Raw genomic sequence first — 144179 nt, 5'->3', positions numbered from 1 at the left:
TATTATGTCAATTGCCACCGGAATTTCTGCTAAACTTTTTCTTTTTCTTTGCCTTAATCCCAACTACTTGGGGTCGGCCACCCTTATCCTAAGCTTCCACTTGACACGATCTCCCACATCTTCTACGCTCACATCAGCTGTCCTCAAATCGCATTCAATAGCATCCTTCCATCTTTTTTTTGTTCTTCCTCTATCTCTTCTTCCTTCAACATTCATTTCTATAACTGTTCTTACAGCTTCCGATTCTTCTCTCCTCATAGCATGACTAAACAATCTAAGTCTATTTTCTGTCATCTTATCCACGATTGACGCAACACCTTTACTTCCTCTTATATGCTCGTTCCTTATCCTATCTTCTCTAGTCACTCCACTCATCCAACTAAGCATTTTCATCTCTGCTACACTCATTCTCTGCTCTACTTTCTTATATATAACAAACGCGTTATGGATGGCGGCGAAAAACGCAAAAATCACAAAAGCGGATCAATAGCAACTCGATGTCGTACAACGATCGCGTACGTAATCATCCAACGTAATGAGTCTCTCTCACAAACGGTGGTGGTAGTGCGAGTGGCGTTATCACTCATAACAAAAAAATGTAAGAAAACGCCATCTCGTAATGCGTATGCAACGTAATGTTTCCAAACAAAATTTTATTACATTAGTTTTAGTGTGTTCAAATGAATTTTTTATAATTTTATGTATTATGCAATTAATGTAATTATTATATATTTTACTTGAGTGTTCGATGCATCTATTACGTAATTTTTTTTGTATTCGTGACATCGGCCGAACTGGCTTCCTGTTTCTGAGCCCTTCGGGGCTGGTAATGTATAATTTTTTTTAGAATTTGTTGTTTTTAGTGCACATATGTTTTTATGGCACATATGCACAAGTTGCGATTTTTTTTTTATTTTATCATGTTTAGGTATTTTATACAAAATTTTAAATACCCCACGGTACCTCACCGTTCCAAGACCGCCTCCCCATTTTATTTATTATTTAGTAATTTATATGGTTATGAATATTCTATGGCAATGTGTTATGAATAGTAGTACGTTTTTTAACCAGTGGTGTCCCAGTGCCTTGCAAGTAATGACGAAACTACAAACAAATAGTTTGTCAGCTTGAGGTATACGATCGGCTAGAATTAGTGGTATACCATGATTGACGCTAGTCGATCGAACAGAGGCGTTTATTATATTTCTCTCATAAAAGTTATAGGTGTAATTTTTTTCTTTTCATTATTCCCTATAATAGGTAGACGAGTTTTTTGACCGTTCGGTTTATTACCTCGTGTTAACTTTATTTGTTTGTTTATTTAATAAAGTCCCCTTAATTGAACTTAACTATCATTTTATTTTTCTTGCGTGTTCCAACTTTAATAGACTGGTGCATTTTGTATTTTTTTTTTCCTTTCAAAAATGAATTTCCCCTAGATACGGGCAATAGCCTTGTCTAAGATCACCCCAAATCATCATGGTTAATAAAAATATTTTCTTTTTGTGTCGACTCCTAATACTTAGAGTTTTATTTTAATTAATTAAAATAATTAAATTATTTTCATAGTTTCATTTTCTTTTTTTCTTTAAAATCCTATTCCAGTCTGACTTTATGTCTCGCTGAATAGGTTGGCGATTCAGTTCATTTATTTTGAATTAGGTGCCATGAAAGGTACATTTTCCGTTGTGGCCAGAAAGTTATACATTAATATATTTTTAACCTTTTAAATAATAAAACATGTAATTGGGATTATATTAGGCAATAGGAAATAATTAATAATTGTTCGCGCTCGTTATCATGCTATTAAGAGATAACAATAATAATGATGATCGCCGACTAATGTAATAGACAGTTATGTTCGATCTACGTACGCGCACGGCATATAAGTAAAACTATAATAAAAATGATACAGTCCACTATTTTAATATTTGCATTTAAGATTCTTTTATTTATTTATTATACGTATTGAACCAGTTCGCAACAATAACATTTAATAAATACATAATTTAATATAATTAACTATGGACCGTTTTCACTGTGAGAGCACACTCTTGGGTTTTTTTAATAGTAATAAATCCATATAAAATATTTATAATTAGTCAAAAAAGTAGGCGTGATTAAAGTATACATAATGATAAATATTATCATAATTAGAGTTTTACCTAAAATAAATTACTTATAATATTAATATAAATTAAAAATTTTAATAATGATAATATTAATAAACAAATGTGTTCATGTAGCGATTCGATATGGATTATCTAATGAAATTATAATAAGCTTATTTGAAAAAGGGACGATAAGAAAAGCTGTTGAAAATGGAAACTTGGAATTATTAAAGAATGCTCATGAAAATGGAATTGACTGGGATGAAGATACGACTATTGTAGCTGCTGCAAAAGGATATTTGGAATGTTTAAAATATGCTCATGAAAATAAATGTCCCTGGAATGAAAGAACGACAGAAGCAGCTGCTGAATATGGTAAATTAGAATGTTTAAAATATGCCCATGAAAATAGATGTGATTGGAATTTAATCACAACAATAGCTGCTGCTGCTAATGGCCATCTAAAATGTTTAATGTATGCTCATGAAAATCGATGCCCTTGAAATTAATTCACGACAAGAGCGGCTTCTTCTAATGGTAAGTTAGAATGTTTGAAATATGCTCATGAAAATGGGTGTCCGTGGGATAAAAATACAACAAAAGCAGCTGCCTCTAGTGGCCAATTAGAATGTTTAAAGTATGCTCATGAAAATGAATGTCCGTGGAATGAGAGCACGACAGAAGCAGCTGCCTTTAATAGTCAATTAAAATGTTTAAAATATGCTCATGAAAACAGATGTCCTTGGGATGAAAATGCTACAAAAGCAGCTGCTACTACNGAAAACAGATGTCCTTGGGATGAAAATGCTACAAAAGCAGCTGCTACTACATGTAATTTGGAAATTTTAAAATATGCACACAAGAATGGATGTCTGTGGGATAAGAGTACAACTAGAGCTGCTGCTGCAAGTGGCTGTTTAGACTGTTTGGTATATGTTCATAATGAAGGATGTAATTGGCATGAAGATACTATAGTTGTAGCAGCTGTGCATGGTAATTTAAATTGTTTAAAATATGCCCGTAACCTTGGATATGATTGGGTTGAAGGTACGATGAGAGGGGCTGCAGCAAATGGTCATTTAGACTGCTTAATGTATGCCCATGAAAATGGGTGTGAGTGGGACGAAGGCACTACAAGGGAAGCTGCTGCTAGTGGTTGTATTGAATGTTTGATATTTGTACATAAAAACGGATGTAAATGGGATGAAGGTACAACGAGTGGAGCTGCTGCAAATGGTCATTTAGATTGCCTAATATATGTAAATATAAATGGGTGTGAATGGGATGAAGGCACAACAAGACTTGCTGCTGTAAATGATCAAATTAATTGCTTAATATATGCTCATGATAATTATTGTCCATGAAGTAATGAAACCATTAATAAAGCTACTCGAAATGATTATACTGATATAATCAACTATGCTACCGCAAATGGTTGCCCTAATTAATTTTTTGTTGTAATATTGTTATTTATTTAAGTTGGCTACTATTACATTATTTTTAATTAAATTAACTTGAGCTTTAAAGCATATATGAGATTATATTGATTTTATTGATGGGATTTTTGACATTTTAATTTTTTAAGAAATAATATTTTTTGAAATATTTCCAAACTCTATTATACCATATCAATATTTTTTCGTTTCTATTTAGAAATAGTAATATTGTAATGTTTGATCACATTACAAAAACCTAATGCATACAATTACCATTATGTATTTTAATTACATGTGGTGTGGGCAGTGGTTAAATCAATCGCCACTTTATTATTGATGTAAGCTGTGCTCTTTACTGTTTGTTTTTAAATGTGTGACCGTATGGGAACTTTAACAGTAATAAACACTTTGCAACTTACTGACCCTCTTATCCATTATACAGTTGTGTCATGTAGACATCAGGTGTGAAAATCCTGTCAAAACAAAAATGTTGGAATAAAGGTTAAGGAAATAATAATGATGATTTCAATTACAGATTAAGAAATTATTCAAATATAATTTTATTTAAATAATATTAAAACATATTTATTCGAATAAAATGTATTGTTATTAAAATATATTTGGTTTAAATATCATCATCATTGTTATTATTAGAATTTACTATTTTCACGCGTTTTTCCAAATCAATTAGAATATATTTTCAATTGAATAATTATGTCGGAAATAAATTGGAATGATTTTTTATTTGAATTAATATTTATTCGAATAATTATCTTGATAAATATTTCCTTACTACTATTATAAGTTTAGATAACCCATGATGAACAAAACATTTTTTCTTGTTTGCTCGGTAGTTGTAAAAAATACATTTTGAGTAAATCATTGGTAAATAAATACTGCATTATTAAAAGTATAATAAAAAGTATGCTTTTTAAAGTCAGACTACTCCAGATGTTACTGGTTATTTTCTAAGCGTACCTGCAAGTCTGTGATAAATAATTGATAAATAGAAGAACACATAAAAAGTCAGAGTACCACAGAGTTCATTGAAAAATTTCAAAGATCACCTATTTTTCTTTGATATATAGGTAGATATTTTTGTTTTCCCATTTACTATTTATCACAGACTAGTAGACATGCTTGGGAAAAAACACGTTAAATCTGGAGTAGTAAGACTTTTAAAAAGCATACTTTTTATTATATTTTTAATATTGCAGTATATATTTACTAGTGGTGGGAAATATGGAATAGTAACTATTCGATAGTAGTCTTTTTCTTCTTCTTCTTCTAGAAATTGGGATGCAATTTGCTGTTTCATCGATCATATTCTGTCCACAAGAGAGAAAAAAGAGATGCAGCGTCAACGTGACCACAACATAACCTAAGTTTAAGAATTTATTGTAGTCTGAAAAGCATTGTATGGTTGTACATCCATTGTATGTTTAACCTGTGAGAATACGTGCATGGGAGATTTGCCCACCGCGATCCATACGTTTTATGTAATTTTCAAATGCTAAATAAACGGAACTCGGCCACTGAGGGGTAGGATTGCCGAAAGGCAAAGTTCCCCCTCAGTGGTCACGGAGCGCACATGCCAAAAAAAAAAAAAAAAAGTTCTTATTTCGAAATAAATTGTTTAATCTCCTCTTATACACATAAAACTTTAAAAAAGTTTTTCTTATTAATAACAAGGTATTAATTATTGATATTATAAGTTATTACGTTTGCTAGATTGATTTTTATAAACAACACTAAGAAATTACAAAACGCAATGGGGCTTATATGGTCTGGTGATATAAAATACGATATCGTCTTATTATTTTTATCGGATGCTACTCCCTATCAGGTACTTTTTTTAAAAATTTATATACAAAAAAGATTCACGCCACTTGTTGTGCCCACGGACTGTACAGAAATGGCGAAGAAATTCGTAGAAAATTTGGTACAGTTGATGAATTAATATTAAATATGTTAAAAATATTTCGTAAATCTCCCCATCTGGCATTGAATTATGTAAATTGAAGTTTATAGGTAAAAAATTGCTCCTTGAACTAATTATTACTCGTTGGGGGTCTTGGATAGAGGCTGCAATTTAATAATGCGAAAATTTCAAAGAAATTCGTCACGTTGTAACTAATTTTTTTTACACTTTTCAAAGTAATGAAAATAAAAATTACTCTCTGATTTCACGCTATATGTTTATCAATTTTCTTAGTAGTTTAATTCCGATTCAATCCAAATTGTCGATATTTTGATGAAAGTTTTTATAAGAAGAGTAAAACCTAAATGCAAATACTTTATAATCTCAAAATGCATATTTTGAATTACAGCCTTATTCGTCGCGCATATCAATATGTTAACTTTTGTGATACTGTCCAAGTCGATTTCTTTTTGGCAGCTTACTACGTAACCGATTTCTTTAAAATTTTAAATTGGAGTCTCTATCCAAGACCTCCAATGAGTAATAATTGGTTCGGGGAGCAATTTTATACCTGAAACTTTCAATTTAAATAATTCAATACCAGATGGTATTAAATATTGCTGCACATAGCAATTGGTATAAAAAATTAGTTTAGAAACCAATTTGGCTTATATTAAAAGTAGTTTTGAAATTCATACCAAAGCCATTATAGAACTAAAAAAAAAGATGTTTTGCTATGTCATTCATTAGAAAGGGTTCAAAATGTACAAGACTAGTTTTCTATGTTATAGATAATCACGGGAAACCAATTATTACCAAACTAAATAAAGTTTTTGAAAAAATATAAAAAATACTCGATGATGACGATGGCATAACTACTTGTATTATACTTGTACTTGTATTGTAATGACTTCAGTGATTTTCTCGAAGACTATTCCATTGGAGATATAGTTTACTAAAAAATTACATCGATTGATGTCAACTGACATTCTCAGCTTGTTAAACGGTACTGTCAAACAATAGGCGATCACTTATATTTGTAAACCTCAGAAAACAGTTCTTAATTGAAATAATGAAAGTAAGAAAAATTTTCAAGTAAATACATTTTTTTGATAAAACAAATTAAATCTTTTTCATCTATTATTTAAAAATATTTAAATCTTTTTTTTTTTTTCAAAAAATCTATAACCTCAAGAAAATCAGGAAACCTATTTTAGGTCTTGTTTTTTAATAAAAAATATAATTTGATTTAATTTTACTTTTAATTGAACTCATTTAATTTAACATAATTCTGTTTTTCTTTTTTTTTAATGAATAAATTGTAGTTTTAGAAAATCTAAATCTAGTATTTATTGTTAATAATTACTAGATATCACTTTTAATTAAAAGGAAAAATGTTTGAGATTTTTTGCTTTTTTTAAGAGCTTTTATTAGTAATTAGTTCAATTTCAACAGATGCTGATCATACTCAGGCCCAGCAAGTAGTATACAGTCGAGGGCTCCAGATCGAGGTTGTTTGTAACAATTTACCTGTTTCCTTACTTACTAAACCACTTCGTATATGTAATTTTAGCTTCGATGCAAAGCTGAGAAGGTATTGGTTTTACTAAGATGTGTTTTTTTTTTTTTTGTTTGTGTGTCTGTTACCACTTTTTCTCAGCTCTCACCGAACCGATTTCTTTCAANTTTTTTTTTTTTGTGTCTGTTACCACTTTTTCTCAGCTCTCACCGAACCGATTTCTTTCAATGATACGTCAAAAGATCACAAATCGTATCTAGTCGAAGACATTACCCTTAAAAATTGAAAAAATTTCCCTCGTTCCCCGTAAATGGGGGAAATCTCCAAAAAAATTACAAATTTAAAAAACGCTAATTTTCAAAATTTTTTCAATTTTTTTTACTAAAAACTGCCGTAACTTTTTTAAAAATAAACATATCAATATAGTTCTTTTTTTTATAAATGCATGATGTCATTACCTATCATTTGGTATATTTTTTTTATAAATCTGACTTTTTACCTGCCTACAGGGGGGCATTCAAAATGACAACTTTTTCACAAAAAATTGACTTTTTCAACTTAAATTTTGAAAGTGTTCCGGAAAGTCTGACACTTTTATATATATCTTAAATTAAAGCTAATGTAATATACTTTATCATGGAAAAAAAAAATTTCGGACTTTATTTTATCTTCACGGTGAAAATGGCTACCGAATGCTATTTTTGTGTGAAAATTTTCGATTTTGTATTTTATATTTTTAACTTTATAATGCTATGACATATTTAAAAGTGTATGGATCAACATTATTTTTTTATGAGAAATAATATTTTTTAATAATCCCTTTTTCATTCGACATACTTTATCTTAATCAAGATATTAATAAGGAACTAGCAGATCATGTAGCTTTTGGAATAATCCATCAATTTTTTAAAATTAAACACTATCTAAAGATTTGCATCGAAGCGTTTTTTTTTTGATAGTGATTTTAATCACTGTCAGATATCATTATACTTGATCCATCTATGCCACGTCACCACTGTGCCGCGACCCCCTTGTACTGGGGTTTTTTTTTATTTAAGTGCAATAACATTGTGATTTTTAAAAAAAATTTTAGACACAATCAAAATTATTTAAAATTAAATCATTTAATGCATTTTCTATAACAATACTTTAATTTTCAAAAATGTAGTGCTAAATTATTATATAAAATATAATTATCTACTTATTATTATTATTTATTAATGAAAGTAAGTATTGATAATTTTTGGAAATTTAGGATAAGAGTGGATGAACATAAGTAATTGGGATAAAAGCGAAGAATATGTAAAATATATATAGATAATTCTTAATTTTATTTACAAATGATATATATTATTAAATAAATTTATAGCTGTTACATTTATTTAGATTATATATTTGTATAAGTAAATGTAATACCTATAAATTAAATTAATTATATATATATATTTATATATATATATATATTAATGAAAAATAAAATAATTACAGATAATATTTATTTTTTTACTTATAAAACCCACCCATAACTCTGTATGTGTCCTATTCATGAAAGAATTTTAAGCAAACTGAAAATATATATATCAAGGGGCTTAATATAATAAAAATATCTAATTTCGCTTAGGTTCTCTGAACTCAGAACTAATCATAGGTGTAAGGTGATATACTTTAATGCGGAGTAAATTTTAAGTTTCTACTTTACTAAGAAAAATAATAATAGATATGATTTTTTAAAATTTGTGTAGAGCTTATATCTGAATTGGTTAGTCAAACTTTTTTTTACGTCTGATGCACAATCACTGCTTAAGACACTCTAAATAACAGCTCAAATGACAATTAGTTACATTTTGAGCACCATTGGAACAACTTGTAAAGTGATAACAATTATAAATTTATTTTCATGGTAAGTGATAACTTATATTGATAAAAGAAATCAACAATTTTATTTTAAGTTAATGAACTAAGTGAGAAAAAAATTAATTGATATTTTACATTTAATTTCTTATAACTCTCTTGTTATGTAATTTTATTGTATTTTCTTTATTAGCCAATATGACTTTTTCAAATGGTTTTAAAACTCTTGCACCTTACAAGTTTAATATTAAAGAAGAATTACGTATATCTGTAAAAAAAGGATTAGAAGTTCATTTTTTTAAAGCATTAAGTCAATTTGAGAGTGATACAATAAATGATATAATTAATGAGGTATGCATAAATTTATTCATTTACTTAGTAATCTTGTACATATTTAATTCCTATTTATTGTAGACGTACACAGATAATGATAACCAAGTAAAGACTTTATTAATAGAAGCTGCCATTAATGGTCAAATAAAAATAATAAAACATTTATTAAATAAGTTTAAAGTTAATTTGAATGTAGAAGGTAAAGTCAAACATTTTGGTTCTATGGTTGAGGGAGCTACAGCCCTATGGTGTGCAGCTGGTAAACATAAATTATTAATGTTTAATAATTATTATAAAACACATATTTTTAATGAGTTTTCTATTTATATAAATTTATATGTTTACATATATTTTATATTACTTACTAAACTATTTAGTATCTACATCAAATTTGTTATACCTAGGTAGTGGACACCTGGAAATTGTTAAAATTCTACTTGAAAATGGTGCATTTGTTGATTATTGTACAAAAACTAAATCTACACCTTTAAGAGCTGCTTGTTATTTAGGAAGATTAGATATTGTTAAAAGTTTAGTAGAAAATGGAGCCAATGTTAATGCTACAAATATATTTAATAGTACTTGTCTAATGATTGCATCATATAGGGGTAAAGAATTAAGATTAAATATATTTTGATAAAAGTTTACAAAGTAACAATTTTAAAGAGTTAAAATGGTTAAGACTTAATTTAAGTTTTAGTAAAATATAATTTTAAGTATAAAAAATTACCAATTTATATTAACAAAATATAATTTACTGTTTGATATTAACAAAGAAACATGAAATAGTTTCACAAATTATATTTTGTTAAAACTTCTATTGCTCATTAAAAGTAGATCTTATTTTCTTAAATACTTAATTAGAAAAATCTAATTCGTATTGAAAATTCTAATTTATAATGCCATAAAAATTTAACTATTATTATTACTTTATTTTTATTAATATTAGTAGTATCCTTTAAAGCAATATTTACTCTCATGCTTCTAAAATTTTTAGATTAAATATCATTTAATATTTATTTCTTAATGATGTATTTTGAAAGAAAAAATAATGTGTAATTTTTTTAAACTGACCTTAATTAGATTATCTAAATTACTGTATTTTATCTAAAAGTCATTAAAAGGCTACAATAAATGATGTTAGGACATAAAAATGTTGTGAAGTTTTTATTGGAAAATGGTGCTGATGTCAATCAACAAACCAATTGTGGAGCAACAGCAATGCATTTTGCAGCTCAAGCCGATCATCTAAAAATCATACAAATGCTTTTAGCATACAATGCTAAACATTTAAAAAATGAACATAGTATGTATCTCATAGTTTTTAGATACTAATTCCATTATTTTCCTAGATAAAAAGTTTTCTTATAAAATAATTTACTTCTAAAGTATTTTATTGTGCTCTGGATATATTTATTGTGATGTTTGATATAGCTTGTTTTTTTGGTAAATAAAATTAACTTTAAAAGAATGTAAGCATAGAGAATTCTGCAAACTTTTTACACTATCGAAAAAAAATGTTTTGTTATTTTAAAATTAGAATAACTTAAGAAGGTGGGTTTTATTTTTATTTTTATGTTTTATTTCTAACATCCAATAGTTTGATTTCTTTTTAATGTGTAGATAAAAGATTAGATGTAATTAAAATATGTGCATAAAAATGTTTTAAAAACTTTAATTAATACACAATATTGTTCAAAGTAAATGATTAAAACTATGCTCATACACTTAATGCAACTCTGAAGTGCAGTAATCACACTAATGATCTACCAGTGATCACTATAATAATAATAATAAATTATTAAATTTTGGCTACATTCCATACAGTATTAATCTTCTTTACATATTTGAGTGTTAAATATTTACTTATAATGTTTAACATTGCACTTAATCCATTATTAGTAATGTTATACATATAATGTATATTATACTATACCTACTGTCTCTTACTATTGCAAGTATTTTACAGTTTTTTTTCATCTCAAGCTTTTTAATATTTTTATAAGCTTAATTAAAAAATATTAGAATTTTTTAAACATTTAATCTTGATATTTATCAAAAATTTTTAATTTTTTTAGGTCTTACTCCAATATTAGTTGCAGCTGAAAGAACTCATTTTGTTCTTGTATATTATCTTTTAGATGCACTTCATCTAAGTCGCGAAGAAAAAATTGAAGCTGAAGAATTACTTGGTGCATCATTTTTAAATGATAAAGACACATATGATAATCATCTAGGATTTACTATCTTGATGCATTCAATGGAAATGAGGTAATTTTACATAAAATTTATAATTTATTTTGAGTGTTTCTAATAATTTTTGTTGTAAGTACTGTATTTCAAACTTAAATATAAACATTTATAGGTATAATATGGACCCAGTTATTCCAAAAGAAACTTATGTTAAAGTTGAAGCTTATAATAATCGTATTGAATGTCAGACAGTTCAAGATTTAGCATATATAAAAGATGACCTAGAATCATTACACTATGAATCATTAATAATAAGGTAAAGGGTAATAATTATTTATATAATATTTCCAAAGAACTAAATTAACTTTCTACAATTAACAACTCGTATAAGAAAAATCATCCAAAGATAAGTATTTTCAAATGATTTTTGATTTCATTATTCTTTTCATTAAAAAAAGATGTTTGAACTTCTTTAATATTTTTGATACTTTTTAGAGAACGAATATTGGGTATAAAAAATGCAGACTTATTGCAGTCTATTATATATCGTGGAGCTGTTTATGCAGATTCTTATAATTTTACACCATGTATGAAACTTTGGTTACATGCAATGAAAATAGCTCAAGATAATCAAACTAGTATTCATAAGGATCTCTTGCGTTTTGCTCAAGTATATAGCTTATAAATTACTATATAAAAATTAAAAATCAATGTTCTGATAACTTCAATTTATGATTTGGTCACATTTTACCAGTTAATTTCCGGAAAAATTTGGTTGAAATTCCTCATTTTGCCTTAAGCCCAGCCTAACTTAATAATTTTAAATTACTTAAGTACATATTATTATATTAATTTCTTAAAAAATGAATAAGTATAATTTATTTTAGGTTTTTTGTCAAATGATTAAGGCTAATATATCCATTCAACTAATAGACTTAAAAAAAGTGTTAGAAGCTACAACTGAGGAGTTGAAGCGCAATAAAACAAAATTAATCAATAATTCTTCTGAAGAAGATAGAAAAGTGATTGAAGTAAGTATTGAACTTCTTAAAATAATTATATTTTTTTTAATTTTACTTAATTTTCTTAAACCAGATCGATTATTTTGGAAATATATTATCAACTCTTGGATTAATCATTATAACAAGCATTATATTAGTTCAAAATAATAATTTAGAAGATCCTCTTAAAGGAGAAATACTTAAAATAATAGTTGAAATTAATAAATTGAAAGTAAGAACATCTAAAGGACAATCATTACTTCATTTATGTCTCAACTATGATACAAATGTGGATAATTTATTTACAAACGGAATTTGTTGGTAAATAAAAGCATTAACTTTATTTAAAAGTTTAATAATTAATGAGTCACTTTAAATTATTTTAGTTTTCCTAATTATCCTACCATGAAATTATTAATTTATTGTGGAGCCAATGTCAATGCCATTGATAATAATCGAAATACACCACTACATTACCTTGATAAATTCATATCAGACTTGTATGTGTTTTTATAATATAAATATATTTATAAATTACTAATCATTGATAATTAATAAAAAAAAATGTATAATTTTAGTCCCCATATACCACATACAAGTAATCATTTAGACACTAAAAAAATGGTGATGGAATTGCTTGATTCTGGTGCACATACTGATTTTATCAATAATAGGGGCGTTTGTCCCCATACTGGATTTCTTAACAGTAATAATAAAAATATAATATTTAGTACAATTAATACTTTAATACAATTTAATAATGTTGTTTAGCTGTTTTTAAGTTAACAAACAATAATCCAATGAGTTTAAAATGTTTGGCTGCTAGAGAAGTCAGAAAAAATATTCCTAGAGAATATTATCTTAAACAGTTGCCTATAGAATTAAAAGACTTTACTGATTTACATGGAGTTGATGATTGATTAATATATCAGTAAAAATAGAGTATCATAGTAAAAATTTGAATTTAATAATTTTATAATAATTTTATTATTTAAAATTAGGTTGATGAATTATTTTTATTTATTTATAAAAGCTGTAAAAAGATCAATTACTTTCCTATACTTATGATAAATAGAATTTTAGTCATATAAATAACTTTGACCAATAAATCTTTTATATGTAAATTAATTTTTTTGTTATTGAACTTTTAGAGTATATGTTAGAATATTTTTAATTAATAAGTAGTCATATAACTTAACACATTAGATAACAGAGAAATATGTATAGTCAAAGTCTTTTCAAAGAAAACTCGTCTTGTTATAAAGTAAATTAACCATGTTGTTATTAATTGCAACATCGAAATTTTTTTATGTTTACCTTAAATTTCACAACTTTGTGTTCATATCTAGTCAAAATTCAATTGATAAAAACATTAAAATTTGTTATACTTTATGAAAATATTGTTAATATTAACTTTAATATAAAATATTTTCTATAATATTATAATTTAATTTATAGTAAATAGAAATTGGTAAATTTTTATTTTTGTTTTAAAAACACTTTATTAAGTTCGTTGATATGGAAATTAAATTTATAGTATTGTTTAAATTCTATTATTTTGGTATTTGTGTGAACCAATATGGTATATTTTATAGTTACTTATGGTTATAAATTACTCTATGTAAAATACATTAGATCTTTATTATGTCTAGAATTATTCTCAAAAAAAATTAATAATAAATATTGGCATTTATATATTTAATTGAAAGTGAAATTTTATAGATGTTATACATGAAAATTAATCTGACTCTAGTGCTACAATGTAACATGAGTATTATCAATGTTCTTTTATAGAAAAAATCCATTATACAAACCACAATGTATCATATGACATACTAATAAGATATGAAAACTCTCTCATAGTGAGTTAGTTGACCTGAATTTTTGTTTTTATGTTCAAAAAAATTAAGATATTCATGTATTTACGAAAGTGAATATATTCTATTTTTCTTAGCAACAGAATTTTGTGAGTACTTCAACGAGGTTACAAAATAAATTAAATTATATAATGAAAATTGATCACTTGTGGCTAATTAATTATGTAAAATTAAAACTATATTAAAAATATTATTAATTTAAAAAAACTAAAAAATATTAAAAATATTAAACTCAAAAGCCACAAAAAAATTAATGAAAAGTCGCGGATACGTATTTCGGAAACAATGTTACCATTATCAACGCTAAACACATACTGACACCCCGACTAGAAAAAACTCCCTTATATACCCCTAGTGACCTTATCACCTAGTGACGTTATCACTAAGTAATATTATCACATTTTGCCAGTTTACACAAGTTTAATAATGAATTTTTCAGTGGGCCAAGATCCCAATTAATTAAATTGTTTTTATTTTTAAACATTTCTATTGCTTCTCTGATATTAAGTTCTTTGTAATTATTTACGTTTTTAATTAGTTTTATGGTTTTAATAGAGTGATTATGTGTCAATAAATGTTCGGCCACTGGAGATTTCTCAATTTCTTGATTTTTAATATTTCTTAAGTGCTCTTTAAACCTGACCCCTATATTTCTTTTTGTTTGTCCTACGTAACATTTATTACAACTTTCACATTGTATTTTATAAATGCCTGATTTCCCCCCTTCATCTACCTTATCTTTAGGGTTACCTAATAAATCTCTTAAATTATTACTCTTAGATGTTACCAAAGTAATACCAAAATTCTTAAATATTTTAGTTAATCCATTTGAGATGCCCGGATAAAATAAAATTGGTGATCTAATTACTTTTTGTTCCCCCTCGCTGGAGAGTGTACTAGCTGCCCTCCTTTCTTTTTTCCACTTTTGTTTTCGGACTAATTTCAAAATTATGTTTTCGTTATACCCATTAAATTTAGCTATTTCTTTTATAACCACCAATTCTTTATCATAATCTATTTTATTCATCGGAATATTAATTAATCTGTAAACCATACTATTAAAAGCTGACAATTTGTGTTGCCAGGTGTGGTTCGATGTGTTCGGAATGTATCTGAACGTGTGTGTGTTTTTCCGATAAATTTCAAAATTTAGTTCCCCCTCTGTTCTTTTAACTAATAAATTCAAAAAAGGCAATTTTCCCTCTATTTCTTGTTCATATGTAAATTTAATCGATGGGTAAAAAGAATTTAAATGTTGTATGAAAACCCCCATATTAAAATCTTTATTTATAACTGCAAAAATATCATCTACATACCTAACCCAAATTTTTGGAAAATCACCATAAGTGTATTTTAAATTTGTTTCAAACCTACTCATAAAAAGTTCTGCTAAAAATGGTGATAGCGGATTTCCCATTGCTGTGCCCTCAGTTTGCTCATAAAATTTATTTTGAAACTGAAAAACATTTTGACTCATACATAACTTTGTTAAATTAATAAGCTCATTTATTTTATCCTGTTCAATGTTTTGGTCCTTTAGCCAGTCTTTAAGAAAATCAATTGTTATATGATTTTTATTTTCCAATTGTATTGGAATATTCGGAAATAAGANTGTTATATTTATTGGAATATTCGGAAATAAGGCAACTACGTCAAAAGAAATTAACCTGTCATTATTTTGAATGGTATAACCAGATAATTGTTTAACTAAGTCAATATTATTTTTAACTGAAAAGCTATCGAATTTTTTGAAAGATGAAAATACCCTTACTAGGCTTTGAGTTTAATATTTTTAATATTTTTTAGTTTTTTTAAATTAATAATATTTTTAATATAGTTTTAATTTTACTTAATTAATTAGCCACAAGTGATCAATTTTTATTATATAATTATGGCGTTCGGGCCTTTTGATCATAATAAAGAGTTAAACAAACTGATGCAAATCAAGACGAAAGTACGCCTGATTGGAGCTGATATATTTTTGAGTTACAAACATACATACATACATACATACAGGTAAAACTAATATAAGCGTGTTAAAAAAAATAAATATAGTTTAAAAAACTAGAAAAACACGCTTTTAAAGCACATCGAACTAAAAAGTTAAAAATAATTTTTAAAATAATTATGAACAAAAAATACTAGTATTATTGTGATAAAAGCGTCGGGCGCTCAATATACGAAAAATATGACACAAAGCATCCACGCTTTTATCACAATAATACTAGTATTTTTTGTTCATAATTATTTTAAACTTTTTAGATCGATGTGCTTTAAAAGCGTGTTTTTTTAGTTTTTTAAACTATATTTATTTTTTACTTTTTAGTTTCATGTTATGATAGTAGTTACTATCAATATCATGGTTGTTACGGGTAACGGGAAATCAGGGTTTGATTCCGGGGAGGGAGTCTGAGAAACGGCTACCACATCCAAGGAAAGCAGCAGGCGCGTAAATTACTCACTCCCGGAACGTGGAGGTAGTGACGAAAAATGACGATACGAAAATCATCCCTCGTAATCGGAATGAATACTTTATATCTCTTAATTAAAATAAAGCGTATTAATAAATAAATTTTAATAGTAATTAGAATATATACAGGTGTTCAGTAAGTTAGGAAACAGTTAAATTGTTACAAACAATGAGTACAATAGAAATTCGTTTCCTTATTTACTGAACACTCTATTTATATACAAGTAAAGCGACTTAAGTACGTAAACGTATCATGTACTAGGTATAACCGTATTTTGTGGGCGGGCGGGTCGGACTAACGTTATACCTGAGGTATAAACGGTGGTAGGAATATACAGGGTGTTCAGTAAGTCAGGAAACGGGTTTCTATTGTTCTCATTGTTTGTAACAATGAGAACCTATTTCTTTCAACGATACGCCAAAAGATCACAAATCTTATCTAATCGAAGACATTACCCTCAAAAATTAAAAAAAGTTCCCTCGTTCCCCGTAAATGGGGAAAATTCCCCCAAATATTACAATTATAAAAATCAGTAATTTTCGACATTTTTTCAATTTTTAGCTTCGATGCGAAATTAAGAAGGTATTAATTTTACTATGATGTGTTTTTTTTATATTTTTATTTTGTGTTTATGAATCACAGCTGTCGCTGGAATTTTTTTTACTTAAAACTACCATAACTTTCAAAAATAACCAAGTCAATATAATTGTATTTTTTTATAGATGCATGATGTCTTAACTTATCATTTGATACATTTTTTTTACAAATTTGACCTTTTATCTGCCCACAGGAAGGGGATTAAAAATGACAACTTTTTCACAAAAATTTAACTTTTGAACGTGTTTCGGAAATACTGACTCTTTTATATATACCTTAAATTAAAGCTTATGTAATATACTTTATTATGGAAAAAAAATTTCGGACTTTATTTTGTCTTAACGGTGAAAATGGCTACCATATGCAATTTTTGTGTTAAAATTCTTGATTTTATATTCTACATTTTTAAATTTAAAATACTATAACTTTCTAAAAAATGTATGGTCAATACAATTTTTTTATGAGAAATAATATTTATATATTTTTTTCATTTGATATATTTTTTTTTTAAATCGGACCATCTCCCTTAATACGAGGTTCAAAACTTAAAAGTGATTATAAAAAGTAGAACTTTTTCGATTTATTTATTACAGTTATTTATTAAGTTAAAACGTTAAACTAACTTACGCGTTACTGCCTAGCATTGAAAAAAAGTAAAACTTACATAAAATGACTATGTGCAAAAAAACTTGTATAATAAAATTTAAACACAGATGTTTAATTTTTTTACTAGATTATGACCAGTCATAATCCCTTTGGTAAATTAACCCAATTTTGAACGATCAGTTTATATGGTGCCAATTAATATAAATATTGTATTTGAAATCAATGGTTCCTATGAATTTTTAATGGACTTTTTATTCTGAAATTCAAATTTAATGTTCATAGTGGACAAATGTTATGTAAGTAATATAATCGAGTTACATGTGCAGTATATTTTCCAAAACTAAGAGTTTTACAAATTTGTATACATCAAACTATTCGTTTAAAATAAAAATAAACAAAAAAAATTAAATCTTTATTGATATTAATTACTATAACTCATTTACATGTGTATTGAAAAGATAGATTATTTTTGAGATATAGATGTTTTTGTAAAATATCCCAAAAGTTGCCGTAAATTCTGATCACTATAGTTCGTTCTAAGTTGGAGCACTCTGTTTTGCCAAATGCATTGTATCCATAGGCGAGCAATTCATTAGCACGTTTATACTAGTTTCATCTGTATAAAGGTCACATATACAGGGTGTTCAGTAAGTTTGTTTATTGTTTGTAACAATGAGAACAATAGATACCCGTTTCCTGACTTACTGAACACCCTGTATATATAAACTAATTGAAATGTTTATTGTGATATATAAACATTTAAAGGTTCAAATGTTTAATATACATGTATAATACATAAGGGATTACAAATACAGGTAGCTAATTGGTTTTTTATGACGATATTCGCAGGCATAAAGCCTTTATTATCCATGGTAGTAAAACACATTGTTGTGAGTTTATAAAAACACTAACTGCCAATATAGAAATTATATCTAATAATAGTCATAATTGACAATAAACACTCCGTCACTGTGTTATAAAAAACTAAAAAGTGAAAAATAAATATAGTTCAAAAAAACTAAAAAAACACGCTTTTAAAGCACATCGAACTAAAAAGTCAAAAATAATTTTTAGTTCAATGTGCTTTAAAAGCGTGTTTTTTTAGTTTTTTTAAACTATATTTTTTATCTGCGGATATACCTATTATGGTATATGGTGTTAAACATACACTTATCAATTATATTTCTGTTATCATATAACGTAGCTCAATTTAAATAGTTACTTGTGTGGAAGAAAATTCTAATTATTTTATAAATTAATAAAATAATAATTTCAAAAAATGGTTTATGAAAATATAAATAATTATTAAATATAATCCAGAGCTTTATTGAGTTGATTTATAATAAGTATAAATATTTTGTATAACAGATAAAATATGTGGAGTGAATTTAATAATCGAATATTTTCTCTTGCTTGTAAAACATCAATAGTTACAGATGATGATAAAAATTATATTACCGATACTTTTCGTTGGCTGAGAAACAATTCTTCTGATTCAAATGATATCAATAAACAAAATTTATTGGATAATGGATTAATTAAAATATGTTTATGGTACTTCGAAGATTATTTTAGAGAAGATAATCTAAGTCGTTCTATAATCTTACAATTTTTATCTAATTTTTCTATGAATAATAAGAACGTTCAAGAACAAATCTTCAAAGGATTTCATAAAAAAATAAGGTGAAATGAGCCGCGAATAAATATATATTCTTTAATATTAAATTTATTAATTTATAATTCTAAAAAAAAAATTAAAAAATACAATGTATTTAGGGTTACTTTCTTAAGTTCCAATGATGCAAAATTACTTAATACTAGTATAATGATACTGTATACTTTGAGTATAAATAATAATGAACTAAGAGTTCAAGTACTACAAGATGATGAATTAATTAAAGAAGTATTTAAAAAATGGGAAAAAGCGGAATTAGAATATTGGTGAGTAAAAAAAATATTGTGATTTTATTTGAAATTTGGGGAAAGAATTCAAATTTTTTTCCTTCTATCAGGGAGGTTCAAAAGCTAAATATATTAGGAATATAAAAAAATTGTTTTTGCCGACTGATTATTATTTTTTAAATATGTTAACATTTTTAATAATTACTTTAGGTATCATCTTCAAATATTGAAAATTTACCTACTATACCTAAAAAATAAACTTATACAAATTTATGATTTATATCTCAAAAATAATAAAATAAAAAGGTGCCAAATGAAAATTTAAAAGTGTGACTTATACAAAAAAATACCTTTCTACATAGATTACAGAACTACATTATAAGACATTTATTTATTGTAATCTTAAATTTTTTTCTATAAATTGTAGTCAATAAACCTGTGTAATTTAAAACACATCAATATTTATTAAACTAAACAGAAATTAACTCGGCAAATCATATTTAATCATTATGTATTATGTTTATTTTGATTTTTTTTTCAGCAAAATATTTTTAGATTCAATTTTTTCAAATTCAAAAGATTTTTTTATTATTTATAAGAATATTTGTAGCCAAACTCAGTCCGATTTACTTGAAATATTATGTATTTGGCTTGAACATTATGAGGAAGAAGTGTCAATTGATGTAATAGATACAATAGGAAAAAAATTATTTATGGAAATAACATATTTTGATGAGGTGAAAAATTCAGTACTAAATATATTAGCAAAGTCTTCTTCAATTAGTAAATTTAAAAGCAAATTTGATAATGATCCACAATTTTTGAAAAAAATTATAGGTAAATTTATTTAATGTTATGAACTTATTTATGAACAGCTATTTTTGTAAATTTATTTATTTGTAATATATTTTTATTAATTTATATATTATTATTAATTATAATAATTTTTAATTATTATTTATTTATTTAATTAATTAATAATTTTTATTATTTATATATTATTATTAATATATTTTTATGTTATTACCATCATATGTTGTCATACATATTTTGTATGTACATGTTACCTTAATTTTTTAATAAGACTTGAAACATAAAAAATTGTGTACCCAGAAAGATTTTTAAAATGGACTTATCTGCTTCTTACACCAAGCACTTTAAGTAAAAAAAAGAATTACAAAACTAACTATTAGTGAATTTTTATATTTAGCTGACTATATATTTAAAAAGTTTAAACAATATATTTCTTATAGATTTACTTAAGTATGTACATGAAAGAAGTAAAAATAATAATGAATTCAGTGAAGTAAAAAATTTGTCGACATTATTTTCTGGTTCTGAAATAATCTCTCATAGTAGATTTTGTTTTAAATCTGATATTATTAGATTAATTTCTAATATTTGTCACAATAATTTAGATAATCAAAATATGGTAAGTAATTATTTTTTAGTTTAGAATAATTCTTGATATGTATAATAAATATTATAGTAGTAATACAAATTATTGAAGGAATTTATTTTTATGTTATAAATTTGTTTTTATTTTTTCTATTTTACTATTAAAACTTATCTCATTAATACTGTAATATACCAAAAATATACTTTTAGATTAATACATCAAATTATAATAGTAATTTATTAATATTTATAAAATTTTAGTAATTTCAAGTACATCAATGATGAATAGATATCTGCATTTATTTTTTTTTAACTCTAAACATTCTACAAAGTGTTTGTTTAACTATGACTCACACAATAACTCTAAAAATATAAAACATTATTTTTATTTTCAGAAGTTAATAGTACTTCATGTTTTATAATTTCCAACAAATAATTTATTCCTAAAACTTCCTTTAATCCCTTAACATTTATTTTTTAAATAGAAATAGATTTGTTTGTCCAGCTTAAAAATAGAAGTATGACATAACTAAAAAAATTATTGGTTATTAACAACTTTTGAACCAGTATTAAAAGATATTAATATTCAAGACATATCTTAATTTTTAGCTCATGTAATATTCCTTATTTTAAAAAAATTAATTTGACTTCAAGGTGATACTATAATTATAAATTTTTTATTTTTTATTTCAATTGTATGTTACTATAACTTTTTCGAAATTGTTGAAATCAACACAAATATTTTTTTTGGAAATACTAAATAATAGTTATATATATATATATAATGGCTTTTTTGCTTTATGTATTATTATTATATTACTAAAGATTTGATTAACATTATAGTTAATTATTTTTAATGAGACTTACAGGATAATTTATTTATCATTAAACACTTAATTACATGCAAATTAAATACAATTTTGAAAAAAAAAAAATTTTAAAGTTATGTATATTTCATGATTTATCAACTATTAGTTAAATTTTAACATTATTCCTTATAACTTATAGGGGTGTCAACTTTATTTTATTAAATGGCAACAAATTAATGTATGTGCATAATAATTAAAATCATCATAACATTAATGTGTTTTTTAGATACGTACAGAGCATGTCATACCAATATTGTTAGAATGCTGTTCATTTGATGCAAAAAACCCATGTAAGTTAAAACTATTATTTGTTCTGTTTAAATTTATTTGTGATATAGAGTTAAATTGAGTGCTTCAAATTAATCTATCATATCAAAGTTATAATTAAAAAGTATGTAATATATTATATTTTGAAAGTATATAAGTTATATTATTTAATTGATATAAAATAAGCTATTTCATATACAAAACTTTGTTTTCCAGTAATGCGAGAATGGAGTATAGTGGCTTTGAGAAACATTCTAAATGGTAATTTAAATAATCAGACTTTTGTTGCTAATATTGATGCAATTGGTCCAATTGATCAAAATTCTAAAATTGCATTCTAACACAATTTAAAATATTTTATATCAAATTTTGTAAATATAATGTTATTAAATTTTGTATTTTATACTTCTTTAAATATTTATATTTTAAGATAAAAATAAAAATGTTTTTTTAATAAATAATTATTATTTTGTTCTAATTACTTCTTCTTCTTCTTCTTCTTCCTCACCTTAATCCCAACTACTTGGGGTCGGCCACCCTTATCCCAAACTTCCACTTGACACAATCTCCCACATCATCTATGCTCACATCAGCTGTCCTCATACGCATTCAATAGCATCCCTCCACCTCTTTTTTGGTCATCCTCTACCTCTTCTTCCTTCAACATTCATTTCAATAACTGTTCTTACAGCTTCCGGTTCTTCTCTCCTCATAACATGATAAACCATCTACGTCTATTTTCTCTCATCTTATCTACGATTGACGCTACAACTATACTCCCACTTATATGCTCGTTACTTATTCTCTCTTTTCTAGTCACTCCACTCATCCATCTAAGTATTCTCATCTCTGCTACACTCATTCCCTGCTATACTTTCTTATCAACCGTCCAACACTCTGAACCATACATCATAGCTGGCCTTATTACAGTCTTGTAGGGTTTACCTTTCAGCCTCATTAGAATTTTTTTATCGCATAAGACGCCAGACGCTTCTCTCCACTTTAACCACCCGCACTTAATTCTGTGTCTTATATCCTCGTCAATACCACCACTCTTTTGCACAACTGACCCTAAATACTTAAAACTCTACCTCTCCAATCACGTCCTCGCATATTGTAACTGACCTCATTTCATCTAACTCGTGTTCTCCTTTGTCAAACTCGTACTCTAAATACTCTGTCTTCTACTTATTCTTAAACCCTTTTCTTCAAAAGCTGTTCTTCACACCTATAGCCTTTGGTTAATTTCCTCCCTACTTTCTCCTATTAACACTATATCGTCAGCAAACAACATGCACCACGGCACCTCTCCTTGTATTTCTCTAGTACTTTCATCCATCATTATAGAGAATAAGTAAGGGCTTAAAGCAGAATCTTGGTGCACTCCCACTCTAACCCAAAAACCTTCTGATACTCCTCCTACGCTTTTTACCCCGGTACAAGTGCCATCATTTATATCTTCTATTATATTAATGTATTTTTTCGGGACTCCTTTTCTCATTAATGTCCACTTTAAAACCTCTCTTGGTACTCTATAATACGATTTCTCCAAATCTATAAATACTATACACAGCTTTTTTTTCTTTTCTCTAAACTTTTCTATTAGTTACCTCACACAAAATAATGGCTCCATTATTGACTTGCTAGGCATAAATCCAAACTGGTTTTTAGATACCGATGTCTCATTTCTTATTCTCTTATCTATTACCTTTTCCCAAATTTTCATACTATGACTCATAAGCTTTATGTCTCTATAATTTCCACACTCCTGTATGTCTCTTTTACCTTTAAATATCGGCACCACAATACTATTCCTCCATTCATTTGGTATTTTCCCTTCTAATAAGATTTTATTTAAAAGTTCCTTCAACCACCTTATGCCAACGCCGCCTAATATTTTCCATACTTCTACTGGCACTTCATCTGGTCCCACTGCTTTATTATTTTTCATTGATACCACATCCTCCCATACCTCTTTCTCACTAATTAAATCTACCAATCCCTCATTCCATAAGATATCCTCTAATGTCTCTTTTGGGTACTCCTCATTCAATAATTATTCAAAATACTCATTCCACTTTTTTTTCACATCATCATCACTTGAGAGTACCTTATTATCAACACTTTTTATACACCTTATATAATGATAATCTTTAGACCTTTTCTCTCTTATCTTTGCAAGTCTGTAGATTTCTTTCTCGCCTTCCTTTGTTCCTAACATATCATACTCTTAAACTTTGTCTTACTTAGTGCACACTTGGCTTCTTTGCACAAGCTTTTATACTCCATCTAGTCTAATCCAGTCCTTTTACTCTTCTGCCATACTTTGAATTAGTTTTTCTTACTTTCTATGATTTTTTGAACGTCTTCATCCCACCACCAGGTTTCCATGTTTCCTGGCATTCTACTCCTACTCTCACCAACAATCGCCTTTACAGTATTCTTTACACAACTAGCAAATCTATTCCACACATCATTTATGTCTTCCTCGACATTCCACACCGTCCTCTCTTTTGCCGTCTTTACAAACTCTTTTTCATTTTCCCCTTTCAATTTCCACCGCCGGATCTTCGATTTTTCTCCTGTATTTCTTCTATTTTTGTTTATTCTTTTTCCGGTACACCACAACTCCATTACGATCAGTCTATGTTGTATAGTTACACTCTCGCCTGGTATAACTTTACAATCTTTTACTCGCTTTACGCTCTCTTTCTTCCACATAAAATAATCGATCTGTGATCTATTCCTCCCACTCTTATATGTTATATAATGTTCTTCCCTCTTTCTAAAATAAGTATTAACTACAGCAAAATCATATGATACTGCGAAATCCAGTATTCTTTCTTCCGCCTCATTCTTCCCACTAAAACCATACCCTCCATGTACTCTTTCATATCCTCTCCTTTCATTACCTACATGTCCATTCATATCTCCGCCTATCACCTCATCTTCATTGCCAGGTACCCCTTGCATCACCTCTCCAAAACAGTTCCTTGTCTATTTCCACTTGTGGTGCATAGGCACGTATTCAACATTTTTTTTTCGAATATCAATTTTACGACCATCATTCTATCACTTTTCCTAGCTACTTTTACTACTTTACTATTAATCACCTCATCCATTATTATACACCATTCTTTGTACTAGACTTACCTGAGTATATTATTTTATAACTCTAACCTATTTCCCTTGATTTCTTTCCTTTCCACTTAGTTTCCTGCACACAACAAATATCAACTTTTTTCCTCTTCAATACTTCTACCAGTTAATGTTCCAACATTCCAAGTACCTATTCTTACATTGTATCTATCTTTCTTCCTTATACATGAGTCCAGCCTAGAGTTAAGTGGTGATGTCCCCACACCGCTGACACTACAAGCGTTGGGTAGACCTGTACACATGACTGGTGTCACAGCTACCGCACAAGTTGTCCGGCTAGTATCTTTATTACTTTATTCCTTAAGCCTTCTCCGTTTTTAACTACTTTATTTCTTCTCACCTGTTGTCCCCGTGTACATCCGAGATGGGACAATTCGCCTAAGTTTTGTTCAGGATAGTTTTTAGACAAATATTTTTACGCCAGCTGTCGACCTGACACAACCTCATTAGTCGCCTCATACGACTGGCAGAGTGGCCGTGGAAGTATTATTATCCCCTATCCACAGGGAAATTTTGTGCTAATTACTGAAAACCCAATTATAGCAGAAAGTAACTATTAAAATATTAGATTTATTGAGCCTATGTACTTGTTTTACCTCCATTTATGAAGTTTAGTATTACTCTTGTAATAAAGAGATGCTGTCATATTTTAGTTGACTTAAGGATTATAAGAGGATTATAAGAAAATGCATACTAAGACAAAATTGACATTTTGACTTTCTTGGAATACGCATCTGTCTTGCTATGTATTAAATAATGTAAAAATATCAGTGTCCTTACCTCTCCCCTAAATATACTATTGTCTATGGAAGATTATAATATAATGTGACATGGGTCAATGGGAATTATAGTAAATAAAGCTGCATTTAAGGTATATTTTATAAAGTAGAAGAATTTTAAGTCTACTTATATCAATAAGTGAGTAAAATTTGGCATGTACAATTTATGTTCACCAAATTGTAAGAAAAAACATTAAAAATCAAGTCAAAATACAAAATTCAGAGTAAGGAATAGGATTTTCCCATTATTTGTAACAATTTATTTGATTTCTTAGTTTTTAAATACCAGTGTACATACTATAATAATATAATATAGTATGAATACAAAAACTATAAAGTAAAATTTACATAGCAGTTTTAATAACAAAATTATGTCACATTTTTTTTTTTATAATCAAACAAAGAACAAAAAATAATTAACATTGATTTTTCGTCTTTTCAGGTACAGGAGAATGGACAAAATTAATAATTAACTCTTTACTTTACTAAATATTTTCATTTCTCAAACTGCTTTGCATGTGATTGTATAATCACAAATATGCATTTGTAGTGTTAATACAAAAATAGTTATCAAATTTTATTGTAATCTATAACTTTTCATTATATTATGATGTTACTATGTTCTATTTTATAAACAATGATAATGAATATTTGAAAATTGAAAATAGTTAATATTTCAAAATTCCTAAATCTAAATTGCATCTGTATTGTTGTAACTTAGAGTTAGGTGATTGTAGTTTTTCATTTTTATTTTTAAAAATATATATTTTTTTTTTTATTTATCTGTTATAATGTCTGAATTAAATGTAAATGATGAGCTGAGTAAGTATATTTTATTTAGCGTTTATGCATTTTTAAATTTACTATTTTTTATTTATTTAGTGCTATTGGAAAGAGTATTTTATCGAATTGGATCAGCTGATACTGATGAACAGCTTTCTGCCTGTATAAATAATTTTCTAGTACCTGTATTACAAAAATTATCATCATCCCACGAATCTGTTAAAAATAAAGTAAATATTTTGAGTCTTCCTAGCAAATTTATTTAAATAAATAAAATCCTTTTCTACAGGTTGTTGAATTACTTACTCATATAACAAGGGTGGTTAAGCGAAGTTCCAATATTGCATTACCAGTTGATCAACTAGTTACTCTTTTAGCTTCTAGTACCAACAATTTTGTCTTGGTAATAATTATCATTTTATTAAAATGTATTTATATTAATAGTAAATTTTTACTTTATTTTTGAGAACAGAACTTCACAGTGGTATTTGTTAAGATAAGCTTTGGTCGCATTGAGGGTAATAAGCAAATCGAGCTGATTCCTTCCCTAATAAACTCTATTGCTAAAAGAAGTATTTCTCATCAAGAAAGGTATATTAAATTATATATATAACTGTACATGAGTTTTTATAAATTAAAATTCAATTTCTAGTTTTATTGTATCTCATGTCTTTTTCTTTTAAGATGTTACTTATGGTAAAAAAACTAATATAGCTCAGTACAACAGGATTGGTGTTAAATTTTGTTATGTATATATGCATTGAGACACAAAATGTTCCGTATTGAAATGAACCAACAGCACTTGTTGTTATAGTATTATTACAATCATTTTATTTAATATGTTTTAGCATTCTGTTACTAATAATTGGTTGTCTGAATAAGTCAAATGTACAAACAGCTAGTAAAGGAGTTTCAGTCATAAAAAATCATCAAGAATTAATTTCAATTATCACAGAACTTATGTTAGATGTTCTGTTGTTGACTTATAAATGGGCTGGTACCGATAATGATCCATTGGCTGGATTTAATAATAAATCTATGAAACGTTTACGTCTAAACATTCCGTTAATTTTTACTGATGCTGATTATCATGAACAAGTAAATAATTATTAAAACATTTTTTATGTATAAAGTTATATTAAAAATAATGAATTTTTTGATTCATGAAGGTAAAACTAGGAATTTTAGGATTGATATCAGCTAATATTTTTGAATCACAAAAAATACTAGTTCATTCAATTGTTGGAGCTGCTGATACACGTTACACTGTAGCAAATTCAGGGGAAAACGAATTGAGAAAAATTACTTGGTAAATAGTAATTAAATATTAATTAATAATTATTTAGATATCAAATAATAAAATGGGATTTAAATACATTTAGTGAGATTGATTGGTCTAAACCATCTAGTATGATACCTTTATATACACTGTTTCTTGGTGTTAGTCCTAACAAACAAGATAGTAGTAAAAAAGAACCTGCATGTGTGCGTATTAAATTAAAAATATTACCATGTCTGTGTTTGAGTAAAAGTGAAGAATCTGTTCTTTGGCCTCAGTGTATGCAGGTATTAAAAATTACAACATAATTTTTATTGGAAAATAATATATACACAAAAACTAATAATTTTCTAGATTATATTTGATTGTTGGAATGGTAAAAATACAAATCAAAGGTTAAAATATTTAGCATTACAATATGCACAAGTAATTATTCGGCAGTAAGTATTTTTTCTTTTTAAATTTGTCAAATTTTTAATTATTTTATGTATATTTTTAAGAAAACCAGAAAAAACATTATGCCAAGCTACACCTATTCTTTTGAAATCTGGATTATTAAAATTGCTAGATTCTCCAGAATTAGATTTAAATGGAAAACAAATGACTTATACTTTAATTGGTATGTTGATATCTAAAGTGCCCACATCAGTAAATAATAATATTGGACAACTTCAGTTATTCTTTGAAGCGTTAATTAAGGTAAATTTTAATGAAGTACATAAATAAAAAAATCATACATATTTTGTTAAAAATAAAATATTGGTAGTGGTACAACAAAAAAATTAACATGAATTAACAAAATGTTAACAAATTAACAAACATCATCATATAAATAAAATAAACAATTATTTTTAACAAAGTGTACTTATTTACAATTTAATGTGTTCAATACTTAAGTTATTATGGATTGTAATTATTGTAGCCAGATATATACTGTTACTAACTCAATATTTATATTGAACTAAGTGATTTACTTTCTTTAGGATACATCTTCTGACTTAAAAGGCTCTATCAGATCTTGTTTGATTTCAATGTGTAGTGCATATAAAGACTCTAACGTATTGTCAAATATTTTAGACATGTTAGCATATTATTGTAAAATTTCTGATGGACTTTTAAAACAAGTAACAACTTATTATTTGTCAAACTTATTTCCAGCTAATGATGCTCGTTCAAGATTATTGCTTATCCAATCTCATGCAACATCTACTGGGTTAATAGATTTAACATAAGTTTTATAATTTTTCATTTTCAATTTAGTTATAAAAATATTAATAATAGTGAATAAATAATTTTAGTGATTCTGATCTAAAAAAAGTATTATACAATGTAGATGAAGCAGGTAATCTAATTGGTGTTAATGGAGATGCTTTACTTTTACCAAAATTTTCGGATATGGTGTTGACAGTTGTAAATAGTAATGAAAAATTTGACATCCAAGTCTTAACAGAAGTGAATATTTTTTTCTGATTCTTGTGCTATAAAACACTTATATTGTATTTACTTTACAAATTTATTAAAAAAAATTATTTTGTGTTTAGATAGCTGAATATCTTAGCCATTGCCTTACTTTCAGTGCTGGCTTACCAGTAACTTATAACACACTTTATCATCCATCAGCACATACTCCTGAAATTTCAAACTACTTATTAACTGTTTATAAGTCTGAAGCCCAAATTATTGATAGTTTTTTCAAACTTATGTTACAAATTATTCAAGTTAAACCTAGCATAATACCATTAAATAATTTATTGGCATGTATTGCAGCTTTACCTAATCAATTAGCTAGTCAATGTATTAAAGATTTGAATATAATTCAGGTATTAAATATTTTTTTTTAAAGTTAAAAAATTGATTAAGATATTTTTAAAAATATTTGCTTTGTAGAAATTATTTGTATCTAGTAATGAAGATATACGACAGTTAAGTGGAACGATGTACGGTATAATTTTATCTAATTTGGATGACACAATATCTAATAAACGTACAAATGAATTGGTCATGGGCATTATGGATAAAAATAGAAGTAAAGCTTTAGAAACTCATGCATCGTTATTTGCAGTCTCGTCTCTACAAGAATTTAGAATTTATAACAATAAAAATATTCCACCAATAATTAACCAAGATATATTTGTAACAATAAGTAAGTTAGTTATTAAGTTATGACATGCAATTTTTTATATATAACAAATCATTAATATGATAACCATTAATTTGTCTTAGTATCTATACTTGATGATGCAAGTCCTTTACTCGTTGGTACAGCTTGTGATGTAATTGGTGCAATTTCAAGACTTGGGCCAATGCCTTTAGATGAATCAAAGAAGACATCATTAATAAAAACATTGCTAAAGCTTTCATTCAACCCTTCAGTTCTCTCAAAAGTAAAATTTATAATTAATGTTTTTTTTTAATAAAGAAATTAAATGTAATATTTTTGTTGAAGATTCGAAACAAAGCAATTAAATGTACAGGGTTCATTTGTGTTGGAGAAAATTCAGAAAACAGTAAAATTGTAGTTCAAGAGTACTTAGAAAATACTAAACATGTATTATAAATCAATTTTAATTTTTAACTGAAGAGCTTATTACAACAACCTACAAAAAATTCACTTTTGAAAACTTTCTAGGAAAAGCAAAACACTACTTTTTTTTCATTTTAAAATAACAAAATAAGACTTCTATTTTTGTTATAGATAATTGAAAAATTACCTGGTATATCTGTTTATTGTATCCCTATATAAAGGGTTTTTTGCTGTATTGTAATATGTTGAAAAGTAAATTTTTTTGGTTGTTGCATCAAGCTCTTTGATTTTGATGTGTAATCAGTTGATTAATTTTTACGATAATTTTTTTTTTTACAACCATTAGGTTGGTTAATGCCAGTTGGTTTGGTATATCCTGGGGAAATTTAAGTGCAGTGGTTTTCCGTTGGCTTCTGCACTGGGAACATGATGTTTTTTTGTCACTGTAGACACGCACGCATTGTCACCCATCCGTTCACCTATGGTGGTAGGCGCGGCTTAACACTAGAGTTTTGTCAACTACTAGTGTGACCACTGCGCCACACCATGCCCCTTATTTTATGATAAAATCTTAAATCTAAAATTAGCATTTATACCTACAGTCATATTTAATGTTTCTCTAGACAAAAGATATTGAAATTCATTTATCAATTGGCGATAGTATATCATGTGCTATACTTGGACCTTATTCTAAAATGTCTCGTAATTTTTGGATGTGTACAGAACAAGAGTACCAAAATAATTTACCAATTAATAGCGCTGTTGAAAAATGTGATAAATTAGCTGATTATTTTTCAAACTCAATACTTGAAAAAGCAGAATCTGAAGATCATCCTAATTCAAGACAAGTATTTTAGTTTTAGATGTTATAAAATGTATAAAAAAAATTATTCTTTAATTTATAAAATATTAATTTTAGGCATGCTGTGTATGGATCTATAGTGTACTTAATGAATGTCATGAATTGCCATCCATAAAAAAGAAGTTAGCTCGTATACAAACTGCATTTGTTTCACTTCTTGCGGAAAAAAATAGTAAGCATAATTTTTCTAGTTCAAATGCTAAATAAATATATGATTAAATTATTTATTTATTTGACATTATTATGAAGGTTATATTCAGGATTTAGCATCAAAAGCTTTAATTCATGTATATGAATATGAAACTGAAGATCATAAAGATCAAATTTTGAAATTACTTATCAATCAATTATCAGAATATATGTCTGTTGGTAAAAGTGGCAAAGATACTTCTGGGTAATTATTAATTATCATGCAAATATTTTTTTTTTTTTGTAAAGTAATACACGTCTGTTTCAAATATGAACAGTATACAGGATGATTCCTTAACTACATTTCCTTATGAAATATTACGAAAATGTCAGAGCTATTTTTCCTTCTATGCGAATCTGAGAAGATATTAATTTAATTATGATGTGTTTATTTTTTTTTTTGTATCTGTCATTACTTTTTCTCAACTCTCACTGGACTGGTATTTTTCAACAATATGACAAAGATAATAACATTACAAATTGTATCTAGTTGAAGACATTACACTGAAAAAATAAAAAATTTTCTCTTGTTGCTAGTAAATTGTGGAAATTCTCCTAAAAATAACTATTTTTAAAATCGATAAAGTTTAGCTTTTTTTACTCAAAATTGTCATAACTTTTTTAAAAATGAATGAATCTAAACAAATTTTTTTTCATTAATTTCATAAGCAATTAATTCCTTTAGATATTTATTATTTGAAAATCTGATTCTTAACCTGCCTACTAGGAGGATTAAAAAATGCTACATTTGCATGAAAATTTTATGTATTTAAGTTCCCACTTTTATACCTTAAACTCATATCAACTTTCAATTTTTAAAAGGCAACTCCAATATTGTTTTTAAAAATGTTTTTTAACGAGTTACAATTGTTTAACAAGTGTAGGAACAATTAGAGATAAACTTATTTATTTATAAATATGGCAGCATTAATATATCATAAATGGATTAACATTACTATTTTATAGAAATACTATAAACTGCACAACTTATCATGTTATAAACTGGTATCTCTTATCAATTTACGACTTAATAAAGATGCCGTATCTTAAAAATAAATATGCTTTTTTTCTGATCACTCCTAAACTTTAAACAGTTGTAACTTATTGTAAATTGAATAATATTAACATTTTCTTTTCAAATGAATAGATCTGATGATATAAAATAGAGTTGGGGTTATAGTTTAAAAGATCATATAAGTTTTGAATATAAGAGACTGTGGCAGAAAATTAATTTTTCTTATAAAGCAGCTTAAAAAAGAACCATTATTTAAAAAAAAAATAATGATTAACTCCAATATTTTCTAAAATATTTTGTGAGGCATAGTTAAGAAATCAACTTGTACATACTAAATGATTAATTGAATAAATTAAATTTAAAAATAATAATATATAAAATTATAAATATTAAGCTCTTAAAAAAAAATGTGTACTAAGAATTATCATTTATTAGAGGCATTTTGTCTACCTACAAGGAGTTGTGCTCATTAGTGACTGATTTAAGTAGACCTAAACTATTGTACAAATTTATTCAGTTAGCTAATTATAATAAAAAAAAGGTAAACTATCTTTAATTATGATATATTTTAGTAAATATTTTGTCTGTTACTCTTTTTATTTCATAATTTTTCTATTTTAGGAATCAAAATCAAAATTGGAAATTGATGAACAATTATGTGAGCAGTTACCTTTTATTATTCCTAGGCTTTATCGTTACCAGTACGATCCAACTCCTATTGTTCAATCATCCATGAGTGCTATTTGGAGTTATTTGGTGTTGGACACTCGCATTATTGTAAATATTTTTTTTTATTAATTTGAACTTTATAGACACCAATATAAAATCGCACTAGTTAAAATTTCATTTTTTTTTTTTTTTTTGAGAAATCTTTATTGAAATATATTAATAAATAATTTAATGCTATAGAAATAAAATAAAATTGACTTTTGAAATTTATTGTTAAAGTTTTTAACTTGAATTCTTAGGTAGAGAAATATTACAAAGAAATATATTTAGATTTGGTAAAAAATTTAACATGTCCTAATTGGAAAGTTCGTATTTCTGTTTGCCAAGCTTTCCCATCATTTTTACAATACACGGGTGATAAAATTTTTTCGGTAAATTAAAATTTTTCTTCTCAGTTATAAAATGAGGAAAATGTTAATAAATTATTATTTATTCATAGAATTGTCTAGAATTAACAATAGAAGCTTGGACAGAGTTAATTAGAGTAATGGATGACATACATGAAGGAACAAGAAAAGCTGCTACTTCTACTGCAAAAACTTTATCAAAAGTACTATTAGTTTGTTTACAATTGTGTTATCATTTGATATTATCGGTATCTTACTATTTATTTTTGTATTTTTTTTTTCAGTTATGTGTGAATGAGTGTACAAATAATAATCAGCTTCTACAAAGGCTTTTGCCAATAATTTTAGATAAAGGTTTATACCATACTGAAGCTAGTATAAGAGCAGTAAGGTAATTATTGTGTAATAGATTATTCCATAAATATTTAAAAAAAATTTATATATCTTAAAAATATTAAGTCTTGTGCAAAAATATTCACAAACAGATTTTAGATCATTATTTATTTACTTATTAAACTATAAAAATAGTTATTGTTATACTAATCTAGCTGGTTATCTAAAAATTGTTTAAAAAAATAATTTCAGTATGGATATGATATCACAACTCATTGTCAATTGTGGAGATAAACTAAAAAGTGATTTAGCTAAATTAATAATTGCTCTTTTGAGAGGTGCTGATAAGGTGGAAACTGCAACTATCAGCATGTTAAGCGTTATGTCTGGTGCCAACCCTGATACACAAGAAATAATTGATTCAGCTCGTGCAGCATCAGCTAGATCTTTAAGTTCTAGTGATGTTTTATCTAAAGTAATTTGATAATTAAATTATTTCATTAGTTTAAATAATTAGAATGTTTATATAAATATTTTTATTTATAATTTTAGAGCTTACTTTATGTGGATGATATAGTTTTACAAGAGCTTATACCACTTCTACAAGAACTTTTGACTGCAAATATAGGATTGCCAACAAAAGTAGCTGCATCACATTTTGTCAGTTTGTTAATTGCTCAAAACCAACATCAATTAAGTCAAAAGTTTTTAGGTAACTATTTACAGAGTACTGCTGAAGAGTTGTGAAAATTTTTAATCTGTATAGTAGGGTGTTATAGATGATACACTATTTAAACATTATTTAAATTAATAATGTGAAAAATTAGATTGAATTGATTTTTATTTAATATTAATTGTTTAAAGTTAATTTTTATAAATAATAGAATGGAGTAGAGTATTAAAATAACAATAATGTTAAAGTGTGTAGTGTAACCAGAGAGAATAGAATAAAAAATAAGTATAAGAAAAAAAGAGATTAACCAACAGTTTTATTGGTTTTGTATTTAATTAAACAAATATTACTAAAAATTATAATCTACATTAAAAACTAGAATACATAAAAATGTTATATTAAAAATATAGCTCAAATGAATAAATGGTAAAAACATAAGTAGTCTCATAAATGGACTCATTTATTTAATTTTGCAGGAAAGCAAAAAAAAAAAAGCTATAAGATTCTATAAACTTAATAATAAAATCAAAATTGATACATTAATACTAACAAAATTGAAACATATTTCATCAAATAGATTTTATTACTTAATATTTGGACCAATGATGTTATTCAATCATATAAAATAAAAATCAAAGAAAATGGAATACAACTAGTTTTCCTCTGTATTCTTTAACTTTTATTAATGAATAAAAGTATTTTAATTAAATTTTTATAGTTGAAAATGAATAAGGAGTTTTTTTCATAAATAAATAATTGTACTTTTTTATAATATTTTTTTAATTAATTAGATAGGATTTTGAAGTCATTAATGAAAGGCATTACTGATCGAAATCCAACAATCCGAAAGAGTTATGCATCTACAATTGCTGTAATTACTACAGTAGCAAAAGAAAATACTGTCAATAAACTTATACAGTCTCTAAAAGATGTGTATATGTCTAATGAAGGTAATTTTTATAACCATTTTTTATGATTTAAAATTGTAAATATATTTTTAATATAAAATAAATGTTCAATAAAAGTTTTAAATACTCATTTTATGATTCTATAATAAAAAAAAATTTGAGATTTATAAATCTAAAAATATAATTAAGTTAAAAATAAATTCATTTTTAATATATTTTAGAAGTTAATTTCAACAACAATTATAATAATTAGGGCCTGGTATATGCATTTATTATATATATGTGCATAATAAATCCAAATAAATATTCATGTTTTATAAACTTTGTTCCAGCAAAATTAGAAGTAGTTTTCCTTTTTAAGGGGATAAACCCCCAATTCCCCAAACTATACTCAGTAACACATTACTAAGTATTTAAGTCAGTTAATAATTTGTATTGGCTGATGGTATATTTGGAATAACTTAAAAAAAAATTTTAATTTATATAATTCTATGGCATAATATTAATTTATATTATAGTAATTAAAACAGATTTTTAAGCTTATATCGTTAGAGCTATAGAGCACCTTTAAATTATTACTTAAATTACAAAATATTTGCAGTAATTTATTTAACACATTCATCTTATAAAGTTATCTAGAATTTCTAGATAAAAATTTTAAATGTGTTACTAAACATTAAAATAATACAAAATAATTAAATTAGTATTGTGTAAAATTTCAATAAATTATTAGCAATTAAGTTGGTAATCAGAGTTGCCTATTTTCTGATGCTTTTTGATTACACAGTATTATAATGAATCATTTTTTACAGATGATAGTATAAGATACGCGGTTGGTTGTGCATTAAAAGGAATAAGTCAATGTGAGAAATCTGATATATATTTGCCGCACATTATTCCCTTAATATTCTTTGCTATACACAGCAAACAAACTAATGGTAATACAATAGAAATATTACAAGAACATATAAAATGAATTTATTTATTTATCATTTATTTTAGTAGATGGAACAAATAGTAGTAAAAATAATGAAATTTGGAAGGAACTTTGGGAAGACAATGTACATAATACTGAAAGTGTTCTATTTCGTCAATTAGATTCATTGTATGAATTTTTAGGAGAAGCTATAAAATCTTCTTCGTGGGCAATGAAATCTCAAGTATAGTAATTTATAAATTTAACTCTTCTGTTTGTATTCACAATATTTTTTAAAGGCAGCCAGATCAATTGGTGATGCAGCAGAAAAACTTGGTCAAAGTTTAAATGAAGAACATCGAAATAAATTTATTGAAACAATTAAAACTGGATTAAATGGTCGTACTTGGGATGGAAAAGAATTTTTACTAGAAGCATTATTACAACTGAATTTAAGTTCTAGGTACCTTATGTATATATATTTTTATATTTAATAAAAATATTTATAAAATGTTATAAACTTATTTTTGTTTCAATCTATGTTTTTACGTATATTTATGAAAAACATTTAAAATATGTTTCTTTGTCAACTGATTAATTAATGGACTATTAATGTATAAAAATCTGTGATGATTTTTTTAAATCTGATTGGATTTTGATATAAGTTACAATAATATTAAGAGCTATTTAACTCATGACTGTTTTATATTCATGAAAAATTTATAAAATCACAATAACAGTGTTTGGAAAATAACCACAGAAATACATAAACTTAATATAAAAATTTAGAACTTGATTTTGTTTTAAATATTTTAATAAAATAAAATATCTTTAAAACTAATTTTGATTAAAATGTCTATATTTAATTGTATGTTTAAACCATTTTTTAAAATAATTGTTTTATACTTAACAACACTATAATTTATTTTTCATTAATATATATATATATATTTATTTTTTGCAGTAATTCAACAGAGAATCGAAAAAATGAAGAAATTGTGGATTTAGTTTTTAATGAATGCAAAAAAGAAAAAATAAACTATAGAATGGTGGCATTAAATACTATTGGGGAATTATTAGAAAAGTTAAAAATTGATCGTTTTGCTCAAACATACCAATTAGTTATGCATGTCATTCAAAATGTACATATTATTTATTTTAAACTAATTTTAGTAAAATTTAATACATTAAATTTTTTATAGAGCACTGATAACTCAGATATTGAGGATAAAACACAAAATTTGAAATTAAAAGAATCTTTGTTTTCTTTAGTAGGAAAAGCATGGCCTCACACCTTAGCAACTCAAGGTAATAGTTAATAATAAAATTAAATATAATTTTATGTTTTTTCTTTTAACTAGTTCAATTTGGAGAAACTGTTGTTGCTCAATGTGCAGATCACCTAAAAAATAATACTCGTCCTTTACAAATAGCTATAATAGGTACTTTGTTAAAAGTTATAGAAAAATTAGCCTTTTTCCAATTATATACAAATCATAAACAACAATTGAAGTATATTTTTAGTCATGTTAGACGAGCATTGCATTATTCCTTTGGTAAGTAAAATTATCATTATTATTGTGAAGTGTTTCTATATCTTAATAATTTTAATTTAATCTGTTAACAAATAGATTAAATACACATTTATATATCACATCTTCAATAAAAAAGAGTTGTAACTAACATCTTTACAGTAGATCAGGAGTCTTGTAATGTTTTAAATTATTTCAGGTGTTCCAAAAAGTATTATTTTAAGAAAACTTTCTCTAGAGATTTACATCATGGTGATAACTAACCTTAAAAGTAAGAAATTTTGTTTAAATATATTCTCAGAGAAACAAAATATTCTTCTAGGTGTAGCTTTTTTTTAAATTATATTCTATGTTGAAAATGTAAATATTTTAAAACCTAGCAAAAGTATTTAAAGATAATCATCTCGCATAAATATTCGTGCCTCAATACCATACTATATATAATAGGTCCCGTCGTTTTTGGAGCCAAGTGATGTCAGTTATGTGTAACTTGGGACGGAGGTTAGAGGTTTTCCAATTAAAAAATGCCCTGGTGTTAAAATAAAATGTCGAAGAATTGCTATAAAACATTCCATTTTGAGGATAGAAACCAACTTCAAATGGATGGATTTAGTTTTAAAGCACACAAACAATACTACGTATGCTCTCACGGTTATTTTGCTTCGATTATACCCAAAGCGTAATATTTCTGATCTAGCGTAATCCACATCAGTGATAAAGAAAACTGGAGACGGTTAAATACGAGTGTCTAGTAGTGATTCCATAAGCTGTTTGGCTACTCTTAATTTCCAACGATAACCGATCAAACAATTGTGTAAAAGTTGAGTACCCGTATGCATCAGTTCTGTGATCATAGTCGATAACGAGTAGAGTTAACTTACTTTCTAAAGTAATATTATCGACTGTCTTACAAGATGTCTAAATGCAACCGTCTGGAAGAATACTTCTATAAACGTTACTTCATTATTTCATTGAGTCTGGATGACTTCTGATTGTTACCATGCTGTGTGAGTTGCGTTGTCGAGCTTTAATATGACATAGTGAATAACATAGCGTCTTCCAGAAGATCGCCTGTCGTGAATCCTAATGAAGCCAAGGATCTCAGATGACCCAAAAATTTATCCACCAATTTACGAATACGCCGACCGCTACTGACTTGTCGCCACTACTCTATTCGAATCAAATCAAAATATTTACAAAATGCAATGATCTGTCGCTTAATGTCACTGCTTCCTTCATTTCAGCCATTGTAAGTGCACCCAAAACGCCAACCGTAATTTAAGAATGCCGGCGTCAAATCCTATTTAAACATTTAATAGGAATGCATTGAATATTTCTATTGCATCTCGAACAACGCCAGTTTGGTCAGTTTCAGTTTCGTAGTCTACGTATGAGCGTCGTTTAAATTTACTTCTTACGTACTGAATGTCGAAATTACACTGGAATAAAAAATTAAACAATGAATGAATTCATTTAAAATTTCTAGCGAAACTCGGAAAATCTGCGACCGAAAGATTTTATTTATTAACAGAAGTATAAAGATGGTGATGCTGTCATATCCCGACCACGTGTTTTTGAGTGACACAAACGATTTTGTGAGGGTCGTGGAGAAGTTGAAGATAAAAAACGGATGAGTCGTCCATGTTCCTCAAATACTAACGATAAAATTTCAAAAATCGATAAAAAGGTGAGCATTCGAATGATAGATGAGATGGTTAATATCGACAAGAAGACCATTGGACAAATTTTACACGATAAATTGAACATGACAAAAGTTTGCGTCAAGGGGTGCCTAAAAACCTCTCTCTGGAACAGTAAAATGGTTGGTGACAGGTTTGCGCTGACATTCTTGGACGGATGGATGGTGAGCAAAACTTGTTGGAAAAGGTGATAACATGCGATGAAACTTGGATTTTTAAATATGACTCTGAAACTAAAGAGACAACTCATAGAGATTTCCGCATCACCAAAATTGCGTAGAAAACTACGAATTAATTAAAAATAATTCATATACACTAGTTGATAGAACTAACTATCATTTGGTGGTGAACATGTGTGTTCGATGAAGTATTGATTTTTGTGAATCGGTTTTTTTTTTTATATAAATATATTGTCACAATTTTTTTTTGAATTGAACAAAATATAGAGTTATTATTTACATGTTTCATAGGTATTTATATAAATTTAGAATAAACTAAAAAATACTCTTTTGACGTAGTCTAAGAATGCAAAAATTGTTTAAAACAGAGTTACAGTGAAATTTCTATTTTATTATTAAAAATTATTAGACTTGTCATTTAGATCTGTTAAACTCTATATATGAAGATGAAGCAAATGCATTAGTTTCTGCACCGAGCGCCAGCGTTTTGATCCAGTGAACCTGACTATTGTATAGGTTACTAGTGAGGCTTTTGGTACTAATGGGTATCAAAATATTTATTTAATAAATATATAAAAGGCATCCATTTAATCGTCAAGGTTGACATTGAAATTTACGCAAGCCTTGCCCACAAAAATATTAAGTTGAAATAAAGGCGGACCTTTTGAGTCTAATATGGGTTCTGTAAAACATATTTTGAAAAATTCTTAACTTTGACGTGAAGCTAAGAATTTCATTAATTTTATATTCAGAAAAACTTTTAAGATCCAAAACAGAGTTACTTAAACTAATATATTGTTTAAAGATTTAAAAAACTGGACTTTTTGCCATAGTTTTTTTTTAAATACAACCCCTAAAACTCTTAAATTAAAAATTTAAACAATAATGAATTGATCAAATTAACATTTTTAACTTAGGTTTGAAAGCGGCGGAGGAGTTGGATTTGTTTGTAGAACTTTACAATGAGTTCTCAATGAACTTTATCGCCGACGAGTCACCGGAAATCAAACTTCTCTTACAGACCGTTAAAGAATCAATGGGATAGCGGCATTCACTGCCTGTCAAGTTAACAACTACTAATGTTATCTGCTTTGACCTTTAGTATAATTAATATAAAATATGTATTTCTTTTTAAAATTTACTTTTTATTAAATAAATGGATAATATAATAACGCTCGAAACGCAATTCTCTCTTTTTTTCTCGTTCGTTTATCAGCTATTGGACTTTTGGACCCAAAAATGTTTGTAGTAGATGAAAGGTGCACGATAACGTTTTTTTAGGCGTATACTACAAACTGACGTCGGACGTTTTGCCGGTTAGTTTCAAGAAAACGATGGATCGATTCGGCAAACGTATACTTGTTTTCACTTTATTCGCAGTATTTGGGGTGAGTCGGTCTAGACAGGCAATATACCCTTATGGACCGTCTACCGGCGATTCGCAACTTCGAATTGGTTACGAAGTTGCCAGCCCGCCTGTATCACTTAGCGTGCCTATCAAGTTCTATAACGATACATATGATACTGTTTTTGTGAGTACTTCCTTCCATTAGTTTTAAGCAATTATAGCAGATTTTTTTTACACGAGTTGATATAGTGACAAAAATTATATAAATATATATATTTATTGTTTTATTACATGCTATAAATTATCAATAGCAAAACCACGGGTGGTTGGGAAATTGTAATCTCCCCAAATGACTAATGATGTTTGAATTTTTCAGTCGTGATAATATTTTTTTTTTTGCTTATTCGAGTTTTCTTAAATAATGATACAAAGTAAAATATTTTTGGTGAACAAAAAAAATTTTAAAAATGTAATAATTCCCCGAAATTATTTTCAAATTGCGCTACTGAATATAATTATTAAATTAAAACTAATTATTGTTTGTTGCAATAAAAATATTTAAGATAAATTTTAATAAGTATTGCCATATACTTTTATGCTACTCGATGAAATTATTAAATTAGTAAAATAATGTTTTATATTATGATATAAAACATTTTTGCTACATTAACATTTTTTTTAGATTGATAGCAATATAAGTACTGTTGGGTTTTTCATAAAAATATGTAAGGAGGACACTATCGCGGACCCCCTTTGATGTAAAAAATTAAGTATTGAAATTACATTTTTTTTTCATCATGAGGAGTTAGGAATTTTGAAACTTATCACATCCCTTTGATAAAATCTCTATATATATATTTATTTAAACATCATCGAATTCAAGTATACTTAGGATAGAGGTTAACCTTCTTCTACTGTCAATGTAAATAAAAGAGATGTAGTTGTTTAAATCGTTTTAAAAGAATATAAGATTAACAATAACACAAAATCTATTATTTTTTAATACAACGCGCAGCAATTCAGTATATTGGGTTTATAGTGTTTTATGTAAACTTTTATAAGTCTATAATTCATACAACACATTTAGCAATTTTTATATAAGAGTACAATACTTTTTTAGCATAACATTTTAGCTTCGAAGCAAAGCTGAAAACGTATTTACTTTACCATGATGTGTTTATTTTTTTTTGTGTCTATCACTACTTTCTCGGCTCTCACTGGGCAGTTTTTTTCAACGATACGTCAAAAGATAACAAATCGTATCTTATTGAAGACATTACCCTTAAAAATCATTTATAACATAATTATGTTTTGGAATGATAACCATAGGAAAAATTTCCTTATCGTCAATGAAAAATAATTATGCATTTACCATACAATTTTTTCTTCATAAATATTTACTACTAATTCAGATTTTTTTTTAGGCTTAATATTTTTATTGTTAGAGAATAGACGTCAAAAAAAAATGAGAAATAAAAATTGATAAGTTTGCTTATAGTTTTATTTTCTTCTACTTTCCAAACTTAACATGCTACAAAGGGTGGTGGCTTTCTTTCACATGTTAGGGAGTTAAAGATGGTTTTTGGCTAGATCAAAAATTGATTTGATGCAAATAATATTTTATTTGTTCCTATTCCTAAAATACTTTGCAAAATTATTAATAAAGTAACGACACTAGCCATTGGCACATTAATCAGTTTTTGACAATCGCGTTCGGTATATCATAAATAACCATAAAAGTTTAAAGTTTTTAATTTATTATTTAATTAAATTTAGAACTTATGAAACTAATGTCATTAACTTTTCAGAACCTTAAGAAAGGTTTGACATGTCAAACTTAAAAATTGCCAAAGATTGATGAATTGTCAATAACTGGCACCATTAATCTCTAGGTATTGTTTATGTAATTATTATAGTAGTTACACTTGTCATTTACTGAGTGTTTAAAAAATAAGGATTATTTGTTACTAACAATGAGAACAATAGAAACCATTTTGCTCACTGAACATTCATTATAATAAGAATACATTGTTTTAAATCTGACAGAATATCAATGTAGAATTTTTATAAGCAGAACTAAAAAAAAAACGATAAAAATATTTTGTCTATCATAATACACGATTTTTAAAAATTTACACATTTATGTAAAAATTATTATTTAATAATTTTATTAAAAGATTATATTCATTGTTTACTTTGTTTAATAAGGCTGAATCACAGATTAAATTAACTTCACGGTTTCATTTAATGTTTAATTGAATTATCACTTTCAAACATTCGCGATTAACGCCATACATTAAAAATAATCGGTTATAAAATAACAACTTTAGAATTATCGCAATTAATAAATTACAATGTCAATGACTTACTTATTTATAAATAATCGATTTAATTTTTTTTAGATTAAAAACTGTTATCTCTGTGTTCGTATTAGATATTATATTTTATTTTCATATTACAAACAATTTTTATATAGTTATGTAAAGTTTAAAACGTCTTTGTTAAATTAAATTATCAAATAACTTATTAATAAATTGAATACATTTTTTCAGTGACGATTAGTTAAGTTATTTCTGACAAAATCAGTTAGCACAAATTTCTATTAATTGATTTGAAAATTTAGTAATATTTTGTTACCGAAATTATATATATTGTTTTTAATAAGTGGCTTAGGAGGATTTATTAAGGTTTATTTTCCTAAACGAAAAATATTTCTATGCTACTTATAATCCTACGACAAACATAGACAAACTTGGGACCCTTCAAAGTAGCTCAAACAGAATTTATAACTGCACATATTCCGGACCATAATAATAACCAATAGTATTATTATTTTATTAAGTATTCAACACACTATTCTTACAAATTAAAGGATTAAAAAACGATAATCAACAGAACAATGTCAACAAAATACAATTCCCAATTTCCAAGTATTGCTTTATATATTTTAAATAACTGGTCCTTAATTTTTACTTAATACATATAAATATAATAAATGATTATTCACGAAACTAAATTTAAAGTAATGTGAACACGAAACTGATGAAAAGCTACACATGTAGAGATTGCTTAATTTCAAAATACATTTTAAGCAAAAAGTACATTTCCGTGAAAATACACCTTTATTGTACCTTGCAATTTTTTATTTTTAGATTAACAGCAATGGATTGGTGTCGTTTAATAGTGAAATGCCGACATTTTTTAATGTTCCTTTCCCACTGGATTATCCAGCTATGGCTGCGTTTTATGCCAATATTGATCTTCGAGGAAGTGGTCAAGTATATTACCGCGAGTCACGAGATTCGCGTGTTCTTGGTCAAGTTAACGAATTGGTTAGGCGATTCTACCCAAGACAGAGTCAATTTCGGGCTGCAACTGCATTTATAGCAACGTGGTATCAAGTGGGTTATTATAAAAAAAATGCAGACAAGACGAATACATTCCAAGTTGTCATTTTTACCGATGGTTTTGAAACTTTTGTGCTCTTTGAATATCCTGAGCCTATTCAGTGGGTACAATCGTTCAGTGGTATAGCTGAAACGGGATTACCAGATGCTAAGGCCCAGGCTGGATTCAGCGCTGCTGATGGGCGCATACACGTGCTTAGAGGTTCCGGAAGCGATCAGATCTTTAACCTTGACAGGTCAGTGATAATTAACTGCTGCTACTTTGTAGCATTATTCAAGGCTTTTTATAGAATGATAAAATTTTAACGTATTAAGTATATTACAATGGTGGTTATATGGTGGGGAGGGGGTGATAGTTGAATCCCTTCTAAATATACGCCTTTTTTTTAATATTAGAATAAAAGATTGTTTAGTGCACTGTAGATGCGGTTATTATCTTAAAAATGTTGAGGCTGCTAAAATTTTTGTATTGCGGCCATAATTGGGCTATTTGTTTAGAAATAATTGCAATATGAACAGAAAAAAATTGGGTGTTAATTTATGACTTTGTAGTATTTAGAACCCTTTAATATTGCCAAATATGCGCCTATTGATTGGTTTATGAATTCTCAACTCTATTATCCTATGATTTTTCATATATTTTTTACTTATAAAAATGACATATCTGAAAAAAATGAAATGTTTAGATTCTATACAAAACGTGTGCTTTTCATGTTTTTTAATTTACAAGCAAAGCAATTAAAAATAGAAATTACATTTTACGCAGTTAAAAATGTATTTTACAAACAAATTTCTCTTAGAGATAATGTAAAATATATCAGTTGTAAGACTATTATTTAATTTTACATTATTTTATCTATTGGAATTAATATCTTGCTCAATGTTATTTTTAGAAATAAAAAATTTTGCATAGAAACCTTTCAAACTAATAGATTTATTCCCAATAATTTATTATTAAATATTCTAAATATTTTTTATTTATTATTTTGTAGCATAATGTATTTTTAAAGGTTCAAACTAAAAGAAGGGAATTAATGATAACAACTCTTAAAAATTGTTTCATGGCAAATGTTTTTAATATCTTTATTGATGATATAATAATTTTAATTTAACTCATTTTTTCAATGTTAACATAATCCGGGCTAGATTTGCTCATTTTTAATTTTTTATATGTAATAGTTCAAAAAGTTCACTGCTTCCTTTTGTTTATTATGTACCTTCCTATTCTCAGTTAATAACATTTAATAATGATTGTCGAACAATTTCAATCAACTAATCAAGTAATTCACATAAATAAATACATCACTATTTCTTTTACTCTGTAGATAAATATTCAAGACGCGAGATTGAGTTAAAAATAACTTATTTTGATAATAATAATTTTAATGCATATAACTATTTATAATGTTTATACACTCCATACAAGTCTAACAAAGACGCTTTATAGTATAGAGAAATATAGACATAACTATTTTTTATTTACATTTTAAAATGTTCACTTTAAAATTGAATTGGTTAATTAATCAAAGCATAGTATTGATCTGATAATATAAATTACAATTTAAAGTAATAGGATTTTTTTCAAGCGATATTTAATATAATAATGAGTTATAATGTTATAAAGTTAAGACATCTTTTTATTTTGTAATTGCGTATTGTTATAGATGGAGTAATACTGACCAACCGGGATTATGGCTGTACCGTGTAGGTAATATTAGTCCAAATGGTAATGTTGAACCTCCTGAGTTTGCGGGAAGTATCAGACCAGGTAAATATTCCTAGAATAATTCGAAGGTAATTTAATCGTTCTAAAAATAACTTAAGTATGTACATATTTTTTTGATTCAAGACGAAGGTTTGACTTGTGCAGTGGCTGGTGCTTTGTGTCACAATCAAGCGTCATGCGTGGATTATGAACAGGGGGATATGTGTTGTATCTGCAAACACGGATTTTTCGGAAATGGAGTTACATGTATTAAGGATAGTGAGTAAAAATTCATATGTACTTTATATTTCATTCGTACGTTAAAAAGATTACGTTTAATTATTTATTAAATGAAATTTATAGATGTACCAGTTCGTGTCAGCGGAAAAGCCAGTATCGATGTAAATGGGATAGTTGTGGATGAAGCAGATTTACAAGCATATGTAGCGACTACGGATGGCCGTGTTTACATGGCTATTTCAAACATTCCTCCATCTTTGGGATATGAACTTCAGTATTTAACAGTTTTTTCTTCGGTTGTTTCTTGGTTATTTGCACTACATTCTGACAATACTTACAACGGCTACCAGTTAACAGGTAAAACGGGAAATTTAATAAATTAAATAATTTTAAAGGATTATACTCTCTAAGGAGAAGTTTCACTTGATAATTTAAAACTTGGTTTAAACAAGCTCATTTTAATTAAAACAATTTTTTGTGTGGAAAATAGGTGGTGTAGTTAATTATACTGCCGATGTTACTTTTCCTGGTACTGAACATAGAATAACACTTCACCAAAGATTTTTTGGACTTAACTCGTTCGATCAACTTGTGATGGACACCACCTTACAAGGAACAACTCCGCCAGCACCACTGCCACATGCTAAGTATACTATACCACCAGACACTCAACAACAATTTACATTAACAAGTGGTATACTATAGTTGATTTTAAATATATTTGATATTATTAAATTATAATTTATTTTTCATAGGTCGAATGCTTTCGTATTATACGTTTAGATATAAACAAGATAACTCAGATTTTGAACAACAAGTGACCGTTGTACAGAGGTTTGAATTCACTCAGTCTTGCAACAAAGCCACAAAATCTTTAACAACATTTTTAATACGAAACTCAAAAGCATACACTTATTTCGAAGAAAAAGTTAACATCGTTCGTCTAGTTAGCACCAATAATATATATCTACCTTATGGTAAGCATAGCATAAACATTTTTTTGAATTATTAAACCATATTAATAAAATATTATTATAAAAATTGTATAAAATATTGTTATATTAATATAAACATTGTAATTTTACTCTCTCTAATAATTTTGTCAGGAAAACATGTTTTATTAAGTCCAAAGAAATTTTTGTAGTTCTGATTTTTACTTCTTCTAGCAGCCATAGATTATACTATTGTTTATAATATTCAATTTATTGAATTATTCAAGTAAGGTAATGAATATTACTTTTTATCAAATAAAAATAAAATCTTCAGGAGATACATTTTCAAGTTTTTATTGAATCAAATTACATCTTATGGAATTAAAATGCGAGTTTTTCTAAATGTTTGAAAAATATAATCATAAGTATAAAAAAAAAATCATACTAATAAGATTTTAATTATAGAGAATACTCAAAACCCATGTAATGATGGGCAAATTAAGTGTGTTGCCAATAGTACATGCATTCAAGATGGTATCACTTTCCGATGTGAATGTAACCTAGGGTATATATATTTAACCTGCAAAATACAATATTATATAAATATTATTCTTTGATCATTTAGATTTCATTCACTTTCAAGTTCTGAAGCTGGATGTATTGACATTAATGAATGTCAAGAAAGGACTGATCGGTGTGATCCTAACGCTATGTGTGTCAACGAAGTGGGGTCGTACAGTTGTCAGTGTAGACCAGGATATCAGGGTAATGGGTACTATTGTGGACCAATAACATCTATTCCAGGTATATGAATGTTTTGTGTAGTTATTATTATTTTTTTTTTTCAAATAATTAGTTTGATTTGTATTTTGTTATAATGGAAGAACTGACTGACACAACAGAACCACAATCTAATAATATTCCTAACTCGGTATGTGAATCTCCAAACAATATTAGTACATGCTCCTGTATTCAAGGGTGAGAAACTTTTTAATATGTTTTAAACATAGAAGTGTTAATCAAACTATATGCTAAACTAGACATGCTTGTTCTTGTGTCAGTTATTTTAAAAACTTATACAAGAAACCGATACTTTTTAATTTAGTAAATCTTATTAGGGAATATATAAGATAAAGCTGTAATTAAAATAATATAAATATCACTATATTATAATATTATTATGATAATTATAGTTATGAAATTCGTATGTTGTCAACTGATACTAATGAATTTGAGTGCGTGGATGTCAATGAATGCAGTATTTCTGAAGTATGTCACAGAGATGCTTATTGTACAAATTACCCTGGAAGCTATTCTTGCGCTTGTAATCCTGGTTTTACAGGAGATGGTCTAAGATGTCAACCTTTAGGTAATTTCAAGATGATTTAAATTATTATATTGTATGTAATATACAGTTCATTACTGTAAATTATTGTTTCAATATAGTAGGATCAAAATGTAGACTGGAAGGAGATAGATTTGTTGGATATGGATGTCAAGTTCAAAAGACTTGTTCTTCTAATTCTTGTTGGTGTCCAACTGAATATACAGATATTGGCAGTTATTGTGTGTTTAGTGAGAGCATTTTGAATACAGGAGTAGATAACTCAAGCAAATCTAGTTAGTATGATTTCAACAACATATAAAAGCGAAGTGTAAATTTAATGATTTTTTATTTTATTTTTCAATTAATTGTTCAAAACAAATTAAATATTAAGACATTAATAAGACTTTAATTAAGCCCTTAATAATTCTAAATTCTTAAAAAATTTATTATTTTATTTAAATAAACTTAAAAGTGTAATGCAATTTATAAATCATATTGCTAAGACTATTCAAATTTTTTTTTTATTGTGGTTATTTAGAAAAATTATGTTTGTATTTTATAATTAGTACATTTTACCAAGCATTATATTGATTTAAAAATATTATGATAATAATAATAAAAGATAAAATTAAAGATAATTTGCTTTAAAATTATTAATTAAAAAAAATATTTTTTAGCATCTTGTATTGAACTTAAGAATTGTCATGCCAATGCTCAATGCATTTATATAACATCTCAAAAGCAACATAGTTGTCAATGCTACTCAGGTTATGAAGGAGATGGATACGATTGTTCTCCTATTGGTAATCGTAAAAAATTGAATTATTTGTTATTTATCCTGATGTTTTAAAGTATGACATATTTTTCTGAATGCTTTAGAACTATCGTGTCAAAAAGCTAATATATGTGATATGCATGCCACTTGTGAGGTAAATCAAAGAGGACAAGCAAGATGCATTTGTAATAATGGATATGAAGGTGATGGCATAATATGTACACCGTCAGGTGAATGTACAGCTGATTCTAATTGTGATATTAATGAAAGGTGTATGTATGACGAAGCAAGTTACATATACAGTTGCACATGTATTGAAGGATATCATAAGTATAATAATAAATGTCAACCATCACGTAAGTTTTAGATGGTATATTTTTATTAGTTAAGCTTAGTATAGTTTAATATATTGTATTTTAGGTTGTCCATATGAATGTCATACTTTTGCTAGTTGCATACAGTTTGAAAGAAACAATTATACATGTCGTTGTAATGATGGATACAGAGGGAACGGAGTCAGTTCCTGTGAAAAAGTTGATAGAGGTTGTACAGCTATTTCATGCCCATTAAATGCCGAATGTCTTAATAGGGGAAGTACTCATAAATGCTCATGCAGACAAGTAATTCATTTTAATTAAATTGATAATGTAATAAGTTATAGTATATTTATGTTTAAGTTTTTATTAGAATAAAATTAATTGAGTTCTAAAATTTACATTTGAATAAAAGGGTTACAAGGAAATTATCAACAATGGTCAATTGTCATGTGTAGAAACATGCATTGTAAATAATAATATTTGTCATCCATCAGCTCAGTGTATTTATGACAACTCAGGTTTTTATAATTGTGAATGTCAGCAAGGATTTATTGGGAATGGTTTTTACTGTAAAGGTAATATTAATAAAAAAAAATATACTTTAAATAGAAATAATGTATTCAAAAATACCATGTTAATTACAATAATTTGTTTCAAAAATATTTATAGACAATATTTAAAAACAAAGCAAACAATTACAATTATATTTACACAGAATACATTAAAAGTTTTTTAAATTTACACTTTTTAATTAATTATATTTACTAAGACAAGGAATTAATATTTAAATAACTATTGCTTAGTTTCATTTTATTCTTACAATAAGTTTTTATTTGTTTTTAAGAAAATAAAAAAACATCAAAAGGAGATATCTACTTACTTGTTAATCAAGGAATGTCAACTCTCCATATTCCAACAGTAGCTAATAAGTCGAATGCTGGGTATCCAGTTAATTTGCAATTTGATCAAACTGCTATTGGTGTGTTTAGTTTTTTTAATTAAACTGCAAAATAATTTGATTTATTATAATTAAATTTGAACAGGTTTGGCAGTTGATTGTTTAGAAGAACAATTATACTGGAGTGATATTACAGGACAGTCAATTAAAACTGCTAAGCTCAATGGTTCTAATGCACAAGAATTTATCAAAACTGATGCAAAATCCGTAGAAGGGTTATCAGTTGATTGGGTACACAGAAAAATTTACTGGACAGATTCTGGTATGAAACGTATAATGGCTGCAGAATTGGTTAATGGATCTCAAAATTTAATAATAGCTAATAATTCACTAAGTAATCCTAGAGGAATTGTTGTACATCCAAATAGGAGGTTTACAAATAAAATATAAATTTTAACTTTGTTTATCTTATTTGTGTATATTTTTTTTATTATAGAAAAGTATTTTGGACAGATTGGAATAGAGTAAATCCAAAAATTGAATGGTCTGAATTAGATGGAACCCAACGTGAAATTTTCATTCAAGGGCCAAGTGTAAAATTGCCTAATTCTATTGCTATTGACTGGAATACTGATGAAGTATGTTGGGCTGATGCAGGCTTAAAAAGCATTGGTAAAATTTGAATAATGAAATGATAAAAGTATTAATTCTATATCAGTGTGGCAAAATTTTTTATGTAAAAAAACAATTTTACAAGAGAGCATTAAAAAGAAATTCTTTAAGTTATTTCTATGAATTTACAACATTAAACATATAACATATAATATATAACAGATTAATTAATATAACTTTAAAAATCATATATAATACAGTCAAATATAGACTATCAACTTTAGACATCATGAATAATTCTAAAATAGAAAAAATACTAAACAACAGTTTTTGTCACAGTAGTACAGAATTGAGATATAGTAAAATACTTATACTTAAACTTTATTTGTTGCTTGTTTTAAAAATAACATAAAATATATTTCTTGCAAATTAAAAATTGTTTAATTACAGAATGTGTAGGGATAGATAGTCGTTTACAACGTACAGCTGTAGCTAATTGTAGTTATCCATTTGGAATAGCCATTACTCGTGATAATTACTATTGGTCAGATTGGATATCGTGAGTTAATAAATTTTATAATACATAAGTAATCAATTAATAATAAAAAGATAGTTAAATTATACATATATATATAAAAAAAACAATGAATTTCTAGGGAAAAAATTGAATTTGTAGCAAAGAATGACAAAATTAAAAGAGAAAGTTTATTTGTACCATCAGTTGGTAATGGTAAACTATACGGAATAGCAGCAGTGACAGGAAGATGTCCATAATATGAAGACTGAGTGATAAAATAATAATGATAATAATATTTATAAATTTTTCAATTTAATTGTTTTATATATAATACAAAAATCAATTGTGTGACTACTTTTTTTTCTATTGTATAAAACTTATATAACATACTTGTATACTATATCAGATTGGTTTGTACAACAAAGTGGTAACATATTTTTTACGATATCTATGTGTAGCACTTAAAACCATAACGCCGTCTTTAATAGAAAGAGCATATAAATGGTTCAACATTACATGATTAGGTTCTGGAAGAAGTGTAGGCTCACACTAACAACAACAACAAAAAAAAAAAATTATTATACTGTTGATAACTACCAAGTTAAGAATTGTAATATTTACCGACAAAGGAGTATCTTTATTCAGTATAACTTGTAAAAGATGTGGTGGTAAGATTGGAGGACCTGATACTTTTTGCCAAGGTACAGATGATGGAATTTCTTGAGAAAACCCACCTAAAAAAAATTATTTGATAAGTAATTAATTTTAAATTATGTTAATATTAATACTTTTTTCATTGCCATTCTCTCCAATAGCATCTACATCTAATGCTTGAAAAACTTCAAAATCAGTTTTCTTAACAACAATTTTATTATTTGTAATTCCTGGGTCATTATCAATCATTGACTGTAATTGATAATTTTAAATATAAATAAATCATTAATAATGATGAATGAAAACTTTTGAAATAACCATTTTCAAATTTTTAAATATCAATAACTATAAATAGTTTTATAGTTATAGTTAGGACTGAACATTAAAAAATTTTAATACATTTTGACTATTTTAGTATGGGTCAGGAATTTATATAAAAACAACACTTTTTTGCTCATGGCATTATAGTTAAGAAATTATCACCAAACATAATTAATAGAATCTATTTCATATATTTTATGATAAAAGCAAATTTTTCTATATTAAAATTAATTTTTATAGAATGTTAAGTGTAATATTCATGTTTATAAGCTCATAAAAATATATACATTTTAAGCATTCTAATGCTTAAAATACTTAAATTACTAATTACTTTTTACTTACAACTTTTGGATCGCAGCGCCAATTTCCATCAACACAAAACTTATACTGATGTTCACCTTCAGGTAAATCAATAATAGTAACAAAATCATTGTGGCTATAATAATTAAGAACATAAAACTTTAATAATGATGAAGTAAACATGTCAAATGAAGGGACATCACTTCAATAATTTTTTTGGTACATATAAATATTGAATACAGTATTATTATATCAGTATTTGTGCTGTTATGGCACAATTAATGACAGGTTGGTGTATATATTATAATATTTTGATTGTATTTATTTTTTAATATGGAATGGTGTAGTTTTTATTTATGACATAAAAAAGTATAACCTAAAATCATTAAATCAATGTTTCCTAGAGCAGTGTTTTTTTTTATTTGAGATGTTGTAAACTTAATTTGTAGGATAGCTAAAATATGGTTTTAATATGATTACGGTTATGGTAAGAGTCACTGAAAAGTTGAATATTAAATAACGGGGGCCATAATAGTAAAAAGGTTGACAATTGCTGTTCTAAAGGATAGATTTAATTAAACTTTTTATTTTCTGTCAATTATTTTGAATGTTGTAATAATGATGACACTAAGTGACTTGATAGCTAAATATGATTTGTGGAATCCACAAATTTGTAGTTATACAAATGTGTATACTTTACGTACATAATGAACTCTTATTATCTTATGAAAATAAAACGTTTCTAAATATTAATTAATGAGTTATATACAGGGTAGTTAAAATACATAGTTATAGTGTTATGAACAAATTATGTTCTAAAGAACTAAATTACAATTTTTTATTATTATTAGTATTTTATAGACAGCAAATGTATTTCATTTCTGACCAAGAACTCTAAAGATTTCTTTGTAGAACTTTCATGAATAGACTTCAGAACTTTATACATTTATAACAATTTTTTTTTTACTCATATTAAGTATATCAATGATAAATAGATATTAAATTTTGTTTATCTTAATCCTAATCAATGAATATGAATTAATTTTAGTTTTAATGGTTAATTTCCATGGATTTGGTTCTCTTGGAAGTGGTCCAAAAATTTTTTATAAATGCAGTCTCAAACCCTAGTTATGAATATAACAAAGTAATCTATATACCTAGGCTAGAATTGCTTTGTGCCTCAGTACGTAGGTATCAATGTTTAATTTCTAACTGCCGATTTGTTTAAGTAACCCAACCTCTCAAATATAAGAATTAAGTTTCTTAGTTGAGAGGATGTTAAATATAGAATAAATAAATAAAAATATTACTTTTAATGTTATATTCATTAATGACAGTTAACAATTAAGGGTATATATTTTATAAATATTCTGAATCTATGTATTGATATATTAGGATTTGAAATAGAGATAAGGTTTGTAATATAGCCAAACTATTTTATAATTAATCATAATTATCAGTCAATTAGTTCTTATTTTAATATTCATACACTTCAGTCTAGAAGATTATATTTTGATATTAAATTCATTTAAGATTCAATAAATGGGTTGGTTGATGATAGTAGTTTTCTTAGTTTAATTAAGTTTATTGTTCCCTCATATTATTGATGATCCTTTATTACTTTTTATGTTAATCATCACCAAACATATGGTTCATATTTACCGATAATTTGGTCTCTTTTCACTTGTATAATTATAATATTTTCAGACAACATTAAAAAGATAAAAAAATCTACCTTTACCTTCTCTTAAATTATGTAAATTTATTATTATTTAACATTTTTTTTTTACTTATATATTTACCCTAGTATTATAAAGTTTTGTAATCTATTATTATAATGTATATTATTCATTAAGATATAATTTTTGTAACTGACACTAAGCTTTCAGGTGTTTACAAATAAATAAAAGTAGTATTATACCTTTGAACCATAGGAATTGGTTTCCACTCTGAAAATGTACCACTGATGAACACTTGTTTACCTCCTCCTTCCCATCTAAAAACTGTTGGTAACATTTTATTTTCAGTATCACTAGCTGACATAGATCTTGATATTCCATCAGTGAAATCATGATCCTTTTTAATAGAAAACATTTTTAATTAATATTACAGTATTGAATATTCCAATTAGTTAATGATTTAATTTTAGATAAAACAATTATTATACATTTGACTTTGAAGTGTTTTTAGTAAACAATGGTTTAGCTTCATGTAGTAAATTTGAGTCAGAATTTTTATCAAACACAAAAGCTTGACTTTGTACTTCCTTAGACGGTGAAGATGGAACAATTAGACCTGCTGATTTGTGTCGCTGGTTAGCATTTGTATTTCCCATAACTTTATTAATGAGATATCTAATCAATATAATTGCATTACATTTTTAGATTTAAATCTACTTAGACTTTGAGCTACATTACTTGTATGAAAATAACAATAAAAATGATTTATTTACATATGAAACAATTGTAATATTTAAAATTTACATGGCATATTTTACTAAATTGTACTAAAATGAATACATAATATTTATTTAATTTATTATAAAATAGAAATTATCATCGTACTATATATTGTTTTATATTAAAGGTAATAATATATAAAAAAAATCTAATGTAATGTAATATAATTTATTCATTGATATATATTGAAAATGTTATCAAGAGATTCCTGTTATTACGTCTTGAATTATTTTATGTAAACCACAAAATCCTTGTAATCACCTGTTTTTTATTGGCTGATGAGTTATCACGTTCGTTCGACCCTCTTATTTTTTCATTCATAAATTTTTATCACATCAATTTTGTATAAAAAATGTGATAACATTATACAACAAGTAGCTGTGAAAAACGTGTTTGACTTAATTAAATTTGAAATAAGTTCTAACGGTAACTTTTATAAAATGGGATAAAATAATCGATTACATTGGTTGTAGTCTATGTTAAAGTGATAAATTTATGAGAAGCATAAAACTATTGATCTGAAAAACTTAATTGAAATATTTTCTAATATTTATGTTTTGATTATATTACAAATAAAATCAATTAATTACCAAAATGGACTGTATTCCATTACAAAAATATTCCGAGTAAGCTATCCTTGATTTTCTGTCAAATAATCTTAATTAAATAATTTTTTTAAATAATATACATTTTTGTGTAAACTTAAAAAATAGTAGTAGAGTAAACTGAGTTAGGGAATATATAATTTAAAGTCTAATACTGAAATATCTAATAAATTTTAATTTTATAGTTAAAAACCAATAGTTGATGAATTATAAAATCATCTAGCTAAAATTGAATATGTTATATAATTTAATGTTATATTTTACTCTTTAAAAATATTATTTTAAATTCTTAAAACAATTCTAAGACTAAAATTTTTTTTTGTTTATAAAATGTTTTGTTAGTATGATATGATATGATATGATATTAAATTCAATAAAATTTATCATTATTTTGTTCTTTTGAAAAAAAAACTTGGTTAAATAGTTATTTATTGTTTTGTTAAAATTGACCCCATCAATGAGGTAAAAATATAGTTTTATTTTATTAAATTGTTCATAGCAACCATATACTACAAGTTATATGTGATAGAAAAAAGTGTTCTTCTTAGTCTAGGTTACTCTGTAGCTATTTCATATTAGTTTCATAAAGTTTTTTGCTTAACACTTATATTTTATTTAATATTATTTATCTTATCTAAAAGTGAAAAGCGTGACACTTAGTTTAATTTATATATACTAACTATAGAACTCCGAGCATGAGTCTTACTTTTTTTGATAAAAAATGGTAATATTACCAATTTGCTACTAGCATGTAAACTAGGCAAAATTATGTTATTATTTATGAACAGTATATAGGTTTTAAAAAGTATGAAAATAGGTTAACTGTTTTTACGAATAATGGAATCATATAAAAAATAATACCTTGTATTCTTTTCAATACTTTTAATTCTTTTATGTTTATAGTAAATTTTTTTCTCATTAGCTTACTTTATGAAATATCAAAATACAATGCAAGCACTATTCCTGTTTATGGTCCATTTAAAAAACTATTTATCAGTGATTGGGCCCATTCCAAAATTCATCCTTGTGTAATTCAGGTAACTTTTTTGAAATTACTCAAGCTAGTTTTTATTTTAAATAATATAATAATAAATTAAAAACATTTTAGAGTTTTGATAAATTACTAGTTAGGCAAATGAAACCTATTCAACAAAATTCAATTGAATATATTATGAGAAAAAAGAATATTTCAATGGTTGGATTTTCAAAAGGGAAATCATTATTATATTTATCTAGTATAATTTCTTTAATATTAAATAATGAAAGTATGGTAAGTGATATGTATTTAACTTAAAAGTATGTATATTGTTTTCCTATTTTATTTGCATAATTTTATTTTTTTTAGAATAATTTAGAACTTGGACCAAAATGTATTATTCTAAGTAGTTCATTACAGTCTTGTAGTATTATAGAAAGTCTGATAAAAAGTCTTATTTCTTTTGTTCCTAAAAGAAAAATCAAAGTTGTTCTTGCAATGTGTACATCAGTTTCAATGCAACAAACTATGGTAGTAATATATTTTAGGTTTTTTCTTTATTTTTAAATAATTTAAAACTTTTGAATCTGTTTTTATAATAAATTATAATTTTAGATTGAAATATGTAATGGATGTGATTTTCTTATTGCTACACCTTCTAACTTTCAATATTTATTAAAAAATATGAAAATTTTCAGATGGTTAAATTTAGATTATTTTGTTTTTGATAATATGGAATTGCTTTTAGAAAATTATAAAGAACAGGTAATTTATATAGTTAGAAAAAATAAATGATATAGTACACAATTAAGGCTTAGTGCATGAACTGAACTGTGGGTTATGATTGAGGTGTTGCATGGTAAATTCAATAATCCCTTTTTAGTTTTGATGCATAGGTGAGAGGTGTTGATTTTACTATGATGTATTTTTTTTTGTCTCTTTAATGTTTTTCAGCTTTTACTGGGCCAATTTTGATGAATAATATGTCAACAAATTAAATGGTTTCTAATCTAAGATATTTGTTTTAAAAATTGAAAATATTTCCTTTTCTTATAAATGAAGGAAATCCTCCGAAAAATTGTAATCTTTAAAATATGTAAATTTGACATCTTTTATATTTTTTATTATTTACTTTTAGTTTCGATGCGAAGCTGAGAAAGTATTGGTTTTACTATGTTTATTTTTTTTATGTCTGTTACCATTTTTTCTCAGCTCTTACCAAACTGATTTCTTTCAACAATACGTCAAAAGATCACAAATTGTATTTAGTCGAAGACATTACCCTCAAAAATTGAAAAAAATTCCCTCGTTTTCTGTAAATGGGGGAAACCTCCAAAAAAATTACATATTTTAAGATAGCTAATTTTCGAAATTTTTTCAATTTTTTTTACTTAAAACTGCCATAACTTTCTTAAAAATGAATAAATCAATATAATTTTTTTTTTTTAATGCATGATGTCTACCTATCATTTGGTATATTTTTTTTATAAATCTGACCCTTTACTTGCCCACAGGGGGGATTTAAAATGACAACTTTTTCACAAAAAATTAACTTTTTCAATTTAACTTTTAAAAGTGTTATGGAAAGTCTAACATTTAGGTACCCATGCTAGTGTAACTTTGTTGAACCTTGATAGTGATTCTAAAGTTTCCTTGCATTCGAGGACCAGCTTTGAATTCACCTGATCATTACAGAGTGCTTTTAAAGCCGCTTGAATCTAACTTAAGATAGTTATCTTTCTATTTTTGTATACCGGCAGGTTCTGAGTCTCTACCAGTATTGCCATCACCTCTGCTTGGAAAATAGAGGGTGCTGTGCCCAATGACATACTGACATTTATTTGTGGCTTTAAATCCCAAATGCCAGCACCTACTTTTCCTGATTTTTTGAATCCATCTGTATATATTACAAATTCTCCTTTTTAGTCAGGTGTTTAGTATTCCATTCTCTACGTGTAGTGATTTCCACTTTGTAGGGAATGTTCTTCTTAAGAACCGGTTTGATATAGTCCAAGGGGTATTCCAAAAATCCCTGGTCTATCTCTTTTATTATTTTACTATGTTCTGCTGTATCACTCTCCAGAGTCCACATACCTAAGTTGTGGAATCTTAGTGCTGTGGCTTTGTTGTTAGCTTTAACTTATAGATGCAGAGGAGGCAATCTGATTAGTGCCTTTAATGTGACCATTGGTGTAATTCTTAATGCTCCAGTGATGGCTATGACAGCCATTCTCTGTATGCGACTAAGTTCTTTCCTAGCTGTAATGAGTGCTGTTCTGGTCCACCAGACTAGGGTACCGTAAAATATCATAGGTTTAGTCACTGAAGTGTACATCAATACATAAGTTTTGGTTTAAGACCCCATGTCTTTCCTAAGGCTCTGATGCAGGTCCATAGTGTGGTCATTGCTCTTTTGAGTCTTGACTCAACATGTGATTTCCATTTTAGCTTACTATCTAAGATAATACCTAAGTATTTTACTTCCAATTTTAAGCTAATTTCTTGTCCATTTAGAGTAAGAGTGTCAAGACTGTCTAGCCCTGTTCTCCTTCTAGTGAAAATAATGACCTCTGCTTTATTTGGATTAACAGATAGATCATACTTACTGCACCATATATGTATAGTGTTTAGTTTCTGTTGTGCTAAGTCTATAATAGTGTCTGGGAATTTACCCACCACTGCTATAACTAAGCCATCCGCATAGTCTTGTGTATAACAGTATTTGTTTAACTCTTTGATAAGCGAGTCCAATGCTAGACATCATAGCAAGTGAGATAGAACCCCGCCTTATGGGCATCCCTGTTTAACACTGTTGATTACTTTGGTTTCATTGAACTGTCCCATAGTAGAGTTAATCCATTCATCGCGCTAGCATTTTTTAGTTCAAATCCTGATCTTAATAGATCTTTGGCTATCTTCCAAGGCGGCTTCCTTGATTTTAATCTGAATATTAGTACATCTTCTAATCTTTCGACTAGCAGTAAATTCCTCCTATTCTCGGCTTTCTTGCTAGTCTTAATAAGTTTCTGCTTTCTTCATAGGTCTGATGGAACTATATTGGTTGATACTGGTAGCCACTGTAACTGAGTGAACTTCACCGTGTTGCTAATCACTCTTATCATGCTATGCAATTGTGTATCGACTTTCTTTACGTGTGCACTATTGCACCGTATTTGGCTGCGTTAGTGCTGCTATCTGTAGTGTTTTAGCATCAGCGTCGTCCCATTCTGTAACAACGAGTTTTTGGATTAGATTAACTCGAGATTGTACTTGTACCACGATAATGAACCTGTTCACACTACATTTGTTGTTCGTAAATTTTTGGCCAAAAACAATACTGTAATGACGCGCCAGCCACCATATTCGCCAGACATGGCTCCGTGTGATTTTTGCCTATTTCCAAAAATAAAGAAAACTTTAAAGGTCGTTTTACGAACATATATGACATTAAATACTCTCATTCAGCGATGCTCTGAATGAGCTGAAGGCTATCCCAAAGATTGAGTTTGAGAAGTGTTTCTAGTATTGAAAGAAGCATTGGCACAAGTGCATAATATTTAATGGGAACATTTTTGAAGATGACAACATTAATTTAGATAAATAATTAATAAATTATTTTTTTCAAAAAACGAAAATACAATTTTATAAATTTTTGTGGGCCTAATTCTTCAAATGAAAGGTTAAGCCAATTGAAATGCTAGTGGAAGAAGCTTATACTTTGCCACTGCATCGAAGTGTACAGTTATAAAAATAAAAACTTTAAAATATTGCTATTGAGATTATTAGTTGTATTTTTCACAAAAACAAAAGAAAATTTTTTTCATACTAAATACCTTTTTATAATATAAAATTTTATATTATTATGAATTATTTTATGTTATAAAATACTAGTGTAATATAATAATAATTTTCTTGTAGAGATATAGAATGTTCTATTAGTAAGGAAACAGATCAATTGTTACAAACAGTGAGAACAATAGATATCTGGTTACTTACTTACTGAACACCTATATATTACATATGTACAGGAAAACTAATACACTCTGCCACACTCATTAATTTTAAAAATACAAAGTAATATATATTTTTTCTTTTCAAAAATTATATACTATAATTAAAAAAAAATATATATCTTGTTTCATAGAAAATTATTTGATTTTCCATGGGAGAATTTACCAAGGTTTTTTTTAAATTTATAACACATAAAATTAGAAAATAATATAAGTATCATAATGTTCATTTTTTCATTTAATAAATGTAAGTTTTAATAATAAAAAAAAAAATTTCAATAAAATATTAGGGGTATACTGAATTTCCAGGCTATATTTCTTAGTTATAGTAAATTAAAAAAAAAATTCTTTAAATACATATTTAAACAATTTTTTAGATGTTTTATTTCTTTGATTTGTTGACAAAGTTGAAAGAAAATAGACAAATTCAGTTTATATCAGCTTCTGTTAAATGGAACAAATATTTGGATGAATATTTAAAGCGTTTATTTGTAGATTGGCAATATGTGTTTGGCTCTCATTTTGAAGCTGCTCGTTATATGAATATAGGTTTTTATATTATAACATCAAAAAATGATAAATTGAGTAAAATTTCAGGTGTGTAATTGAAGGTATTTAATTGTAAAATGTTAGAAAATTTTTATTTTATTTTTGGTTTTAGATTGTTTAAAAAATAATATAATAGGTCGTCATTGTGTATTAATAACTTCAACTACAGAAGATCATAATAAAATTTATAGTTATTTATCAATGAGTAACCCTGATATAGAAATTTTTTTGCCAGGAGAAATACGAAGTGCTAAGAGTTTGTAGATTTTAAACTATTAATTATAATTATATAATAAGTTTCACAAATAATTGTGTTCTAGATAACTTATAATTGAGCTAATAAGTGTGTTGACCTATATTAATAGGTTTTATTTGTGTTAATTCAAATTTTTTTTTTTTATATATAAAATAAAAAATTTTTTAGTGTTTGTGTCACAACATTGGGAAAAACCACTGTCTAAAAATAAATATGTGTTGATTTGTAATGATGATATGTTGCATGATTTTTACATAGACAACGCTGATTGTCTATTACATTATGATATGCCATCAACAAAAGATGTATTTTCAATAAGATTTAGTGTCTTTCAGGATTCAAATACTAATTTTGAAGTAAGTTTTTTGTATGTATTGTAATTCATCGTTAAAGTAAATTGTAAATAACTCTTTTCGTCCTTTAAAGAGTAATTTTCTGATTTGGCTAATTATTTTATAAAATAATCTAAGTCTTAATTATTAATCACTATTTTTAGGAAAAAAATCGTAATACATATATATTTTTGAATGATGAAAATATAGTGGACTTACCTAAAATTTTACAGCAAATGAAATTATTTGGTAGTGGTAAAGTTGATTCTGTACTAGAAACTCAGGCAAAGGTATATTACTTAAAAATTGAATCATTAAAACGATCGTACTAGGTTTTTAATTTTGCTTAAAAGCAGTATTAAACATGTTAGTTAAATGTGGAAAAGAAAACTATCTATTAAATTCACTAATTGCAACTAATTTTTTATTTGTTAGCTGATTTCGGAAAGTTTAGAAAAAGTAAAGAAAAATCTACTCTTCTGTCCTAACATACAACAGTTTGGTAAATGTCAAAAACCAGAAGCATGTCAAAATCGACATGTTTTAATAAAGGAATTAGATGAACCTTGCCATAATATTCCAAAGTAAATTTTATCAACAATTGATAAAATGATACTTTAAGTTAAGGATAAGAAATCAATAAATATTGTTAATTTATTATTCTTAATTTAAAACTATTTTTAGAATTATAAAATCAGTATTTAGTTCAAATGAACATTTTTTGATTTCAATGACTATTACTATTTTATAGTTTAAGTTATTATTTCTAATTTTATTAAGTTTTAATATTTTTAGATCTGGATTTGCTATAATTAAAATTTTACATGTGTATGATGCCTCTCATATGTCTGCAAAACTTATGAAATTTAGTAATAAAAACATTGAGGATTTCACATCGTGGTTGAATATAGAAGATAATTCTTCTAATATAAATTCTGAAATGGGTTTATATTATTCATCTCAAAGTAAAAGGTTAGTTCAAAAATTTTACTATATCTATTTATTTACTATTTATTTTCTTTAGAATCCTTCATGAAGCTCCAAAAATCGGTGATAAGATAGCTGTAGAAATAGAAAGTAAAGATAGGGAACAATGTATTTATGATTATTATCGAGGAATTGTATTGGAAATAATTGATAGTCACACAATGAATCCTAAAATCAAGGTTAAATTAATAGACAAAGGAATTGTAAAAGTAGTTTCTGTAAGTATTTTAGATTGTATATTATCTTACAAACTACCATTTAACATTTTTTTTATAGAAATGGAGGGTGTTTGTACTTCCTAGTTTTTTAAAGGCTTTACAAACAAATGTAGTCGACATAATTTTAGCTTCTGTAAAACCCGTTGATTTTGATAGAACTTGGTGTTCAAAAGCTGATGTATTTGTACGAGAACACTTAAAGTATATTGAAGATTGTCAAGAGACTTTGGTTGTTAAGGTTAAAATCAATATTTAATATTTATATTATGACACTCAATTGAATAACATAATATTTTAAAATTGTTTTAGATTAAATTAACTCTAGGAACAACAGTTTGGATAGAAAACTTATTCAGAAAATATTGGCATTCTAAAAAAAAATTGTTTCATCATGAATTAGTATTGCCTGATTTATTAATAGATAAAGGATTTGGAGATATGAACTATGAACACATTGAAAAACTTGTAGAACTTTGTAGTTTAGCAGATATAAATGTATTACCTAATTTAAAAAAAAAAAATTTAGACATCAAACGTAAGTTCTTATAATAAACATTTAAGTGTTGATCTATTTGTATGTTTCCATTATATCAGGTGAATTTGGAATAAAGGAATATATGGCTATGTATCAACTACCTTCACCTCAATGGGCACATTTAAGTGATGAAGTCTCATTAGTTTCTATTGATTATGTATATAGCCCCAAGCACTTTTTTGTACGTAACACAAAATTTCATGATCGGTAATTTATAGATTGTTGTATATGTAAAAAGTTTATACTAAAAATTTTACTTTATTTTTATTAATAGATTAGAACTACTTCAAAAAAAAATTGATAGTTTTATAGAAGCTAATCAAGCAATAAAATTAAATTATGTTGTGAAAGATGCAATTTGTTTAGCTAAAAATCCTGATCTTGAGCCCAATAAGTAAAAATAACATTTTTATTTTATTATAAATAAATGTCACCTAGTTTGCTATTATTTTATATGAATATTTAAAATATTTATACAAAAAGAAAATTATTTTTATATAAGTTTATACAATATTATTGACATTTTCAGATGTACCCAAGTATTCATTTCTGAGTTAACTTATTGAATTTGATAATTACTTATACAAAGTTGTAATTTTATTTTTCACTTATAATTAATAGAGATGAATAATTTTTATCCTATTTATAGCTATTATAAAATTTATGTAATAAGATATCTATAATACAAATATCTCCTAGGAAAAAAGATATACTATTTTTTTTTCGGTTAAAGAAAAAAGTAATCAGTTTTATTTAATTTAAAATTTGTTTAAAGAACAAAAAAAACCGATTATTTTTTCTTTTTTAAAGATGCTTATTTGAATTATATTTTATAGAATAAACTGTTTTTATAGGTATAATCGAGCTAAGGTTACAACTATTAGGAATAACAAGTATGTCGAGGTTTTATTTGTAGATTATGGTGAATATAAAGATGTTAAGCGCAGTAGTTTAGTATCTATCCATCCAAATTTAATTTCTGATTTACCATTTCAAGTAATTTAATTAAAAAATGTTTTTTCCATACATAATTAATTTTATTCCTCAAATATAGATAATTGAGTGTAGCCTTTGTGGAATCAAAGATTTATCAAATGATCAAGAAGAATTTAATGAATTAACTAATTACTTTTATCAATTAACTGAATATCCAATGTATGTAAAAGTGAGTAATTGACTATTACAATAAAAATTTAAGTAATAAAAGGTTGGTATCATTTTATGTTAATTGAAAAATGACTTAATGTAATATTTATTTATAAAAGCATGGAATACTCTCTGGTTCATACGGGACTGTAATATTTTAATTTATGATAAGAATTCAGTACTTGTGAATCATTGGAATGCCTAAAAATGTGTGTTCACGGTAATAGTATGTTACAGTGAGACGTGAATGAACTGATAAAACAATATAGATTTGTACGTTATTTTAATATGTTTACTCAAAAAAGATTATTTTATGCCATTTATTTTTGTGTATTATAATGTGAGATTATTTTTGTTGGGGGAGTAAAGGAGTTTTAGTCTAAAATATAAAATATTTAGAATAAAGTATAAAATACTTCAAGTTTAACATTTGATGAATTCAAAAAATACTATAAGAAAAGTCAAATGTTTTGGTAATGCTGTTATTGTAATTGTCAAGTTTTCAATGAAATTTATTTTGACTAAGGATTTCTTTATATTTTTAAATGAAAAATTAATAATTATTTGAAATATTTAAAAAAATATTCATGTCTTCAGTTCTTTGCTGACACTTAGAACTCATAATACATGACTTTTAGGAAACTAACTATTAACCCCTTTGTGCCTATTTTTATACCTGGTCTAGAAACTTCTTTTAGCTTCGATGCAAAGCTGAGTAGGTATTAATTTTACCATGATGTGTTTATTTATTTATTTTTTTTGTGTGTCTGTTACTACTTTTTCTCAGCTCTCATTGGACCAATATTCCTTAACAATATGTCAAAAGATCACAAATTGTATCTAGCTTTACCTTTTATTTTGAAAAAAATTATCTCGTTCCCTGTAAATGGGAATAATCCCCCCAAAAATTACAATTTTTAAAATCGGTACATTTTTAAACTTTTTTTTTTTAAAACTGCCATAACTTTTTAAAAAATGAATGAATCAAAATAATTTTTTTTTATATTGAAGCCTTCGGTATTTTTCTTTTATTTAATATAAATTTTACAAAAATCTTACTCTTTGCCTGCTCTTGGGTTTTTTTTTTATTATTATTATGAAACTGGCATTTTTTACAATCAATTTATTAAATTTTTCAATATTAATACTGATATAAATAGACATTGTTAATAATTTATATGATTAGAAACATTTTATTTAATTTGAATATTATAGAATTAAAAATATCATTTAAATTTCATATAGAAATTTAAAAAATTTGTAAAATTTTATAGATAATTATTTTAAAACTTAGGTTGTTAATACTCTTGAAAGAGCAAATGACACTGAAGGCAAGCATTATGATGTTATACTTTACTATGAAGATTTGGTAGTAAATTTGGGGTTTAAGCATTTCTTTGGTGATTTTTGTGATGATATTCAAATGGATAAAGTTAATAGTGTTATTGATGATTTATACAAGGAAACTAATAATGATATGACACTTGAAGAAGAGTATGAGTTTGATGAAAGCAAGTTTTTTAATGATTTAGATGAAGATAGTATCGATTCTCAAAATAAATTAGTGGAAGAATTTGGTATTGCTATTTTTGGAGAAGTAAATTGTGCATCAATATAATTTAAAATTTTATATGATTAGTATTTTTGTTTTAGAACTTTAAGTCTAGTTTAAGAAAAATATTTCAAGATAAAAATGTTAATAATTCCTTGACTATAAAAGAAATAATTACTGAAGAAATAAGTTCAGATAATGAATCACCAAACACAACCAAATCTATTGAATGTATTAATAAAAGTGAGATACCTGGAAAAAATAATAATGAAGAAATTATTGAAAAATCAAAGATTAAAATTAAAAACAATCGTTCTGAGTATTTACAAAAATATTGTTTAAAGTGTAATACAAATACACAATCAATAGTACCAACATGTATATGGTATCAGGATAGCTGTTTTATTTATCTAAAATTTAGTATTTTAGAAATAGATTCATTTAGTTTAAATTGCTCTTTGGAATCAATAACATTAAGGTATCAAAAATTTATATTCAAATATGTATGTAATAAATTATTTAAATTTTTATACATTTCAGAATTCAAAGTAAAGATGTAGTATACAATTTCAAAGCATTATTATATGGTTTTATTGATAAAGAAACAGTGACGAGTAAACAAAGTTATGATGGTTTTCACATTAAAACTGAAAAATTGTTTAAATCAGGTACTAATATTTTAAAAATAATTTTAATAAAAATTTAAATGAACATATTTGACAAAAAATGTATTATTAAAAATAATTTTAGTGTATAAATGGCCACATTTGTTCCTGTGTAATAGACCACACAAATACTTAAAATATGATCCAGATCATATTGAAGAATCAAGAGATCATTCCACTTGGATAAAAGGTTTATTGTTTAATGTGTAGGTTGTTTTTGTTAATGATACATTTATTTATTATTTATAGTTTTAAATAATTATAAACTTATGGCTCTTGGAAAACCATTGGATAGTAATGCTGAAGATTATGAATCAGACTATAGTAGTGATGAAGAGTCCTTTGAGGAGTTTGAAGACAGGATTTAAAAAGTATTTCTTTTTGTTTTATTTAATTAAATTTTAAAATATGAAGTTGTTATTATTAATTTTGTTTTTTTATGAAGGATATTATATTTATTTAATTGAATCATAGTAAATAGTTTTATTTATTGAAACAAGTTTTCTTAATAAGATTTATTATTTTAAGTATTTTAGTATTTTTACATTAGTATTTTGAGTCATTCAAAACAAATTATTAATTGAAGACGCCATAATTTTTAATTTTTTTATGTTCAACTTTATTTAATATCTCTCCAAAGAAGTAACTTAATGTATGAGTCAGGGTAGACGGTAAAATTTATGCAGCTTAGAGTAACGGAATTGGACCTCACTAACTTGTTTAAAACTAAGCTTTATAGCTATATTCAAATTGAATTTTAGAAACTTATTTAAAATCATTATTTATTGTGATTGTAGTTTAAAGCACTGTTACATTTTTTGATTTGGGAATGTAATATATTTGTTGATTAAAAGTTGAGCTCTTTGATTAATACATTTATTACTACTATATTATATCTATTGGAGATCTCTCAGCAAGTGTATAATCTGAAAGTTAATCATATCTTAGAAAACAGAATCAGATTTTATTAGCATAAAAAAAAAAGACATTAGAGCTACCCTAATATGCACTTTTAATTAGCTATTAAATTAAAAATAAATTGAACAACTTTATTAACATAAACAAATATTTTAATTGTAATTCATATTTAACATAATTTAACACACTAATATAATAAAGGTAACTATATTCTAACAATGATAGTAATAATAATAAATATTATTATGATACATATAGTATACAAAAAATAACATGAATATAAATTAACAGAAAATGTTCAATATTTATAACTATTTAATGATATAACTGATATTTTACCATTATTATTTTATTACATTAAACATGTATAATTAATTTTTAACTAAAATTATATTTGACCATTATGATAGACTAAAAATATATTTACAAAACTATGAGACAGTCTACAATTTACTAATTTCATTATTTTTATATGCCATGTGATGTGATTATTTTATAAAAATAATAATATGGTCATAATATAAATTAATTTATATATAAACTTGTCTACGAAAATGGTAAATAATTGATTGTAGTTATATAATGATTTTGTAATCATATTATTTTACACTATAGGAACTATAGATAATTGGTAAAACTGCAGCTTACTTTTAAGTAAAATATGATCCTGTGCTTGACCAACTTCATAATATATTTTTTTTAATAATTATGATTTATGAGTTATGATAATTGCAATAAATTAATATTCGGAAAAGTATATAATGTCCCTAGAGTGATCAGTCTAAATTGTAATGGGCAATATATTATATTTTATATAAAATAAAATAACAGAACCAAAAGTATCAAAAATGTATAAAGTAAGGTTCATATTTAATTAGTAAGAGAAAGAAAATAACAAATATTTACAGAAAAATAAAAATAATTTGTACAAATATTTAATTATTACACTTTACTTTCGGGACCTTCAGCGGAGTGTTCAAAAGATTTTCGAATTTTTGACAGGTATTTGGAAGTAATATGACCATAAATTTTATTGTACCATTCGCTAGTTCTTCCCCTACAAAAAAAATGTAAAATTTATGGTTAAAAAATTGTATGTTATATTGTTGCTTAATATTATAATCTTACTTGGTATCTACTCTAGAAAGGTGGATGACTCTTGATTTACCTGAACCACATGGTTCAATTAAATATCTAGATGCCAACACAATGCCGCGAACAGAGCCTTTTGGTAATTTAGCTTCTAGGTGTTCAACAGATGTCTCAACGATCGCACAACCTCCTTTATTCAAATTGGTTCTCCACGACCTTATTACACAGTAATCTTTGGTCAAATGTGGTTCCATGGCAGAATTGGTGTACTGATAAAGTTCAGCTTGTGTATCCATTTTCATAACCACTCGGGCGGATACAAGTTCTTTATCCCATACATGTCTTTCCCATAGTATCCTTGTAAGTACCTCTGTAGGCGGTGCTTCTATTTCAGTGCACACGCGCCAAAGTCTTAATGGGTGTCCATCTCCAACTTTCTTGTAAGATATGTCAACGTTTTCAAAGCTTCCCATCGTAATCCATCCTCTATTTCTGTAAGTGTAATTAAATGTTTACTATTGATAAAAAATATGACTAGGAGGTTTAACTGTTCTATATTTACTTGTCTTTGACTTCTTTGAGGAGTGCATTTGTGCAAACGTTTAAGTATCCTTTCCAGTCGTGACCCATTTCCGCCCCAAGATCATCTAAATTTATAGGAATACTCTCATCCATATAACTGAAGTGACATTGGCTCATAATATCATCTGACATCTGAAAAAATAGATTTTAGTTATCATTGATATCAGCTTATTAATCAAGTTACGATTAAAAAGCATATTGACGCGTACCGTATAAAGTTCTCTGTATTGTTTGATGAGAAAGAGCAGACAGTCATGGGCTGATTTATTCTGGCCTAGCTGTTTGGAATCCGGTAATCCGATGTTTGTTTGATTGCGTCGAGGTGAAACAGATGATGATCGTTGGGAGCCTCCTGGACTAGGAGGTGTTGAACCAGAACTACCGTGAGAATTACTATTTCCAAGATGAAATAAGGATGGCGCCAAACACACTGCCAAATTACTAGCAGACATTTGGTTAACGTCACTCTTTAATGATACGTGATGTAAAAAGTTCAGTAAAGTATACAAGGCTTCTCGGTGTTCATCAGGTAACAGCAAAACTGTACAATGAACAGCTTCTTTCTGTAAGTACACTGGAACATCTTAAGTAAAACGATACGATTAATTTTTTGGTTTTATTATTGTATATTACTTTTAAATGAGAATTACACATACGTTGAAAAATAGCAATAAAACTTTCTGATAGCTTATTGGTAAGTAAAGCTTCGGGTAATTCACGGAAGTACTGTTTTACCATGTCGGCAACATCGTAAGCTTGATGATTTTCAAACTTAATATTATCTGGTTCAGATTCTGCCAATTGTTTCAAACGCTGTATACGGGATTTAACTCCTGGCTTTCTGAATAAGCCGACATGATCCAGAGCGTTCTCCTCGAGCCAACGGAAAGCTGATTGTATGAAAGGCGGTAGTGCTGATCCATTTTTCTGTACGTTAGTTATCAATGGAACGCCAAACACAGATTTATCTGAAATAATGTAAAATAATTGTTTAATATCATAATAATAATATATAATTCTATTTATCACTGCTTGATTAAGATCAAACGAATAAGGAAATAAATTTGATTGGAAATCAAAAAAGACAGAAAACAAGAGAAGTGTTGACTAAGTAAATGATCTGATAGAACATAATATAGTATATTTTGAATTATGAAATGATAGAATATATTGCAATATAAAAATAAAAATATATTTCTGTATTAAAATTCTGTACGATACATTAGTAAACAATTTCTTCAAATAAAATAATTTCACTTAAAAAAATCAAATAACTTATATTTTAATACGATTATTTACTTACCTTTTGGATCGGATACTTTAGTTTTACGCATAAACTTTGGTAGCTCCCAGTTCCATCCGGTTCTATGTGTTGGACAATATCTTTCCATAATAGCTGTGAGCTTAAGTAAAGACAATTTGCGTAATACTAAGAGCTGGCCGACCGTGAGAGACCCAATAGTATGTCCAACTAATGAGTCAGGTCGTTGTTTAGTCTTTTGGAAACTGTGCCATCGCACAACTGATTTTCTGAAAAAATGTTTAGGTTATCACTTTTTTGTGTTAAAATATTAAAATATTAAATTATTTTACTTTGACTTAGGTGTTAACTCTTGATCACTGTCTTGCACTGCGCTCGAAACCGAATCAACACTGTCATTGTCTAAACATATGTGTAAATCATTAAATATTGTTAATTATGGGATGGCGCAATACAAAATTTTTAATGAGAAAAATAATCACTTTATAGAATATTATAACTATAAATGCAATGATATTTATTATATACATAAAATTGTAATCGAAAAATTTCACACAAAACATACAAATTTCAGTGATGAATAATAAATAAAATTATTAAATTATAATATTAACGAATATTTTATTCGTTGTATGGCTGTTGGATCAATATACATGACTAAGTAATTAGTAACAGAGCATAATTAAATGCGTCATTGAAAAAGAACTACAAGTAAAAGTAATTTTTTATTTTTTGTTACTAAATTATGTCATTTACTTTCTAAGTATATATTTCGATGAAAATTATTGTTTTACTGAGTGATAAAATTACGAATTTTGTACACACCTTTGTTTTTATATGTTTGACTATCTTGGCTACTGTTTGGAGATGAAAATCTGTTGGTCATAAAGTCGAGAAGAGGCTATAGATAAATTAAATAATAATAACTTATTAAGATAATTTTTATGCAAAATTGATGCGAGTATCAACAATTTACCTTGGTGTTATTACTATTAGCATCGGTATATTCGTTTTTCCAAGATAAATCCGAATCAGAGTACGCCAACGAATCAAGAGATTCAGGTTTGGCCAAGAACCGTTTGTTTTTCAAATCTTCGGCCATTGGAGAGTCTGGTGGCGTTACGTCCACACAATTCAATTCCTTCATTTTTTGTTGCATCGAAGCGACATCAATAATCTGTAAGTTTGTATATATATAAAAAATAACACATCTTTAGAGTCTAGTCTAATCGATTCAATGAAAAATAATGTTCAGAAAAACAAGATGAATTACATATAAACGTGTTTTACTTAATGGGACCTCGTACTTTAAGTAATTTTGAATAGTTGAGCCTACGCCATAATTTGACATTAAAAGCCAGTAAAGTGTGATTCGAAAATAATGTTAAATAAAACTTATCTCAATCATTATGACACGCAGAGAACTATTTATTCATTTGATAGAAGACATAGGGTCATAGTATAAACGTGGCGATGTTAAAAAATCATACACTGTGACAGAAATTGATTAAACGACTATTTATCAAGAGTTAAACTATAAGTATTACACATGTATACATAAGAAGTAACATTTCGCTTGAGCATTATTGTTTATTGGCAGTCAAGGGCATCGGGTTTTTCAAATACTAATGGAGTGCTGGAAATGTGACAAATTTATGAGGCTATTAATCATGCGAGTATACAGAACTCAACTAAAAAAATTAATTTCGATATAAATAAATTCAAGTAAACAAAAATTTGAAAAATCTATTTATATAGGTAGTATTTATACGTTTTCCAACTCGATTGAAGAAGACGAAGAATCCACCAAGATGTTGTCTCATAGTATTTCATCGGACTCGCTTTGATTTGGATTGAAAATTATTGGCGTCTAACATTATTTGATGAAAGTATTTCAGTTTGCTATAAATGTTTTTAAAATTTGATTTATGCAATTAAAAGGTTGCTGTTTTCATTTAATCTTTATAATTATAAAAATGATTAGATAGAACTCAAACAACGAGAATTTTCATCAAAGAATACATATTATTTTTCAACGGGCAGTGCATGTTAAACTCGGGCATCTGTTAGTAAGTATACGTGTACATTATTATAAAATAATAACTCATTAACGAGTGTCGTTTAATACCCACGTAAATGTTGTGCAGTAAGAAAGGAGGGGTAAAGACATCGTCCAGAGTTATGTAACACGAGTAGGTTCTGCATGGAATGTGTGGAAAAATTATACTTATCAAGAAAGCGCATAAAGCAAGAAGTCGTAGGATGACACGCCAGTGCGACGGTTTAATAATAATGGATATGATATAATAAAAATAATAATAATGCTTAAACAGCTAGACGGACACTGACCTGAGGCGCACCGATGACGACGCCGTCGCGGTTGCGTTGTTTCCGTCTTCGGGTCTTCAAGCTCTCCACGCGACGCAAGATGGCTTTGGCACCGTCACGGAGTCGCTCGCTACCAGACCTCCGGAACCGCGATGCTAGTAAATCGGCTGCAACCGTTTCCACCGGTACCGCAACATTCGAGGGGAGTGTCATACAACCGCCGCTGTACCTGCAGTTAGTATCGACCGTTTCAGGCGGCCGCTCAGTGTCCTGAACACTTGGTGGTACTCGGACAGCTGTTAAAGAGGTACTGTCATCAAATCGAGGTACCACAGAAGACTGTTGTTGTCGGGTGTCATTTGACATCACGACATTTTTGGTAATATCATCTACCCTAGACCAGCGCCTCGATTCCCTCTGAAACATCCAATTTTCGCTTAACGCACATTCTCCTTCGGAGTCGGATTCGTCAGCCTAAAAAAACATAATAAATAATAACACGTTCGAAAAATTAATTTACATCAGTTTTGTTTTATCAAATGAGATCGCAAATTTCTTTCATACTTAAGAACACTTTTATTTCTTTAATAAAAATATTGACTTCGATTTGATAAAATAAACAACTAGTTTATTAAAAAATTGTTAGATAAAAGTGATTATTTTCTATTTTCGTAATAAATATTTTTAAATGTTTTGTCAATATGTCTTTTTTTTTATATATTTATAGCATTGACATCTCTGTACATTAGCTTGTTCTAAAATTATATTATCTTCGATTTTTTTTAGTCATAATTGTTGCCTTATTGTTTTTTTATTAATTTATTAGTTTGAGTAGAATAATGGTATTTCCTATATGGTGTCATTTTTGTTATTTAATTGTCAACTATTTTTAAATCTGATAAAATAACGATATAGAGTTATTTCAATCGGTGTGTAATTGATTTGATTACTTTTCAAAACCAGTGTTCCTGACCTCGACTTTTTTAATCGTATTTTTTTAAAAAATAAATAAAATAATATTTTTAAAAATTATGCAATAATTCTTATTACTGTTGGAATTGAACTTACCGTATGTTTGGGCGCAAAATCAAGCTTCATGTTTGCACAACGATTTAGAGCATGTAGCCTTCTGAACAACGACTGCAGCGAGTCCAAATCAAGGAATGGATGATCTTTTTGTACGCCGTTCACGTCGATTGGGAACTGCAAGTCTAAACATATACGCCAATAATAGTAAGACAAGTGAAATTCCAAATGACAAATAGTGCATTATAAAAGACTCACCTTCATACATTTGCGCGTACTGTGGAAACCCAGCTGCCCTGAGCCATTTACACGCTTCTTTGGCTTCGATTTCTGTAACAGAAAAATAAAACTACATAAGATAAATATTATTATTATACAACCGCAAAAGTACATTACAGACGTATACGACCGCAATCGTCGGTGGAGACCACACACACAAACATCTCGCGTGTATATTATCGATGGCTAATTAATTACCTATGACATTTACCTTATTGTATATCTCTATTGTTCAACGAATATACAAGCGAATAAGGTACGGTAAAAATTATCACACAAGGTACATAAAATGAAGAGAAATTAAAAAAACCTAGGTAAAAGTGATTTGAAAACCGTTATAATCAAGACACATTTCACGTCTACAAATGTAATTTCTCATAATAATCGTAGTATAATATTTAAAATTGAAGTCGAATGTAAAGGATTAAATAATTTTAATAATATTACACAATATTTGTAGGTACATCAAATTTACATTTATCGTTATTTTGTATCATCCCATCTAGAATGCATTTGATGAATCCGCTATTTACCAACAAAGAGAACAATTATGAATTTATTTGGATTTTACATAGGAGTTATCCAATTGCGTTGATGTGTTGTAATTGTGGCTTTATAAATACATGAAAATTGAAATATTATAATGTAGAAAGTCGTTTTGTTCTAATTTCATTTGAAACAATAATACTGATAAATGGCAATGAAATAATCAAATAAAATTTGAACAAAATAACAGATGAACGAAAAGTATTAACGTGTACTTTCAAAAGCGAGGATTTATACTATCCTTCAGATTCAAAACATTACATAAGTATAATCGTTGATCGTGTACTCGACTATTTTTGCACGCCCGTCATGTTCACGTGCGAATATTTAAGTGGGTCCCGAACCGTAATGATATATCGTTAAATGTTTTGCCTGAGCGAATCTAAGATTAGGTCACAGTTCAAGAACACGATATATCATAACTTGTAATAATTACAATATTAAGAGTATTATTTTCAGTGGACGTTTTACATAGACAACTGTTATTGTTACTATTGACGAGTGTTTTTTAGAGTAAGTTACGTGGTTTATTCAAATACCATTTAAACAAACAATTGTTATTCAGGGACGTATTCCGTCGACACCCGCGGCAAACATTCAGTTATCGTTCACTTTCGTGTGTTGTCGTGGCGGTTTATTTAAGTTTTTGGTAACGTATGTTTTAATAATCAACCACACATTATCATTAATTATTCAACTGGTTCTTATTATATTCTTCGAGCAAAAGTGTACGTCTTTTAGATCCGCTTACATCCATCATAACAAAAAACAATAAGCCCGTCTTTGCAGTTAACTGCAAAGACAGGCTTTGCCAAAGTCTAAATTAAAACTACATTCACAAGTAAATATAGGATTTAAATATTGCCCATGATTGAAGAATATGACTTGGCTACAGCCACGAAATATTAATACATACAATAGATTTTACAACTTTATGCACATGCATATAAGACTATAATAGCGAACAACTAATAATAGTTTTATGCATAATGTATACGCGTATACATGAAATATGTTCTTTAAATAATGCCATAATGAAGGGAAAATTTAACATCGTATGTTTTGCACAATACGCTAATTTCTACAATATCCATGATAGTGTGTTGCTAAGCTAGTTCTTTTAATGTATAGTAATGACAATTTATTTGTTTTTCATAAACTTGATATTGATAGCGTCGTCTTTTTGTAGACTGTCATAAAGATTCACGACGGATGCCGTCAATAGTGTACACAGGGTTATCACATGGCTCTATACATACATTACGGTCTGTTGCACAACAATTATCAGTCTTTGTCCTAATGTCAATCGTATGATATTGTTTTTTTACTTGCAAGCTGCTGCTACTTAAAACGCATTGTAAGGTGACGCCTCTGCAAGGAGATGATGGGACCGATAATATTGTGATGATTTTAATAAGATAGTATTGAATGCTGAGGTTTAACTTAGTGTGTTTTAAATTTGGTAACTTCTCTGCTTTAATGGAGAAAGTCTTCATTATATCCATATGACCTGTCACGATACTTCCGTAACTCATAGTTGTTTCAGTTTGTTGTTAAAAATTGTAAACCAATAGTACCGTAAGAAGAGGAACCCAAGGAAAGCGTACCGATGACGATGAATATCAATTTGCTGTCAACAGATAACACTATTTTATGATTAGACATTACAATATTTTTGTCTAAAAAAGGATATTAGTAAAATATTATTTAACAAATTTTCGGTAAATTTTACTTTCCAAAAAACCCCATAAAAATGTAGGCTAAGATTATGTAAAATTTTATACATAGACGGTTCACGAACGTAACAAGATGCAAAAAGTGTATTGTTCTATTAAGCCTTAATTAAGTTTGCGAATTTCAATAATTTTTCGTATAACTTCTTAAATATATGTTACTGCTTACACGTCACGTTTTAATCAAAGTTTATTTTTTAATAATTCAGAAATAACTTTTATTTTTAGGTATGTTTATTACCGTAAGTAATACTTGTTCTAAATATTACTGTGTGCTTCATTAAGGTTTTGCTTTGTTGTTTATTTAAATATAAGAAATTATATAATGTGTTACAAAGTGAAAATATTTGTAGTTGATTGTGTCAAAAATTAACACATGAAATTCATAGTTGCGTCCGACACGTTTTTAAGTGATGAGTACCGTCTAGATGGTATAGATATGTTTTTTTTTTTTGTGAAAGCATACGAGTGCAATGTTTAGAATAATACGTGTTTCGCCAATTGAGCATAAAAAATGTCTAGTTAAAGATTTAATAAAGAGAACCGCGTAAACGTGCGAAGAAGAAATAATATTAATGATTTTATCGTAAGTGTTAAAGCAAGCTGATGTTAAAGTGTAAATATTTTATACTATTTTTGTTAAGTTAACACTTCTGACAACATTTACTTTGTATGATATAAACAAGAAATAACAGAAGAATATTTCGGTTTAAAGATAAAAAGTGTTATGAGAGTAATGATCAAGTTTTGAATTTGCAAATAGTTATTCATTTTTATTCTTTTACAGATTAACAATACTTTGTAGACGAGTAACTTATATACTCAACGGTTTGTTATAGTTTATGTCATTATATTTTTGCATGATTTTAACTTGACAATTTATTTATAATTATCATTGATGAACGTAGAAAATGCATAAAAACTAGTAATTAAATTTTCGTCAAAATCCTTATGAAAACGAAAAGATTAACTATTACATGATAATGAGTATTTATATTCGGTCAATCCACGAAAGTTATATGCAAATCATTTTATGTTTTTTACATGTAATGAAAACTTTAATTTGAATAAAATTACTGTAATTGATAAAACCGAGAAAGCGTTTGATAATTAACTAGACTCCCAGGTTTTTATATAATAAAAAATAGATAGGACAGTTAGAAACAGCCACAGGAGGTCACATAAAAATCAAGTATGTTTTATATTTAACAAGTCAAGTTCTTTTCATTAAGACTAACCGATAAATAATTGATTTCTTCTTGTCGAATTAATTAAATTTATAATAATAATAAATAAGCCTATAACATTAAAAAAAAAAAACTGAGGTAAACTTACGTATAATTTAATGATACTGATTTCGTCAATGTAATGGAAATCAAAAAACGTAATACTCAACAAATATCAAAACCGGAATACTGCAATGTGTTCATTCTTTCTCGAGATTTCATTGACTCGAGTATCACAATAACAAGCCGATTGAAATAAGGAATGACTGGTAAGGTTTTGTCGTGTCCTAAGTTTACTGTTGAACGCTAACGCAATGCTTCGGGGTCGAAATGTCAGAATTAAGATTGGGTGGCATATAATTGAATATTGGCGAAACGAATACGGTCGACAATAGGCCGATGACAGTGCAGCATTTCGACGGTGATCTACTTCAATTGTAAACCAGGTAAAGAGTATTGCCTCCTAGCAGTTATATTTGAATGAAGTAAAAAAAAAATACATCCTAACCTCGCCTAGGATCGCGAGTTGTTTTTTACATGAATAATTTCGGTCGTCGAAAGTGCGTTTGATATTGCTGTGATTCGAATACCATAGGAATTTATAACTAACCAATCCGTCTTGATAAAATCATATTGTCACTTTCTCGTTGTCTAAAGTTTGAATGCTGCATTTAGTTATGTCATTAAAATACAAAACCAGCAAATGTTCAATATACCGACTTCATAAGACATTATGTATCGCCGTCAAACACCGTGTGACGGTCGAGTATCTAAATCGCATGATAACTATGATTCGTATGGTAAATGCATATCATTGAAATAATATATCATGTTATCACGGCGTTTGATATGACTTCGTTTGGTGTATTTGAACAATTGTGTTTGCCAATGTAGCGCTAGAATTATTATTGTATGCTTTATAACGATAATGTGCATTGGGGGAGAGGTCTCGGATATGCTTGACGCCGGCAGCGTTTTAACTTCACCTCATGACCAAAAACGGAAGACAAACATAACACCCTAATATTTTTAATGAACATTATTTAATTTACTTTAACGTTTTAATTTATTTTGTATATAACAAAATTGAATGCACGTTCTTCTCCAATACGGGCACCACATGTAACATATTAGTCTATTTAGACAACATATAGTAGTTGCACAGTACTCGACTGACATAACGTTTGATTTATGCACCCGCCAACTACTTGTTTATAAGGAATAATAATTGAGATTTAAGCTTGAAACATTTTAGTGTGTGTTCTAATTCTTGATGATATATGAATTATACGTGTTATGCATCGTGTTAGTCTGTCAGACGGATTGCGGTCGTTAGTCGAGGTAGAATTTTTTTTTATAATCAATCGCAGCTAAAATAAATAAAAAGAAAACAAGACTATTTTTACATTCATAAATAACCAAAAATACTGACTGAGTATGAGGAAAGTGCGCAGAGATAGTGCCACCGAAAAGCGTTGCGCAACAAGGATAATAATCCAGAGAAAGGTATGGTGTATAACATTTCTAACACTATTATGAGATCACAGTGCTAATGAAATATGTTATTGCCGGATTATTGAAATTGTGATTGAAAAAAATTACTGTATACTGTTAATCCGTTGGTTGAATTTACGACCCTAGTCGTCTTGGAATCGCTATGGCTAATCGGATTTGATTTGATTAGGAGCATTAATTAAACAGAATCTTTTTTAGAGGCTATGTGCTCGTGCGCTTTTGATAAATACTGTATCGCTCCGTGTACGTTATTGCCAAAGGTGTAATATTACTCCTTTGAATACTTTCCAAGGGGTCACTCATACACACGTACCTTAACTCAATGTTTCTTTATGCCTTAAATACATAAGTTCGTATAAGATGAGGCGACTTATGTTCATCATTTGAAAAATTAAACACTTGCGTTCTTATGGTTGACTTATTATATATATATATTCATTATACTTATTGTATGACTATATATTCGCTTTTTTATTATGTTGGATGGACACAAGAAATAAATAGAATTTTTGTTTCTATATGGAAGTTTTTTTGTGTTAAAAAATAGTACTTTGATAATTCCTACAAATAATCTTAAGTGAATGGATTTTTTCGTAAGTTCAGAATTGTTAATATTATCTTTAAAAAAACCGAAATAATAATTTAATTATTCGATCATGATGGGATTCAGATGTTATTGGTTATTCATTTAATTTAATGAATTTATATTCATCTCGATAATGACTGCCTAGAGATTAAACAAAAACTTGCATTCAGCTTACCTAACATCTTGTTTGTTTAACAAAAATTACAGTTTTAAATGCTTGATTTAGGTAGTTTGATCCAGAAGATCGTTAGTAAAAATATAAACTTTCACATGATCGTTTATTTTATTTATTTTTTATGGTCAGAATATACTTCTATTTTGATAATTTCTACATATACACTATTGAATAAATTACACTAATGTATTATTACTAGGGAATAACATATAATTAATTTAGTTTATGGGCTGAATTCTAATTTTGAATTGTTCGCTTATATAATTATATCATTCAATAAATTAATTCATAAAAAACAGTTGACTTTCCTTTCAGTTTTACTATTTTTTAATACAAATATCATAGCTACCTTATTAAAACAGATGTATAAAATTTATGTGAAACGTTATAGTGTTAATTTTGGATTTCCGTTGGAATAATTATGTTGATTATTGAGTGTTAAATTGAAGACTTAACAGTTTTTGTCAGTGTTTGTTTTTAATAATGATGTATAATTTGCCTCCAATTAATAAATTTACATGCATTTTAAGCGTATCAATAAAGAAATACACATGTGATAGAACTTTTATAATTAAAAAGTATTAAATGACATAAAACAGAATTTTTTTTGAGGATGAATAAATGTTTGCTAATTTTGTTGGGACTTAATGTCTCTATAAAATCAAAAATCATTTGATAAATTGTGAGACATTGGGTACCACTCTCATTATATCCAATTATATTTATTGCCTCGTGATACCAGTATTGGGTAGCATTAATATTCTATTAAATGAATTGCTAAACGGAGGTAGTATCTATGAATGTGCACAGAGAAAAGTATTTTCTTTGTAACTGTACTTAACGGCTAATATTCTCAATAGGCTTATAACTCGACTGCTAACAAACCGGATATCGTGTTTTTTTTTGTATTAATAAGAAACAAATCAAATCGAATAACTAAATTCGATTGATTGGCAAGTCACGTAGTTGATCCATTCGTCTAAGTCTGTTAAGAAGGATTGTAACGTTGGCAAAGAAACAATGACTTATTAATGGAGAATAAATAACAATAGTGAATGCAGTTATATTCCTTTGTATATTTTCAGTAAACATACAACTAATGCAGCAAGAACATAATTGTAACCTACGAAGGTAATTGATGTTATATAAAAATCTCGTAATTATAAATTGCTTAAGACCTTATGTATCGTAAAAAAAAGACCGAGTTATGTATTATTTAGCTTCTTATTGAACCATCTTTTTGCGTGTGGCCCATAGACGACTTGAGTGACTGTATTTCAATTGTTTCAATAAATAAAATCAGATAGAAAATTCAATATGTGTTCTATTGACTTGTCAAACGAATGTACTACGAACTATAAGAAAAAAATTATTATTTGCTTTATGATGTAACGTCGACATTTAAATGAATTAAGTTTAGTTTTTGACTTGGAATTTTTTATTAGTATTTTTATTCAGAAGAAAAGATGTTATTCGATTTATTGATTTTTCAATCATTGTCTATGCATATTTAGGACGTATTCGTTAAATAGCAATTACTCCATATAGCTCGCTTAGTCTAATATATCAGTATTAAGAGCAATTAAAACAACAGACATCAGAACCAATTAAAATACTTATTATCGAATAAGAATAACATTGAAAGCGGTTCAAACGAATCAGACGAACTTGATAGTCTTGACATTTTCATCACCTCGCACACCTGTTGGACGGACATTATTTACAATTTGGGTACGATTGTTACAGTACACAATAGTAGGTTGTGAGGGTTATTATTTTTTTAACAGATGTCGTATATTCTAAATTTCTATATAAATAATTACAGAAAAATCTTTTTGTATTGTCCACGAGTAAAACTTGGGAAGACGAACATGATGATGGTTGCTGTAGGTTAAGATCAACGTCAGCGTGTGAAAATTCATTAAATTGTTTATTTTTTATAGGATGTTTATTGCTAGACAACGTTAAAATCTTACTAATCCTCTTTTTAACTGTTTACGTAACTGAGAAAATAGTCATGTTCTACAGAATTCGTTTATGATATCCTTATTTAATTTCTATACTACAATAACGGACCAAACACCAAATATCATTATGTAAACACGTAGCATTTCGCTAGTGAACACAATGTTTTAACCATACAAGTGATGATACGATATTGTACAACTGTATTTAATAAATAACTTTGGTATGATCTAATACAGTATATGTTATGCTTGAAAATAAGTTAGTTACGCGGAGACAGTTTGTACGCAAATGGTCGAGTTAATAATTAACTTAATGATTCACAACGATGAAAGTGAATAAATTATATACCTCAATACAATCTAATGGAAGATGAAAAAAAAATAACGGAACACCTGTTTGGACTTATGCCACGGTTAATGATGAAGAAGATTTGAAAGAGTAAAAATTAACTTCCCAACAAGGATATTGTACTTACACAGGAATACAAAACAAATCTTAGATCAAATGTTTTTTTAGTCTCGAGAAAGCATGCTCGCATTATTTACTACATAAAAGAAAGATTAACTATAGTTGTATAAAAAAAATCTTAAATAATGATAAGCTTTTAAAATTTTGAATTGAAGAAGTTTCAGTGAAAGTATTGATCATGAGCCAGAATAAAAACCCATCGTCTTTTCTCTTGTTATAGTTTAATAGATGCCATTATTTTTTAAATAATGAATTAGGTGACAAAAACTAGAAACGGTTTTGCAAAAGTACGATTTTTTTTAATTTTACACTTTTGTTGTACAAATAAAATATTAAATATGATTTTGATAGTTCAACAAATATAAAACATATTGTTGAAAAATTGATAGTTCAACATTGAGTACTTTTGCATGGCTTGATGCCAAGGCCACTTTAAGTATCTTTATACTTTAACTTGTACTGATGATTTTGAAATAAATAATTTATTCTTTTATTTTTGCTCCGGTCATTATCGACCCCCATGGACAAGTCGGATACAACCAAAAGAAGATCATGCGTTCTGATAATTAATTTAGCTTAATGAAACGCATCTGTAATAATGCACATAATATCTAATAAAGTCCTTGAAACGCGAAAAAAACTTAAAAAAATTTAGAAAACAATAAAAAAAGAGAACACTAAAACTTCGTTTTTGTGATATAACCGCTACACTAGCTTTGATCATTTGTCAAGAGAAGTGATCGTTCGTTCTTTCTAAAGCGAAATTAATCAACAGTAGGTCTTTTTGTTCTTTTCATTAGTTTCAATTATATTTTCAATTACTATAGTTGACTCATCTATAATCAAAAATTATAATTTTCTAAAGACATTTATGTCTTATGGAGTCTACGTAAAATAATATGTGTCGGAACTAATTTTTTAATTGACAAAATGAGAAACTTCAAACTAGGAGTATCATAACATTTTAGCAAAAGTATCCAAATCAACAATTACAAATATTTAAATTATAATGAAATGATCTCACAACAATACTCACAGATATAATGTAAAAAATTATCCAAAAATTCACATACGTCAGTATGATACTTTTAATATATATACGTTACTTTTAAACATGAGTAGTGTAATTTTACTATTAAGTATCGAAGAATTCGTACATATAATATTTTTGTCACTATTCATTAACATTTTATGCGTTAATAACTTGCAGTACACGTATGTGAAAATTCGGACATATATTTTTAAAAGTGTAAGTATTTGAATAAGATGTTATTTGCGAGCACATACTAGTGAAATGAAGTAATTACAATATAAATTAACTCAATGACGAAAATTACACTAGGTAGTTAACATGTACCTATCTATTCTTTGTGAATGAAAGCTGCAGATGTTAATGGCATGCATATACGGGTAACTAATTTATTATGATAAAAACACACGTATATCTGCTAAAATTGCTATGAAACTAACATATATCCTTGGCCCTATCTAAAACATAACATAAATAACAGAATAACCCGGTTTTGTGTTAGAGTGTATTGTATGTTGTGGCCGACTATTGGCGGCATCGACAATATAATTTTCGGTATAGGTTGTCGAGTGACCTAGTTTACCAGTACAATTGCTTTATTTATTTTTTTGTTTCAAAATAATTACTTTTCCTACGTCTTATTCCACCAATATTTTCAATATATCTTTGTACATAAGTGTCGACACCACCCGAAGGAGATCCGTGCGTTCTTCAAGGCTCAATTAAAACTGTTCATTATACGACCGATTGGCGACCCGAAAAGCTCGATGTGATGACCTTTACATGTAACAACTCTTCTACATCACAGAAGGATTTCTGGAAAATCATCTCTATTGTACGCCACTTTCTCTAACGAAACACGTCCGTCACTGGGACGTACCAATTGTTATCGCCGGCAACCAGACAAAACAGACACAGCTGCAGACTTTTTAGCTGGCTGGTGAAATCTCTTTTCGCAATGTTATTTTCAGTGTTATGTCACCGCGATATCAGGTGAATGTTGTGATTTAGAAGGCGCCGTACTGTCATTTGCCTCTTTTGATTATATACTGATTCATATCATCAAATAAAATAATACCGACTTCAAATAAAATTTATAGGTACGTGGTGGTGTTTCCAGTTTTGAAACACTCCTACGCAAACAAAAAATGATTTCCTGCGAGAACTTCCTAAATTATGCAAATCACTCGATCCAATAACTTTCAGGTGTGTTTCAACAGTATAATTATGATTGGAATAACGCCAAACCTGCACTGCGCTTATTTATAAATTACGAATACGCAATTTTATACATATTAACCCGGCTTAAGATATTATTAACCAACAACAACTTTGACCAGTCTAATTCGAACGCGGAAATGTCGGTGGCTTAAAAGAAAGCCGTCACTATGTCCGTAGCTTGTTATGTGTTTAAGTAATACTTATTAGTTATACAAAAGTTACAACGGGTGCGGCATGAAAGAAATTTATTCTAGTAGAGTATTTATATGACCGAACTTGCGTGTTTTAATACTTGCACTCAAATATTTGTAGGTGTTTGATAACCACTATCACAGCTAGTTTCATAACCGGTCGCAATCAAATATTTTCTCGTATCTTAAGGCAAAAGTATCTATTATTATATTATTTCATCACCGCGAGGATTTCAATTGTTTTCGCTCGAGGTTGTCGTCTCATGACCGTTGTGAATATACTCTTAGATGAAAAGATCCATAGTCGCCATCATAAGCAAGTTAAGTATAAAAAAATGTCCTCATTGTATTCATAATCGACGAGTATAATTCATGTCCTTGCTATCAAAGATTTAGTAATCATATTATATTGAGTGAAATGGTAATTAATTCAATAAAGTGTGTGAGGTCCATTTCTCACACTTTTTTTAATTAAGTTACTTATTTGTGATAAGCCCATTCATTTGAATTGTAAATGACTATTACTTCTCTACTAGAAATAGTAGTAAACGATGTAAAAGTGAAATTAAATATAACTGATAATAAAGATTCGAAATTAAAGTTAAAATCGTTGTAAAGAACATACCTTGACTGTAATGAATTCAATTTAACCAAATAAAATAATATTGCAAAAATAAAAATATAATAAAAAATAATTGCACTGTTGTTGAGAATATTAAAGGGAGGTAGTTTAGCTTGATTGTACCACCTCCGTTGCGCTAAATTTGTATTTAAATCAAATATGAGTTTTAAATTGGTAATAAATTAAAATCATAGATTATTAAAAATGTTTAAATGTGACTACTAATTGTAAAAACTATTTCTTATGAAGGTAACAAAAATAAATTTAAAATGAATGTTAAGGCAACAAATTACTGACCATAAAACAGAGAATAAAAAATGTACATAAGACCGAACATATTATTAAATAGCTATATAATAAAGCAGATGGAACAATAATTCTTAGCGTAGTATATTCATTGTCTAACACCTGTTTTCTATTGACTTATTTTCCGGGTTATTCCTAGAATCCTGAAGTAAATATATTTTGAACAACCGTCACAACAGAGCGAAAGTAAAATTAAATTTGAGAGCGTTAATTTTGAAACTTAATGTCAAGAACTTTCAGCTTTGAAAACGGGCCAATAAATTTATCACGATCAAACTTCATGGTTGTTTAAAATACATTATTATTTATAGAAAGGGCAGTGTTCTAAAGATTAAACTCATTTAACGTTTATAAATTAAGTTATGTTGACATTTTATGTCAGCCGTGGTACACGAGTGTGAACTAGCAGCTCTAAGAGAAATGTAGGTGACAAAGGGTTAATCATAGTATGTAGATGAATGGTATGGTCGAGTGTACTGATGTAGATTAGTTGCATAGAAACACATATACACACAATAGGTACACCGGATAAATCACCTGGATTTATCATGAGAAGATGTCCTACGACATCGTAACACCCACGCTCAACGTATTCCTGGCGTGTCCCTCTCATTGTTTGTGTTGCGTAGTTTGTTGTGCACAATAATTTTATTATGGTCTTATTGTTTCAGGGGTCGCGAACCTATAGAAAACTTGCCATATACTCCTGGGATTTTTATATCTTGCGTGACGTACACGTAAAGACTTAGTAGGCTGTGAATTAGAAACCAGCGGAGTAGAAGCTCTCTAAACCGTAAATGTTACTATTTTGGTCTGAGCCGCGGGCTACCAGCGTGTTTCGAGGACGCTTTTGATATTTTTGATACTCGTTCATTTTGTATAATTATTCCTTCGTCTTAATAATAATAGTAATAAGACAATTGTTTCGAAGTGACCACGAAGGAGATGTCGTCACCAGTCAAATACGGTAAGTTCTTATAGCTGTAGGGCTACGACGGAGCGGCAGTGATATTTGAATCGGCGTTTTTACATCTTGACCATTTGTGGAAACAATTAATGAGCCGCGGTGGTCCATGTGCATACACGCAATTGTATTGTTTTGATTCTCAAAGCGACCCGAAGCGGTAAAATATCAACCAACAGTTTATTGCTTACCCCGTACGGGGGGCACGAGTAACGGTTTGCAACAAGTTGTTTATAAACCTTAAGAAGCTCAGCAAAATGATACCCTGGGGTAACCAACGATTTCGCTGTCTATTTTAATTAACTATTGAAAAAACCCAGGTATTGTAAAATAATTGAAATGCTTGGGAAAACGCTTAAATGGTTTCTTATTTCATCAATTCAGTATAGAACTTTTATGTAGTCAATCTGCTCCTACGTAAACTGAGGTCTTGTAGGAATACAATCAAAAAATAACATCAACACTAGCCAACAAAAATAATAATTCATTATAACTGAAAACGCGCTTTCCTTAACGTGCTCACTTTTCCCCATAATCATTTTTTAAATTGCATACAATAATACTGAACAAGTTGCCGTTGTTTAATAATGGACAAAATGTTACGACGAAAATAAGAATATTAATACTTCACTTCAGTGCTGTTCAACAGAGGTTATCGTCTAATTCATTTACATTATTTACCATTTTTATGCCTGTACGGTTCGGCGGCTTATTACACATTTTAGCAGATCCGGTTTTATCACAGCTATAGAAAAGGGCAACTCCTACAGACGATGTTACGATATTATCGTTTCCTAGTCCAGAAAAACGACTAAGCTATTAATAGAAATTCGCTTTATTAAAGTCTCCCGTCCGTGTCAAATTTTTATTGAGATTACTTAGTACGGTACCATAACATTAGTTCAACTTTCGACAGTTGTGTGTTTCTAAAGAACATTCTGTGCAAGTTGAAATGTAAATAAGAAAAAAAAAACGGTCGTGATGCGCGTCACGCCGCGGCCCCTGTGTGCTCAATAGCGACAGTCGACGTTGTTTAAATCACGTTTGCTGGTCTTACGTCAGCTCTTTGACGTGTGATCTATTTTCAAATTATTGTCGATCGTAGACTACACCGAAAATAATAGTTTCCAAAAATTAAATTACACATTAACCAAACGTATTATTTAACAAGAAATAGATGGATGTACGCCGTTCATACGTCAATGGCGGATGTGTTTATAATTTTGAGTGCATCGCTTCGTCGAAAAGCTCCCGTTGCGGAGAAGAAGTGATTGTGGTCTGGCGCTCGGAGTCTGTAGATAAACACAAATAGACAGACGTTGGCAAACGTCAAGTATTATGGAAACTCGATTTTCGCACCTAATAAATGGCAGTTCATAGGAAAACGTAGGCCCGCGTGCGATCATCATTCCGCTACCTATTCAGAACGTTAGATTCTTCTCGGTAGTATATTTTTTGTTGTTGTGGTATTCGGCGAACACAACTATGAGTCATTAGAAAAAAAAAAAGATAGTATTAAATCGTTCACTAAATACGTTAGGTTAGGTTGATCCGCGGATACTTTTGTAAGCGGCTAAAATAGGTATAATAGGTTTATTAGTTTTAAGGTTGGGTCGAGTTGCTTTGAACTCGTAGACCTTTCAGGAAGAAAAATATACACATTTTATATAAACAAACATTACCCGTTAATGCCCCGTGTGTTTTCGCAGGTCGGCTTCACGATAAATAATGTAACATAATGGGCAACCTACACACCTTAGTTCAAATATTGTATTTGCACACCCAGACCCCTAGTGGAACTAGCGTTATCGCTGTACCGTCGATTTGTTACTATCGTCATTGCATTGTATTTACATAAGCTTTGAAAACAAAATATTAATAAATTATATTATGTAAAGAAAATAACGACATTATAATAACCGCGATTGGATTTTTAGAGACACACTTTTATTCACACTTCGAAACACATTGCGTGTTAAAGCTATTAAAATAATTCATCATCCATCAAACGCAAAACAAGTAGACACACTTTTAGATTTGCGTACATTAGCCATTCGACATTACAGAAATATTATTTTTTGGTTCCTTAGATTGTGCGCTAAGATACAGTTGTACGTTTCAAACTTCGGTGCATATTTTCAATACCGACACTATCACCTACGCACGAAAAACAAAATCCAAGGCAATCGTACCTGTACGCACACGTTTAAATAACCTATACTGTTTAACTATAGCACAAAGTATACCATAGGAAACCATCGCACACAATCGGAATAATTACACATTTTAAGTCTTCACTAATGTTGTTCTTCCAACGACGCCGTACAGTAGCATTATATTATTATCTCACAAACACATGACCTTTTACATCTCCCCAGCCATCCGGCAGCACTTATAATGTGTATAGGAAACGAGATCCTTCGTGGTAGTCTCAATTACACTCTATACGATGTCGTTGTCACATCATGTACTCACAAGTGTATTACAATCGAGTAATTACTAAACTAATAATACGAGTTTTAAGTGTATGTATTGGTAACTGGTTTCAAGGCTATATCGTTACAAAAGAAGTAGACCTCAAGAACAATAGGTGAAGGGTTGTTCCAGATTGTTAAACGGTGATTTTACAGAAATTTTTAATTGTGTGTAAAGAGAGTAAAGCACGCGGCATTAATGTGTCGTTACACGTTGACAAGTTTATACACATCAGTGTAGAATGTTAGTATATATGCATTCGAGAGTATTGTCAAATGATATGTGTGCATGTCATCCAAAAATACGGCCCGACCAAATTCCGTAGTATACTATAGGATTTGGCAGGTCTGTATCGTTTTGGCACTAAGTTTTTCGTGTTATCCAGATTGGTGACGCGTCTTCCAGTCTGTTGAATTTGTCGACGAATAACGTTTTTTTAGCTAAAATATTCTTAATTAGCTATCAAATGCGGTTATTTCAGACGAATAGTGCGACATTACTCCGATGTCACAATAGCCAAAAGAATAATTTATTACACAGCGAAAGCCAGTTGGCACGTGTCATCGCTACTATCATCGTAATTCCAATTAACGTTTCGTGTTATTCGAATATATGCGTACAATGAACCAAGTAAATAAGAACAATGTGATGGTTTCTCAGAAGTTTAGATTTCCTTTTTTATCGAACACATGTTAATACTTCACACTGTTCGTCTACTTCCTGTATTTTATTATTAAAACTTTGTTCCACTCTGGCTTATGATAATCTATCTTCCTACTACATACATAACAGCTGACTTTACCATAATCGAAAATTATACAAAAATCTCGTACATTTATATTTGTTTCCAAAAGTGTAATTTTGAGTTTAACGAGATATGTTATCGATTACTAAATGCAAATTACGACCTGAATAGCTAAAACTTACTAATCCAACAACATGCAGTATTTTAAAAATACAAGTGTGATTAATATGATTTTTATTGATATTCTCTGAAATCCGCTAATTTGTACTGGTTGTGTTAAGTCATAGAAACAAGTTAATGGGTATGATTAAGCCAAGGCTTGTGTTTGCACAAAGCAAATAAATACCACTGATGTTTTGTGGTATCATTAAAATGGTTAATATTAAAATTTTTAACTGGAGAAAAACGTTTACATTTTTAAAAAACGAAATGATAATTTTCAAAACGTTAACATTTACATATGCTATGCTTTAGCCAATTGTTCCCGTAAGCCATTTCATAAGTTGATTCCGAGAACTACAAAGATTATCCATCAAAAGGTGCCAAAGACTTAACTGTTGATTGTTTGGAGAGTAGATAAATGAAGCGATCTAACATGACTATCGAACGACTCGGAAGAAATATTGCATTATGTACATAATTTCCTTCTCAATAGACAACCGTAATGTTATTATCATAGAATAAACAATCCGCTCTATACGAAAATATATATACCATTTCTAGTATAGAAAAGAGATGCGCTCGTTGTCCATACTGATCAGTTATTAAAAATATAGCATATTATGCGAGCGCGACAATTAATTTTGTGTTTTTTTTTTACCACACCATGCATCTGTCTTCGGCATAAATCATCTTGCGTTTGTTTTCAACATTTTTTCGCTTTAATACCACTTTGTTCCATTTAGGTCCGATTGTGTGTTTATTTTATTATTATTTTTGTTGGCACGAGTTGTCAGATATTTTATAACAATAAATGCATACTGCAAACCAGTAAGTATACACATACTCGTGACTGTCGTCGGTCGGCTATCAAGTCAATAATACTCGACATAATATAAAGAATTATACTCTAAAGTGCATTGAAGCGATTAAATTGTATTGTGTTAGATGGGGAGTAAAGGAGGAGAAGATAAATGGTGACAATATTATGCAAGAAAACAATGACCCCTAGTGGCTGCAAGTAGTAAATTTTGCTCCGTAACATATGTAATATCATTTTTTGCATGTTGATCTAGGAATTTTTTGTATGAAACCCATGCCCGTTGTTTGATTTCGCACGGCATAACATGATTTGAAGCGGAAATATATAGCGCTTCCATGTATTATGTATGATTTGAAATAAAAATATTCACAACCTAGCAGTGGGTCGCGGGCCATGAAAACGTTTCCGGTTATGCTCTCGCGATGATGTTCATCCTACTTTTTGTTTTAGAAAAGTTACTGAAGTGCATCGAAAGAAATTTAATGTAACTAATTTAAATAAATGTCAGCTCAATAATATGTTTGAGAAAATATGACAGGCCAAAGGTGTAAAGTGATATTGTTACATTATTATATTATCAAAATACAATAAGTAAACAAATAGTTCAATTTTCTTTCATTGCTCATTAAATAAAGAGATAATGATATTTAAAAAAATTACGGTAGACTAATTGCCTTATATCCACAACCTTTGACCGTATTACGTGCTAAACAGTTTTTGCAAACAGAGGAAACGAATTAATTTTAAAATTTCATGGTAAAACGTTGAACTTAATTGAAGTATATAAAGTGTTCGCAGTTTTAATTAAAATTACTTCTACCGAATTTGCTTGAATTAATGTTTGTATTGTACAGTATTCTAAAGAATCACTTAAACAAACAAACGTTGCAAGTTTTCTACTCAACGAAACAGAATTATGTCTTAATTGTGAATTAGCTAGTAAAGTTTAGCTTATCATAAAAATACAAAACTACTAAATAAACCATATTTTTCTTAAATTAATTAATTTTCAATATTATACGAGTAAAATCCAATTTATGATGAGAATTGTTGGAAAATTTTAAGAGTTGAGGTATTTAAAAATAAAGAAAATTTTATAATTTTTTCAAAAGTTATAACTTGTTAAATGTTTTAAATATTCATTTAAGACTTAAAATGTATTAATAATACTTAGTATTACATAATCATTAATCCATTTTATAAGTATTGTAGTAGATAAAGTAGTTAAAAAAAAACACACACTCACCAGTTATCCAAATACAAAATTATGATTCTAAAGAGTAAACTGTCTGTCTATATAAACCGTACGAATTGTAAATACTGAACGTCTATTAAAACACGAATTAACTCACACGAATGCGTCCGCAGTAACGTTCAGTCACCGACCGTCGGTTGACTGGCACAAGTTCATCGGTTTAGGTTGGTTGGGCACTTCTACTTCTTTTTAGCCGGTGGGAGGTCTGTAGGGGGAGATAGACGCAGGAGCTAATACGCTAGCCGGGTCGTCTGCGTTTTGTCACCGCCGTCATATGTGTGTACATTATATTATATTATACATTTATACCTAAGTTATGTGTATTATACCAGCGGCGGTGGTCCATATTTATCTGTTTAATGTACGTTACCACCATTAAGCCTGTCTCGTGTCCCGTTATCAACCCTCTTAACTATCTAAACGCCGTTAAATACTTCGGGGCAACCGAATCCGAACCTCAAATCTGATTTAAACTTTTGAATAGTGCCGTTTTGACCAACTACAATTAATCACGTTCAAGAGAATCAGTACACGCCAAAGAAAAAACAAAAAGCAGCTGTACACATTTTGCACATTGGAATAAATGCAATTATTACGACTTCAAATGTCATTGTCGATGAAGATTTACATTTATCACTGTGACAGAACAGTTATTTCATCTACAATAGTCTAATCCGAATTCATCAACACATAACAACCCAGAAGTCATGAATTGAAGTCACGTTTCATCAGATATTTATAGTAAAAACAGCTGGTCGATAATATTAGCAATTACTTTTATTAAAATGAAATGCACTTTGGCGTCCGCCAAAACACCCTATCCCATTTTTTTTTTTTTTTATGTTTCCCTTTAGTTAATTAAACACGATCATGAGTTAAGTATAGACACGTGCCCGTGTAATGGAATTCGAGTTACTCAGCCGTAACTGACATTTTGAAGGCACGAAACCCCATAACATGTTATTAACGTATGATTATTTTGGTAGCTATTAGATGTTAAGATCCAACGACAAACTCACCACCCGTTGCGGAGTAAATTCGGTTAAAAAAATTTTTTTATTTTTCATGTAACAGCAATGATTCTCAAACAGTCCTTAAAGTTAAAAAAAAATTATTCTAACAAATATGCTATAATGGACGTGGAGATGAGATCGTCAAGTTTTCTTCATCAAAATTTGAAAAATAAAAATTATTACAATTAATATATACTATAGAAAATTCTAATATTGTATATTAGAATATTTCTTTATTTTTTTAGGAGCTGATATCTTTACTTCATAGCAAAAAAAAAAAGTATAAAAATTGGTTGGGTTCGATTCTACTTTCATGATTAGCGTTATTTTAGTACACTGGAGTGTAGTATAACGTCAAATGCGAGAGATATGTACATGTATCGCGTATGGGTGGCACAAAGAAGAATTTTCAGGCATATCGGAATCGCTGCTCATCGGAGTTTAGCTGTGGAATGCGACTCGAATGATGTATTGTGTAACGAGCCCCTTCTATTGTGTGAGATCGAGGGTGTAAGGCGACGGGTCCTTGGCAAGGACGTCTGTAAGATGTGACCCGTTGTAAATTACTGGCTCTGAGTGTGTGCGTATGTAGTGTAAAACGGTTATTTTAAAATAACAATGGTAATAAAAAAATCATTAAACATCTCTAAATGCGATAACAACTTATTGCAACAAGAGTTCGTTTTTCAAATGTAAAATTTTATCCCAATAGATACTGTAGAGAATAAGGTGAAATTAATATGGCGGGAAATATCTTATAGTCTACGATTTGTATGCACAGCTGAATGTACGTGTATTAGTTTACTTGTTATTTTCAGCGACCCTGTCCAAATATTTTTTCAACCCGGAAATAATATCGGTTTGATAGAACTGGTATTATTGTTCGAATGGACAATGACTACTACAGCAACAGTGTTTAACTACCTCGAGAAATAGTTGTAGCTAGTTGAGTGACTTTTTTGTGTGGTGTAACATTATTTAAAAAATTAATTAACAGATGGCTACGGTAAATCACAACGATGTTTTTTAAGTAAAGGAATTACTGTCTGATGTTAGCTAGAGGAAGTAAAGGTTGAAATTACTGACATTGATCTAAACTAATGTATAAATTGATCGGTTACAATTCTTTTACACTTTGACAACGTAGTATTTTTCTTTAAAAAAACTGTCGAATGATAATCGATTATTCTGAGCACGTAACAATATTGGACTTCGAGCAGTTGAAATTTTTTTACAAATTATAATTGAATTTAGGTTCACCCAAATGTACATAAGGATTTTCTGCTTCGACTTACTACGATGAAATAATTTATATCACATGTTACAGATCTCGAAAATTGAACAATCCATGAAATGTATTTGTTTTTTTTTATTAAATATCACCGTTAGCTTTATATGACCTAATATCTAAATAGAAAATCTTGTTTTAAAAAAATATTTTTTTGACAAAATTTTACCCACAAAGTTAACGTGAACATTATTCATCTGGGGTTAAATGATTTTAAATCGGTCAACCCTAGAATGAAATGAGCCTAATGTAAAAAATGAATATTCAAGAAAGTGAAAGCCGTAAAAAAGCGTATCATGGCGTATGATTTTCAAGCGGCAGTGAAGAGTAATTACCAACACGTAAGCCCAAACCACGAAACCGAGGAAGTTCAAATGGACATATTGGGGAAGAGAAAAATATGCGTTGCCGGGGTAAACACAAAATTCGGTTGAGGAATATAAATTTGTCATGGCGCCTTGGGATACCTGAGACGAATATTACAACCCTAGTGATCGGTATCTGGTAGAGACCGGACGTGGCGCCAGTAATAGATAGTGTCATATTGGCCATATAACATACAAAACACACGCCGCCGTTGCCGCTTGTGACAAAGGTTCATTACTTTACTGCCATCCTAAATACTATAAGTCCTCTCAACTCTACCGAAAAAACAAACTACGTGTTCTATCACACAATTGGCGCATCGCGCCCGCTGCTATTCGAGAACTCCACAGATTCTCGACTAAATATATACAAACATAGAGTTCTATACAAAAACGTTTCGAAACATTCTTGGGGTACTGGAACGGACTGCGGAGATGACACACTTGATACGATCTCATCTGATGTATTTGTTATTAATAATATATTGGTTTGTTATTCGATTTTCATTATAAACGTATTGCTGAACAGTATAAAATTTTTATAGAATTTCACATTATGAATTCCATTTATTTTCCCGTCAATATCAAAATTGGAAATATCAAATCTGAATTATTGTGTTGGGCGTTAGAAAAATATCATTAATTACTAACTATAACTTGGTAATTAGGCAACGAGTATTGTTCGAATTATGCGTGCAAATGATTATGAGCGGTTTTTTTTTATGAATTATTACTATCTTAGAATTTGTTAACGATATTTTGTACAGCATAAAGGATTTTGTCGGCAATAACATAGAATTTATTTTACACTCACTATAAATATTGTAGAAACGTTATCTTCGTACTGATTAGCGGGCGCCGGATAGAATTTTTTATTATTCGCAAACAACATACTCGCAAAAAGATAACCCATTTTAATAATAATTACTTATGTTAATAAACCCGATATTAATAGTGATAACGTTAGTTCGTTTATATGTAACTATAGTTTAGTGTATTATGGTATGAAATGTGTACTAGTCGTGTCAGGAGCGACATTATTAGCCATGAAATATTATGATACTCCACACTGTAATAAATACTGTTCATCAAAAGTCGTTCCGAAGCTTAAAATATAGGAGAGTAAAAAATTGGTTTTTGCCAATTGAATAACTTTTTTTTAATAATTATTTGTTGGTAACATCCTCTTATATTAAAAAAATTGACCAAGCCGGGTGTGTCAAAAATGAATCTCGAATATACATTAAAAATTCATCGCGCTTGATTATAAGCGTACTTAGTGCTTATTTCGAATATAAATTTTTGCTAAAAATTTTCATACCAAATTGAATATTAAGTGATACACGGTTTTTCTATAAATGTTACGACGAATACCATAGTAATCATATTTAAGTAATTTGATACGTTCAGCTACTAATACCACAAAACTAGAGTCTTATAATAATTCTGACTTTAGTAGTTACAACATTAATTACTCTAAACAAAATGACGTCTATATTTTTTGTGGCCAACGGAGTCGTATTTGAGATTTTGATTTAGAAATACAATCTCTAAAAATTAATTTTATGTCTTTTTTTACTTAATTTACTTTTTTTCTCTACTGCATAAGCTTTTTAAAATGTGTCTTATATTACAACATAGAATAAAGTTAAGTTCCTTTTTTCAATTATCGATCATAAAATGTGTGTTTTTTGCATTTATACATAGTAGAGATTTTGCCGTTTAAAATTCTGTATAAAAGTGGATTTTTTTTGGACGTATCTGGTTATTACACCGGTGTCTTCAGTTGTGATTTTTGAATGAAAACTTTTTACGTCGGTAAATAAAATGAGAAAACGTTATTTTTTAGCAGTATAAAATAGAACAATTGAATTTTTTATACTATGGTTTAGCGCACGTTTTGACACCGCATGGACCTCAATCGCCACACACACACACACGGTTGTTGTCGTTTTTTGCACATTAAAATTCGAATAATAACTAACGGGGAGATCAGAGTACGAGTGTTTACTACATACCGCAAACCGGTCACGAGTACACATTATAATTTGTGGCTCTCCCCTTACATCGATTCCCCACTCGTTCTGGTCAATTTTTTTTAATGTGCAAATGACAGAGTGTGTACAATAATGTTAAGTGTACATACGCAATAGAATCGTTCACACCTGTTGTGTCTTCCCATATGTGGCGTTTTGTTTTGCTGTATTATAGTGAAACCGAGTATAATTTTTTACCAACAGTAGTCGCGTATAAACTATGGTACTCTCAAAGTCAAAAATAAAAATTTTATTTACCAGCAGTCAGATGGTAGATTGTAATTTTTTTAACTAGGTGAAAGAATTAAATCGGTTGCATTTTATTTAACAATCAAAATCGACATTGAATATTTCTATATTGTACTACTGTACTGTTGATTGTTATTCTGTTAAAAGCGTATATTTTATTTTTTACACGATCTATTAACGTTACTGACACATTAATATGTCAATAACATTGAAATTTCAATGTTTAATCGATTTGTTATGATTTTTATTAGAAAAAAACAAATAAATTGTGTTACAATAATTAAGAACAGTTAAGTAACTGTTTTTATTACAACACGCAAAATAATACACACGTGACACATGAACAGCTATTTCATTCGATTGCTAACGAGGCGGTAATATTTATATATATTAAAAAATAACTTAAAAATGATTTCGACGAGTTAACCATTTAATGTAACTGCGTTTAAACTTAGTTACATTTAACCCAACCTGATTTTAAAATCGGATAATTATTAAAAGCAGAAAATCATATTTCATTGGATTAATTGGCTTTAAGTAAATGAACGTACATGTAGCCAGATCATAGTGATAACATTGTACATTGTTTTATGCGTTTCGATCGATGTAATTATAATAGTAGATTATTTAAAATTGAAGGATTAAAAAATCATCAGGGGTCAGTTATGAAAAAACTACGTGATTAATGACATTACTGTGATGTCGCTTATAGACGACTCATTTATAGATGACAATTTAGATAATTGAATAATAATTATGAAAAAATGTACATATATTTATTGTACAATTAACTCTTTAATAACATATTTTGGAACACATCTTTTTTCATTTTTTATTTGGTTAATGAAACGTTATCCTTTTGACAGCGTTGAAAATATTGAGTATCGTTTTAATTTGCGTTATTGTTAAATTTTATTTTAAACAGTACCATGTATTTTATATTAAAACTTTTAATGAACTTATTTGCATAATCTATGTTTAGTTTCAACGATTTATAATAGAGTTATGATGTTATTGGTAATATTCCAAAAACTATTCAATGCAAAGTTTTTTCGTTATTCATTGACGTATGGTCATTTGATAGTTATATATAATTATTTAGTTATAGATTTTATACTGAATGTGTATTTAATAATCAATTATAATATACCAATTATGTCATAAGTTTTGTGATACAGAGTGGCGTAGGCGACGTTCGTTTGTAATTTAAGCGATTGTTCGTACTTCAAGTAATTTATTCACATTAAATTACCTACTAAAAAGAGATTTTTCAAATAAATTAAAAATTAATTACTTCAGAAAAGTGATAAAAGAGACATTTCAATAAAATTCATAGTTTTATTAACTGTTGTTTTATCAAAGGCGAACATGTGATAATTTTAAGAGATACATCTTAGAGATGAAAGTCCTACGTTTAAATCGAAAATAATTATAAAGACATTATTTTGTTTATAGCAGCCTTATCTACAAAAAAATAATGATTACCAAACAAAACAATCATTTGAAGAACAACTATGAATTAATGATTAAACCTGAAAATATTTTGATTCCCAAAAATAAATTAGTTTTACATAACAAAAACCATTAGTTTAAATATAAAACTCTCCAATATAAACTTTGATGACTGACCTGCAATTTTGTTTTCCCTTAATTTCCGCCAAAATTTCTCAGACCGGCCGACTGTCCACGACGGTCTTTCAAATTTCACACTAAAACTGCGAAAAAACTTGTAGCTTAATTTGTCGGCGAAAGCTTCCATAATAGCGGTTAGTACTTAATACTGATAACGGAAAAACGAATTTAAGTAGTACATATTTTGACGAAAAAATGATTACAATCAAAACGGATCAGAAACAACACGGATCTGCGCAAACATCATAACACCGCAGTATACCTACTAATATGGTTGACTATTACCGACACGAGAACGAACTTTATCAACGCTCTGCCGTACCACAGTAGCGAAGTTGCGGCTTGTGCTGTACGCCGAATCCGAAAAATGATTCAAAAGATTGACTTAAACCACTACCCAAAGCACAATGACAATATTTAACGACGCTCATGAATATACAATAGTCTAATGATAACTTATCATTTATCGTCGTTTATAGCTAATAATAAACTATTTAGTATATGTACATTTCTGCTTGTCTGATGTTAAATAAATAAACATAAACAAATTTGTAAATAAATAGTTCTTTCAACGACAATTTCTAAGAAAATATTTTTAATATTTTTGTTTGAACCATAAAAAACTATTTTGCAATGAAAAAAAAAACTATATTACAAGCAAATCTAGATTCTCAATCGGCGGCAAACTGACTCATTAGTTCGTACACAGTTCAATAACACTTGGGCGGTTAGCTTTTTTAGCGGTAATGGAAACGTCGAATAAATGGATTTTATTGAAAATTGCGCTGGCACTTCAAATTAGCGGCGATAAACAAATCGCTGTTAGTATCAATTTGTATTTTTTTTTTTGTTTTTTAGTTAAAGAAATTCTATGAATGTTTTATTTTAAACATTCGTTTTATTAGTCTGGACTCATAAAATAAACAACAATAAGATATTTATACTCGGATAATAAAATTTTGAAAAATCAAAAAATAGATTTACCAGAAATCGACTAATAATACAGGAAAACCAACGAGTCATATTGTTTGTAAAAATCAATTACAATGAAATCAAAGGCGGCTTAAACGGGAAAAATAACACAGCATATCTTCCAAGTTGAACGTCCATCAACACTTGTACTAAAACTATCAGTTTGATATCGAATTAATATAGGTTTATGTAAATAAACATTGATTTGCGTCTTATTCGAAAAACGATGTTTGTTGTGTGTACAAAAAAATTGTTCATGGAAAATTGCCATTTTACAGTCGTAGTCAACGTGAAAACTATTATCATATATATCAACGTTGACTTGGGAGTCATAAGCAAAATTGGATATTGACGCAGTTCAACGAAAACATAAACGAAATGTCCTGTCGTTATATAACAGTTGGTGTTCAGTTTAAAATGAATATTAGACGATTTTTACAACAACCCGTCGCATTTGGCCAATCGATTTAACAAAACGCTAGAAGGGCCATAAACCGGAAAAGAAGCGGTTCTACGAGGGTTTGATCCTAGACCGAAAGTGCGACTACGATTTTTTCTCTGTTTCGCCCATTGTGGTCGCGTTTAATGTCTCGCGTAGCACGACTGTACTGTGACCTTGCAAAACAATACCACATAAAAGCCAAAGCATAATAGCGCGTAATAGAATTTCAGTATTGTAGATCCGCGGCACTTTACGCTGAGAAATAACAACAAAAACAACGAGACCGAGGCAAACAACACATTGAAGTGTTTAAAATGAAACGTTTTGCGAGGAAGATAAGCGTTGTCCGGTACAGTCGATTAAACGTATTAAGGTAATGTGCGCTACCGGCCCGAGAACGTGAGATTAATATGATGAACCCGTTTTGTATACAGTACAATAATGGATCTTACCGTTTGTACTATACGTTAGCGATCCTATCTAATAGGTAAGTATAAGCATGTGCGTTTATACGCTATCGGAATAAAGTGCTTGTTTCTTAACTAACACCGTTTGATACCAATGTTCAATATGATTTTTATTAATTGCTAAAATTCACATTTTTTCGGTGTTATTTCATAAAAATGTAAAACATCGTACCTGACAAATAACGATCCGACTGACATCTTATTTGTTTCCGATTCTGTTAAAATAAATAAATTAATTAATAATCAGTAGTAGTAAATAAAGGCAATAATGCGTTACTTACTGTGTAGGATGGATCGAATTTACCCTTGGGAAGGGTCTTCGAACACGGTTTTATCAGGTGGGGCGCAGAAGAGCTTTTACAAGCCAATTCCGGAGATAGATCACTACCACCGCTTAGAGATATGGCAGTTGGGCTGGGCAGTTCGTAAGCGACTTTTTCGGATGATTGACATTCGCTGGTCAAAGGCAATCGATTCGGTCGCACCGGTCGGTTACCCGGTTGGGTCGTGGAATCGCTCTGCTGATCTTCAGTCACCCACACAGGCTCCACACGTTTGGTCGCCGCACACCTATCCGCGTGTCGTCTTTGCAACCGCTCCCACGTCTCTTTCTTGCGACATTTCTGGTTTCCCGCTAAACACACACACACACATATATAACGATGATATTAATGATATTAAGGAATAATATTACAGCTCATCAAGGTTCATCCTACACGGACAGCTATCGTGCTGCGTTTAGCACAACATTCGTATATCATAATAAGATTTTAGTTTTTGGTACGCCGAATGATATATTATTTACGCGTTCATAGAGTACTCTTGTCGTTTTTATGGAGCGTAACTCCCACCCTCTAATTTAAAACAAGTTTTCGATGGAAACACCGATGCTGAGAAGTGTGCAATGTTGTAGAGTGTTTACGATTTTTGACGGGTTGTAAGTTGAGCGTATCGACACCAATTCAATATACAACATTAAAACGCGCGTAGTGTCCTACAGAAATACCAAAGCGGTCGTTGTATATTAAAAATAAAATATTATACATTATAATATAAAAATAAAACGAAAAGTGGTCTACAAAAATGTGCATTGGCCGCGATCGCTTCTGACGCAAATGTCTTTCTAAAAATTAGTAATATTACTTAATACTAATATTTAAATGAACATTTGGCTCGAAAAGTATTCCTGGAATTGGGACTCCATGAAAAAATAAATAAACATATTGTCGTCCCGCCGATGACCTACTAAAATCTCACGCCAATTATTATCGCGATGCGCGAGTCTAAATATAAAAAATCGTTTTTCTTCCCAGAAGCCGTTTGAACTTCACATTAGATTTTCAAGAACTTATATATTCTACTACCGCCTGAGATTAATTTTTTCGCGTAGAAAATTAATCCTCAGGAATTTAGCAGTCTCATATTGTCTCTATTTTATGTTTTTACAAAGAAATGATCAATGAAGACTTCTTGGGACCGCAAGAGAGACGCTAATCGTTTGTAGTAAATCTTGACCACCAAAATTACACATGGTGTGCTACATAATTAACAATAAATCATTCTAATGGTGAGTAGTCAAATAAAACGATTTTTTTCGCACAGCAACTTTCAAAAGAACGTATTAAAACTATGTGGATACATAATGCTCTAAGAGTATATTAAAAATTTACACTTTGAATATCGATGATGTGGTGGCGAAGCCGTTCCTATACCGGATTCGGGTTCGTCGGAACGACCGGGTGGTGACACGGAAGATGATGCTGTCGAAGATCCACAACTGATATGTTGATCGACAACGGAATCATCAGTCGAACTGCACGGCGTCTGGATTTCCTCCTCGGCTGAAGAACAATTACTCGGTTCCGATCGATCAGATAACCACGTAAAACTAGAAGATCTGCTCTCGGTAGGTGATGTCTGTGCAGTAGCTTCCATTGGAGCTTCATCGCACTCCTTCCGTTCAAACTGTTAAATAAAAAAACAATTCTAAAACACGGTTATATGATACACATTGTAACAGTCAAATTATTAATACCACGTTGAATAATTTGTACATAAGATGTAATACTGACCTGTTTTCTCTGTTGTGATATTATGGTCTGGAAACGATTAAGAGACGAACTGCGAACTGGTGGCGGTGGCGTTTCAAACATTTGAACTTTAAGAAGAACAGCCGACTTGTCGTTGTAACATCCAGGTAGTTCATGTTGGAGGTTACCGTAGTCCGAAGATCTAGACCTCGACCGTTTTCGCTTAGTTGACGATAGGCGGTAACGCATGTTATTTGACGAACGACTACAACTGTCTCCAGAATCAATACTACCATCTAAAAAACACCGTAAACATTAGTATAATTGCCATGGGACTGTCGTAGTTGAACCATGCAATTTGATTAGCTATTTAAATTTTTCAATTCCGATAACCTTGTGCTACCATAAAATGATATTATATTTGTCGTAAACCGTTTAAATAGTAATAATCATTACATATTTCATCGGTTCCAAAGTATAACGCGATATGCCTATGGACATACGAATTCCAACGATTTGAAATAATTGATTGTTGTTCAATGTCATTATGACTATTTCAGAAAACGGTTAATTTCATTGTTTTAGAATGTTTTGAAATTTACTTACTGGTTAATTCACTGCATGCTTGACAAACGATTTGTTCGGGTATCTGTAATTCTAATATCACGTCGTCATACAGGCTTTTGAAATCGTTTGCCAAGTACCTCGGACTGCAGTAGCTCTTGACATCGGCTTGAATCGGTGGCCAGTTGGCCACAAGTTTTCCGGGCTTATCCGCAGGTTTCTTAGACCATTGATTGAACACTTCATCGAGTTCTTCCTAAAAATATACATCCATAACGGATTAATAACTTAATTGTAACGCTACAATCATGTATTTTAACTATGTTTGCAATTATAATTTTGTGTTTGAGATAAGCTAACGAACCAGCGGACTGACACAAGCGCACCGACCGAATAGAGATCAGTGTCGTACGACCGGATTCGAAATACTAAAGTACTTACACGACATATTATCGTTATTAGTATTAATCAAATGCAATGTAACCAGGAGATCCCAAAATATAGTCCTAAGTAGTGCCCGTAATTAATAGGTAGACTATTGGCGCCTCACTGACCACAACGAAACAATACTTGACTGTCTTAGTTAATAATGAATTTTCATTTAACATTTTAGGGAAAGCCTAGATTAGTCAATGAGCTACCAATAAGCTTAATGAACACTAGTTTGGTAACCGCTGTTGCGGTCCTCGTTTTACAGTGGGAAGTCGTATGACCATATCGGTGAGTTGGCGAGTCGGTATACGGCGAGGCCTACGTGTGTTATATGTGTATACAGTAAAGTCCGGCCTTGTCTGCTCCGAACGTCATAGAGCCTCACAATTGGCACATTTGCCGGTTTTCATACTTTTTCTAACCGTCGCCAATTTGCACTGTCTTCGAGTTACTAGGAAATCGAGAAATACAAAAAGGAACACCGGTACGTACCATTAGACGTATGCGGGGGCGTCAGAAAATTCGACTACCAATTCAAGTAAAAGTAATTTTAATTAACTTATTAATGGGCCCCGAAGAAGATGATAAATGATAAGTGTTTCAAGACAGTCGAACGTTATGAAATTCGACCTAGTTTTACACTAAATTGTGTTAAGCCTACAACAATACCGGCATCATGAAACTTACGCTTTCTCAAACAATTTTGAAGTCTAATGCATTACCTACGTTATAATTTTCGTAGTCCCAATAAAAAAAAAAAAGTTGTCCTATAGGCTATTTAAGTAACACCACTTTTTCGAAAAGTTCTTTTTGCTTTGCTAGGACTATAAATTATCATTTTGACATTGTTACGATTACATTCAATTTATAAATGAAAAAACAATAAGGGAAAACTATCTACTTAATGATCGTTTGCTATAATATCAATTACAGTTTTCAACGCAATAAATCTGTACCATAGTACGAACTTACTGTTAGATATTTTTGATAACCAACATTAATGTAATAATTGTCATGAAATATGCGCAACTTTGCGGTCGTGATTTAGTGTCATAGATGTAGTTTTGGTCGTTTAAATTTGATTATTGTTGGTCTATTAGTTTTTATTAATTTATAAATGCATCGAACTTAGCTTGTTTTTCTATGTTATCAAATGATAAAAATAAAAAAACGTATTTAGAACCGTGGATCCTATTTTAATAGGTTAGTTTATTTATTGAGAACTTCTAAAAATAGTTTTACTCTTTATTAAAGTAGAATAACTGTTCTGAAAATAAAGATTTAAAGTATATTAATTTTTTTTCTTTTTACAAGATTCTTCTAGATTCTTAATTCACTATTTTAACAGAACTGCATATTCAAAGTTTAATTCTTAAGATCAGATGATTTATACTTATATTAAAATCACCGATTACAACGATTCATTAAAAAAATATAATTTTACTTTTTAATTTAGTCCAAAATATAATTGTATAAAAATTTAGTGGTGTAACTAAAGATAATTTTTGATGTAGAAATATGTCATATAATGCTCTAAAAACGTATTACTTTTTTTTTTGTTTATTAACTTACAATTTTTTGCTTATACAATTTTCAACGGCATATGAACTTTTATAATTAATGTTCAGTCCTCTAAATTATTGGTATAAATATTAAATTCTAATAAACTAAAATAATACGATTTGATGCGATTTTATATTATTCCTAATTTGGACAATAAATATAAATAAAACGTTAAGGGTATCTTCGAAATCCTACTAAAGATTTTTGTCAATGTGATATAGTTAGTTCTTTGTAATATAATCCCTTGAGATTTAAAAATTGAAATTAAAAAAACATCTTACTGTATGGTTAATATTTTCAAAATAATCCTATTAGAATTTATAATGTATAAAAGTTGTTTCCAATCAAGGAAAACTCATCTAAAGGTTTGAGACTTCCGAATTCTAAACGTCTAAAAAAAAATCACAATATCTAAAGACTATATCTTCAGATATTGTCTAAATTTGCATTAAAATATAAAAGTTATCACCACTAAATTATATACTTATTAAAATACATTCTATATTCTTTATTTTTTTAATAAAACGATATAAAAATTGTTTAATGATTAAGACTCTATTGTTTTAACTTTTGTACTGTCATTTACATTAAATTTAATAATATGAATTAATATTAAAACTATTAATAAATATAATTTAATAATAAAAGATATTTATTTACCACAGGTTTTATGTAACTGTATAATAACTTATATTTATTTCAATATTATGTTCATTATTTGCATTATTAATTTATTTATTGTGGTTAATAAATTATAAGTCAGCTTAATAGTTTTCCTTAACCAATTCATCATTTATTTCAGTTTTTATTTTGTAATTTTTTTTATATTATAGAAGTTGTCAACTTTTAACATAAATCTTAAAGTAAATTTATTACTTAAAACAAAGCTAGTATGATGGGCAAAATTTTAAGAAAAATAGTTTTTATCAATAATAATTTTTTATGTTTTCAAAAAGTATCTCATGACCATAAAAATTAATAGAATTTAATTTAATTATTTTTAATAAATGGTATTTTAAGGCATTAGTACTGAAAATTGATTTAGTTTATATGCTGAATTACAATATCAGATTGATATTTCCTACAAATGAAACATTAAGGTAATATCACATTATATTTTTGAAGCTCGGTACAACAGAACATGAGTAATCAATGGTAATTTTTGACTTTGAGCTTGATAAGTACGCAAAAAACTGGATTTTTATCGAACTTTCTAAGATTTTATTGATTTAGGTGATCTCATAAATATGTTGATATTAATGTATGTTTTAACAATTAATTAATTTTTTGGGAAGAAAAAATAAGTGATCAATATAATTTATTCACTTTTTAATAAATTTGTGTAGATATACTAAAATATCTTTAACTAGGATTATCAAAACACTAGTAAAAGATATTATATTTTCACATTGTTAAAATAAAATTTTACTCCTCAAAAATATTAGACAGTCAACTTTATATGCACAAAAATTATTACACTTGATTTAATATGGTAGACAACTATACAGACACGTAAATATTTATGTTATTTATATTGCAATATCTCCTATTTTAAGGCGCATTTAATTTTAAAATTTTACTAGTTGCTGTCTAAAAATTGAAAAAGTTATATATCAAAACAACATAAATATTCTTTACAGAACAGTTACTAGTCTATTTTTCTATAAAAAAAGAGATAAAGTAGAGTTCACTTTTTTTTATATATCTTTCTTTGTTGTTGTCTCATCATGGAATTAGTATTAACGATCTTGTGACTTATTTTAAATTAAAATGTTTATATAATAGCCTTTCCTTGATTGAAATATAATTAATACTTGTAATGTAAATTCTATATATAAAAAATGACCGAGAAAATATATTCATGAATAATTCCAATTAAAATTTTAATTACAAAAGAAGATTTATATTTACAAATATTTAATCATCATTAAATCTACGAAAATTATTTATAACTATAAATAAATCTTTTCATCAATTTAAAACTTTAGGAACTAAAACAAAATTGTTTTATTAGTTGCTTTTAGTTCCGTGTCTTTTTAATTTATCAATCATGAAATATTATTTATTTTATTTTTGTATACTTTATACAAGGGTGTCAGCATTAATTTTTCAAGTGACAACATACATAATAAACTTGTTTATTCATTGAATAATTTCAGAAATTTCAAAATTTTTTAAAATAATGATTAACATTTTTATACTCGCGATGAATAACAGCACTCGCGTCTCACTTCCAGTTAAAACTATAAAATGTTAATAACTTCTGAAATACTGTTTCAAAATACATTATCCACCCAGTTATTATCTTAATGAAATAATTTTATATTATTTAAACTAGTTGAATATGCAAAATTAATATAAATTGAATAATAATTAAAAAAACATGGAACTAAACGAAAAAAATATTAATATTATTTTTATTATTTGTTATTTAGTGGTTCATGATAATGAATTATCTTGTATTTAAATTTTTCATAAAATGTATTAATTTAATTTTTTATTTTTAAAAAAGTTCTTACATTAACTTTTTCCAAATATTTTTCCATTTCTCTATAAGGATCAAAAGGGTTGATGGTGATCTCTTGAGAAGCCATTGCTGCGTTTGATTTCCTGCAAAATACACAGCTAAATTAGCTAAATATTAAAAAAAAAAAATGTATTAATAGTACAATATGGTTGATTCTAGTTTTAAGAACAAATTTACAATTTGCACATCTATATCCAACCTACATATTCATACACATATACATATTTATACATACATGTGAATAAATTTATTCAATTTCAATTTAACTTTATGTACATCTGACTGGTAGACGACGCACAATCTAATGAGTCACGTTCAATATGTTTCTTTATAGACTAAACAATAGCAATAAGTGTGTTCAGAGTGGTATATATTTTGTTTAAAAATTTAATATATTGGTTTTTTTAATAAAATATTAATTTTTGGCAAAATTTTATTTATTTATACAATATTTTTTTGATTTGAAACATTCGTTGAAGTTATTTTTAAAATTAAATTTTAATTATATGATTTAATTTGTTAATAAATAAAACGAACTTTCATAAGAAATAAGTATTATAATTAACTACCTATAAAATTCTACAAATAGCAAGTTTAATATTTAGTTTTGTTAATTTTTTTTTAATTGTGTGAAATAAAAAGTATTTACTATATTAATGTTCTATAGCAAATATGATTTGAAGAGTTATTGACGTGATCTCAAATTTTTATCGTTGTTACCATAAAATTATTAAATTTTTTTCGATATATGATTTGGACACTAAAGATATATGATCCGCATTATATAAAAAGGTAACCGTGGTTATGTTCCAAGGCTGTGTGGTATACTTGCACACGATTCATTTTTGTAATCGTATAACAACATATGTATAAACGACCAAGAGGAGAATCTACGCAATATTTTATGATTATTTCAAGCTTCATGTACATTTACGAGATATAATTAATGATAATGACAATTATTTTTTACATTACGTCTAATATAAGATTTATTGTTTGCTAAAATCTTTTTTTGCTTTTATATGACGGATAATAATTAACAGTTTAATTCTCATATGGTTAAAGTTAAAATAAAGTATCATTGACAAAATAATATCTAAGACTTTAATACATAATTTGACTATTAAATTTCTTATTAAATATTACTAAACTATTTCTTAATTGTTAATTTAACAATTCATTATTTATACTGGAAACTAATAAAACCAATAATGTTGAATAAAACGTATTATAGATTGATAAATATATTGTAGAATTTGAAAAATTGTGATATGTATTATCATTAACTATTCATAACATTATAATAGTTAATAACATTAACTATTTATTCACTGGAAATTAAAAAATTTTAAAGCAAAATAATTCTAATTTTTATTAGTTAATAATACATATTTTTATATTATAATTACAGAAATTTGTTCATAGGAAAAATATTTATTAATTTCATGAGTGTAGTATTTAATTTTTATAAGTGTAGAAGTTATAAAATAAATTTAAAATATGAAAAACACTTAAATGTTCATTTATTAGTGAAGTCACCATACATATATTTTTTTGATAATTCATTAATAGAATGAATGATAATAAAATATTTAAAAGAACGGACTATTATAAAATTTTAAAAGTCTTCATATAGTGATAAATTTTTAAATAATTTTTCGTTGTCATAAAAAAAAAATTAATAACTAATGAAAGATGTGTATTTTTTTTTTTTACTTAATTGATGTAATTTAAGGGTCGAGGCGTTAAATTTTATGTATTTTTTATGAAAACAAGTATTTAAGTCAAGGTTGTGAAACTATATAATATAGGAATATCGAATTTTGTAATAAAAGCAAGTGTAATTTAAGATTTATCATTAAATATAATGTAAGAATCAACACCCTATCATAATCATTGCTATCGATAAAACTATCAACACACCTGTAATTACGAGAAAAATTTCATCCGATACTCTTAATTAATATACAACAAGTTTTCTAAAATCAAATCTTGTCTTTCGATTGGAAAGCGAGGAAAAAAATATTTAGAGAGACAATCAAACGAATGTAAATTAAATGTGAGAATTAATTAAACCTTTCGAATTTCGCTTCACGGTCAAGTTGAGTTGGAAGCTAAAACTGTTAATATTCTTAGGAGTTTACGTAGCGTAATGTATAATGTATTTGAATTACCAGTGGACACTTTGTCATTGTGATCGTATGACGACTCCCATAGGGTGTGAACGTATATCGTATTATAAATATTAAATGCGCGAAAAAGTGATGTCATATTTTATTTTTTACAAGTGCAATAAAACAATAAAAAGTCAATATAGTATATTATATATAACTTCTTTATGATTTTGTATACGTTCAAAATTAAACATTAGTTAATAAAATATACTATGACGAACTATTTATGATTTTGTTGACAATAGTTGTTCTAATCGATTCCGTAGGCCACATTATTTTATCACTAAATTCAAGTCGATGCCATGACCACAATATTTTTAAATACTGAATACTTAGTTTGTATCTAGTTGCATTCTGTCATCTGAACCATTTAACATAATCACATTCCAAGGTCATAAACACATACGTATTTTTCAGAGTTTATATTATTACTATAGAGTAATAATTATTTTTCTTAACCTCAAAAATAATTGTGAATATTTCAACCACTATACGTTTAATATAACTACTGGTTATTATTATAATCTAATAATATTACTATAAATTTAATATACCTGATATAGTCATTCTATTACACTTGGAGAAACTTAAGAAATCATTTTTTTTATAATTAGTAATCTGTAAAGATGAGTTAAAAATACTTATGCGTTTGAAATAATTAATAATTTATAATATTAACTATAATTATATTAGTTATTTTCTTAAAAAAATCATTAAACATTCAAAAAAGAAAAACGTGATTTAATTAAATGAATCGTTTTACACTGCTGAAGCTTTTCTTTTTTTTATAGTAAAAATAAATTTCATTTTTATTTTAAATGTTTCTAAACAAAAGATAATTAAAAAGTATAAATTAATTTTTTAATTTAGTCATAAATAGGTAAAATATTTAAAGCAAACTAATTAACATTTATTAAGAAATAATTAAAACAAATAAAATAGATTAGGTTAAAACGTATGTGTAATACAAAAATTATGATATCTTCTAATAATCTTTTGTTTGTTTAATACTTAAAGCAACCTAACAACTCAATCAAAATAATTAATAATACACTTATTAGTATATGTATATATACTATTATTCAGTAGTGTGAATTTGACATAAAAATGTTTTTTAGAGCAATTATTACTAGTAAAATAATATAAGAGTACATTAAAATAATAGGCTCTGATCTAGAAGAACAGATTGTACTAAAACATTATATTATAATTTTTATTTTAATTATCAAAGATGAAATGCATAGAAATTAAGATTGCAACATTTATATTCTAAACTAACTTTGGTAAAGATAATATGTAAATATTTAAGTTCTATCGAAATTATACAACATGTAAGTCAATATTGACATTCGTTGAGATAATACATTTTGCATAGAAGCATTACATTGTCCAACATTTTTTTTCGAGACAATCAGTTTGATTATTATTTTATAAATTTCTGATAAATGATTATTAGGCATATTAAATATATTTTCTGTTTCGTTAAAAAAATTAATGGGAAAAAGACAAATAGTAAAGCGAACAACTCAACTTTTATTAGCTCATAAATAATGTAAAAAAAAAACTTGATATTATCGTTTTATAATTTCTAAGTGCCTCCAATTTGCTTGACACATAAACCAGCCTGTTGATTAAATAATAATTAATAAATGGCTATAATAATGTATTTCCAATAAAATTAATTAGTTTGTTGTAGCGCTGTAAACAATAATCTAAGAAAGTTTTGACATAAGTTGTTGGATCTAGAGGCGCACGTGTTGATGTCTATGGTTAATTCATTTGCGTGGCTCGTCTGACCCGTTAATGAAATACGCACTCAATTAAACAATTTATTGACAACTAGCTGAGCAGACATCGTTAATCTACAGGCTTCGTTTCGTGTAAATGTTTTACAACTAGGACATTTTGATTCGTAATGGCCAAGTCAAACAATTTAGCCTGACAATGTTTTCCAATAATTATTTTCGATAAATTGAATAATAATTTATTGACGCGCAGTTCAATTAATTTTTATTGTAAAAAATGATAATAACTAAAGCATTTCATTTAAAAATTTGACACGCCAAGCCTAAGGTTAAGTATTTATGTAAAGGTTCATTAGATTATTCAAAACGAACAAATGAGTTCTCGAGTTAATACAATTTTCGCTCAACGTGCTAATAAACAATTACATTGGACGGTTTCAAAATAAAGAGATAAACGAAAAGAATGTATAATGTCTCCGTGATGCGCAGTAGTATAAGTCGAGTGTAGTAATCGTTTAAAAAATACTTATAATGTTGAACACGTAATGTAAAAGGGTTTCATGACAAACTATCAAAGACTTCCGAGAAAATCATGTTAATGTTTTTTAGTGAATATTTGTTTAGGATCATTTCCCAAGCAGTGTTGTGACGACTCGGCCCGTTATCCGTTATGGAATTGATTAGAATTGCTTACAACAACAAAACAGTCTCTTAAAATAAACGAACGTCTTTTGGGCGATATTTTATAATGTTGCAGCTTCGATTTTTTTTTTTTAGTCGAATTCAATCCACTCTGATCGATCTCCGAGGTGTACGGCATCATCATATCGTGAGGTGAGCATTAACGATTATTTTGAAGTACGAAATCCAAAGAGGCATACGGATCACTGGTATTATTATGGTTAGGTATTCATATGGGACACGCGTGACAAATGCACGTTCACTGCGGGCGTACCTTCTCCTCGGTGATGATTGCTGTACGTACACACGTATGTATATATTGCTCGTATGACGGAGAGAAAAGCGACGATTTCACGCAAACATTCCGAATGGACGCGCGCGCGCGGAGTGAAAGAACGGCGAAAAAAATGTACAAAAACAATAAAATTGCTGAGGTGATACGAACGAATTCTATGGTCACTTCGCGAATTGCGGTCGGCCGATATTATTTCTTCAGCTGCGATTCACCGAGACGGGTCGAAATTCCTCCGCTCGAATGCCTCCGCGACAATTATTGAAATATATAGTCGACAGAACACATTCTCACACCGCAAACAAACCTTCTGATAACTAACATTTTTTATGTATTTTTATATAAAGTTGTTTTCATTTTTTATCGGAGAATTTTTTTTTTTTTGTCTTTCCGATGAGTTATTTTCTATGCATTGAATGTGTCATGACATATATACAGCGCAGAATGCTAATAACACTTTTTTCATACTCCGAGCTTAAGTGTGTTCATGAATGTATACCTGATACATATAGTATGGCGAATGCCGTTTTCGAGGACGGACGGTCTTTTTTATTTAAACCGGTTTGAATTGAAAAATTTAAATAGTCTGATACAATGTGTCCGCTAATATTTTAATAAAATAAGTCCGATGATTGTTTAACGCCGTCAATTTTTGCGTACGAGTTTTTCGAAAGTTTCTTAGTGTTTCCAAAATAAACTCGTGAACTGAAGTGCAATGGCGTTTACTATGATACTTTGCTATTGCTTTGATAGTCGTTATAATATGATGTTTGTAATAAGGTCACTGGAAATGTGCACAATAAATTTTTCCTGACGTAATCGTTACAGGGTCCGGCTTTGAACGTTTAACAAATTGTAATAATGTTTTTTACTATATCATTCTAGACCTATTTCTTAATGTTTTTTGACATTTTGCCATGAGTTATTTTTTTTAATGAGCTCATATTATGCGCTGATGACGCTTACAATTCTACTTAAATCGAGTTTAGACGTCGTCACTGGGATCTGTTTTACAATCACTTTTGGAACGGTTTTTGTTTATTTTTACGGAAAAATATAGCATAATTTAATTTTACTTCAGTATCAAATAAATTTGTTTATAACACGGTATTAGCATATGCGAAAAGGTTTGCTAGTTGAAAAAATATTGAACTTTCATCTATTATAAATAGTATTTAGTGTTAATTAGTAATTATTAATTTAAGAACAAAGACATAACTTGATAAAACGTTTCCTAAAAACTCAATGTGCTACAGTACTTAAATAGCTATTAGCCTATTTCTAAAGATAATTTAATATTTGAGTATGACAAGTTGATAATAAAAAAAACCACAAAAATATCAAATGTCTACAATTGCCTACTAAAAGATCCAATTAGAGAATTGAGGTTAATTATAGCTTTTCTAAATGATCAATTTACAAAAAATTTTACTTCACAACTAATAATACTAGAATGAGTAAAATTAAGTTTTTCTCGTGTGACATTTAACATCAAAAATAGTTCTAACATTTTTATTGTATTCTAATACTCTTTAATCAACATATGTAATGTAATATGAAAATTATTTCAGCAAATGAACCAGTGAAATATTACAATTGTTATTTTACTTGGTTATTCAGATGTACTTGTTAAAATAATTTTACACGGACCGTCTACATTTATTAGCTCTACACATTACTTCTCATAAAAAAAAACAGGAAAACAAAATGATTTAGTTGCAAGAGTATAATTAGAAAATGATATCAGAAGTCAAATTGATTCTAAGCCACACAACAATGATTTCATGTAAATCAATCAGTACAGTCTCCATTTATATTTCATTGACGATTTAATGAAGTTGAGAGTGATTCTAATCAGTTTGATTGATAGATTTTTTAAATCTTATAGGCCGCATTTGTATACATTATTGTTGTACGTAAATGTCTTTCAATACATCACATATCTTCTTAAGTAAAATTGATCTTTCTTCAGCCAGGCCAAGTGCTTATATCAGTTACAGCTAGTAGATTATGCATACAAATAGCACGTTAAAAAAAAATATGTTTTAGTTGTGGTAATAAATTATTAGTACGCTAGAGATAACTGCTACGGTCATTATGAAAACTGATACTGACAGTTTAAATAGCCTACAACTCGGTCAGATTAAAAATAAAAAATAATTTTTACTCAGGTTTGGTGTATTTTTAATTGTATATGGGGTTAATTTTGACAATCTTGTTATCAAATTTTTACGACCTTAAATGTTAAGTCATTTTCTAAAAAACTCTGTTATAGCAAATCAAATTTAGTAATTTTGTTTACGAGAAGAAAACTTATTTTATTTAAATAAGTGGTATTTGTAGTACAAACAACTAGTTCTCTTATGACGTTAACATATTATACTATGCTGCATAGATAAGTTAACTTATATTTCTAAAGCGACAAGAATATTTGTAAAATTTTTTAGTGACAGCTACACTACCATATTGGTCATGCTTATACATAAATTAGTAGCAGAAACAAAACCTAAAGTACGTTAAAACATATAATGGTCACAGATTTCAACAAAAAATTCGTTCACATCGGTTGTATGAAGGTTATTATAATAGTATTTATACACGTTTAAAAAATTGTTCTTGAGTATTCAATATCACTATAAAAATAATTTAAAAACTGGAAAATTATTTTTCATAACATAATTTCTACTGTTAATTTGTACAATATTTTTTATTAAAATATTAAATCCATTAATAAAATATTTAATTTAAGCTGAAAATAAACTTGTTCGAAATCGTTGATTAATATCAATAGGTTTTTAAAATAATAATTTAACACAAAACTTTAACTTTAGTTGTCTTTTATTTAATGACAGAATTTTAAACATTAAGTAAACCACGTTAGATTTTCATTTATAGTTGATATTTATTATAAAAAATCATGATGTTAGTAATATAATAATAGTTATTGTTGCCCTACAAAGTGGTAATATTAATCTATGAAATATCAAATTGCATTATTGGTTTGTCTTTAAATACACCGCAAGGTTATAATGTTACAATATATACATTGTTTCTAATGTACCTGTACAAACTTCAGTTTAATATTAGCTGTCGAAAATCTTTAATTGTTAATTTACTTCATTTGCAGAAGTTAAGTAGGAAACAATTTTATTTTCTTGGTATTTAATTTTATTAGTTATTCTACTCGCTTCGACTTTACTCGGAAAGACCTTATACATACACGTATGTGTAAGTTCATTAAATCTCTTATGAGTTATGTTTTATATAAGATATGACGTGAGCCTACAAATAATTTGTCAGCGTAAAATATATTGGATCTCTTCCAAGCTTGAAATAAAACTTTTTTTGGGTGAAACATAGTCGGTACATAAGCAATCCTGTTGATGACTTTTACGGATAGCAAGTGTCTTGACTACTACTTCTACTAGATTTATTATTTTATCAAAATATTTTTTATAAGTAGGTTTCAACGTTTTTAAAACGATAAAAAAATCACCTTCAAAAATGACAAATGTATATGACTATTCAGTCATAGTCATAATAAGTTATTGATATTGTGTTTCAATTTTCAATAATGAACAATTATTTTTTCCGGTTAAGAATGTCGAGTTTAACAAATAGAATGAAAACACAAGACGGCTTGTGCAATATTTGTTGCAATTGTATTTATTTGTACATTTCTAAAACATGTTGTCAGGTATCATTTTTTGATGGTATTCATCATATGTTGATGGCGACGTCGGTGCCACGCAGTCTATGAATGACCGGCGAATGTCAGACGGGTGTCCCCCAAACGAGCACAATGTTTGTCGACGTGTTGAACGCAATACATTGTGTGCATGTTGCGAGACACATAATTTCTATAAAAAATTTACGACAGCTTCTTGTATGAAAATATAACACACGGCAGTGTATTCAAGTAACCCACAAAGAAGTATTCACAACTTTGGGCAAAGCAACCATTTTCATAGAAATTGCACTAAAATATTAAATTATACACTTTTTACTTGATCCAAATAAAACTTTTACTTTTTTTTTAATTAGATGGTAGCTCAAACCATAGTTATTAACATTTATACTTATATAAATTTTATAATTTTTCTAAGTTTAGGTATGTATTTTTTCAAAACATAGCACAAAATTGGTTTTACTTTAGTTAATTTTTTGCTCTGGCATATTTATTTAAAAGCTAAGTAACATTTTGAAGCATAGCACATTCATGTTCACGAATGCATTCCAAAAACTGTAATATATCTATAATAGGTTTTGTATTCTACTCTTGGAATTTATAAAAAATTAATTTTTTTCATAAATGTCTTATGTTTTTATACTTTATGATTGCGCTTTAGCTCAGGTTGTATTAAAACTGAACTATTGTATTAAAAAAAATTTAAAAATTATGATATTGAATTTATGTTCTAAGCATTTACACGCAACAGGGTGATTTTGCGTGCGATAAGAAACAGATTAAATATCAATACTACTATTATAAGACTTGATAATAGTTAAATCTGACATTTAGCAAGTACTCATATCCGTTGCAAGGTGTTTTTTAACAGACAAAGCCACTGATATTACAAGTAACATGTTATACGGGTTATTATTTTATGCATAATTAATATTAACCCGCTTTTTTAATGTCGTCTCAAAAACACAAACGGATGCGTGGCACCTTGTAATTTATGTTCATTTATTGTATTAATGTTGATTACATAACCAGTTTAATGTTTAAGTTAATTTTATTCAAATATTAATACACCCGAAAAACCTATAAGAACTGTTAGAAATTCATTTTAATTCATGAACATTACAATGAAACTTTAAGTGTTGGAATTGAGTGGCTAGTTGAAAAAATACTTTTTACCAAAGAAATTATACAGAGGAAATACGCGTCGTTCAATGTCAATGTCACTTTGTATTTTATTCGGTTGTCGAATCATTGTTAATATTCCATTTGATTCATTATAGTTCATGTTTATCATTCAAGGTGTACGTATTGGAACAATGGCATATGAGATGAGAGTACAATGTATATCTGTTGTATATCAATGTTCACTTCTACTTTTATTTCCAAAGAATTTTTTTTAAATTTATAATTAAATTTTACTTCTAAGATTCTTTTCTTTAAAATACGTTAAATAATGTTCTACAGTAATTTTTGTATGTTCGTTCAATAACACCTGAATCATGTTTCTATAGTGTTTTTACCCTCTTATGAAGCAAATACTATAATTAAAAAAACAAAAACGAAATGAAATTCTGAACAAACCTAATAACATTTTAAAATATACAACACAAATATTTATAACGAATTGTGAACGGACACTATTTTTTAGAAAGGGTTTCAAATCTATTTTACTAAGAATTACTCAGTTGAAAACACAAAAAAATATTATTTTTTATTGTTTAGAGGGTCGCCATATGAAATTACCTTTAAATGTTTATTACCTGTCACTAAAAAATAACGCCCTGATCCGGAAACACGCATGTGTCCTTTGTGTTTTTATATTTTTCTCTTACTTCAGTATTGAATGATTCAATAATATTTATAATAATAACGGCTGTTTATCTTTTATATTGTGATAAAATTTAAATACGTTTTTAACTATTCCTCGTGAGATACCTACAAAAAGAGTTTCTATTGCATGATAGTCAAGGGAAGAATTACGATAAAAAATATAGTTATGCCGTGTTAATTCATGAGTTTTTTTATTTTACTAAAGTAAAGAATTTGCATGTGGATGAAAACTGAATGAGTAATATTTAAGATAAAAATGGTTTCCATAAAAATTTTTATATTATACACTAAATTTGTTTGTGTTATAACATATAATTAACATAATTAAGAAAAAAAATGATTTCCTTTTTTTTTTTTTTGTACAATATTATGGAGGACGAGTATTCATTTATTCATTTGTTTTGATTTGATTTTTCATATTTTTGATGTTGTGACGCGCATTGAACCTAGAAAATAATATAAATATAATTTAATATAAAAATAAAAACGTTTATAATTATTACAGTATACTTTTGTAGTAATTGAGTTATTAATATGAAAATCACAATTAAAAATCATCAACTGTCGTTGTTCATCAACATAAATAAAGCATTTATTATTAATAAAATTTACCAAAGCAATAAATACTTTAAATATGATAGAAATACAATAGCTTTAGGTGAACTATTAATAAAAGAAAACTTAATTTTTATATTTCAGCTCAAAACTAGATATTTTGTAAAAGATAATCTTAAAGGATATGCGTATAATAAACACGGAGGGTTCTATAAAGTAACGAAAAAGATATCCACGTGGGAAGAATAGACTTACTTTAAAATAGTATATTTCTACCTACACATGTCTATTACATAAGTTTTGGATTATTAGTGACTCAGACACCGATTAAAAATATTAATTAAGACATGTCTGCCCGTGGTAATCATTTATATAATAACTAGCTCCGTCAAGATGAAACAAAGTGATGATAAGGGGCTGACATAGACTTCTACTCTAAATACGTCGTAGGTTTAATGATTTTAATTATTGAACTTTTTCTCATAACAAACCAGCGCTTCCTCTGTCCTTTACCTATCAGTGCGGTCACCCAAACGGAGAACAATAAACTATAAAAAACGACTCCAAAAAAACAATATAAATGCATCATCAGCTTATAGACTGCACGCATCATTGTACATGTCTTCAGCTGTCGGTAATTATTCCATTACGTGTTTACATGGTTAATTATACATGTTAGACGGTTTGAATTATTATTTCTGTCCCTTAGGTCTATAGTTCAAGCCCCGGAGTAATGATGGTCTACACATTATATAAGCTTCGGGTATAATAAGTACATAATAATAATAATATAATGTGTACATTGTGTAATGGTCTATATTTCCAGAGCGTTTGTATAATTTTTAAATAAAAACCCATACGTACGTCTATTGTATTGTGAACCAATTTCAAATTTCGAAGATTGGTAAAAGTTTTGGTCTATGATTAAAATTAAGTTACAAAAACGTCCTTTATCCATAGAAATAACTGGGATAGTAATAAATTAGTCTTTAATAGAGGAAACGTTAAAAAAAATATGGCTCATAGATTTATTTATAATACATAAACTATAACAAAATATTAACCCGACAGAAGCAAATTACAAAAAAAATACTTAAATTGTTCAACATAAGAAATATATATTTTTATTACGAATTTAAATGTAATGATTTTTTTATGTAATGTCCAGATCAACTAGCCGCAAACGAGATGGCCAATAATCGTTAAAATATAATACTCCCAAAATTTCTATCCTTTCAACCAATAAAAAATCAAATTATTACCTATAAAAATTTAAATATCTTTCGCGGTCATTCATATTACGGATAGTGTAATGCTCCAAAATATGTTAGCGTGTAGTTCAAATGGTTAGGTAGAATGTATTACACAATACTCGATACCTTGTTGTTTGTTCCGTCTAAAATATATATACTACGTCCACATTAATATTATTAGGTCGAATTGCGTCAAATGAAATAGTACACATGACCTAATAAATTTATTTTCATGTCAAACAAATTTACTCTGATCTCTATCCAGACCGTTAAAACCGTCTGGAATAAAATTACTCTGTGGGTGTCTTCAAGTTGAAACTCTTCAGCTGGACACAAACAGAAAGGTTGAGAAGAATTCATACGCCTAATGCAAATCATTTTTGTTACTTAGGCTATCAAGTGTCAAATAAATATTAGTAAATACTGTAATACTTTCGTATTAGGTCAAAAACCAGTCTACTAAATGGAACTGATACATTCATTTGGTGTAATACTCACACGTTGAAAATATGTTTGTTATTTCATATTGAATATGTATAAAATATCTTATTGCGAGATTATCATTTAAAGCCACTCGTAGTATTTTATTAAAAAATACAGCCTATCATTTTTCATGGTATAGCTTTTTAATCTGTAAAAAGAATAACAATTGACCGGTTCCGTTACTTAGACCAAATATGCTATTAGTTTAATCAATACATTAGCCGGACCACGACAAAAATCATTAATAATCAAATAAAAATGGTACATAACATAAGAATATAAGTACGAATACTGTGTAGACGCTGTGTGTAAACACTGACAATGCGCGTGGGAACATTTTTTATCTTACACAGTAAACTATCAGTGGCGGAAATCATGCGGAGGTGTTATTGTTTATAGTTCAAAATATCTAAAAAAAATGTTTTCTATTATAGTATAGTAAAAGTTCATTATTTTGAAATCTTAGACATATTAATAGCTCTAAATATTTGTAAAAAAACAATACAATTTTAACTCTAAAAATACACAAAATTAATCAAGAGAAAATTACAGAGGTTTGTGGTGAAAAATATAATTTATTCTAATTAATAATTATAAATCTATACATTTAGATTGGATTAGAATTTTTTTCCTTTTGTTATTAGTTTGTGTTTAGTGTTGCAAAAACATTTATGTTGATATTAGTATTACGTAGTAAAAGTTATTTTAAATACAACAATTTAAAACAATTGTTACCAAAGTTACTAAAGAATGCTATAAACTATTCCAACACAGCTATTATGTGTGGATTCGTTTGTGTTTAAATGGTTTGCATGGAACTATTCTATAACACCCAGTTATGACTTTTACTTGCATCACATGTAATAGTTTATATTTAGACGTATTTTGAATGCAATTTCACAGTTTATTAGAATACAATTAGTGATGTATTACATTGATTATAACATTACCCTAATAATCTTTTTCGAGAATATTCTTAAAAATATTCTCAAAAAACGAGAATACTTTTTTTAACTTATTCATTATTATTATTATTATTACAAAATGGTCCTGAATTGGCAAATAAGTAAAATATTAGTCACTTCTGAATTTATCTTTTTAGCTTCAGATAATTCGATCAATCGAAGTCAGAGAGATAGTCTACTTCAAATAAAATTTAACCAATTATCCAATTTTATGTTATGTAGTTTACAAAGGCTTCTTAGTTATATTTAGAAGTAATTAAATGTATAACAGACTGGCCAAATTAAGCCCAATTTATGGAAAGTACATAAAATTGTCTTTCACTGGGAATGTTTCTATTTTATTATCTTACTAGAAAGTTTTTTTTGAAAAAAATGTTGTTTTTAGTCTTTAAATAACAAATAAAACTTGAGATGTTATAGAAATATAAAAAATATTTAGAAGTCTAGAAATGCAAAAACTTTAAAAATCATGGAATCATTTTTATTTGAGAATTTTTGATCTTTTTGTTATTATGCGGCTTTCAATAAAATAAGACATGATTATTTTTTCATCATAGATTTTTAGTAAGTAATCATTACTTTAAATAATTTTCATATTTTATTAAAAATTCTGAAAGAAATTATTTTTTTTTTTTTTTTTTTTTTTATAACATATTCTCCAATAATCTGCAGAAAAATATCTCAAAAATATTAACGTTATGATTTACAATGATACCATCAATACGGAAATATAATATGAATTGTTTTAGTTTCGATGAGGATACATTTGATATATTTTTTTAAATACAATAATTATAGTTTCTACAATTTTATGATTAGGATTTTCTTTCGAAGAATATATATTTTCCATATTTCATTTTGCTCTAAAATTGTTGGTCAGTACTCGTATAAATTACACATTATCATACTTAAAAGCGTTTTAATGTTTCAAAATAGGAGTTTTTCGACAAAGTGTTAGATTGTGTCATGTATTCTGGTACTATGAATGATAGGGGCTGTATCCCTGTTAATATGAAAAACATTAATGGAAATTGGATGGGCAAGAAATTGATGATGCCTGCGGGGATACCGAAAGGGGTTTCAATGCCAACTCGCGACTCGCGCGCTGCGGCACGAACTCCACAATAAAAAGGTAATCATTATTGTAATTTAGACAGATCATGTTATTAGTAATTAATAATTGTTTTTTCTCTTATTCATTATTTCTTCTTCAACAAGCTTGCCGGCCTTCGAGGCAATCTTCGGCGGCATCTACACACAGGTAGTCATCAGTCTGCATACAGATCCTGTAGCAGCACAACAAGTAGTAGATGAGATGTCGCCGCAATACCTGCGGGTGTCCGTCAATTTTTTTTATTCTCTTGAAACACACATTTCTTTTAATCAGAACACCAGACGTGTTTAAAGTTTTAGCCACTTGAATGTCAAGAAGTGTTTTGGGTTTTTCATTTGTTTTCGGTCAAACGCCCGCATTACATTTATGACGACTGAAATATACTAAACGGTTGACGTGAAACCAGAAGATGAAAATAAACTCTACGCTTTCTGTTTTTAAGGCGTACCTTAGGTTTGTTTTTTATTTATTGTACAGCATTTGTTTTGTGATATTATGAATGCTTTATGTCTTTGATGAGAAGGTTTCAAGTTGTAGTTTGTTCCACTAAACACGTCTCAGTGATTAATCGGAGGATTATAATACTCACATAATGTGTACAGATAATCCGTGAAAATTTATGAATAGAACTATTAATTAACAAACATGTATTATTTAATCAAAATTTTTTTATCGTAATCCATTTAATACAGTTATTAATTCTATAGCTGGTATAGGGATACAATTTATTTTTGTGGCCATGGTTATAGTATATAAGTATTTAATTACATCAATATATTTTTTTAACAAGAAAAAAGTAATTTTTTTGCTTTTTTTACTAAACTTAATATAATTTTTATTTTTTTAAAACATTTTTATTAACACGTCAAATTTGCTATTTTCGTCTTCTGTCAAATGATTATAAATTATAACTAACATTTTTTCTAAATGTAAATATTATAATAACCTTTTTTGCATTTATCTAATGAAAATTATTATTTTTGAAATTCATAATTGAGTTGCTCTTCAAGTTTTAGTTTTTTTAATAATCAATAATTCACCTAAACCTAGTAAATTATATTTCCTAACATTGGTTTAAACTTTTAAGTTCAATTATAATTGTCGAACGCCTATGCATGTAAATTGTTTTTTTTTTATTTGCTTCTAATAATTAAATTATACTTATATTTAAATTGAAATTGGACCGTCACTTATTATTTATATAAATAACGCCGTACATGTACCAAAACTTTTTTGTTTTATTAAAATGAAAATACCCAATTTGCACATAATTTCTAATGAGATTCAACCCGTAAATCATCACGAGCAATCAATGTTTCGAGGATCATAAAAAATATAAAACGAGGTATTTCAAGTTTAATTTATTTTTCTGGAAACATACAACTAGTGAAATGAGCTTACGGCATAACTTGAGACTGTATTAAACATAAATTTTTGTTTTGGAACAAACGATAATGCAAACACGGACAACTCGAAAAAATAATTTTAGCTGAAAACATTTCGTAAAAAAAGCATTAACTCTTTTTTCCCACGCACAATACTGGAATACTATGGGCATATTTTTTATTTGACATATCCCATGGCGAATCGGCAAAACTTGCCGCTATAAACTATAAAAATAAAACGTTTGTTTAATGGGGCAGCAATAAAAATGGAAAAGACTATTCGTGATGTACGTTGATTATGCTGCTGCACAACTTGATGCTAGTGTGTGTTAAACAAGAACAGAAAATTCGATTATCACAAACAATTTGTACAACACTTTCGACATAAGATCCAATAGCTATTACAGTTGTCATCGGACAAGAATTTCCTTATGTCTATAATATTAATGATAAATTACACGGGATCGTGATTCATTTCTCTGGGCACGCTTCGTAGTAATAACAACGACAATATTATTAGCATAATAACCATTCGCTAATGCGCCGAGGCGTTAGCTTACAAGGAAAAAACACACTCGACATTATTTTTCTCGCGTGATTACAAGTAAATACGTTTTAGTGTGTTTCCCAATCTCCTTAGAGATGATTTATCAACTGAGAGCAACGATATTTTTACGGTAGTTTATTGAGAGCCACGCGGCAGCATTCCATTGATTGTATTCAGTCAAGTTATGACTAGAAGAAATCCTAAAACATTACTTATTTTATTAGCACAACACTTAAATAATTCTTTAAATGTCGTTGTATTTCAAACTACACTCTGATTGAAACGATCATTTTTTAAATGCATGTTTATTGTAATGTAAAAATTAGGAGTATTCGATAAATTTGTATGTATATAAAGGTATAAATATTTCGTGTTAACAGTTTGGTTTATTAAAAAAATTACTGTTTATTCTAATGATTTTTTTTTACGTCCAGGTCAGACCCTCGATAACTTGATATTCTTTTGTACCATAGGTTATCGAGTTGAAGGGACTGATTAGGTTATCTAAGGTACTCTTTTGATTTCATTTTCTTTTGATGTGTCATAAAAATATTTTTTATATCGATATTACTACTAAGATTAAAAAATATGTCTTATATTTATATATTTTTTTAAGTTTCACTAAATATTACTATGATGTAATCAAATTGTTTGAGAAGTTTTACTTACAAGTGTATTTTAATCAACAGTAAATCATAAGATTGTATCTTGTCTCAATTTGTTGCGATGTCTGGCTTGCACTTTACACCGTTTGTCGGTATAAAACGCACTCGTGATCAAATACAATATAAAATTCAACTTTTTTTTTTATCATAAATAACTACTTTCTACCAACAATAGAACTAAATTGTCAGAGAAATTGTTGCATACCAGTCATATGCTCCTTATTAAAGAACAGTGTGAAATGATGATCTAGACAACAGCTTCCTCCTTAGGTATTCACATAATTGAAAGAATACAATAACGCAGAGAGTTAGCTCGCTTTAATTATTTGATCACATTAATTTTTTAATGACAAATAATGTCAGAAAAGAAAATTCCTATCAAACATTAAAAAAATATACATCAATGAACTTATTTCTTCTGATTCGATAATTCAGGTCTTTAAAACACCTAATAGGTATTTGTTTAAACTAAGTAACGATGAAAAACATTTAAAAAACGTCTATCAAGTTTCATATCGTTTACAAGTGATCCATTTATATACGTATCGAATATTTGAGTATGCGTAAGCCTACACAATCATAAAATGTAAGTACCCTATCATCAACTTGTCAACACGCCTCATACATTTACTTTTAACTATAAAACAAGATTTTTATTAACATTGTACGTATTTTGGATAGTTTGAAATTTTTATCCGTGACATGTATGTACTACAACAAATCCATATTAATTAATATTCGGACCGTGTCCAGTCGGCTAACGTCCGTCTGTTTCCAATGAATAATTTTATCAGTCTCTTAGGAGAGAAATTCCTCGCGCCTGACTTATCCGAGATGGCTATTGGACGGTAAGAACTCAGCTTGTAACATAATATATTATTTTAACTTTGTCTGTTAAATATCTGTTTCAATTTGTACAGCGCGTCGCCAGAAGTAGACGTTAGAATTATGAGTTATACGAATAAAAATTTAGTAGCATTTTTTCGTTACAGGTAATCTCGACTAGGTTTATAATGGAAGTTTTAAGTATCCATAATGGCATGTAAGATTAAACTACCCCGAAGACATAAAACGGCCAACAACTGTTTAAGATAAATCACTATTTTGAATACATATAGAAGATAAGGAGCCTAATGGTCTTAAGAAAGAAATCGGGAGACCATTGTTTATGGCGATACTTCAAATGATATGCCTATTGGTATCGACAAAAATGCACAACAATTGATAGAGTAATCTGATTTGTATCGAAAGAAATGCAGGTTGGTTGCAAGGGTGGTCTTCTGTGGCAACACTTATTAGTCATTCAATTCCAATTCGATATAATATTCCATATCAAATATGTCTGGATACATCTCAATAGTTTTTACAGAGATCATTTATTTAAAATAAAAACGAGTTTTACCACCAGCTGATATTCTTGGGCCGATTTACAACATCTTTTACGAAGATCTTTGAGCCACCGCTTTTCAAACTACCCTACGAGGCTAGTGTATTAATACTTAATGTAGTTATTCTTCGAATGAATAACTTTTGAATGGAATGTTATCCAATATGATCGATGATATGCAGTTCCACTTAGATGTATGTATGTATATGCGTGTGTGTAATAAAACTAATAATAACCTCAACTGGAAGATGTAATATTTCAAGTTAAACATAAACCAACATTTTTGACATAAATAAAAAATGCATACATTTTTGTAATAAAACTAGGAATTATGTTAAGTTTGAGTTATAGGCCTATCAATATTGTTAAAAATATAGTTTACACTTACATAAAATCAACAATTCATATTTATGTACTGAAGGTGAAATTGTGACCTAAACTAGTGATAAATCGATGTAAATTGCATTTTGAATAAATTTTGAAGAAACGGATAAATTTATTGATAAACAGATTCATAAAATTAAATTAAAAACCATACGTGTGAAATGCATGGAAATTATCGATTACTTTGATTATTATTGACACTAAAAAGTTTTATTTTCGAACTATGCATCAATGCTATTAATAAAAATTGCATTCTCGCATCAAAAATAATTTCTTATAAAAAATATACTATGGGTGTCAGCATCTTGACTCATGAAACTTACACTCGTCAAGATGCCAGCAACAATAATTCGAACGATCATCGCGCCCGTCAATGGTAATTATTATTGTCAGTGGTCATTGAACTTATTTCGGTTAGCCCTTAGGCTGCATTCTTGGTTAATTATTTATAATTATTGCATTTGTGTTCCCATGCAAGATCACGATGTCAAAAAAAAACTCATTGGTCAGTCAATTGTCAGACCACTGTCATCTCTTTATGCAATTCTTGTTGTTGCTCGTCAAACTCACATGAATTGTATTGTTTTTTTCTGACAGACTATGCGAATAAGTAAATTAGAGTCCTTCCGTAAAGTGATTTCAAGAAAATATTCACAACGTGCGAGAAAATTTATGCAATTGAGTATCGTTTTTACGACCTGTTTTCAAACGATGTTGCATTTTCAAACGTTTTTTTTATATTGGCTACACGATAGTGTCGATCTTCTTTTACACGGCGCCCGTGAGATGTCTTCCGCCTATTGGTAAACACAATATTTTCGTTTTACAGACTTGTAGCGTAGAAATCTGAGTATTTGCAAACGTCAACAAATAGTTATTACAAGTTATTTGTGAGTTTGTACTTCAGTAAACGGTGATGTATAATTCAAGGGCGTCGAGAAAAAATTATATTTTATCATTATTTAAATTTTTTACAGTGGCCATAAACTAGAAGAGAATATTGAGGATTTTTTTTTATGTTAAGCTAAAAATGTAATGTCTACTATAAATACATTGAATATTTATGAATTAATAACTCCCAAATTGTTTATTAAATTGTCAATTAATAATTATTTATTAAATAAGCTCAGTGCATGATATTACCCAAGGATTACCAGGTATTGTCTAGATAACCCCACACAAATTTTAAATTAATCTATTTGTGAAAAATAATAATAATCAAGTTTTAGTGATAATGATCTTTATACCATTAGATAATTATCAGAGTCCATTTGAAAACCAATATTCTCGCTTTTGTTCATGTGTGTCATTTTATCAAATACTGTGTCTAAATTTGCAAGTAATTTTATATCATAATGTTTGCTAAATATGTTATTACATTCACATAGATATTTTTACTTGATCGCATAAGTACATCTCTTTGGTTAGCGGAGAATAAAAATTATTACGAAAAAAAAATCTTAGCCTTCTTCGACTACGTTACTAAAATTATAATTAGAGAAATTCGTGTTTTTATTTTTAGTAAATTATTTTTAGCTTAATGAACAGTGTTAACGTGTTCGCCATTTATCATCTCTCACTTAAGAAATATTAATAATTTTAATATTTACTTTCAATTAGGATACTGATCACAATTTTTCATTTTGGTCACAAAATTTTGTAACAGTAAAATCATAAGATAATATTGATGCAATTATATATTTCGAAAAACATACAATTTCTTTTAACTGGAACGCAATACGAAGATCAATAATGCGTTTACTTGTTTTGTTTTAGTGTTTTTATGAATAACAACATCATAGCTTTCAATGTTCTGAAATTCTGTAGTTATGAAAATTGATGATCTACTTTAAGTATCGTCTTAGTTTTTAAGAATATTAAATATTTTGAACCAACAGACTTGAGTGAATTAAAAAACAGAAATCGCAGCAAAGTATTGATTTGTAATAATTTTATAGATTTTTTTTAAATTTAAATAAAAATATATGCAACATAGGTACGCGAGTGATATGCTTCCTTATGGGGACAGTAATAGGAAATGGTAAATACCTTGAAATCGGGAACTAAAATTGAACGAATGCCAATTTTTTATACTTTATATTGCAAGCGTTCTGTGTAACACATAAATTTTTTTATAGAAATGTAAAATGCATATATGTTTCCATGTTTTCTTGATAAAATTATTTTTAAACATTGTTACTTACTAACGGTTAAATAATATAGTTAAGTGTCACTTCCACCTTGTTAACAGTAACTGAATTCATATTGCTTTTTGGGTTAAAAAGATTAAATGTAAACAATAGTATAATATTAGTTGTGTTACTAAACAAAAGTAGCGTACGTATTTTCTATATTATTGTCTTATTACAATTTTTTAAATTAGTTTAGTTTAATTTTAGCTGTAATAGAGGCGGGCAAGAACTGCCCCTTCTCTCATACCTGTAGGACCAATGTATTATTATTATATAATGTAAAATTTATTGTATATTTTTTTTGAACATATTTTTTAATTAATACATTATATAAAGAATAAAATGTTTGTTTTAGTTATTAAGAGTAAGAGTTTAACGTCAATTTAAATATGTAATGAGGATTTGTTTACAAAAAATATTAGTCCTGGGAAATATTATTCTTTAGTAAATATATTAAACGTACTAACCAGTTTTAAAACATAAAAGTGTCTCTGCAGTTAAATTAATCATTATCAGAGTTAAGAAACAGGAAGTAAAAGCATATATATTAACTAGTTGTATTAAAAATTTATTATCATTTAACTTTTTGAATAAGTCATTTGCGCGTGACATAAAATTAAATATGCAAAATTTCTATTGTAAAGTTATATCGCTATGTCAAATTTATTTATTTGTAATAAGAATTTTGATATCCTAAGCCAAAACACATAATGTCGTTTGTTTAAGAGCGATTTGGATGTCAATTAAAGGACACAATTGATTTTCGGTAAACAAACAGACTTGTTGTCCGTGGACGCTTTTCAACAAAATTATTTGTACAACTATATTTTTAAAATTCAGCTATCATAACATTTTTACACAAAAGAACATCAGAAAAAACAATAGTTATTAAAGTAACTAAACATTTTTTTAAATGTCATATAATATTTATTTAGTCATTTAAACATTCAAAGACAATCTTGAAATTTTATCATTTCTCTTGTTAAAAATAGTTTTGTACCTTAGAAATGATAAAGTCTTAAACATGAGATGATAATATAATTTATTATATTAATATTTTTTTAATTCAAAGTTTTTGGCAAAATTTGAAAACCGGAATTATTTCTATAATTTTTTAATTATACTCATCTTGCACATGTATACAATGAAATATAAAAGCATATAAGGTTAGCAGATTTTAATGAAAAGTTTTGAAAGTGATGTTATCTATTTTGAATCTACTGCTATAACGAGAAGATTAACTAGGTTTCAATTATGCCGTGTTTCCATTTTATTTGCTTTCTCCAAGCAAGTTTTTTTGTTACGTATTTGCAAACTGCAACTGAACAGATTTTACGCGTTAACATATCAACTTAAAATAAATTTTATCTTTTTGAATTATGAATTTCACTTTTTAACAATATTTATGACTGTATTATTTCTTGTGTGTTGTAGAATGTTAATACTTTTGTCTGCAATCTTTAAAAAATGTTCGCAAATTAAAATTTTTAACGTTTTTTCCAAAATATTTCTGTTAAAAGTAAATAAAGAAATTTAATTTAAATCGTCATAAGATACCGTTCACATTTGATTTAATTATTATGTTTGTACTAATATAATGTAAAAAGAAAATATTTAAAGATATTTTAGAAATTTTAAATTGAAAGATTATTGTTTTAACAACCGTAATTTGATAAGTTTATTTAAGTAAACCACTAAAATGAATATAATAGACGCTCTAAAAGGAAAAAAATATTATCGTCAAAAAATGTCATACTATTTCATTAATGATCGACGTGTGACAGTTGCATTGCTAATCCGCTGTATTCATTGCACGTAAGTCTTTTTTGCCGTATGCCGCTCGTGGTGTTCGTATTACAAAGTGCTCCCAAACTACCTTATCGTTGTCAGTGCGAACAACGCAACGCATTTACATGCTAAACGCCGCTTCCGAATCATATTCCGGGCACGATGCTATTTAAATACTGTTTTTTATTACATGTAAACAATGTACTTAATACTTACTTATCTGTAAATCGTATTAGGAGGTACCTGCGTTTATGTGTTTTCACCAGTACAACACACTTAAATGTTGAGTGGTGAACGACTACACAATTTTTTTTTCACGAATATGTTTCTCAAAACGCTGTTGCTAAAAACATACATCGATGTATGACACGTGATTATTAAATTTTGAATTATATAGTTTTATTGTCAATTCAGAGTCGATATCATCAACACCGAAACTCGACTAGATGAGAAATTGCTTAGTGAAGTATACAGTTAAAAAAAATTATGTTTGGAACCCATTATCTTCTTTTAGAACCCCTACTTCAGAAGGGTTCACATATGTCAATAACAGTCTATCTGAATGTAAGTGTATAATATAAACAAATTTTATTAAAACAAAGGAGTTGACACAAATTAAATTATCAAGATATGCTGCTACTCGTTGTTGTTTGTAATAAAAATAACTAAAATTAAAATATAGAAATGTATCATAAGTATACAACCGAAATTAAGATATAAAATTTTATTAATCTATTTTATTTTAATCAATCAAGCACTCAATACTTAGTCAATATGTTAATGGTTTATAAGACTTAAACCTAAATGTTTATCTATATTCACGATTGTTATTAAAATATTATTTTTACGCTACTCAACAGGTTAAAAACTTTTGCAAATCACTTGGTCACGTTTTTATTTTTTTTATATCTATGCGGTATTAAAGTAGATGTATTATGTATATCAGACAAATAATACATGTATATTCACATATTCTGTGGCAATCGGGGATCATTGTAACCGGTAGAGCCACACCCTCAAAAATAAAAAACAATACAATAACCTTTGGCTTTTTTGAAATGTATGGTATGGATTTTATTATTTCGAAGTCGGTTTGTAGTAATAACCTTTTTTTAAGACATGATTAATAGATATAAACCGTCGACGCACAGCTTTGTGAGATCACAATAAGGCGAGTAAAAAACAGGGCCTACTATTTTATTGTTACCATAAGAATTTTAATCTTAGAATACTGTCCGTGACACTATACATATTCTTTGGCAAAAATGTCGGCGGTTAAAGCTTAAATCGTTCAAGAACCGTTTTTGCTATTTATTTAAGGGTTTTTTTTAGACGTACAATATTCGTTCATTGCGAGAAACTAAACACAGAATTATTTTATCGCGTCTTTTAACCAGATCATAAAATAAATAAATTTTCGCAATTCTTAAACATTATTATAACATTTATTTAATTTTTACTAAAAACCCGTTTAATAAATTATAGTTAAACCTCGCAGTTAAACGATCGAATCTGCCGTTAGCGATAAACTAGTAAAATTAACACTGAGAACGGATAGATTATAATTAAAATAACTAACAGAATTTGAAAATAATTTTATCTCGCACGATTATAGACCACTATAAAAGTACTCGGATGAAATTTCTGAGAATAAATTATAGGCGGCAAAATATTTTGTTTCATTTGTTTAAAAAATAATTGGTACTCGTATTGATTTCAAAATTAGTTTTAAAAATTTATAATACTTCCATAACGATAAATTTTATTAGTGCTTTGGCACACATACATTTAATCTTAAAACAGAATCCACAATAAATAATCCGTCTCTACATATACCAAAATATCCTTTTCTTGTTGTCCTAACAGTATAATAAATGTATTACAGGGTTTATCCCGTCAAATGCACTCGAGCGAAGAGTGGTAATTACACAGTTCAAACGGGTATTTGATCTTTTTCGTAGCTTAATTATCGAGATATTAAGACCCCAATTAACAAGAATTTTCACTTTGTCTTCCCGAGAAGAACATCGTCTGGGTGGTAGATGATAATCCTTTAGGGTGGTACATCATCCGAATTCCAATATTTTTTTTATAAATAAGTAAACATACGCTCACGCATCGAACTGGTTTTTTCAACGTAAATTTCCATAATCCATACTGGCGTTATTCAATGGACCACCAACAACACGGTCCGTGTACAGTGCAAACAATAACGACGAAAATACACCCGGAATTCAACGTCACCGCTATTTTTATTCAGCCGTACTTAAGGAAACGTTTTCGTTTTTAGAATTATAATGGCCCGTAACAGTTCCTGCTGATATTGTGTGAGCTTAATAACGCTGTTATTTATACATGTTTTCACAAAATTCAGTAGCCAAATAGTTGGTGTCCTCTATGAAAACGCAACTGAACGGCGACTGCAGATTTTAAATTAAAAATCAACTTCATAGAGGTATATGACTTTATATGAATTTTCACTAATGAAGCAAACGTGTTGTTAATCATTCACAACCTTTTTTTTGTTTACAATCAACACTTGACTTTTCTAATATCATTTTCAATATTAATGAGTGCCTACATCAAGGATCAATAAACTATCTTATGTTTTTATATTTTTAATGGTTTCATAAGAGTACTAGATACTTGTAAGCGTACCAAATTCGGCCGGTGTACTCAATTTAGCAGAGTACTTCTTACTTTGATTTTTTAAGTCTTCAGGCGCACACTCACAACAAAAACGGTATACTTTGTGCTAACGTTTATAGAGTTGGTGTTTTCGGTACAAATATGCACTTGGATCGTTTTGATAAAATAGGAAATGGATGCGCTTTTTGTTTGCAGCGACGCTGATGTCATTCTGTGCTTATCAACGATGAATTTATTATGGGTAGGCATACTAGCTTACGATTCGTCGTCAATTTAATCTATTACACTGTGTCGGTTGCTGATTTTTATATAAAACATTATGGTGCAAAGAAATTTCAAAATCCGCACGTTGCTACAACACGTGTCAACTAGGTGACTTTGCGTCACCTGAACGTACAGCAAAATTTGCATTGAAAATGAGATGCGGTTTACACGTGACTGTATTTTATTGAACTGTTGCATATCAACATTTATTCTGTTCGAGTTTCCTATCACTTTAAACCATTTTCTGTATTCAAGTTTAATATTTGTGTTTTTATTGTTGTGTGAGCCGATAAATAATCGCATATTAAACACAATAAAAATGGTTCAACAAGCATTATTGCACTCATTCATGCGGATTGAGAACGATGTTAAGACCGACCATAAAGATTACCATAATACTAAAACCGATGTACTATTAAGTTTCATCTGAGAAATGACACACGATATGTTTGTCCACTATCGTCTTTGTAATTGAACTTCATGATAGTGACAAATGTAAATTTTTTAGTGACCGTATCAATTAAAATTATCTCTGGTAAACATCAAAATACATAGAAAGTATAGACCGGTTATCCATCAAATCTACTAATGCATAGATTATTCAAAACTATTATATTTTATAAGAGTAATTTATGTCTATTTCACTTATCGGTCATACTGACATTAAACAAAACTAAAGTAGTTAATGCGTTAATGTTGCGATCACGATAGGTAGACTGTAATTAGATGTATACACTTTATACTTTTAGACGAAAGAAAAACAGTAACATATTATTATTTTATCTTTATCTTGCGTGTGTGGCATCGCACTTAATAACGTGTATTATATTTCAATACCACAGCTAGAAGTACTAGCAGCTTACAAATCGAATAACAGTTAGTCTTCTTCAATAAAGCTACAAAAAGGAAAAAAAATGAACGTTTTAAATTAAAATCATAGGAGATTAAGTAAATATTAATTGCTATGAATAAGCCGCAATAATTTTAGCAGACAATTCGGTTTGCGAATCACTGATCAAAAAGATAAACGGCGGTCTGGAAACATAAATAATAGTTGACGTTTGACAATGAAATTTTAAATATTTCATTTGTAATTTAAAGTAGGACAGTGTTTTTAAAAAAGCAGATGTGGTTCACAGTATCCTTTTGAACTCTTGTTTTTGTTTTAACCGAAAACCATAAAAACAAATGCACACTGACGCAAAAACACATGTTCACAATCCGAAACTACGTCTCATGTTTACACGAGGAGAGTCATAATAATTATTTTTGGACCCATTGATGTGATTAGACCCGCATATTTTCATCGATAGATTAATATAATTAATTACTATACGAAGTAAATAATTGATAGGCTAGTGCGTTTTGTAAAGTCGCACGTGGAGGTTTTCAGCGGTTGACTGATCTAGAAAATATTTACCGATTCTCGTTCCGGGAATCGCGTGTGTATACAATTAAAAACTCTCTTTGTTCTACACTTCTTTTACAATCCTTGTACATACACGGGGCCGATGATTTTTGGCGGGACTTTATTCTCTTCTTTCGTCACATCTGCCGGCCGGCTGACTCGCCGGCACATCGCGGCCCACAGCACCGCCGGTATAACAAACCGTAAACGAAAGACACGTGTGTTTTTTTCCAACGCGCTAACACCGCACGTGTCTACCACAGTGGCCTAATACTACATTTGTTGTGTTTACCTCGAAGTGACAGTGGTATTTTCACGGCAGAAACGCACTAGAAGTGTCCCAGCGCACGTCAACCCTCTCGACGAGAGTGTAAAGGTACGGACGCACAGGAAATGTATACAAATAACAGAATACAATAATAGGTTGGAAGAAAACCAAAAAAACTGTATGAAGTACGCGTCCTGTGCCGGAAGGAAACGGAAAATTATGAATCGTCTATTCGATTTGTGTGTCTACCCGAGCTTACTAAAAATATAACTCGACCGAAATTAGTTTGTTCCGCTCATCAATCTATTCCACAAGTTTGAATCTACACCCGAAATAAAACTGAGAGTAAATTATAAGTACGCGCACAACGCGAATAACGAACGTACACGATCACCCTTTCCAGCACATCTATAATTATGGCTATGTACAATCAATAACATTATTAATAATCTTATACGTTATATTGCCATCGCGATTTGTATTCGGAGATGAATGAATACTGATGATACAGTAACACAGCTATGTGAATACTACTTAGGTAGGCAACGCTCTGTCATGGAGAGCTAGTTTTACCAGTCGTGAAAGGTTATAATCTATCTACATAAGACCTCAACAAAACATGTAACGGTGACGTCAGTAAAAATCGCATCTTACAGATAACAGTTTTATAGTTTAGGATACCAAATATTATTACTATTCTACTGTTTTATTTGTTTCTAATATAAAAAATTCTTCTAACGTCCACTGGCTCTTGAAACCATTGAAGCATGAACCTAAGTAAATTCAATTGTTAAAATTAGTTCTCTTTCAAAGATAAACGACTAAAATATTTCTTGCACATTGTAAATTAATTTCTTAATTTGTATTATTCAGCTCAAAAGAATACACAAAAACAATTTGAATAAAAAACCGTTTCCTCAAATTCAACAATTTGTACAGTAATCATGTCTTTTGAAGTACAAATGTTATTCAATACATTATTTTTATAAAAATTATGATGTGATAAACTTTCACTATGAAGTTCAGTTGCTGAATGGCAAGAAAAGGGTCAATGAAATACCAAGGTTTATAACTTCACTGTAATTATTATTTCATTTACACAATCATTTAATGTTTTTTTTTTAACATTAAATTACTGTTATGAAAAATAATATAATGAAATAATTATAAAGTTTATACACTTATCATACCACAAGTAATTGGTGAGTAATCTAAATTATTTTGTTTTTGAATATTTATTAAAGTGATTCCAAACTATTCTGAATAAAAAATCTAATTTTTGAATTATCATTTGTTTTGAAAATTTCTATTAAGTAATTAAAAATATCGTTTGATACACATTGAATTTTTGAGTTTTGTTAACTATTACTATTCAAAAAATACCAACATTTTTCGCTTATTTTGTATTAAAATTGTATTATTTTAATTTAAGTTTTGTGCAATTAAACGAGTAAAAAGAAATTAACAACACAATTTAATAATTCATCTTTTATATTCAATTTGCTTAATAAATCACATAGAGTGTACAGTAAGAAAGGAAAAGGGTTTGTATTGTTTGTAACAATTGATCTGTTTCATTATTTTTTGGACACTCTGTATAATTTTGTAGAACGCACAAAATTGTAATAGCTATTTAAAAATAAAACGATTTCGAACCAGCTAAAAACAAAACTAATTGTTGTCAAATAATTACAATAGCACAAGTTAAGTAGCATTTAGACAACGTTTCTGTGTCAATCTTAGATTTATAATAAAAACAGACATTAAAAAAATTATAAAAACAACTTTGGAAAGTCTATTTTTATATACTAGCAAGAGAAAATGTCAAAAAACAAATATAAAACGAAAATATTGTTGTAAGAAAAAAAAGTTTCGGAAAAATTAGTTTGAACATAAAATAGAAATAAATGAGAATGTCACTGTTAGTTTACAGAAATGCCGACAGCTGGCGTCGAGTGTTGGTAATTATTATTGTTTGGAATCTCTCTCAACATTTATCTCGAGTTGTGGGATAAGAGAAAAAAACCTAGTTACACTTCGTTTACATAGGCGATGACGAACCAACAAAACGCACTAGTGTTTTTTGTCAAAATCATTTTTTTTTAGTTGAACAGCGAGGAAGGGAGAGGAACAAACGATACAATAATACAGTGTACAATCGACGAGCACACAATAATATTACCATTGCTGAGAAGCCACGTGTCGTTTTTGTGTATCACGGCAATGTCTGACCGAAAAAAAATTATAATAACAAAAAAATAAATAGTCAAATAAAAGGAAAAGGTTAACGCAACGAGTCAAATTCCCAATGTTATTGTGATTCCGGTCTACGGTTACCTGACTGACTACTTGTATTTACTCTTATTCTTAGAAATCACATAGGGTTAGCGTATAATATATTTATTTGAAATATTATTACAGTGATTTTAACCCGTTTGAATTTATCGGCGCAGTTCCTATTCAAACAATAATGGAAATACTTTTTTATTAACCTCATTCTTTACGATATTCAGTACAATCAAGGATAACACAACTATATACTAGCTTAATAGTGTCAGGCTTTGCCCATTTCTCTGTCAAAGTCTAAGATTTCTACTATGAAGTCAAGGTAATTAAAAACGCATACAAAATCTGAACACCCGTATTAAATAATATGCTTTTAAGTTAGTATTCAGCATTCATTATACACGTTTGTCGATGCGGTTCGATGCGCTGGACTTCTTTTTCAACCAAGTTAACGATGGAATAATAAATAAGACGAGCCATTATAAAATCGCTGTAAATATGGGCAAAGACGATGAGTTAATTTAACGTACATTAAAACGTCTAATTACTTTGATAAACTTTTGTATACTATTACTTTACATTTATTAGTACTTTTGGATACATATATATATATTTTAGTTGTTACGACACTATTACTACGAATCAAAGAATATTTTTTCAACCAAAATATTATAAAAATTCACTTTGATCTCATTTTCCCAAATAGACAACGAAATACGACTGTCGCGGGATGAATGGACAAGGAATAGTACTATAATTTATGGCGGTTAAAAATTTATGAAAATCGTTTTAGAACCACACGCAGGGAGGTAGGTCCAATACAAAAACAAATCTTCAAAAAAACTAAACGATTTATTATGTAAATGATCCGAGACAAAGAGATTCTCTTAAAAATCGAGTGCCACGACCGATGAACATGTTCAAAAACAAAAAAAGTCATATAACTTAATGAAAAAAAGAAATTATATTACTAAAAGAATAAAACCGTCAACGAGCGCATATTATATTGTTAAAAAAGAACATTAAAAAGAAATTACAACTAAGTCGGTCGTTTGGCGTTAGTTTTTTGTTAATGAATTCCTTTGTAAAAAAACAATAAAGTAAACCGCATGACGACATTAAAAACAAACAGCCCTTCGCGTTCGATCTTTTTAAACCAATTGAAAATATTTTAATAATTTTGTTTTTTATCAATGTTACGATTTATTGCAGTGAACACTTAAAATCGAAACCGACAAAAAGTCGATAAGGTGGTCTGGTGGGGAGCCCACGATTGTTGTGTGTCAAATAACTCAATGAAGAACGTGGGATAAAATCGCAATAAATACAGTGCACATATGTGCGGCCACCGGCTGACTGCAGTAGTTTTTTTTTTCCGACTTCACACAAGTGTTACGAATATATTTATTTGAATAACATTATAATTATTACGACTATTCGCGTACACTAATATTAATTATAATATACCAAATAACTAAGACGGCCATCGTTTTTTACGTGCACGTTGAAAACAATTTTAATATTTCTATTATTGAACTTTTTATGTAACGTATTAATTGTAGGTTTTTACTCGCTGGAGGCTAAGAACTAAGCAGTTGTGACATGCTAGTCCTCATCATTTTGCCATAGTAAACAAAAAGTCTAAGAAAAAAAATTATTATTTTATGTTCAACATTAGACTTGATGTCCATGCGGGTTTGTTAGTAGATAAAATAAAATTCAAAAAAAAAAAAAACGCTTTAAAAATGAATAATTTTTATATGATTTTTTGATATGCGGGCTAGCTTGCCACGCGGCAACCCTTTGGTGAAACGTTTTTTTATGTTGAGCGCTTACCGTGGGAATCAGCCGGGTAGTAGTCCTCTTGATAATAGCAAGACGTTTGTGGGCAAAAAAACAGTTTAGAAAATAATCCACTACATTGTTTCAAACGTACACTAAACCGCTTTCGCTTGCTCAAAGCGACGCACTTCAACGCTCGTCCGTAGCAATTTCAAATTTCTTAATAAGAACAATTCGTTAGGAACAAAAAAAAATTTAAAAAGTCGCACTGGCACTAAATACACGTAACAAACGCGCGTACGGCACAACCGATGGATAGTCACATGAGTGGGAAACCAGTCTCGATGCCGCCGGTAGCGTATACCACCAGTGCGTGATGTCTCCCCACTATACATAATTATAATACGATATCACTACGTTTGCATGTAAACGTAGTCTACTGTACGACTCAAAATTTTTTTAGCGCAATTACTCACTCTATGGGGTACATAATTGATAAATCAAATTATCTTTCAGTAAAAACAATTCCCACGCAAAGAAAAGTGTCTATAAGTGTTTAAAGGGGTGATACCTATGAACTTTGTTCAAATAAATTTCTAGTGATAAATTTAAAGCAATTTATGAAACTACATATTCATATTCAATGCGGCAGTATAATTATGATGAAATATTTACTTTTTCTAAAGTATCCTAAGGAGTTTTGTAACAAGAACACAATTTTATGATAGGTAAATTTTGTTATATGATTTCGAACTTATTAATTGCTATTATTCTCATTTGTAGGAATTCGTTGAATACATATTAAAATAAAATACTGAATAATAATTGTTGGTTTGATAAATTGTTTTCCTAATTTTACTTGTTTAAAAATAATTAATTATTCTACTAATGAAATCTTTTTGAGTTTGTTTAATTTTCTATGAAGTATTTTATTTTTACAAAAAAAATCTCAGAAAGGTAAGTACATGACATAGTGATTGTGAACAATAAAGTTTGAAATAAATATTTTTGTATGAGTGAGGATTTTTCTCCAATTCCAATTTATAATACGTCTATGGAATGACAATAATATTTAAAAACTCTTTTAAAAATTGTTTTGTACAAGAATACTTCCAATTATTCATTATTTTGTGGTTTTTACATAAAAGTGGTACTTTTTTTCTTAAAATTTATTAAATGTTTGTATACATCAAGAAGAGAAGTCTTAAAACCTTTAATTTAATTTAAATCTGATTTAAAAAAAATATATATTTTTAATAAAATAAATTTATATAATATAATTAAAAAAAAATCGTTTTCATTCATTCATTTTTCAAAAATTTATCGCGTTTATTTAATACAAGTTTAAAAAATGTAAAAAAATACTAATCTAAAAATCATAATTTTGTTTAGGGAATTCCTTAATTTACAAAAAACTAGGGAAATTTTATCAAAATTTGAGATTATGTCTTCAATTAGATACAATTCTTGATCTTTTGTCATATCAGTAAAGAAATTGGTCTAATAGGAGCTCAGTAAAAGTGGCGACATATAAAAAAAAAAACATAATAAAATGAATACCTTCTCATCTTTACATCGAAGCTATAAACAATTTTATTTTAATATAATTTTATTTATATATTTATAATCTCTAATTATATAATGATATATATATTTTTTAAATTGTTATTAATGAAAAAGAAAGTCCGTGGCACCAATAACAAAATATTATATTGCAGTTGTAATACTAGTATTAGTAGATGACAGGGTAATTAACCTGTCATGTGTGTTAATAAACATGGTTATTAGTACCTTAAGAAAATATAATTTTTCATTAAAAAATCTAAAACTCCGGTGGAAACTTAACATATATTAACCTCGATGATAAAAGTTATCTTTTTTAATACATTAAAAAAATGACCTGTTATCTATCACTCCAAAGATGAACTCTATAATAAATTATTTAAATATATAAAATATTTAGCTTAAATTATTTCTAATAAATATTAGAATTATTACTAACAATTATTATAAATAATTATATAAATTAGTTTTTTTTTTACAACTAATTACTAACCTATGTTACTCAAGATCATGGAAATATCACTTCCATTTTCTTTTTGGAGTGCTTGTTTGGTAAGGGGTAAATTTCAAGAGTTATTTTGACATTTAAGTATTTTAGATAGTCAGTAACAATATTTTTATAGCGAGTTAAATGTATTTTTTTTTTATTAGAGTTACAAGATTTTTTATACATATAATGGGGATGTGTGTACTCTAACCGCGTTGTATATCCACTCCATGTATTAAAATTCTTGTAATTCAAAAAGTATTTATCCTAAAGATATTGTTGAACTATCAGATAATTTTCTAAAAAAAATGGCTAAAAAAGCTAAATGGTTATTTTAAAATTTCTAAAAGAATTAAAAAATTGAAAAAAATTTATTATTAGTATTTTATTAGAAAATAGACTTGCTAGTTGTGTAAAGATCCCCTGTTGTTCGGTGTTAGAATAGACCATCGGTTGTTCCTGCCTGTCGTAAAAGGCGACTAAAAGGGACTTGTAGTAGGGCAGCAGCTACTACAATTTTGGGTGTAGTTTCATCAGCTATACGCCAGGCAGCAGCCATCAGATACGGGAAACTGTATAACTGATGGCTGCACTGTGATACGGAAGGCAACGGGAAACCACCGTATTAATATCCCAAGTAACAGCAATCAATATGTCTTCTTCTCAAGTAAAAAATTCCGGAGGTAAAATAGTACCCCGTTCAGATCTCCGGGTGGGGACTACAAGAGAGGTAAGAAGTATTAAGGATGTGAAGGAATATAAACGATTAGCAATTTGGAATGTAAGGACTTGATTACAATGTGGGAAATTGGTGACTCTGAAAATAGAAATGGACAAGATGAAAATCGATATTCTTGGAATATCAGGAATGAGATGGCCAAAGTCAGGAGACTTTTGGAGCGGAGACCATAGAATAATATATACAGGTGCATCAGAGAAGAAACCTGGCACAGGAGGAGTAGGGATTATAATGAATAAAACCCTTAAAAAAAAGTTAAAGGCTATATAGAATATGACGATAGAATCATTCTAGTCAAGCTCCAGACAAACCAAAAGATACAATAGTAGTTCAAGTCTATATGCCGACATCAAATAGTAACGATGAAGAGGTAGAAGAAGTATACGAAAATATAGATAAAATAATCGAAAATGTTAAAGGGGAAGAGAATCCGGTAGTAATGGGTAATTGGAATGCCGTAGTAGGGGAAGAAAAAGTAAATAATGTAACAGGTACCTTTGGGTTGGGAACGCGAAATGTAAGAGGAGAACACTTATTAGAATTTTGTGCAAAACATAACTTAATAATCACAAACACTTGCTTCGATCACCATCGAAGAAGAAGATGCACGTGGAAAATGCCAGGAGACA

At 28.1% G+C, this 144179-nt stretch overlaps 9 protein-coding genes across 17 annotated transcripts in view; 7 read left to right on the top strand and 2 right to left on the bottom strand.

The window, feature by feature from the left end:
- LOC126895993 (uncharacterized) overlaps positions 1-3656 on the top strand; it is a 124060-nt gene extending 120404 nt beyond the window's left edge. The window contains exon 4 of one of the 2 annotated variants that reach the window (XM_050668379.1): positions 3159-3656. In XM_050668379.1, coding sequence (XP_050524336.1) covers positions 3159-3475 — 317 coding nt within the window. In that variant the 3' untranslated portion in view covers positions 3476-3656. The remainder of the gene's footprint in view (positions 1-3158) is intronic. The other variant, XM_050668378.1, reaches the window with a different exon arrangement.
- On the top strand, positions 1886-6502 carry LOC126895998 (uncharacterized). 3 transcript variants are annotated; one of them, XM_050668385.1, is made up of 2 exons: positions 1886-2648; positions 6260-6502. In XM_050668385.1, exon 1 carries the CDS (start codon positions 2213-2215, stop codon positions 2612-2614), a length of 402 nt encoding a protein of 133 aa, XP_050524342.1. In that variant the 5' UTR covers positions 1886-2212; the 3' UTR covers positions 2615-2648; positions 6260-6502. The 3 variants fall into 3 exon arrangements, with proteins under 3 accessions (XP_050524342.1, XP_050524341.1, XP_050524344.1); XM_050668384.1 differs by lacking the exon at positions 6260-6502 and adding an exon at positions 4839-5137; XM_050668387.1 differs by lacking the exon at positions 6260-6502 and having other exon boundaries at positions 2198-2486; positions 2553-2629.
- Positions 6503-8916: 2414 nt separating this feature from the next.
- On the top strand, positions 8917-13474 carry LOC126895994 (protein fem-1 homolog B). The gene is made up of 12 exons (XM_050668380.1): positions 8917-9189; positions 9253-9430; positions 9576-9779; positions 10316-10477; positions 11250-11442; positions 11537-11680; positions 11860-12034; positions 12252-12395; positions 12460-12686; positions 12752-12865; positions 12944-13071; positions 13137-13474. Exons 1-12 carry the CDS (start codon positions 9037-9039, stop codon positions 13283-13285), a joined length of 1971 nt encoding a protein of 656 aa, XP_050524337.1. The 5' UTR covers positions 8917-9036; the 3' UTR covers positions 13286-13474.
- Positions 13475-19124: 5650 nt separating this feature from the next.
- LOC126895997 (ataxin-10) lies at positions 19125-22810 on the top strand. 2 transcript variants are annotated; one of them, XM_050668383.1, is made up of 6 exons: positions 19125-19599; positions 19693-19857; positions 20360-20655; positions 21072-21250; positions 22312-22476; positions 22569-22693. In XM_050668383.1, the coding sequence occupies exons 1-5, from the start codon at positions 19292-19294 to the stop codon at positions 22432-22434; spliced, it is 1071 nt and encodes a 356-aa protein (XP_050524340.1). In that variant the 5' UTR covers positions 19125-19291; the 3' UTR covers positions 22435-22476; positions 22569-22693. The 2 variants fall into 2 exon arrangements, with proteins under 2 accessions (XP_050524340.1, XP_050524339.1); XM_050668382.1 differs by having other exon boundaries at positions 19127-19599; positions 22312-22375; positions 22569-22810.
- Positions 22811-26935: 4125 nt separating this feature from the next.
- Positions 26936-41440, top strand: LOC126895484 (proteasome adapter and scaffold protein ECM29). Of its 2 annotated transcripts, none has more exons than XM_050667409.1 (34): positions 26936-27112; positions 27173-27303; positions 27363-27476; positions 27546-27664; positions 27922-28171; positions 28243-28382; positions 28456-28639; positions 28707-28792; positions 28853-29051; positions 29336-29565; positions 29651-29804; positions 29894-30172; positions 30240-30495; positions 30576-30736; positions 30799-30900; positions 31500-31724; positions 31796-31910; positions 31988-32132; positions 33378-33483; positions 33564-33719; positions 33911-34042; positions 34111-34221; positions 34303-34409; positions 34604-34826; positions 34904-35063; positions 35816-35974; positions 36745-36870; positions 36938-37092; positions 37148-37311; positions 37813-37990; positions 38051-38156; positions 38210-38404; positions 38580-38651; positions 41177-41440. In XM_050667409.1, exons 1-34 carry the CDS (start codon positions 27082-27084, stop codon positions 41302-41304), a joined length of 5199 nt encoding a protein of 1732 aa, XP_050523366.1. In that variant the 5' UTR covers positions 26936-27081; the 3' UTR covers positions 41305-41440. The 2 variants fall into 2 exon arrangements, with proteins under 2 accessions (XP_050523366.1, XP_050523364.1); XM_050667407.1 differs by having other exon boundaries at positions 26937-27112; positions 36935-37092.
- A 60-nt stretch (positions 41441-41500) lies between these two features.
- Positions 41501-52691, top strand: LOC126895486 (nidogen). Of its 2 annotated transcripts, none has more exons than XM_050667412.1 (21): positions 41501-41791; positions 44760-45250; positions 46679-46782; positions 46864-46998; positions 47083-47316; positions 47450-47653; positions 47715-47936; positions 48357-48456; positions 48517-48695; positions 48776-48869; positions 49085-49260; positions 49341-49511; positions 49896-50021; positions 50098-50349; positions 50414-50613; positions 50723-50885; positions 51155-51289; positions 51354-51639; positions 51705-51880; positions 52271-52379; positions 52477-52691. In XM_050667412.1, exons 1-21 carry the CDS (start codon positions 41594-41596, stop codon positions 52592-52594), a joined length of 3873 nt encoding a protein of 1290 aa, XP_050523369.1. In that variant the 5' UTR covers positions 41501-41593; the 3' UTR covers positions 52595-52691. The 2 variants fall into 2 exon arrangements, with proteins under 2 accessions (XP_050523369.1, XP_050523368.1); XM_050667411.1 differs by having other exon boundaries at positions 41502-41791; positions 49338-49511.
- Positions 52692-52724: 33 nt separating this feature from the next.
- LOC126895488 (5'-AMP-activated protein kinase subunit beta-1) lies at positions 52725-56227 on the bottom strand. Of its 2 annotated transcripts, none has more exons than XM_050667417.1 (7): positions 56030-56227; positions 55780-55966; positions 55534-55688; positions 53655-53748; positions 53126-53243; positions 52959-53071; positions 52725-52886 (listed from the first exon to the last, which is right to left on the bottom strand). In XM_050667417.1, exons 2-7 carry the CDS (start codon positions 55945-55947, stop codon positions 52740-52742), a joined length of 795 nt encoding a protein of 264 aa, XP_050523374.1. In that variant the 5' UTR covers positions 55948-55966; positions 56030-56227; the 3' UTR covers positions 52725-52739. The 2 variants fall into 2 exon arrangements, with proteins under 2 accessions (XP_050523374.1, XP_050523373.1); XM_050667416.1 differs by having other exon boundaries at positions 52740-52886; positions 55780-55949; positions 56030-56224.
- A 196-nt stretch (positions 56228-56423) lies between these two features.
- Positions 56424-68380, top strand: LOC126895487 (putative ATP-dependent RNA helicase TDRD12). Of its 2 annotated transcripts, XM_050667414.1 has the most exons (23): positions 56424-56697; positions 57599-57713; positions 57785-57946; positions 58022-58183; positions 58268-58417; positions 62040-62259; positions 62324-62467; positions 62636-62823; positions 62964-63089; positions 63235-63383; positions 63595-63771; positions 63824-64004; positions 64063-64242; positions 64314-64539; positions 64599-64746; positions 64814-64933; positions 65394-65535; positions 65594-65704; positions 66980-67282; positions 67339-67715; positions 67778-67905; positions 67988-68092; positions 68152-68380. In XM_050667414.1, the coding sequence occupies exons 1-23, from the start codon at positions 56666-56668 to the stop codon at positions 68268-68270; spliced, it is 3765 nt and encodes a 1254-aa protein (XP_050523371.1). In that variant the 5' UTR covers positions 56424-56665; the 3' UTR covers positions 68271-68380. The 2 variants fall into 2 exon arrangements, with proteins under 2 accessions (XP_050523371.1, XP_050523372.1); XM_050667415.1 differs by lacking the exons at positions 56424-56697; positions 57599-57713; positions 57785-57946; positions 58022-58183; positions 58268-58417 and adding an exon at positions 61625-61726.
- Positions 68381-69669: 1289 nt separating this feature from the next.
- Positions 69670-141093, bottom strand: LOC126895485 (rho GTPase-activating protein 7). The gene is made up of 20 exons (XM_050667410.1): positions 140816-141093; positions 119733-119832; positions 108969-109061; positions 104497-104710; positions 103933-104186; positions 103531-103825; positions 102142-102494; positions 102033-102075; positions 75368-75439; positions 75152-75294; positions 74105-74557; positions 72732-72932; positions 72581-72656; positions 72088-72157; positions 71798-72024; positions 71151-71462; positions 70704-71077; positions 70475-70626; positions 69949-70404; positions 69670-69877 (listed from the first exon to the last, which is right to left on the bottom strand). The coding sequence occupies exons 3-20, from the start codon at positions 109041-109043 to the stop codon at positions 69763-69765; spliced, it is 3885 nt and encodes a 1294-aa protein (XP_050523367.1). The 5' UTR covers positions 109044-109061; positions 119733-119832; positions 140816-141093; the 3' UTR covers positions 69670-69762.
- Between the last annotated feature and the right edge of the window lie 3086 nt (positions 141094-144179).

The sequence above is a fragment of the Daktulosphaira vitifoliae genome, unplaced genomic scaffold (genome assembly GCF_025091365.1).
Source record: "Daktulosphaira vitifoliae isolate Bord-2020 unplaced genomic scaffold, ASM2509136v1 Scaffold_1, whole genome shotgun sequence".
NCBI lineage: Eukaryota > Metazoa > Arthropoda > Insecta > Hemiptera > Phylloxeridae > Daktulosphaira > Daktulosphaira vitifoliae.
Note: the sequence above shows the minus strand (reverse complement) of the source record. Positions and strands in the feature narration are given on the sequence as shown.

Excerpts from the sequence above, each read along its gene's own strand:
- LOC126895998 (XM_050668385.1), top strand. The coding sequence starts at position 2,213 with ATGATAATATTAATAAACAAATGTGTTCATGTAGCGATTCGATATGGA.
- LOC126895994 (XM_050668380.1), top strand. The coding sequence starts at position 9,037 with ATGACTTTTTCAAATGGTTTTAAAACTCTTGCACCTTACAAGTTTAAT. Across the intron at positions 9,431-9,575 it reads AGCCCTATGGTGTGCAGCTG|GTAGTGGACACCTGGAAATT; the intron begins GTAAACATAAAT and ends TGTTATACCTAG. Across the intron at positions 9,780-10,315 it reads AATGATTGCATCATATAGGG|GACATAAAAATGTTGTGAAG; the intron begins GTAAAGAATTAA and ends AAATGATGTTAG.
- LOC126895997 (XM_050668382.1), top strand. The coding sequence starts at position 19,292 with ATGTGGAGTGAATTTAATAATCGAATATTTTCTCTTGCTTGTAAAACA. Across the intron at positions 19,600-19,692 it reads GGATTTCATAAAAAAATAAG|GGTTACTTTCTTAAGTTCCA; the intron begins GTGAAATGAGCC and ends CAATGTATTTAG. Across the intron at positions 22,376-22,568 it reads ATTTGATGCAAAAAACCCAT|TAATGCGAGAATGGAGTATA; the intron begins GTAAGTTAAAAC and ends TTTGTTTTCCAG.
- LOC126895484 (XM_050667407.1), top strand. The coding sequence starts at position 27,082 with ATGTCTGAATTAAATGTAAATGATGAGCTGA. Across the intron at positions 27,477-27,545 it reads GTACCAACAATTTTGTCTTG|AACTTCACAGTGGTATTTGT; the intron begins GTAATAATTATC and ends TTTTGAGAACAG. Across the intron at positions 38,652-41,176 it reads GGTGATAACTAACCTTAAAA|GTTTGAAAGCGGCGGAGGAG; the intron begins GTAAGAAATTTT and ends TTTTTAACTTAG.
- LOC126895486 (XM_050667411.1), top strand. The coding sequence starts at position 41,594 with ATGGATCGATTCGGCAAACGTATACTTGTTTTCACTTTATTCGCAGTA. Across the intron at positions 51,290-51,353 it reads ATTTGATCAAACTGCTATTG|GTTTGGCAGTTGATTGTTTA; the intron begins GTGTGTTTAGTT and ends AAATTTGAACAG. Across the intron at positions 51,640-51,704 it reads GTTGTACATCCAAATAGGAG|AAAAGTATTTTGGACAGATT; the intron begins GTTTACAAATAA and ends TTTTTATTATAG.
- LOC126895488 (XM_050667417.1), bottom strand. The coding sequence starts at position 55,947 with ATGGGAAATACAAATGCTAACCAGCGACACAAATCAGCAGGTCTAATT. Across the intron at positions 53,749-55,533 it reads CCAATTCCTATGGTTCAAAG|CCACAATGATTTTGTTACTA; the intron begins GTATAATACTAC and ends TAATTATTATAG. Across the intron at positions 53,072-53,125 it reads AGAGAATGGCAATGAAAAAA|GTGGGTTTTCTCAAGAAATT; the intron begins GTATTAATATTA and ends AATTTTTTTTAG.
- LOC126895487 (XM_050667414.1), top strand. The coding sequence starts at position 56,666 with ATGGACTGTATTCCATTACAAAAATATTCCGA. Across the intron at positions 58,184-58,267 it reads TTTCAATGCAACAAACTATG|ATTGAAATATGTAATGGATG; the intron begins GTAGTAATATAT and ends TTATAATTTTAG. Across the intron at positions 62,824-62,963 it reads ATTCAAATACTAATTTTGAA|GAAAAAAATCGTAATACATA; the intron begins GTAAGTTTTTTG and ends CACTATTTTTAG.
- LOC126895485 (XM_050667410.1), bottom strand. The coding sequence starts at position 109,043 with ATGGCTTCTCAAGAGATCACCATCAACCCTTTTGATCCTTATAGAGAA. Across the intron at positions 72,158-72,580 it reads TCAAACATATAAAAACAAAG|ACAATGACAGTGTTGATTCG; the intron begins GTGTGTACAAAA and ends ACATATGTTTAG. Across the intron at positions 72,025-72,087 it reads GAGTTAACACCTAAGTCAAA|AAAATCAGTTGTGCGATGGC; the intron begins GTAAAATAATTT and ends ACATTTTTTCAG.